The sequence below is a fragment of the Mytilus californianus genome, unplaced genomic scaffold (genome assembly GCF_021869535.1).
Source record: "Mytilus californianus isolate M0D057914Y unplaced genomic scaffold, xbMytCali1.0.p SCAF_8, whole genome shotgun sequence".
NCBI lineage: Eukaryota > Metazoa > Mollusca > Bivalvia > Mytilida > Mytilidae > Mytilus > Mytilus californianus.
In genome coordinates, this window is record NW_026262734.1 from 76,202,993 (window position 1) to 76,347,171 (window position 144,179).

General features: G+C 32.8%; 3 protein-coding genes and 2 long non-coding RNA genes across 9 annotated transcripts; 2 read left to right on the plus strand and 3 right to left on the minus strand.

The window, feature by feature from the left end:
* Window positions 1–42,294: 42,294 nt before the first annotated feature.
* Window positions 42,295–51,153, minus strand: LOC127712631 (transmembrane emp24 domain-containing protein 2-like). The gene is made up of 4 exons (XM_052219192.1): window positions 50,888–51,153; window positions 48,575–48,770; window positions 48,101–48,208; window positions 42,295–46,047 (listed from the first exon to the last, which is right to left on the minus strand). The coding sequence occupies exons 1-4, from the start codon at window positions 51,074–51,076 to the stop codon at window positions 45,923–45,925; spliced, it is 618 nt and encodes a 205-aa protein (XP_052075152.1). The 5' UTR covers window positions 51,077–51,153; the 3' UTR covers window positions 42,295–45,922.
* A 4,114-nt stretch (window positions 51,154–55,267) lies between these two features.
* On the plus strand, window positions 55,268–78,472 carry LOC127712621 (RILP-like protein 1). 5 transcript variants are annotated; one of them, XR_007987212.1, is made up of 9 exons: window positions 55,268–55,668; window positions 58,111–58,261; window positions 59,615–59,733; window positions 60,461–60,697; window positions 62,594–62,865; window positions 63,895–63,918; window positions 67,718–67,822; window positions 70,980–74,076; window positions 75,108–78,472. XR_007987212.1 is itself a non-coding variant. In XM_052219179.1 (9 exons), exons 1-8 carry the CDS (start codon window positions 55,366–55,368, stop codon window positions 68,945–68,947), a joined length of 1,302 nt encoding a protein of 433 aa, XP_052075139.1. In that variant the 5' UTR covers window positions 55,268–55,365; the 3' UTR covers window positions 70,980–71,065. The 5 variants fall into 5 exon arrangements, 2 of the variants coding, with proteins under 2 accessions (XP_052075139.1, XP_052075140.1); XR_007987211.1 differs by lacking the exon at window positions 63,895–63,918 and adding an exon at window positions 64,153–64,218; XM_052219179.1 differs by lacking the exons at window positions 63,895–63,918; window positions 75,108–78,472 and adding exons at window positions 64,153–64,218; window positions 68,899–68,947 and having other exon boundaries at window positions 70,980–71,065.
* A 9,647-nt stretch (window positions 78,473–88,119) lies between these two features.
* On the plus strand, window positions 88,120–102,156 carry LOC127712641 (uncharacterized). The gene is made up of 3 exons (XR_007987221.1): window positions 88,120–88,151; window positions 89,964–90,213; window positions 102,008–102,156. It is a non-coding gene; the product is annotated as an uncharacterized LOC127712641 (long non-coding RNA).
* Window positions 90,586–92,320, minus strand: LOC127712642 (uncharacterized). Its single transcript, XR_007987222.1, has 2 exons — window positions 91,869–92,320; window positions 90,586–91,501 (listed from the first exon to the last, which is right to left on the minus strand). It is a non-coding gene; the product is annotated as an uncharacterized LOC127712642 (long non-coding RNA).
* Window positions 102,157–137,693: 35,537 nt separating the features above from the next.
* Window positions 137,694–139,229, minus strand: LOC127712855 (uncharacterized). Its single transcript, XM_052219461.1, has 2 exons — window positions 138,682–139,229; window positions 137,694–138,627 (listed from the first exon to the last, which is right to left on the minus strand). Exons 1-2 carry the CDS (start codon window positions 139,227–139,229, stop codon window positions 137,694–137,696), a joined length of 1,482 nt encoding a protein of 493 aa, XP_052075421.1.
* Window positions 139,230–144,179: the final 4,950 nt, after the last annotated feature.

Consider the following 144,179-nt stretch of genomic DNA (forward strand, 5'->3'; position numbering starts at 1 on the left):
GCGTAATACTAAAATATATGATAAAAGAGATGATTTTTCATTTCCTATCGTTAATTATCCATTTTTAGATGGTGACGTTCCCTTGTCACCATCTTACGGTGTTTATATATCTCAACTTGTACGATTCGCTCGTGTATGTAACAATGTTTTAGATTTTAACGAGAGAAATTTATGTATTACTGAAAAATTATTACACCAGGGTTTTCGATATCACAAACTAGTCAAAACATTTACTTAATTTTATCATCGGTATAAGGACATCATTCGTAAATATAGCTCAACATGCAGACTTCTTATACGTTCAGGTATTTCACATCCAATTTTTTATGGAAATGTTCTTTATAAAGCACAAAAATGTCAGTATTCATCTCTGAAGCTAACAAAACCTTTAAATAGACTTATAAAGAAGGGATATAGTTACGATACTGTTGTCAGGTCATTAAAGATTGCATATTTTGGCGTTAATATTGATTCACTTATAGGGTCTTTGCATCGGCACTAAACACATTTATTTAAAACCAGTTGTTGGCATGACACGGGTTATGTTCTTCTCATATATGTTATGATGGTATGATACTAAACCCCTAACGGGAAGGATTGTGCCTGATATTCATATGATGAAGACATAATCTTTCAATCAGTTTAATTGAAGTCTGGAGCTGGCATGTCAGTTTACTGCTAGTAGTCTGTTGTTATTTATGTATTATTGTCATTTTGTTTATTTTCTTTGGTTACATCTTCTGACATCAGACTCGGACTTCTCTTGGACTGAATTTTAATGTGCGTATTGTTATGCGTTTACTTTTCTACATTGGCTAGAAGTATAGGGGGAGGGTTGAGATCTCATAAACATGTTTAACCCCGCCGCAATTTTGCGCCTGTCCCAAGTCAGGAGCCTCTAGCCTTTGTTAGTCTTGTATTATTTTTAATTTTAGTTTCTTGTGTACAATTTGGAGTTTAGTATGGCGTTCATTATCACTGAACTAGTATATATATTTGTTTAGGGGCCAGCTGAAGGACGCCTCCGGGTGCGGGAATTTCTCGCTGCATTGAAGACCTGTTGGTGACCTTCTGCTGTTGTCTGTTCTATGGTCGGGTCTCTTTGACACATTCCCCGTTTCCATTCTCATTTTTATCAGTCAGGTCAAGACACATAATACGTTTTCAAGAAAGTCTTACTGTAACCTAAGAAAAAATACCTTTAAAATATTTGTCGCATGGCAGACTATTAAAAACATTACAGCTTTTCGCGGTCATGTCAGGTCTAGGCGTAATTACGTTAAATAATTTAGAATATATTATCACGGGTAGTAACCTCGTCATATCGAGAAGCGTTTAGTACAGTGATTTTGTCACAGTTTGGTAAAGATGAACATGGTTGTGTTAAGTTACTTCCCCTAACGATTGCCTCAGTTCTATTCAAACGAGCAAAAAAAGCAAATAAGATGTTTTTATTTGCATTGTTAGTCAAACGATCTACATTGGAATTATTGTTTTCAAGAAACTAACACAGAATAAGCAAACTATCGAAATTGCTATGGTTTGGTTAAGTTATGACATGGTTCGGTTAAGTGTCTAGAAATTCGTCATGGTTTTGATCAAGTTTGTCATGGTTTAGATCCAAATTAATATATATGTGTTTCAGCTCAATATTGATAGTTTGTTTAAAAACGCTTGTAATTAAACGAAGTTACACAATTTACCAACTGACTAAGAAGAAAAAAAGACTTTTAAACCAAAATAAGATGCTGTAATTGGCAAAGCGTACATTAAACAATTTACTTGCTCGTGACTTGTCTTTGTATGCAAATCGTACTATTACGAGTGTCTTATAAAAGAATTAGGAATAAATGAGCACTCATGTAATCCAACATACAAAAAACATCACTTGACAAGGATGAGATTTTGGTGATTTATAAGTCCTTAATAGCTTCAATGAACATTACTTTGAGCAGCAAATCGGAGGACTTACCTTGTTTGTATTGGATACCTAAGCTTCACAAAATTCCATACAAACAGCCGTACATTGCCAGCTCATCTGCATGTTCGACGAAAGAATTGTCCATTAGATTGACAAAGATTCTTTCCGCAATTAAAGAGGGTTTTCAGAAATACCGTGAAACTGTTTACTTGCGTAGTGGTATTAACCATATATGGATTTAAAAAAAAACTCTTAAAGAACTTCTGAATAAATGTAAATCTCGATCTTTCTCTGAAATTAGTTCTATCAAAGCGTTTAATTTTTCAACCCTGTGTACCACCATTCCCTATGTGTAATTGAAAAATCGTCTAAAAGAAATAATTTAAATCTACAATGCTTTTCAACATAAAAATGGTAGCGCACGCTATACATTTATTACTTTTGGATACCATATGGCATATTTTGTTAATAGTGAACAAAAATAAAACATGCTACACAGAGGAACAAGTGACTATTATGCTGGAGTTTCTTATTGACAAAATATTTGTTGAATTTGGAGGTAGACTTTGTCACCAAATTGTCGGTATTTCCATGGGAGCGAACTGTGCGGCAGCGACCTCTTCTTATCTTCATATTAGTCGGAGTTCCTTCAGACATTTGTCAAAAACAAGAAGATCAAAGAAGCCAGATCATTTAATTTCACATTCATATATATTGTTCTTTCCATTAACAATCCAGACTTTTCTGATTGAATTCCATTAATATATCCCCCATAACTGGAAATTAAAGGAACAACAGATACGGCTTCCTCTGCCTCATTTTTAGACTTACACCTCGAATTTGACATGAGAGGTCATCTTAGTACCAGAATCTATAACAAACGAGACGATTTTAATTTTAAAATTATCAATCTCTCCAACCTTAGTAGCAATATACCAACTTCTCCTGCATATGCGGGATATATATTTCCCAACTCATTCGATATTCAGGAGCTTGCAGATGCTACTCAGACTTTGTAAACTGTCACCAGTGTCTGAGCAGAAAGTTGATGAACCAGTGGTATGTCAAAGAACGTCTCGTCCTTTTTCCAAAAAAGTTCATCGGAAGACCTTGTGGGTAAATATTCCTTTTCAACTTCACAAACGATAAACGATGGTCTTTAAGTATAGATTCTAAGTACTGACGTTGTTTGTCACCTTAATGACGTGTTATGGTACTCTTTTATTTGTCTTTGTAAATTATTACTTTAACTGTTTAGTCTATTTTTGGCCCAATCCATTTGACGTGGCTCGGTACTTATACATCCCGTCATTGTGTTATTGTGCTATGGTAAATTTTTGTATTCTTGTCTTTCGTTTTTTTTTTTTTGCTTATGTGCTTTGTCTATATGCCTTTTTGTTTTTCTTTGTTGAAATATTTGTTTTGTTTTTATAGTGACTAAGATTTAAACACAATGTTACGGAAGCGTATTAGCGCCACACAACTTTTTTTTTAATATTTCTTCCTATGTTTGCGTTATAACGCAAACCTTTGCGTTATAACGCAAACATTTGCGAAATAACGCAAACCTAAATGCGTTATAACGCAAACATTTGCGATATAACGCAAACCTTTGCGTTAAAACGCAAACATCTTGATTTCAATTATTCATTAAGTTTTGTATATATGTCCGTCTGTCATTAATTTCGGTTGTGATTTACTAGTAGATAGGAAAAGAACCATAAATACAAAGCCAACTCATTATAAGAAATTTGCATAGGAATGATAGAATACTTGAAGTGCAATTATTTAGAAATTTTTAATTGATGTTTATATTAGTGTTTCATGTTCTGTCCGACTCGGCTTCTGTCAAAATCCATTATTTATTTAGGTAGACGATACACATTTTATTACTAGATTTATGATGTCTGTGGTCGAGACGACTATGTTTTCTTAACCGTCTCATGAACTTGGTGCACGTGTTAATTTTCAATCTTTGTCAGGCTTATTCAGTCAGTTGCATTAATTAGTTAGTAGCAGTAGCAGTGCAAAAAATTCCAATCATTCACATTTACAATTTTACAAATGTATGTTCGTACATGTATATATACACTTTACCAAATTTATATGAGGCGCCGTTTTACTATTTATTACCTATTTTCTGATATCAAAAAATGATTTTCTGATATCAAAAATTCTATTTTTTGATATCAGAAAATCGATTTCTTGATATCAAGAAATAAAGAATATTTTCTGATATCAAAAATTCGAATTCCTGATATCAAAAATTCATTTTTTGATATCAGGAAATAGATTTTTTGATATCATAAATTCGAATTTTTGATATCAGAAAATATTTTTGATTTTTTGATATCAAGAAATAGATTTTTTGATATCAAAAAATGATTTTTTGATATCAGAAAATAAGAAATAAATGAATGATGGCTCCCTGTGTGTCATTTAAAACATTCAGGCTCACCAATGAGGCCAAACATCAGGAAATATCTGAAATAATGTTCCCGGTAGACCAATTGTTTTATAGTGTGGAGTACCACTATACACGGTATTGGTTGTTACAAATACAAAATGCTTATACACTTCAAGTTTTATAAACATGAATAAGACTTCAAAGTCTCCGGAAAACTGCTATTTAATAACAATATTTTAAGCAAAAAAAATATTTACACTAATCTTCAGTTTGATCAAACTTATTACGAAATTCAAGACCCATGCACTAAAAGACAATATATGGAAGATTTTTTTAAATTATTCCTAAATAAAACATATTTACTCTTGTGTCGTACAATCCGAATTGGTGGGATATGTAGACCTAAGAATTTACTACATACTGGAAAATGTTTTCAAGATTTAGATACGATGGCTTGATAATATATTCAGGTTCAACTGGCGATATACACGATCTTTTCGCCTTATATATCTAATACAATGCATAAACAAGTCTAAATTGAAAACAACGTTTAAAGCTATGATTGCGTTGGATAAAAACCGCAACTTTTATACGTGTGCATGCAAAACAAATTTCTTGGTAGAGGGGTCTAAATACAGCACAAACAACATTTTCGAAAAGATAAAAAAAGTGAAAAAGTATATTTTAACAATACGCATTTGACTAACAGGTCGAACAACGGATGTTCTTAAACCCTGCTGACTGCCATTGGCGATTGCCAAATAAACGGATCACAAGATGTAACAAAATTGATCTTAATTATTAATTTAATACCAAACAGAAAACAATAAACTTGCGGAAAAGATGGTATACCGCAAACATGAGGTGCAAAAATTTGTACACCATATCCGGATTTCGACAATTAATATCTCTTCAGTGATGTTAGGAATCGAAACGGTATTTGGAAGACCATATAATTTACCTCAATTTAGGATAGACTCTTGAATTTTGAAGAGTCGAAATGTATACCCTACTATATTGTACTTACCACTTTTCTCAAAATGAAGTGAAAATTTCTTGACAATCCTTTCAATATAAAGACAAATTTTTCCAAAATGAAGGTATTTTAGAGATGAAAACGTACATCCAACCTACTGAAACGTTTCATTACTTCACAGAAAAAGCTCATATGTATTTAAAAGGTTTATGGAAGACGCGGTTCATCAGAAATACTAGCAGTCTCGTAAAAAGACGAAATAGACAAATCTTTTGAAAATACAAGACATGCATTTTTTTTATGTTGTTGTTGGCTTTGAACTAGTTGTCACTATCACATCTGTAATTTGTGTCTTTTTGTTGTTGTTACCCTGCCACGTTTGTTCTTACACTATGTTGTAATGTAACACCAGTGTCCCAGGTTAGGGGGAGAGTTGAGCGCTCAAACATGTTTAATCCCGCCACATTCTTTATGTGTCTGTTGTAAGTCCGGAGCCTGCAGTTTAGTGCATTGTCTTGGTTCATAGAATTGAGAATGGAAATGGGGGGAATATGTCAAAGAGAAAACAACCCGATCAAAGAGCAGACAACAGCCGAAGGCCACCAATGGGTCTTCAACGCAGCGAGAAAATCCCGCACCCGGAGGTGGTCATCAGCTGGACCCTAAACAAAATTGTGTACTAGTTCAGTGAAAATGGACGTCACACTAAACTCCAAAACATATCAATGAACTAAAATTAAAAAACATACAAGACTAACAAAGGCCAGAGGCTCCTGACTTGGGACAGGCGAAAAAATGCGGCGGGGTTAGACATGTTTTGTGAGATCTCAACCCTCCCCCTATACCTCTAGCCAATGTAGAATAAAGAAAAACATAGCAATACGCACAGTAAAACTCATTTTAAAAGAAGTCCGAGTCCGATGTCAGAATAGGTAACAAAATAAACTAAGCAAAATGATAATGATACATAAATGAACAAAGGACTACTAGCAGTTACTGACATGCCAGCTCCAGACCTCAATTAAACTGATTGAAAGATTATGTCTTCATCATAAGAAAATCAAGTACAATCCCTCCCGTTAGGAGTTTAGTATCATACCATCATAGAATATATAAGAAGAACATAAACCGTATCATGCCCACAACTGGTTTTAGAATAAATGTGTTTATTTCCGATGCAAAGACCCTATGAGTGAATCAATATTAATACCAAAATATGCAATCATTAATGACTAATTGACAACAGTATCGTAACTACCGGTATATCCTTTCCGAATAAGTCTGTTTAAAGGTTTGGTTAGATTTTGAGGTGAATGCCGACATTTTTGTGCTTTGTAAAGAATATTTCAATAAATTTTTGGATGTGAAATACCCAATATGGGGTTTTCTCATTGTTGAAGGCCGTACGGTTGCTTATAATTGCTTACATCAACTTCATTTGAACTTTGGTGGCTAGTTGTCTCATGGGCTATCATACCACATCTCCTTATTTTAAAACTTAACAAAACTAACTTACTTACTAAATCCTCAACATAAACAACCGGAAAAAAATATAAAAACAAGATGAACAAAACACTGGTGCTTGATATTTGCAAAAACCTGACTGCACAAATCTGTTTCAGAGGAAACCAATAATTGCTTATAAAAGAAGCGAGAACTTACAATTGTTGACTATAAACCTTAAAATAATAAATATGTGAAACACAAAACTTCTTATATTAAGACTGATGAAGCCGAACTCTGATATATGCTTTCGTATATATTACACGACCGAAACACCAGACTTAATGTAAGGGCTCATTGGTGAACGTTGATGCTTTTATTGACACACAGGGAGCAATCGTTGATATTTTTCTTATTTTCTAATATCAAAAAATCATTTTTTGATATCAGGAATTCGAGTTTTTGATATCAAAAAATCATTTTTTGATATCAGAAAATGTATTTCTTGATATCAAAATATCGTCAGTAATATTTGATATCAGAAAATCTATTTTTTGATATCAGAAAATGGATTTCTTGATATCAAAAAATGATTTTTTGATATCAAAAAATCTAATTTCTGATATCAAGAAATAAAGATTATTTTCTGATATCAAGAAATCGAATTCTTGATATCAAAAAAGGCAATTTTTGATATCAAAAAATTGAATTCCTGATATCAAGAAATATTTTTTGATATCAAGAAATATTTCCTGATATCAAAAAATCATTTTTTGATATCAGGAATTCAATTTTTTGATATCAAGAAATATTTTTTGATATCAGAAAATAAGGAATAAATAGTAAAACGGCGCCTCATAAATTTACATGGTTAAGCAGATACATGTCCATTCGCTGTAACTATTCATACTCGACTCTCCCGCATGTCATATATTTATATTCACTTCATGAAAGTTTTCGACACTTTCTAACACCCATCAAATATCATTTACCTCTTGTCCACAAAACTGCTTGTACATTAAAATAACAGTCATTCAGACTGTCTGTTATAGTTCATCAAACAATTAACCTTCAAGTATTCAACAACGACGACCTTATCAATTTACCTACGTAAATCTGATTACAGATTAGGAAAATTAACGAAATTAAGGTTCCATGACACAATGAATGATAGACAAGTCATGCAACTTAACGTTTTATCCTAATATATATACATTTGTCCCCGACATCGATTACATACTATGAGCAAGTAGAAAGGATATGGTATATATCAATTCATGACACAATATCACAATATGCTTTTATTGCCGTCCTTTATCTCAAAGTCACACTGACACTTCAAACATCTAACTCATCACAAGTTCAGATGTAACGATACATGTGTATGTAATAGTTGGATTGATTGAAACTATTATTTTACTACTTACTAGTAGCTGTTTTTTTTTTGTAATTTGGTTGATTATTACATAGTAAGGTCTAGTATGTTAAATGATACCAGATATTGTGCACACAGTTACATTCGTTTTTTCTTTTTTTCATATTTGGAATATGGAGGAGAAGCTCTGTGTCTGTTGTTCATTCAACCAATTGGATAAGTGATACTTATAGATACTGAGTGTGTATATTTTGCTGGTTGCGGGTTGCGGGCTGCGGGCTGCGGGTTGCGATCTAATAAGTCAGTTGAACAATAAATAGGGAAGAAAAAAAAAAATCACCAAAACACTGTATATACTTGTAAAAGGTTATATTTGTGAAATTTCAAAAAATTGTGTAAGAATGTGTATAATTATTAAACTTTTAATGATTTATTGCTGGTCATTTATTATACCAATATATCAGAAAATAAATAGAAAATATCAAAACCAAAAATATCACTTATTATAGAATTGATAAAAAGTAAAAATTGTTAACCAGCTAGGCCAGTGCTTTTATCACACAAAGCAATGACACTATTTAAAGTGTACGAAAAGTAACTTTTCAGGAAGAAATTACATAATTTTCTTAAAATTTCCCTGAATTAAGTGTGATAATGAAAATAATGATCATACTTGAACAGATTTTTTTTAATAATTCAAGTAATTTAAAAGTGTCCAAAGATTGCTAAGATTTTATCTTACTATGATTCTAGATCATCTCATATTTGGCATACAGACCTTAAACTATTTATGTGCAATAACACATTGCTTTGTGTTGTTATAGATTGTTATATTAAGGATATATTATCACTTTTCTTCCTATTTGTTTGTGTTTCTTCTTTTTCTCCTTTTCTTTAGATAAAACATGATTTTAATTGAAACCTATAGATAATTAGCCAGATTTACCAAATTTTTAAGGTCAGAAATTTATTGTGTGAATCGAACCATCTAATTTTAGGATGGATTTATTGGTTTTAGTGACAGATTCTTCAGACAAAATTTTATATAACTTGTTTGATATTGTTTCAATTGAGGGATTTATGTTCTTCTGTCCAAACTCATTAAATAAAAGTAAAGGAGATGTAATAGTTATGTGCAATTCAGCATCCCTTTGCATATATATAAAAAAAGACCTTTCATCCTTAAAATAAAAATGAAATAATTTTATAAAGTACCAAAACTTAATGAAAGAGAAGCCATAGAACATACAGCAAGTGAATACAAAGTGTCTTTACAAGAAAGAAAAGAAAAGTTATCGCATAAGTCAATAGTTATATGTTTACAATTATATATAAAAAAGTCTAAATTGAAAACTAAAGGGAGGTTATTTCAATAGATATAAACCAGTCACCAAAGTTTCATGAAAACTGCTCAAAACATTCTTGAGTTTTTGTCCAAAAACTGGTTTATATATATAATTATTATAATTTAATACCAAACAGAAAACAATAAACTTGCGGAAAAGATGGTATACCGCAAACATGAGGTGCAAAAATTTGTACACCATATCCGGATTTCGGCAATTAATGTCTCTTCAGTGATGTTAGGAATCGAAACGGTATTTGGAATATATATATAATAAGTACGTCTGAAGCAGTGACGTGTTGTTTAGACGAATAATATATATATATTGTCAGATACAATTTGTTTAAGTTCAAAATTTACTATTTTAATGTTTCATTTCTATGGTCAGTCAATATGTCTTAATAAACTGGAGAAACAAATAAAGGTTTAAATCAAAATAAAATAATGTATATTTTTTTTCAAATTTGCGATACAGAAATACTTTATTTTTTTTTATTTTCATCATCTGGACTAAAGTCATCTTCTTTCAATATTCTTTCAATTATTTTTAACAAAATTTGATAGTTTTTTATTTCTTTCCCTTTTTCTTTTGCATGAAAGTTTGGCGAATTGTTTATATCTATAAGTTCCCTTACGATTTATATAAATTTTACATTTTACATTTCCGAGTGATGTGGTTTTATTCATTAAAAAAAGGGGGGTTCCAGTTTTCGGACAATAACTCAAGAATGTTTTGAGCAGTTTTCATGAAACTTTGGTGACTGGTTTATATCTATTGAAATAACCTCCCTTTAGTTTTTATAAATTTCTGATATGACATTGAGAAGTTATGGAACTTTATTCATCGAAAAAGTGACAGGCGTATCATGCGCTCATGCCACAGCTCTTCATTAACGTTAAACCTGTAAAGGAAAATAAGTATTTAGATTTTTATGTAACTTTGTAATTTAATGAAATAGAGCAGCCCGCAACCCACAACCCGCAGAGATTTACTTTTAGTAGAGTAGCAAGTATCGAGTTGTAAAAAGTGAGTATCGAGTTGTCAAAAGTGAGTATCGAGTAACAAAAAGTGAGTATCGAGTTGTCAAAAGTGAGTATCGAGTAACAAAAAGTGAGTATCGATTAGCAAAAAGTGAGTATCGAGTAACAAAAAGTGAGTATCAAGTAGCAAAACGTAAGTATCGAGTTATAAAAAGCGAGTATCGAGTAGCAAAAAGTGAGTATCGAGTTGTCAAAAGTGAGAATCGAGTAACAAAAAGTGAGTATCGAGTAGCTAAAAGTGAGTATCGAGTAACAAAAAATGAGTATCAAGTTAAAAAACGTGAGTATCGAGTTATAAAAAGTTAGTATCGAGTAGCAAAAATTGAGTATCGAGTAACAAAAAGTGAGTATCGAGTAGTAAAAAGTGAGTATCGAGTATTAATTAATAACCAACAAAAACATTATTTGTAAATAGAATTGTTTTAACAAATTATATCCAATTTATTAATCGAATCATACTGTACAATTTACAACATAGAGAGGGGTGCAGATTTGATACTGTCGCATTGCGTGCTTCACGCCTACTGGTCAACTGTAATTTTCTCGTCCTCTGAATGAATACGAAGTAAGACCTTTGGTTCCATTGCATTTCTGTGATGTAGTTGATTTAAACAAGACTTTGAAGTATGTAGATAAGGAATTAAACTGAGTTGATATATTACACATTTAATTTAATATGGTCAGGAGCCTCTGGCCTTTGTTATTATTGTATGTTTTTTTTAATTTTAGTTCATTTATATGTTTTGGAGTTTAGTGTGACGTCCATTTTCACTGAACTAGTACACATTTTGTTTAGGGGCCAGCTGAAGCCCGCCTCCGGGTGCAGGATTTTCTCGTTATGTTGAAGACCCATTGGTGGCCTTCGGCTGTTTTCTGTCCTCTGGGCGGGTTGTTGTCTCATTGGCACATTCCCTATTTCCATTCTCAATTTTATGTAATGTTGCATTGACTTTAGCAGCGAAAAACTCTTAAAACCTTGATAGTTTTGCAAATATCCAAAACAGCATACTTCTAAGTGAACAACAATTAAAAAAAAGTGAAAAGCAGAATAACAAAATAACCTTATTCCAAAGAAAATTCAAAACAGAAAATATATTCTTAAATGTATAGACTACACGTAATAAGTGTCCCTTAACTGTAAGAGGAAATATTTTCACTGTTTAGCTCACCCTAGCCAAAGGCTGCTGTGAGCTATTGCCAACACTTGGCTTCTGTTGTCCTCATTTGTAGTCCGTTGTTTGTTAATTTTTCATATTTTGATCTTTTTCTAGAGAACCACTAAACAGAATTTTACCAAATTTTTCGAATATGTTTCTCTAATTGTCCTTTCTAAGTGTTGATACTTTGTTGTTGATTGGTCAACAAACCGTGGCATGGGTTGATTGTTAAGTACCAGGCTTTGTAAGAACAAGGCAATTTCACAACATGGCTGAAAAAAAACCGCCAACCTAACCATCCTATTTTGAAGTTACTCTCATCCTGAGTTAGACATGGTTGGTCTTTCTGCGTGTCTATTAATAACTTTTGGTTAGAATGGTAGCAAATTTCGGAGTTAGTTCCCCTTAATTATTAATTTCCAGTGCATTTTAACTTGATTATATCTATTTATACTAGAACAGGAGAAGGAACTGAATGATATATTTGTGCACCATTATACATTCTAAATTTAAATTAAGTAAAGTTGAGAGGGATTCTCTTTGTTGTGTCTTTTCACCACTGCCTGATTCTTAGGTGAACTGGCACTTAATGGTGATTGCATGGCATGATGCTACCTTTTAAAAACTTTTTCTGAAGAAAAGGAATGTTCCTATTAAAGTCTTGAACAAGTATAGTTTCTTTGGTTCTGATGGAAAATCGAAAATTGAGTTGGCCTCCACGGAAAGTCAAAGTTTACAAAGAAACACTATGGAAAATCATATTTTGCTTTATTTTTTTATTTCTAATGATGTAAGGTGCAAACAAATAAAGAAGAAATGACCATAAGAAGGTGCCCATGAAGTATCAGTGTTTCAGTCTTGTTAGCGGATCCTACATATAAGACCTCAAAGGGCAACATGGGTCAATTTAGCATTAGTATAGATGTAACCCAAACATACCATTTATGTTCCTATCAAGTTTTAAATAAGATATTTAACTTTGATGTCAATTGGAAATTCAAATGGCCACCGACGAGGTAAAAGTTTACATATAGAAACCCTATGAAATATGAAATTGTGTGTAATTTGCTCTTCTTGTTTTTGATAAATTAGCAATAAAACCAGGAAGGCCGATTTCAGATTCCTATGAGCCTCTTGTTTCACTTTGAAATGGTATGTTTTTTCCAGTTAACAATTCCCTTTTAAATTTTTGATTTTTGAAAATAATAAGTTTAAGTGGAGGACCATTTTATTTTCAATGGGGAGGAGGTAGGAGGATTTTTTTTGGACGTATAGTTTATTTTCACTTCAAGTTTAGTATTTTTAGGCTACAGAACTGAGGACAAGATTCTCTTGAAATATTCGCTTATAATTCTTATATAATTTTCATATTAACAAATACTAAAAAGTGATTTAAATTTGTCCGTTAGTTTTTTTTCTTGGTTTTACTTCGATACACCATATTGCCAAAAACTAGTTACCTTAACGATGGTTAATATTATTTTGCTACTCGATACTCACTTTTTGTAACTCGATACTCACTTTTTATAACTCGATACTCACTTTTTATAGCTCAATACTCACTTTTTATAACTCGATACTCACTTTTTGCTACTCGATACTCGCTTTTTATAACTCGATACTCACATTTTATTACTCGATACTCGCTTTTTGCAACTCGATACTCGCTTTTTGCAACTCGATACTCACTTTTTATAACTACTACTAATTTAGTAGTAAACAACAGATGTTGATTTTAGTAGCAGTAGTTCAGAAAAGTAATTAATTATAATTAATTGTTTATTTCACATGTTATTGACCACTACTCAAGACATTAAGAATTCTTATATAAATACGTTTTGTCAAATTCAGCATTTCCATTTGGTAATTATAAGGTCAAAGGTTTGATACTAAAGATAAATTTAGAATAATAAGTAATAGGCTAAAGGGTCAGTGCAATTAATATAAAGCTAGGTCTTATAGTTTTAAGTCAGTTTTAGAATGACATTTGCCATATGAACATCTTATAATATGTAATTATGTATTATTTTTAATCTGTATCATATGAACTATATTATATTGAATTATGGATGCCTGTTTAATAAACAATTATTGTTATATTTTGGAGGAACTTTTATTCTTGTGAGCTAGTGGACCATAAGACATTTCCCCTGTATTTGATTTTCTTATAGGAGTAACACCACAATATGAAAATATGGGTAACCCCGCTCCTACAGTTACAAGAAACAAGCGATCAAATTATATCTTTTAATTTAATAAAAAGTATTTGAAGGTCTTAAATCTGTAATGGAGTACTTTCTTAAGCTGGTAAACATTACTGCTGCCTGATTTACATAGTGAGGAAATTTATACAAAATCTTGAAGAACATGTGAAGGCTTTGCACCCTGGGGTATTTTTACAGGAATTAGATTGGACATTATCATGATAATATAACAAACACCTTGTCTTGTTATTTATGTAAAAAATTTAAAGAAAATACAAAAGGAAAGGATTAAATTTAATATCATATTTAATGAACAGTTCCCATAATTAGTCATAGCAAATATACATGTATATGAGACCAAAACAGTATTGTTTACTTACACTTGTACGATCACAAGTTATAATGGATATACATGATTCCTTCTATTCAAATTGGTGAACCTGTATTCAAAGACCACTTGTATTAAGAGACCACTTTTGCCTCCTTTTAGTGGTCCCCTTAATACAGGTTTGACTGTATATGGGATTCAGAATAATGGGACAGTTGCTATTTCAAGAAAGATGCCGAAAAAGTCATATCACAGACATTTGTCTATACCCATATTAATTAATTATCAAATATATATCAACTCAGTTTAATTCCTTATCTACATACTTCTAAGTCTTGTTTAAATCAACTACATCACAGAAATGCAATGGAACCAAAGGTCTTACTTCGTATTCATTCAGAGGACGAGAAAATTACAGTTGACCAATAGGCGTGAAGCATGCAATGCGACAGTATCAAACCTGCACCCTTCTCTATGTTGTAAATTGTACAGTATGATTCGATTAATAAATTGGATATTTTTTTGTTAAAACAATTCTATTTACAAATAATGTTTTTGTTGGTTATTAATTTTGCTACTCGGTACTCACTTTTTACTACTCGATACTCATTTTTTGTAACTCGATACTCATTATTTGCTACTCGATACTCACTTTTTGTAACTCGATACTCACTTTTTATAACTCGATACTCACTTTTATAACTCGATACTCACTTTTTATAACACGATACTGACTTTTTGTAACTCGATACTCACTTTTTATAACTCGATACTGACTTTTTATAACTCGATACTCACTTTTTATAACTCGATACTCACTTTTTGCTACTCGATACTCACTTTTTGTAACTCGATACTCACTTTTTATAACTGGATACTCACTTTTATAACTCGATACTCACTTTTTATAACTCGATACTCACTTTTTGTAACTCGATACTCACTTTTTATAACTCGATACTTGCTACTCGACAAAAAGAAATCCTCCAACCCGCAGCCTGCAGCCCGCAACCCGCAGCCCGCAAAATAGTGATACTGATACTTATAGCGTATTTATGTGAAGAACTGACATCATGATCAACTGAAGTTATTGAAGAGGCCTAAATACATACGATCGCGTGAAAAACTGCAATTTAGAACTTTTGCTGACAATTATCTTCATCACTGTTTATATTTACATTTGACATATTGTTAGCTTACTATTTCACCGACGTAATTTTTTCAAATACATTGTATCAACTACAAGAATAGTATTTATTGTCCGACCGAAGTCCATTTAGACTGCATAGAGATATTTTGTCCAGTCACACAATTAGACAAACGATTTTAGCGGACATTCCTTTCAATCAGGCGCGGCTAGCAGCATTTTAATTTCATTGTTCAAGATTGATGGCATCGCTTGTCCGTATTAATTGCTATTTCAGATGTTTTGTTTCAGAAAGCGAAGTAACTATAAATTTAAAAGCTACAAAGACAGATATTTTCCGACAAGGTATTATAATTTCATTGTTCAGGATTGATGACATCGCTTTTTCGTATAAATTGCTATTCCAGCTGCTGAATGTAAGACGAAACCTATAAACGCAAAGCACAATGATTCGTTTTTCGTTGAAGAAATCGGAAACCCAGTTTCCCGGAACTATGTTATAAGCAAGCTTAAAACAATACTCATGGCATTAGGATATTGTGAAAAGGATTATAGCGGATATTCCATCGATCAGGTGCGGCTTCTAGCGCTAGTTCTAAAGGTATTGAGGACAGCATGATACAATCACTGGGACTTTGGAAATCAGATTGTTTTAAACGCTACAGTAGAACATTTAAATCGGATATTAAATCCGCGATCGGTTATAACTTTGTAACATGTCCTACATCCTATCCTTGTGTCTTTTCTTTTCACGTTGATCTCAATATTGTGGTTAAGGATTTTTATATTGACATTAATTTTCTCTAGATCAACTTTAATTTTAACAAGACACAAGGCTTCATCAGGCACAACATCTTCAAATTTTGGGGTTACTCAATATGCAACTTGGGCAGGCAACATAACGTTACATATTTCGTTTTGGGCTATGATATTTTATTTTGGCCAAATATAATATCGTTCCCCAAATTTTTCTGAGTAGTTAGGGTGCCTACGTACCTTAACGAGGAATAGTCTCATCTTGATTGCTCAACAGCTCTATTTCACGTCGGTCTATGCCCACAAAGATTTACTCTTATGCGGTACCACGTGGAAAATCAAGTAAGGCTATACCGCTCGGGAACGGCTTGCTAAAGTACTCTGAGACAAGTAGACTGGTAGACGTACACACACGTGTATGCAAATACCCCTATGGTGACGCATTTCTGTCAAAGATATGTGGCTAGCTCAGGCACAGTATTTTAGCGGCACATTATCCTTAATTATCTGAGAACACACTATCATTTTATGTACATACTGTGTGCTTTGTGTCAACTGTAGGTAGCATGTAATTTGTTTTGTTCTTGATTTACAATATGACAGAACTGAGTGAATTACATGATACTAGAGAAAAAATATCCTCAAGCATTCACACAGTGTGCCGCGCACACTGCTCGGATAGTTAAGTATAATGTTGGCGTCAGTTAGTTTACATTCATCGCTTTTTATTCAATGACGCCAAGGAAGTTTTCTGTAACATAACGTGTTGCCCTTAAGCCCAAATATTTGCATAATAAAAATAATTATTTTATCATGTTTTATATTTTTTGAGTACTTCAACAATATCAGACTGGGTATCTGAAATACTTCCTGCTGGACGTTTACAGGCTTTATATCAACAATAACTACTTTTGTAATTATGGTATAGTGTCTGTGATCGTTCTTATAAGAGTGGTCGTTAATAGCTATCAATTATCTGCGGTCAAGGTTTATTTATATTTAGTTGTATATCTCTAATCATTGTTCACGCCAGTAATTCTCTTATCAATTGGTCTATTAAGGTCAACGCATTGAGGTTTTATTAGTTAATTGGCTTTGGTCTGCTGTGTCGGTATTTACTTAGATCATACGCTTGATGTGTATTTTATTATGTTTGAAACATGTTATATAAAACATAAATTAAGAATGATTTGTGCATCAGAAAAGTATATAATTTAACAAGAAAATAGATATGGTATATGCATATTTTAATTGAAAGAGCAAAACTAATGTCATACATTTGTGAAACTTTCAAGTCAAATAGACAAAATGACCTTTCTGCTTTAAAATGAATTGTTAATAAAGAAACTTTTTTTTTTTAAATTTTGATGCAAGATTTTTTTTAAATCTCAGAACATGATCAAGATTCTTTGATAGGATGGAATTTTTATTTCAATCTAGTGAAGTAACTTTAAGATACTTAGGTAGCAATTTAAATGTAGAGAACATAATTTTAATAATAAAACATCTTCATTTTATTGCAAAAAGGTAGCTTGTTTGGATCTAACCAACCTTACACAATCCTCAAACAAGAGCTTTCTTTGGAAGAATATTTATATTTGGCCATAGTTATATTAGCAGGGTTGATTTTTTATATTCTTCGATACAACTTCAATTTACTCAATTTTCTTTGTAATATATATACATGTATTATCATGTATATAATTTTTGGGACCCTGTATAGCTTGCTGTTCGGTGTAAACCAAGGCTCCGTGTTGAAGACCGTACTTTGACCTATATTAAATGGTTTGATTGTAGAAATTGTGACTTGGATGGAGAGTTGTCTCATTGCCATTCATACCACATCTACTTATATCTATTATCCTACTCATTATTAGTCAATGATATGTTCTAAATATTCAAGCATTTTTCTTTGTTGAGTACAAAGGAGGATACATTTTAATGTATGCAGCCTCCTCCATTTATAACTGCTGCTTCCTTTGAATCTTAAATAAGAAATAAGATTAAAAAAATGTTTGCGTTATTTCGCAAAGGTTTGCGTTATTTCGCAAATGTTTGCGTTATTACGCAAACAAAGGAAAAAATATTGAAAAAAAAGTTGTGTGGCGCTAATACGCTTCCGTACAATGTTTCCTGCTGTACCCTTATTTTTTGACATTTTTACCTATTATGTCTGTTTGATTTGTTCACACATCGTCGTCAATATAATGGAATTTTAGACTGTCATACATGTGAGAGGTTAAACTGGCTATTAAAACCAGGTTTAATCCACCATTTTCTACAGAAAAAATGTCTGTACCAAGTCAGGAATATGACAGTTGTTATCCATTCGTTTGAAGTGGCCGAGAAGTATTTTTCACGAACAACTTTTGGCTATATATTACATTTTTTAAATATAAATTTTATAAAGTCATTTCTAATTGGATTTCAATCAACTAATAGAAAAAAATTATCACAAATCTAATATGTTTATAAGTAATATTTGTCCTTGGACAATTATCTTTTACTGGTGATATAAACAATAATTTTTCATCCCGAAGTTTGTCATATATTTTACCCAAATTAGTTTGCAAAATATTAATATCAATGTTCACATCAGTAGAAAACAAAAACAATCGAAGATAAAACCCTAAAATATCTTTTTAAAAAATGTTATGATATGAAAATATATAGCCAAAATTGTAGGTGGCAAATACGTATTGCATAATACTTTACAATATTCCCTTGCAATTAAAAAAAGAACTTTTAATAATTGGTCTTGCGTTTTGGAGAATTATATCAGTCGAAAATTTAAATGGGTAAAGTAATTAACACGTAAATTGCACAAATTCAACAGTATTTTCAAAAATTTATCAGTTAACTTTACATTCATGAGTCTCCTTGGTCCATCAAGAAGCAAATTTGTATGGAAAGATTTTAATCGGTCAATTTAGCATTATCAAAATGATCTCCTGGTCATCGCTATTGTGAATGCCGGTCGCGTAGAAAAACAACTTTATAAATCAATATGAGAAAAAAAAAAACGCCAAAAAGACGACGTCAAAAGAATTTGGTACTGGCGACGTCAAATTGTCATTGCCAATTGGCAACGTCGAAACGTTGATTTTTTTAATGTGGCATCAAGAGGGTTAACCTGATTTTTGGGTTTCTATGAATGTAAAAAAAATCATATTGTGGTGCACTTCTTTTTTTGCTACGGCTCTTTGAAAGTACCCAATTTTGATGATTTTCCCATTTTCATCAATTTTTACATATTTTTGGGCTATTTTCGTGAAAAAAATCAGTTTCACATTTAAACTTTTTTTCATACTTTCAAAAATGATGAAGTGGATCAATCTGATTAAATTTAACTTAAAAAAACTATAGGTAGATGTTGATATAAGAAAGTTTTATCATATTTTGATGCTTTTTTGTGCATGATGTCAATTTTGTAAATTTGTGATTTTTCTCTGTTTAAAGAACAAAATGCATACTATTTCAACTTCTTTGTTTTAAATGATTGAAAAAATACATATCTAAGAAATTTGAAAAGAAATAAAGTGATATGGGATGTACATGTTTTAGGTAAAATCATTTCTTGTACCCCTCACCCATTTTCTCAAAATTTTGGCCAAAAAGACTGATTTGATTGGTAATAAAATTTGAAAATTTGATTTCTCAAAAACTATTCATTGTAAATTCACAATTTTTTCACAGAGTTAAGTTTGATTATAACATTTTTTAAATTCATTGATATTTTCCACTTGTATCACATGTTTTGGAAATAATTCCAGAACGAGATTTCAACGAGACTGAAACGTCAGAAGAATACATCCTTAACTGTTTGGATATTTCAAAGAACCATGCCCTACAAATTGACTTTTTTTCCGGCTTTCAATTTAACTTTTCGGCAATTTTTTTGGGTTGAAAACTGTTAGCAAAAAGAAAGAATATAGCCAAATATCAGATGCATGGGGATAAGAATCTAGGTTTTTTTTTGTTATAGCCTCAACATGGAATTACATGATTTTGCCAACTTAATACAAGTTCTTTCGGTTATTATGAAATAGATATATAATTTCAATTTAGATCGACAAAGTTGGGATGTAAGAATGGAATTTATAAAATAATTATGATCATTGAATAACAAAGAAGAAAATTTGATAGCAAATAAAAGAACTATTGGCATAAAGATCTCCATGTTTCAAATTTTGTAAGGTCTTCCCATAATTTGAACGAAAGAGATAAAATATAAGTCATCTAATTAAACCATTGAAACACTGATGCGTTAGTTTTATTTTACGTGTTTGTTAAAAGTTACTTAATCATAAACTCACTTTACTATGTTACGTTTAGGGGTGTGTCTTGTATTGAACAGGCCTATCTTAATACGGGACAGTTATGAATAAACGACAAAAATTCAATGTCATGACATTTTTAGAACTTCTAAAAAAATGTACGTATATGTTTGTATAAAAGTCTAAATTGAAAACAACGTTCAAACCTATGATTGCGTTGGATAAAAACCGCAATTTTTATACGTGTGCATGTAAAACAAATTTCTTGGTAGAGGGGTCTAAATACAGCACAAACAACAATTTCCAAAAGACCAAAAAAAGTGAAAAAGTCTATTTTAACAAAACGCATTTGACTAACAGGTCGAACAACTGATGTTCTTAAACCCTGCTGACTGCCATTGGCGATTGCCAAATAAATTGATCACCAGATCTAACGAAGTGGATCTTTAATATTAATTTAATACCAAACAGAAAACAATAAACTTGTGGAAAAGATGGTATACCACAAACATGAGGTGCAAAAATTTGTACACCATATCCGGATTTCGACAATTAATGTCTCTTCAGTGATGTTAGGATCGAAACGATATTTAGAAGGCCATATAATTTACCTCAATTAAGGATAGACTCTTGAATTTTAAAGAGTCGAAATAGGATGAACGGATCATATAAACCCGAAGGAAAATATAATACAAGCCCAAACGAAAAAATATATAAAAGTCTAAATTGAAAACAACGTTCAAACCTATGATTGCGTTGGATAAAAACCGCAATTTTTATACGTGTGCATGTAAAACAAATTTCTTGGTAGAGGGGTCTAAATACAGCACAAACAACAATTTCCAAAAGACCAAAAAAAGTGAAAAAGTCTATTTTAACAAAACGCATTTGACTAACAGGTCGAACAACTGATGTTCTTAAACCCTGCTGACTGCCATTGGCGATTGCCAAATAAATTGATCACCAGATCTAACGAAGTGAATCTTTAATATTAATTTTATACCAAACAGAAAACAATAAACTTGTGGAAAAGATGGTATACCACAAACATGAGGTGCAAAAATTTGTACACCATATCCGGATTTCGACAATTAATGTCTCTTCAGTGATGTTAGGGATCGAAACGGTTTTTGGAAGGCCATATAATTTACCTCAATTAAGGATAGACTCTTGAATTTTAAAGAGTCGAAATAGGATGAACGGATCATATAAACCCGAAGGAAAATATAATACAAGCCCAAACGAAAAAATATATAAAAGTCTAAATTGAAAACAACGTTCAAACCTATGATTGCGTTGGATAAAAACCGCAATTTTTATACGTGTGCATGTAAAACAAATTTCTTGGTAGAGGGGTCTAAATACAGCACAAACAACAATTTCCAAAAGACCAAAACAAGTGAAAAAGTCTATTTTAACAAAACGCATTTGACTAACAGGTCGAACAACTGATGTTCTTAAACCCTGCTGACTGCCATTGGCGATTGCCAAATAAATTGATCACCAGATCAAACGAAGTGGATCTTTAATATTAATTTAATACCAAACAGAAAACAATAAACTTGTGGAAAAGATGGTATACCACAAAAATGAGGTGCAAAAATTTGTACACCATATCCGGATTTCGACAATTAATGTCTCTTCAGTGATATATATATATGTTAAGTCACAGTCTCTGTGGTGTTTAAGATTCTGAATTTAAGATTATTCAATAACATAGAAACATAACATAAGAAGACTGACATGAAAAAAGGTAAGGAGATGACAACTAGAGAACCACTTGCACATTTATATGAGACGTTAAGAGACTAATACATACGTAGCAAGTCCAGTTGACGGGGTCAGAAAGGTTTTTTTACACCTGGATATGATTTGGAATATCTTATTCTACCTGTACGTCAATTTTTGTTAAAAGCATAAAATTTGTGATTTTAAAAAAAAAACTGAGACGGAAAATTTACAAGATCAAATTATTTTTTGCTGTGGAAAATCAAATTTTGATAACATTTTGTAACTTGTATATCAATTCGGTTGAAATTCAAGCACAAAAAAATGTTTCTCAAAATTTGTAATTTTGTATTAAAAAAAATGTTTTTTACACAAATTTTGGTCCAGATATCTCAAAATAACTCATGGAGCCTTTCTTCAATAGAATTTTGCACTGTGCATAAAGATTGTGAAATCATTTATTGCAATACTGACTTATCGGACTACATAAACGTGCTCAAATTTACATGTTTCTCTTCAGTTTTATAATTTCCAAGGGCATGTATTGATTGATTGATTTGGTTGCTATGGAGATATCCTTGGTTACTATGGCCATGATTTTTGTAACAGAAATATGTTACACAAAAGTGTTTCAAATAATAATAAGGACTGAGAGTTGACCTATTCTATTTCTATTTATCATGAGTATTTCTAACTATCTTTTTCAATGTGGATCTGGGGAGAGTTATCTCCCCTTCGTGAAAATTCGAAAAAATCAAGCAGAAGATGAAATATTTCTTTAAAATGCACGGTGACCCTGTGTTTTTTTATTATTTTCTTTTAGATCTATATCTTGGCTACAATTTTAAAGAAAATAAGAAAAATCTATCTCATGGATTTTTTTTCTCAACTAGCAAAAGGTTACAAATGCCCATTTCCCTGTAATATCTATGTAAAAACCTCGAAAATACACAATACTTTGGATCAAGATATTGTCCAAACGAGGACGGTGACCCCAACTTTTTATTGTTTTTTTCACAAGAGCATTTTATCAACTGCATTTACACAAAATATAAAAAAAATCTATCTCAAGAAATATTTAGTGTTGATCCACCTTAAATTAATTGAAAACCGTATTTTGAACGTCACATCGGGACACTTTACATGGATTCAAAATAAATCTATCAAATTAGAAATAATTTTCAGTAGAAAATCCAAATAAGCTACTTTTTTCATTCCATTTCAAAACAAGCAATGCATTTTTCAAGACATTTAGTCAAAAATTTTCTTTTTTTTTAAATGCATCCTCTTCCAAAAAAGGGGAAAAAATCGTTGCATAAGAAAGAAAATTACAGTATCCAACTGTGAAAGATATTCTGGACTTTTAAATTTTACGGGATTCATTGATTTCATTTAAATATGAAAATAGAGGAGTGATCAGGAGTTGTATAAATATAAGATTACATTGTACTTGCTTGAAAATAGTGCGTATAAAGGGAAAGTTCTCTTTTGCAATAAAAGTCAGGAAAAACGTGCCTCTCTTTTTCAATTGAAATTTATACATTTTCGTTACATGTGTGAATATACTTTTGTAAATGAGGCAATGCATTTCACACACTAGTCTTAAATGTTAATTTTTACTAAAAACTCACGATGTCTTATATGAACAAATGTGATAGATACCGTTTTCGTCGGATATTCTTCGGTGCAAAAAGATGCGGACAATTTCCCCTGTATTTTGATTTAACTTGCAAGCTAAATATCTAAAATTTTGCATCGCTTACCAAATTTAGTTAGTTTGAATCCAAAAGACATTACATTATAAACCTTCTTTATCATGGTGAATTGGTAATAATTATGTACTTTCGAACTTATTCTTTGGATAAAGAAAGTCTTTGGTGTAATTTACAACGCACAAAAATATATTTGACTCGCATTATTTATGTGCCTGTCCCAAATCAGGAGATTGTAATTTAGTGGTTGTCGTTCGTTGCTGTGTATCATATACTGACGGACTTTAGAAACGCAACACACATTTTTGTGTTTTTTTTTAACAAAATCATGATTGATCATCATAGAACTACTATTCATGCTTACCATACTGCTTTATGTTTAGAAAAATTCAACACCTGACTTACCTGAGATTATTGAAAATACCGGATTATTGAAGTCGCACGAATTTCTTTGAGCGAAATTTGAAACCCATAATTGATTGTCACAAACAAGAATATGTCACATTTCCAAGCGAGATAACCAAAGTTTAAGGTTTTTTTTCGTGAAACAATTCTTTTGATACATTCCCACACTAGAATCATTAAAAAAATGTTGCATCTCTATATTGCCGAAACTGAGCAATGAAAATCTTAATCAAACCATAACAATATTGCAGGCTGCAATACGTGAACGTGCTGTTTCCAAACAAATTCACAAAAAAAAAAAGTCTTACTGTCCTTACAACAATGGTACAAGCAGACAAGATTTTTTGATTACCGTCCATGACCAGATCAACATGTAGTGGCAACGCCACGCCAATAAAATTAAATTATGCAACGTCATTTGCGACACATGTTTACGGCCACAACGGCAACTTCTAATCTTGTCGCCGAATGCCATGGCAGACAGATTCATGCCAAAAAAGTTTCCCATATACTGAAATTCCAAAGAATTGTCTGCTTAAAAACATTTAAAGCCCAAAAGTTTAATCTTGGTTGACCTTTCTGACAATCATTTTGTCGTTGGTTACAGACAGTCATTGCCTTCGACGGTGACACACCTATTGACAAGGAGAAAACCAGGGTTTCAGTGCATACCACATGATTTGAACATTAAAAATGACGTCATCGGTTCAACCTTCGAAATGCAAACACTTTTTAGACAATGAAGAGATGAATGAAATGCATGTTTATATCTTTTTTTTTACAAAAATTGCATATTTGAAAATGATATTAAAAAAAGAATAATCTAGTGTTGCGTTGTTAAAGTTCGTCAGTATATTTGTTACTCGTTTGTTGTTTTGTGCATAAATCAGGCTTTTGTTTTCTCGTTTGGAATGCTTTACATTTTTTTTATGTCTGGGCCTTATATGACTTGCTTATTGCGGTATGGGTTTTGCTTATTGATGACCTATAGTTGCTATAACATCTACGTTTTATCGGATAGTTGTACGTTGAATGCAAACGATATGAACCTACGAAGTTTTATATTATAGGACTAGGGGTGGAGTGATTTTTTTTTATAAAACAATAAAATATACATAATTGAGTTTGAATCAAGTTGAAATGACAGTAAATTACTACATAGATAATATTTTTATTCAAATGATATATACATTGTACCTCGAACCCTTGAATCGTCATTTCTCAATTGAGAATGAATTTGTTAAGTATTTGCAATTCTTATAAAATCACAAAACCTGCAGATTTTTTGTATTTCTTTATGTGGAATGACTACAAAAAATGGGGTGTATACGACTGCCCAAACTTAATCTACAATTCATGTTCGTTACACTTTCAATACTGAAACAATCAGAGATATCAATATATTTTTTTTTTCAAATATCCTTCATACTTTAAACTTACGAGTGTTAACAGGCAGTCGTAAGTCAAATCGTAGTGATTCAACCTGTTGGCATTTTGATAAAATCAACAACATCAAATTTTCTTACAGAAAATTAAGTTCCATTAGTTAATCAGAATACATGTATTCATATTATTTTGTCCCAATCATAAGTAACTTCATTTGTTTAATTCCTGAAATAATCGTAAAACCATTTCTAAATTTGAGTTTATTTTCATTTAAATTAAACGATCGAGCACCTTGTCCTTGCTTCCAAAAGTCCAAATAATTGACCATAAAACTTATAAGTGATTGAGCTAGCACAGCACTATACAGCCAGGGATACATGTATGTGCTTTCAGTTTTGATAACTCATGAAGGGATACGTCGTGCATGTACATAACTCTGTACTACAATTTGTACAAAATATTCTCACACAAGAAAATTAGAAACGCTTATTTACTAGTTCTCAAATCTATGTCATACTATCACTCACGTTTTACACGGAGGTTTATGAAGTTAACAATAAATATTTATGCTAAGCTAAAATTGCAATCATTTCCTATCTATTGTAGTCCTGTGGTTATACTCTATTTCCGCGGTTGACGGTGCCCTTTATTGAAAAGAATTTTTTGTAAATACATTACGATTATTTAAACAAATAACAGTTTAGAAATTGAGAAAACAATAATTGAAAACATGAATGTAATGGTATGAATCCATAGTTTCAATGTAAATACACCAGTTGCCATGCGCTCTATCAGGTTCGCGTTTTTTAAAAGGTATAAAATGTATGCTGCAACCCCGTACTCAATACCTGTTAGGTTCTTTCTGATTTAACACATTTCTATAATTCTAGTTTTAATTGAAAAGTATGATCATTCACTTTGCCATAATGTGATTGTTTTTGTTTATACCTATAAAATTTAATTTTCAAATTAAGAATGTTGTAGGCATGAAAATCCTATTTTTTTTAAATCCTAACTCTGTTTTTTTTTTTTGTTAAGGTGACAAGATTTTTATTTTCAAGCATTCAAGTGGATGGAAGGAAACATTGGAATTTCTCTATTTTTTCAAGTTCCCACCTTGATGAAAGACAGGGGCGTAGCTACCCGGAGGCACGGCAACACGTGCATCCACGTCGTTTTCACAAAAAAAAAATAAAAAAAAGAGAGAGTGAGGAACAAAGTTAACATATAGGAATTGGTCTTTCTATGTATGCATTTTAAAAAACTACACAAAGAATAAAAGCAAGAGGAATACACATGCAGCGGAATTTTTAATCCTGTAAAACATGTATGTGTACGATAAATACATACAACTAGTGTAAACTTAGAGGAACTGTTTATATTACGGGCATTGTTTAGAAAATACCAGCTACATAGTTGTTGGTACCACAACCATACCGTATACTTGCTTTGAGTGAAAAAAAAACATAATCCCTTTAGGGTTAACAAAAAAAAAACTTGAAATTATTATTTTCCGCTTCGCCCCAAAGCACTCATCTTACTAGAATGAAGACTCTTCAACTCGTATCGATCCGGGAATAATGACTGTTACCTTGTGAACTAGTTCAATATTGACTAAGTATGTAGGTCTTGACAACACGAATAGTTCATTTTCACATCACGTCAACGTATCTCGTCCTGTGTGCCATGATGTAATATTTGCTACCGGACATTAATAACCATTCAATCAATCAATAGTTTCCGTATACTAGTAGATGAGAAGTTGGAACTGCTGTTATTATAAAAAAAAAGTACACATTTTCCAGTACATGTTTTACGTTTTTATTTATTTTACAAAAAAAATCTTTTATATAGATTCGATAATTCGAATTCGTTTCTATATGGACCGGCTATACGAATGGTTGATTGTAAAACCATTTAAATAAATTGGTAATTCCAACTCGTTTTACTGGACTATTTGGTCATTCAATTTAAAAAAGAACTGTCTGTCCGAGTAGGACACTAAACTGCTGATTCTTGTTCGAAAGATACACCAAACTTTTATTACACGTATCTTCACTGTTATCATCTAGATATTGCCATACAACTGGTCGAATGCATATGCATTTGTTAATTAGCTGGCTAATTAAAAACGCAGATCATGAAAAAGATCGTGATCAAAGTACCATTTACTCTGAAAAAGTTCATCAATTTCAACTTCGAATATTCCCAACTACGTAAAATTCGAAATTCCCATCTCTCTCTTGTAGAGTTTACCCACAAAATTTTTAAACATCTAAATACATATGTTAAGCAAAATATATGAGAATGTGTCCACCAAGTATTTGGTATCCATGATGTTTTGCTAACAGAAACTCCACATATAGTATTGTGTTTATGTTTATTGTTTGTTTTTTTTAAATCTACTTTGCTCAATACAAATACTAGCATACTAACAAATCTCCGTGATTTTAAAAGCTTTCACGTACAAAAAACGCAAGCGGCAATGTTAAGTCTTCATTCGACTCGAAGTTTAACAAATAGTTGACCAAAAAACCATAACAAAAATGTCCAAGTTTTATTTCGGTTCTGATTGTTTTGAAACGCTATATATGCGGAGGTTGCGGGGGCTCCGCCCCCTGCCCCCCCCCCCCCTACCAGGGCTTTGTCTCGCCCTACATTTCGTGATTCCACTTCATTTAAAAAGGTAGCTACGCCCCTGAAAGAAAATAAATTCAAGTCCCCACTTTTAAAGACATAAAAATTCACCCCTCCTCATCAAGTTCTCAATACTGATTATTATTATTATTATTATAGCTCTCTTCAGTCACAAATGACCAGCCCCCAATCAAAATGAAGCAACTTGATAATTTTCCAAGGCAGCCCCTAATTTTCCTCTCTTTGTAATTATATAGTAGTTATATAACAGCTCGAACTAATATTCATTTCGCTATTGCTGTATGTTTTCCGATATTCAACATGATGTTCCTCTCGATTTATCCTTTTCACTATTCCTATACATAAAAATATGGTTGTCTTTGTCAAAAATATTTTCGACAATTTCATTACAATTTTAAGACAGTCCCTAACATCGTCGATCATTGTACTTCTATGTATAAAAAAACATATTGATGGGAACGTCAACAAATTACAAACAAAGATATTAACTACGGAAGCCTTTTAGGGCCTTGCTAATTTACTTTTTCTAATTTGATATAACAAATTAATAATTTGATATAACAAAGTATTGATTTGATATAACAGATAATCAATTTGATATAACAAAGTATTGATTTGATATAACAGATAATCAATTTGATATAACAGAGGATCAATTTGATATAACAGAGGATCAATTTGATATAACAAATTATTAATTTGATATAACAAATTATTAATATGATTGAACAGATTAAATGAAATATCAATTTATTAATTTGATATAACGAAATGTTTTGATATATCAAATTACTTATGTATGGATTTTGGTTATCCCCCTTCTCTATTTGACATAAAGGATATATAAGTGAAACGCTAAAGCTGTTAAGAGATAGAGACCTACATGTAAATGTTTTTTGCATTGCTCATGATCCGCGATCCTTAACCTATAAATACACAGTTATTAAGCTGCTCAGATTATACACGTGTGATCTGTTTAACAGAAATTAAAACTCCAGACGTATATATCCGAGCATCACGCGACGACACAATCCTTCTAGATCTCGCGCGTGGGTCTTTATTTTGAATAAAATGTTTCCAAATCAAAAATAGATATTGAAACAAATTTATAAAGAAAAATGCAAGGATGAATTTAAGGATGTTTGATTAATTCTTGCATGGTCCTATTGAAATTGATAAAGGAACATGGCAGGCTATTTTAAGAAGGGAAGAATTTTTTATCCTTGCATGTTCCTATGTTCCAAGAAACACCAATATCTCAATAGAACTATTCAATTCGTTCTGACTTGAAAATATGCAATATAAATTTATCAAAGATGACCCCTTTTTTTCTCTCTTATATTCGTTTGTTATCAAAGATGCCCCATTTTTTTCTCTCTTATATTCGTTTTTTTCTAAGACACCAGGTCCCATGTACTAAATAGAGAAACCAGTCCCCAAAACTGCCCCAAATTTTTTGAGTTTTGAATATGAATTAGATATTTGTCACAGGACGTCAGATAAACTGTCAATCAATACAAAAAATATATCAAATTGATACATTGTAATCTGTTAAATCAAAATAATAATTTGTTATATCAAATTGATAATCTGTTATATCAAATTAATAATTTGTTATATCAAATTAATAATTTGCTATATCAAATTAATAATTTGTTATATCAAATTAATAATTTGTTATATCAAATTATTAATTTGTTATATCAAATTGGAAAAAGTAAATTAGCATGGTCCTAAAAGGCTTCCGTAATTAACAAATAATACCGTTAATTGCATCAACATATTTTGTTACATAACTTGGCAGGAAATTGTACAATGGCAAAATTTCATGCATACAGGAAAATGTCAATTTTGCAAGGTATGTTGGCAAGTATAAATGAATTTCTTTAAAAGATGACATATTGGATAAGGCAAAAAATTTGCCTTGCATTCTGCCACCGACAGACCCATAATTATGTAATAACAGAGAATCTTAACTGTTTAGAGAGTGTGAAATTCGTATGCACTGTGTGACGGGGCATCGTTTTCCATATTAAGCGGACATGACTGCGTATGTATACATCAAGCACATCCGAACTTACGACCACTTCAGCGAGGGATTTACTTCCTGACGAGAGAGAATCAGGCAGTACAATCTTTATCTACACCGGCAGTCGATTCATTGGGGGTTGAAAGACAAAACGTATATTAGTTCATATACGACAATTGTTACGACAGAAATGTTAAAGTATACTCCTCATGCAGGAAAAAATCATTTTATGGACTCCACCTATAGCTCGAGACAAAATGTGTAAATATCATTTAAAGAATTTAGATATGGCGTAGATGTATGAGATTATGAAACAAATATAATGATGAACTATTTCTCCATAAACCAAAGGATATATATATCGTATTCCATAAGAGATTCTTGATGTTCGTTACGTTATATTGAGATTGATTTATTTGATGTTTAACGCAACTTTTATTGCTCTGTGCGAATCCAGATCAATTGAGGTCAAAATACAGCCACGAGCAGTCTTGAAAGGCTCAGAGTGAACATTGTAGTTGAACAACTTAAACAACTCGTCCATCAAGACCCCTATTACGTTACAAAATTCACTTAAATACTACAAGATTTTGTGTATCTTTGACATTTTCCTTCGAGTTTGATTCGAAAAAATAATTAGAATATAAAAACAATTTCCAAAAAGTATGCACTTAAGTTTGTGTAATACTTAAAAAGTACATGTCCTATTCGTCTTTATCACCCCACCCCTATAATACATCTTGCTACAAACAGAATACCGTTTCCATTCTCAATTTTATATAAAATAAATACAAGAGTGTCACGATTTCCCGACGGTTATAAAATGAAAAATTAAATGAAAATTGCGACGGGTCTAAAAAAGACCCTTATCGCCACTTGTCCTTATGGATTAACCAAGATTTCAATTGACAGTAGTTTTTTACAATAAAATATCAGTTAAAGCGTGTGTGAGTTTAAATTTTGAGTTTAAGTTACTTTGAGATCACATCAAAATGAAACTCATGATGCAGAGAACTGTTTAACAAAATATGCAAATTTAACATGGATATGTATAGTGCGAATGGGGGGATTGGTGTTCTATGGACATATATTCATGCACCATTTCTTGTTAATGCATCGATTTATTTATTTCACATTAATAATTAGCAACAAACTGCTGACTGGTTCTGTAATTAAAAAAAAAAGTTATAGAATGGAGTTTATAGAATAGAGAATATAAGGGGCTAACATTACAGAAAATGGATTAAGAAAATAAAGAATCGAGAAAAATAGGCCAAAATAATAAGAACAGAGAATTAATGTACAGAATTAAGAATAATGTGCAAAATTTAAAAAGAATATAGAAAAAATAAAAAAAATAAAACAGATGAGAAGGAAACCCCGCGACGACCCTTTTATATTCTTGATATCTCTTTTTATAGTTACATTGAATTACGGCCATAGCACAATCGTAAAGTAATTAAGGCAAACGGCCGTGTGCATAAGCGGGAGTTAAGATTCGCCCTTTATAGATACACAAATTAAAAATATCAATTAACATAACTCGAATGAATAAAAATTCTTGGAAAACTACAATCCCCAGATACAAAAAAAAATTAATAAAAAATACGTAGACATTTAGGGACTTATCATTTTTTACCTGGGAGGGGGGCTGGTCAAAATGTAAGGGGGGGGGGGGGGGGGGGGGGTCAAGTTTTTTCTGTAAGTGGAAAGAGGGGGTTCAATTTTTTTTTTATAAATTTAAAGTGGGTGGATCATTTTTTTTGGCACATAAATAAGTAGTTTACATATTTCAAGGGGGTTCAAAATATATTTTAAGTAAAGAAGGGCATTACAAATGAAAATATGGTTTTACCACTATTTAACAAATTTATATTCTGTATATGTAACTCAAAAAATCGAGTTCACTGACAGTGCTGGATCCAGGAGAGGGTTCTGGGGTTGGAACCCCCCTTTTTCTGACGATCAATGCATTTGAATGAGGACATATAGTTGGAACCCCCTTTAGCCTGGGTTAGGACCCCACACACTTTTTATAAACGGCTGGATCCGCCCCTGACTGATCACAGTTTTTATTGGTGGAGGACGCAAGAGTGCCAGGAGAGAACCACCGACCTTCGGTAGGAAAACTGACAATCCTAGTCATTTAAGATTAGAGTCGAGTGCACCTGCCTCGTGCGGGGTTCGAACTCACATTAACATAACCCTCAGGACCTAGAAGCTTAACAGTTATTTAGTTTAAACAGTATTTTATTCAAATACATTGAATTGGATTGGGCAACAGGCATAGCCTATGTAAGCCCTCTCTTAACAGTTATAGAGTCAAACAAATCAGACTCATCTGAAGATTTAATTTCCTCATCTCCTATACCTTGCATTTCAAGAGCTTCATAAGTGTCTAATTCTGCTTGATTTTGATTTTCATCTGATTTTTCAAGCGCATTAAATTTTTGCATGGAAGATTGAATTGTTTATTGTAAAACTTTTTCACCATCTCAAATGCTTCCGTTTTGAAATAATCCAAAGCAGAGAGGTTTCTAAGATGATAAAAACCACTAATGTTCCTCTTTGTTTTCATATAAGATACCTTTTGGTCCATTTATACCTCTAATGTCCTCCAAATTTTTAACTTTTTAGGTTAATATATCAAAATTTTGGGGTTACTATCACACATTATGTATATGTAAAATATGTGACAATAAATGAGTAATTGAAATGTTCAAGCTGAATTAACTATCCGTTATAAAAGTTTATCGACTCCATCATGTCATTGGAGGTTTCAATAAGGCCTAACCTATATCTTGTGTTTACTCAGAGTTCAAGAGAGGAACATATAATAGATCCTTTTAGTAAATAATGTGTTGTTACTGTTTCAAAAAACGTTTACTTTTCAATGTATATTTTTTTACAGAATTACTTAGAAACAATGTTTCTTTTATAGAACAATATAGGAAATAATGAAAATAAATAAAAAATGCTTTACCAAACGCTTTAATTTTTATACGACCGCAAAAAATTTTTGTGGTCGTATATTGGTATGACGTTGGCGTCGTCGTCGTCGTCGTCGTCGTCGTCGTCGTCCGGCGTCGTCGTCCGAAGACACATTGGTTTTCGCACTCTTACTTTAGTTTAAGTGAATGGATCTCTTTGAAATTTTACCATAAGGTTCAATACCACAAAAGGAAGGTGGGGATTGATTTTAGGGGTTATGGTACCAACAGTTAATGAATTAGGGGCCAAAAATAAGCATTTTCTAGTTTCCAGACAATAACTGTGGAACGGTGTATGGATCTCTCTGAAATTATACTACAAGTTTCCATACCACAAAGGGATGGTTAGGATTTGCTTTGGGGGTTATGGCTCAAACCGTTTAGGAATTAGAGGCAAAAAAGGGGGAAAAACAAGGTTGTCCTGGTTAATGGACAAATACTTTAGTACAAAACATAATTTAAAGCAGTGTAAGGGAGATAAATCAAATACATCATTGAAATTATCTCCCTTACACTGCTTTTAAATTATGTATAAAGTAATGGTTAATGAACAATTAAGATAATTTAAAACAGTGTAAGGGAGGTAATCCAAATACAACGTTTTGGTTACTTCCCTTACACTGCTTTTAAATTATGTTTAAAGAAATGCATATTTATAAAAGGAAGACCAGTAAAAATATCTGCAAATGTTGCATCTTTTTTTTTTACAAAAATATCCATATGAAAGATTTGACACTATATTTTAAATTCTATTATAAAATAGATTAAGTTAGCACTATGGTAAATTTAAATGGGTAATTATGGTTGCAAACTCCATTGGAAATTTGAATTGAGATTATGACCATATCTTGAGGGAAAGAATTTTTTGGGGGAAAAAAGGGGGGGGGGGGTAAAAAGAAATTGTGGGGGGTCAATTTTTTCTCATTTCAGATTTCAGAAATTAAAAAGAATTATTCTTCAAATATTATTTTTTTTTCAAATTTCAAATATTGAAAAATTTTCAAGAAGTAATCTTTAATTGCACAGTATGGCGCATTAGATTTGTTAAATCTTTGACCACATTTATTTATTTGTTATGCCGAATCTAACCGTGTATTTAGATTTTTTAATTTTGGGTCCAGTTTTCAAATTGGTCTACATTAAGGTCCAAAGGGTCCAAAATTAAACTTTGTTTGATTTTAACAAAAATTAAAATATGGGGTTCTTTGATATGCTGAATCTAAACATGTATTTAGATTTTTGATTTTTGGCCCAGTTTTCAAGTTGGCCCAAATTGGGGTCCAAAATTAAACTTTGTTTGATTTCAACAAAAATTGAATATATGGGGTTCTTTGATATGCTGAATCTAACCATGTTTTTAGATTTTTTATTTGTGGACCCCGCTATCAAATTGGTTCATATTGAGGTCAAAAGGGTCCAAAATTAAACTTTGTTTGATTTCATCAAAAATTGAATTATTAGGGTTCTTTGATATGCCAAATCTAACCGTGTTTTTAGATTTTTAATTTTGGGTCCCATTTTTTAAATTGGTCTACATTAAGGTCCAAATTAAGGGTCCAAAATTAAACTTAGTTTGATTTTAACAAAAATTGGATTCTTGGGGTTCTTTGATATGCTGAATCTAAACATGTTTTTAGATTTTTTATTATGGGCCGAGTTTTCAAGTTGGTCCAAATTGGGGTCCAAATTAAACTTTTTTTTATTTCAACACAAATTGAATATATGGGGTTCTTTGATATGCTGAATCTAACCATGTATTTAGATTTTTTATTTGTGGGCCCCGCTATCAAATTGGTTCATATTGAGGTCAAAAGGGTCCAAAATTAAACTTTGTTTGATTTCATCAAAAATTGAATTATTGGGGTTCTTTGATATTCCAAATCTAACCGTGTATTTAGATTTTTAATTTTGGGTCCCGTTTTTTAAATTGGTCTACATTAAGGTCCAAAGGGTCCAAAATTAAACTTAGTTTGATTTTAAAAAAAATTGAATTCTTGGGGTTCTTTGATAAGCTGAATCTAAACATGTGTTTAGATTTTTTATTATGGGCCCAGTTTTCAAGTTTGTCCAAGTTGGGGTCCAAAATTAAACTTTGTTTGATTTCAACAAAAATTGAATATATGGGGTTCTTTGATATGCTGAATCTAACCATTTATTTTGATTTTGGACATTGGACCATAATAGGTAAATTAAAAAAATTCAAGTTCTTAGACCACATTCTTTCTGTGTCAGAAACCTATGCTGTGTCAAATATTTAATCACAATCCAAATTCAGAGCTGTATCAAGCTTGAATGTTGTTTCCATACTTGCCCCAACTGTTCAGGGTTCGACCTCTGCGGTCGTATCAAGCTGTGCCCAGCGAAGCATTTTATTTTTTTCTGATGACCATATTTTTGGATGACACAGTAGCAAATGCATAGCATTATAATAGATGAAATGAAAATATGCAGATACTTTCTACAAGTCTTAATGTTGTCTTGTCAGTAGGTTCCTCTTTGAAAAAAGCCTAGACATGCATCAGAATCACAATGCTTAACGAATTTTTTACGAAGATACGTATAATTTCGTGTTAACCATTTAGAAATTCATATTGATTTGGATTCAAGAAATGTCGAAGTCCTAATGAATTTGTCTGGGTTTTTTTTTATGACTTCATCATTCTTCAACAACAGCAAAAACAGACGCTCGGCTTGAAAAAAAACACCACCAGTCATTTTTTTCTAATAAAACCAAAGCAAAAAAACATCTTTAAACTAGACGGGATACTTACCATGTTTACCTCACAAAACCTATTTACCATACAAATAAACCATTTCAAACTACAATGATATGAATTTTCTTCCTGATTTTGAAAGAACGATTCTTTTTTTAGACATGAACGCGGCTGTCAAAGAAAGCACCCATTTTTCATTGTAATCGTAAGTTTACGTTACGTTTACAATCACCTTTGTGAAACACTCGTAGGTAAAATCTTACGCTTAACGTAAGTTTAATCGTAAACGTAAATCGTACGATTCTTTGTGAAACGCTGGCCTGGATCCTTCATACTTTGTATATATAGATGCCTTATGTTATGAAGTTTCCGTCTGTCATATGTCCATTGTCCTTGACCTCATTTTCATGGTTCAGTGACTACATGAAAAAAAGGTTAAGATTTTTAGTATTCTTAATATCTCTCTTATTATGAGTAGTAGGATAACTATATTTGGTATGTACGAACCTTGCAAGGTCCTCATGCCTGTCGGACAGTTTTCACTTGACCTCAACCTCATTTCATGGATCAGTGATCAAGGTTAAGTTTTTGTGGTCAAGTCCATATCTCTGATACTATAAGCTATAGGTCTAATATATTTGGTGTATGGAATGATTGTACGGTGTACATGTCCAACTGGCAGGTGTCATCTGACCTTTACCTCATTTTCATGGTTCAGTGGTTAAAGTTAAGTTTTTGTGTTTTGATCTGTTTTTCTAATACTGTATGCAATAGGTCAACTTTATTTGTTTATGAAAATAGTTTACGATGTACATGTCAGTCTGGCATGTTTTATTTGACCTTGACCTCATTTTTAAAGTTCATTGCTCAATGTTATATATGTTTTTTGGTCTGTTTTTCTAATACTATATGCAATAGGTCAACTATATTTGGTGTATGGGATGATTGTAAGGTGTATATGTCTGTCTGGCAATTATCATCTGACATTGACCTCATTTTCATGGTTCATTGAACTTTGTTAAGTTTTCCTGGTTAAGTTTGTTTCTTAGATACTATATGCAATAGGTCAACTATATTTAAAGCATGTAATGATTGTAAGGTGTACATTTCTGTCTGGCAGGGTTCATCTGACCTTGACCTTATTTTCATGGTTCATTGATCAATGTTAAGTTTTCCTGGTTATATATGTTTCTTAGATACTATGTGCAATAGGTCAACTATATTTAAAGCATATTTGGTGTATGGAATGATTGTAAGGTGTACATGTATTTCCAGTTTGGTTTATCAGACCTTGACCTCATTGTTTAGGATCATGTTAGGATAATGTGATAGTTGTAGTAAAGCTTTATATTTAGGATTATCAACATAAAATCAATGGTCAGTAAAGAAGGCGAGTCATTTCAGCGTGTGCACTCGTGTTTAGTATTGTTACTACATGTATTTTCAAATTTTAACAAGTACATGTACTTTTGAACAGAATGTCTTTATATTTGGTCTCCTACTTGACAGTGCCAAGTTGTAAAGTATGAAACTTTTTTCAGATCTTTCACACACCTACTTTCTGTTTTCCCAAAGGCCATACTTTAAATGTATTTAAATACTACTGAACAGAATTACTTCATATTTAATCTGACTGCAGCTAGATCGTGATGAGTTTTAATGCGATAGCACTTTTCAGTTCTGCCAAACACCTTCCTCTTTTATGTTACTTTAAATTTCCAGCTAGGGTATACGAACACAAAAACACATAATTCTTGTTTTGATACCAAATTTCGTAATCTTGTGTAATTGGTTATGTTATGGACTAACAGCTCATTTACTTTATTAATCTGCTGTCATTTTGTGATAGCTTCGACTTGTAACTTTTAAAATTTATAGGAATTAAGACTGCCCTTTGCAAAGAATTGTTTGATGAAGATACATATCAAGAGCTTTTTGGTGAATACAAGTTTTAATTGGAGTATATGACATTGACAATTAAACTTTTTATCAAACCTGAAAACTTATAAAGAATTCAAAACACTTACCATGGCATATATTCATTGCAGACATCATACAACTATCATTCCACCAATGAAAAAATTTGCCTACTCCCCCTTTTGAAATTGAAGTCCAACAACTTCCAAATAAAAATAAACACAAAACTAGACAAAGTGATGCCCCCGCACTCCACTCTGAAGTAACTGTATTATAACAAAGTCAATGTAGGACTTTCTTTGAGATATTATTGTGTCTGGGAGACACAAATGATGCCCCCGCAGATGCAAAGTGTTATTTTAAAATACACAAAGTTGAGCATGGGAGCACATAGGTCTATGGTTCACTGTAGGAGGGGTTATGCACCTCTTATGCAAGTATATACTCCAAAAATGACAAAGTTCAGCTATCTCTCAAAAGAGCAAATATTAATAAAAATCAAACCCTGACCACATGCACACCTTCAATATATGAACAAACAGCCAGCAAAGTGAAAACTTCCTAGCATTCAAACTGTAGGAGGAGTTATCCGTAAATGATATGCACCTCTTATGCAAGCATATACTCCAAAAATGACAAAGTTCAACTATCTCCCAAAAGAGCAAATATCAATAAAAATCAAAACCCTGACCACATGCACAAACCTTCAATATATGTACAAACAGCCAGCAAAGTGAAAACTTCCTAGCATTCAACTGTAGGAGGAGTTATTTCGAATAACTATATACCCATAATGGGACGGACGGACGGACAGGGGGAAAAACAAAAATGAAAAGGAAGCTTTCTTTATAGCAATTTTAACATTGTATTAATTTCATGAAAATCAGTCAAGCAAATTTCAGTTTTATTATATAAGGAGTATATGGACTTTTACGTCAGAAGTCCCACATCTGTCTTGAATATGCATAAAATTATTTTCCACTGGACATTCAGCAAATCAGAAACCCACCAAATCATGGTTGACATATCTCTGAAAAAAATTCATGCTATAACCAGTTGGTGATTTTCTTGTAAAATAATACAAAATATGAAAATTGCCACCCCTTTTGATAATAAAAGTCCAATTACTCCAAAACCACAATTTACAGTTTTCAAACGTGAAAATCAAAATCTTTTTCATTAATCGTCACATTGTGTTGAAAGGAGTTGGCCCAGTAAGACCCCTTTTTGGCCCCAAAATATAGCAGTTTTACAAAATTGTTAAAATGTAAATTTTAAGCTATTTATTGGAAAGAAGAATAATTCTGTTACATAAATATGGGCTGTTTTTGACAATACAATGCACAAGTATCGGGTACTAGCATCATTAAGTCATGCTAAATTACTGAAATCTTCAAAATTTTAGCATTTTGGTTAATTTTTAGACGGTTTCCGTCTGAAATGGAAGTGGCCGCATTTGTGTTCATTCTTAATATTTAAATGTAAGTTGTATTTGATGATAATACATAACATATATAAAGGTTGAGAATGAACACGGATGCGGCCACTTTCATTTTTGACAAAAACCATCTGAAAAGTGACATATTATGGCATATTTGATAGATTTTTCAAATTTAAGCTTGAATTTGAGCGTCTTTTATGACTAAATCAGTTCAAATCTTTCACATAAACTGATTGAATCGACTGAAGTAGACACTTAAGTGTTTAAAAAGTGTCCAAAATCTTTCATCAGATGAACTTGAATTTTGAGGCCAAAATCGGCCCTTACCGGACCTACTCCTTTATGAAAATCGCTCAAATGGAGTCAAAGAGTGAACAGTAAAAAGGATGAATGTATGGATAAACAGTTAAATCTATCTATGTAGTGTCCAACTATGGATGTCAACTGGTTGAAGGACTGTTTGTAGCATAAATATTGGAATAGAGGGAAGCACAGATGGGAAATGGCAGTACAAATCTCTTCTGTATCTTCATAGTAAGAGAAGATGAGGAAGTTATACAGAATGTATTACTGGAGATCAAATATCATCAAAGAATAAAATGCTCCGCTGCGCACAGCTTGATACGACCGCATAGGTCGAACCCTGAACAGTTGGGGCAAGTATGGACACAACATTCAAGCTTGATACAGCACTGGATTTGGATTGTGATTAAATATTTGACACAGCATAGGTTTCTGACACAGAATGAATGTGGTCTAAGAACTTAAAATTTTTTAATTTACCATTTACCTATTCAAACCATATCATTATTACATGTATTTGCTTTTATATATAAATCAGAAATATCCAATTTAAAATTCGTAAGGGTTCCGCGGAACCCAGTGTCTCGCCTACTTTTGCTGTTAATCGCAGGCTCAACAAAAATGAGGAAAAATATTAATAAAAATATTCCTCTCTATACTATCTTTTGATTGTAAGTAGCTTCTGTCCAAGTTTGGTAAAAATCCAGGACAGTTTATGAATCTAATAAATGTTTTAAAAACTTAAACTGCAGACTGTATGTAATGTTAACTGGAAGAAAAACTAAGTCCATTTATAAGTAAAATACGGAAAAAATGGAACAAAATTTGAACAAAATTTCCTTCTAGATACTAGCTTTTAATCATAAACAAGCTTCTCTCCAAGTTTGGTACAAATCCAAGATAGTTTAAGAAAGTTGTTAAAATTTTAAAAACTTTAACCATAGAGTGAATGTAATGTTAACTGGCAGAAAAACTAAGTCCATTTATAAGTAAAATACTGAAAAAAAATTTTTTTTTTTTTACAAAATTTACTTCTGGATACTATCTTATGATCATAAACAAGCTTCTTTCCAAGTTTGGTAGAAATCCAGGATAGTTTAAGAAAGTTATTAAAATTTCAAAAACTTTAACCACAGAGTGAATGTAATGTTTCCTGGCAGAAAAACTAAGTCCATTTATAAGTAAAATACGGAAAAAATGGAATTTTTTTTTTTACAAAATTTACTTTTGGATATTATCTTATGATCATAAACAAGCTTCTGTCCAAGTTTGGTAGAAATCCAGGATAGTTTAAGAAAGTTATTAAAATTTCAAAAACTTTAACCACAGAGTGAATGTAATGTTAACTGGCAGAAAAACTAAGTCCATTTATAAGTAAAATACGGAAAAAATGGAATTTTTTTTTTACAAAATTTACTTTTGGATATTATCTTATGATCATAAACAAGCTTCTGTCCAAGTTTGGTAGAAATCCAGGATAGTTTAAGAAAGTTATTAAAATTTCAAAAACTTTAACCACAGAGTGAATATTTGTGGACGCCGCCGACGGAATGTAGGATCGCTATGTCTCGCTTTTTTGACAAAAGTCGAAGGCTCGACAAAAATGGAAAATTTTAAAGAAAAAAAAGGGGAAAACCCCCCCCCCACCCCAAATTTTTCGAACCCCCTTATGATTCATCACCCCCAAACTCAATCCCAGCCTTCCCTTTGTGGTATGGTACCTTGCAGTACAATTTCAGAGAGATCCATACACTTGACCACAAGTTATTGTCTGGAAACTAGAAAAATGCTTGTTTTTTGGCCCCTTTTTGGCCTCAAATTCCTAAACGTTTAGGGCAATTACCCCCAAACTCAAACCCAGCTTTCCCTTTGTGATATGGAACCTTGTAGTACAATTTCATAAAGATTCATACATTTACACACAAGTTATTGTCCGGAAACTAGAAAAATGCTTGTTTTTTGCCCCTTTTTTGGCCCCTAATTCCTAAAATTTTGAGGCAATTACCCCCCAAATCAATCCCAGCCTTCCCTTTGAGGTATGGTACCTTGCAGTAAAATTTCAGAGAGATCCATACACTTGAACACAATTTATTCTCTGGAAACTAGAAAAAAGCTTATTTTTGGCCCTTTATTCCTAAACGTTTTGGGCAATTACCCCCAAACTAAATTCCATATTTCCCTTTGTGATATGGAACCTTGTAGTACAATTTCAGAAAGATCCATACACTTACACACAAGTTATTGTCATGAAACTGGAAAAATGCTTGTTTTTTGCCCCTTTCTTGGCCCCTAATTCCTAAATATTTGAGGCAATTACCCCCAAAATCAATCCCAGCATTCCCTTTGTTATATGGAACCTTGTGGTACAATGTCAGAGAGATCCATACACTAACACACAAGTTATGTCTGGAAGTTACAAAAATGCTTATTTTTGGCCCCTAATTCATTAACTGTTGGTACCATAACCCCCAAAATCAATCCCAACCTTCCTTTTGTGGTATTGAACCTTATGGCAAAATTTCATAGAGATCCATTCACTTAAACTAAAGTTAGAGTGCGAAAACCAATTGTCTTTGGACGACTACGCCAACGTCATACCAATATACGACCGGTCGTATAAAAACAAGAAAAACATTCTTTTTTAAGGTCTTTTATTCTTTTCTTTCATTTCAAAGACAAACACCAACCATTCTTTCATCAGTGTCACATTCAAACTTAGGTCACATATTTAGCAATCACACATGAAAAAAAAAGTGAAAATAAAATAACTTTCCATAATATGAAAATTCTCAACAAAACATGTGAATTAAATAGATAACAAAAATACGAAAAAGACTTAGTTTGAAATATATATTCTTTAAAAAGTATTCATATGTAATTATTTGAGAGAAAAAAATCTATCAAGCTCAATTTAAGTTTACAGGTTGCAAACATGCTGTCATAGTGTGAGGTGATGTTATGTTATTCTTCAAAACATTTATTATAATGAAAATACATGTAGAACTTAGGTTTGATGTTCCAAGTTTGTTTGTTATTCTTATGTTAACTGTAAAAGTACCACATACATATTTCAAGTATAATTTCGTAAAAATAGAAAATGACATTTTTAATATTTATAACAAATTAACAGAAATACAATGTATTCCACTCTTTTTACAATAATCAAGTAAACATTTAGTTCATAATATGTATTCCATTAGCAGACAAATTACCATATGAAATATATTGCTTTATTATTACTGTAAATTTAGAAATTATTGCAACGTTTTAATTATTGCAAACAATGCAACTGCGTGAGTATTGCAATAATTGGAACTCGCATTCTGAAATCTGACATATATTTGTATGCAGCTTTTCCTGTAATCGCAATAATTATTCTTACATTTTATTCTGTCACGGCAACATAGCAATAATAAATGCATGCAATAATTTCTGAATTTACAGTATTGTAATTATTATTTGTGATCTTTGGCTTAATTTTAAAACATAAATATTGTTGTGTGTTCTCTGGTAAAATAAATTTTCCACATGCATAATACAGTAAATCGCTGACATTCATTCAGATGCACTACCCATTCAGCAATTATTAAAATATACAATTGGTTTATTTTACATAACAGCCATTTGATGAGCAATGATCTATTTCTAAAATCTTCTATTGTACATATACTTTACTTTATAATACATTTGTTATTTGTACACCATGTCTCAGTTCAATATTATTTTATACATAAAAAAACAACATTAAGGCATTACTGACAAAGTGATAGTCTTCATTAGATAAATGCAATCTTAATACACTATTTGGAATTTCAAATTATTATTGGTTGATTATTTGTCTAGGAAAAAGTGAAATAACAGGAATAACCCCACACTGTTCAATTTTATTATTTTTGAACAATTCAAAATTCTATTGTAAACTTGATAGTCCCTTGTACGAGATCCAAAGCTGAAGTGTACATCAGAAAACAGTCTCATGAAATACTAAGAAATAACTATCAAAGTACCAGCTCTATTCTCTTTCCTTTTGTAATTATGATAAAATTCCCAGATTTGTTGAATTAGATTATCTCCCTTCTTTCTAACCAATGAATTTTAAGATTTTCATAACAGGCTAATTTTTTTTATAAAAACTTATATTAAAACTTGTTTTCCACCTTTGATATATAAGTTTTCTCTGATCTTTATCAATGCTCACATAAATTATAAACTCAAATTTCTGCAAAGTTTTATTTACTGAAAGGTGTATGAGAGGTATCACAAGGCACTTTTTATTTTACCACTTAGTTCAGAGATTTTAACTGTCCCATATATCTTTAACTGGCAGTTTTTCATTAAAACATCAAAACATGCAAAAATATTAACATTTTACATGTAAACTTGTAATAATGTCCCTCTAACAAGCAAGTAAGTAAAGTGAGCACACAGAGAGAAAATTTATCTTATTATTCCAGTTTCATTTCAAGATAATAAAGAAGCCTCTATTAAATTTTGCCTTTGCTTTCAACTTTCTCCCAAATATTCCAGATTAATGAGAGCACATTTCATCTTTGATTTTTTTGTTAACAAGCTGGATCAACACTGTGTATCCATTAAGTGTTCATGGTAAATTTACTACAGTCAAATTTAATCCTAACAACACCTATTACACATTAATACTTATTACATAATAAAAGAACGAACACAATAAACTTAGCATGAAGAAAATTATTAAAGTAAATACATATATATATGTCTTAGGTAAAAAATGTCAGTAGGAATAAGCTTTTGCAGAACAATAATGTAGCTTGAATAGCTTTTTTATAAATGACTTGGTTTCAACTTGTTAACACATAGTGACGGTTGCATTGTAGAGAAAAGTATTTAAAAATCTGGTTGCATAATCTATGGTTAGATAAAAAAACTATCTTGTGTTTCTCAACTTAACCTTTTTCTCCCATATTTATGAATTTATTAAGTCCCTACATTTAGTAATACACAAACATTTTGAAATATATTTAAACTCAAACAAAAATAAAATTAAAAAAATGTACCATGTACCATATCTTAATATAAACTATTGAACTTCTGTTTCTAGAAATTATGAATGAACATGAACAATTTCAATTACTTCAAGTGATTCTGTATTAAAAGTTTCAAGTTTGATGTTTATACAAACACAATTTTTTTAATTCTTTAACTGTAAAATAAAAATTTAGGTTTTCAAATGGTATTAAGCTTTTTAATACTTGAAACAACACTCAGAAGCAGTGAGATCTCTCTCTGCCCTTATAAATCCTTTTATCATGTTTATGTAGGAATTCATACTGATTTTTTTTGTCTAAATTTTATACAATGCTATAAAAATACATTGCAGATTTTTTTTCCTCCTTCATTATTTTGAACAATTCAAAATTCTATTGTAAATATCAAATATTGAATCTTTTATAGAACTCGAGGCAAGCCTTGATTTAAAATCTGCTTTATCAGAATAAATATCAATAATTTTAATTATCTTTAATAACTACCTTTAGATGATGAAACATATTGTAACGTAAGTACAATGTACTATCAATATGGAATGATGGATGAACTGATATCAAGCTAAAACATCTAACCTAATCATTTTCATGTAGAAATCAAAATTATAATGATGGTGTTAATATACTGTTCCACTGAAAATAACATTCTGGCAAATACAGACTTGTGTTTCTGTTCCTATCAAAACTCAAATATTGCATGGCCATCTATTTAATTATCAGCAAAGTAAAATTAACATCTGGTTTATCCTCAATATTCATAGACACTAAACAGTATTCTGTACTATAATTTTACATATCAGGCCTTGAGGTTATAAAAGTTTCGAGCACGATTATCGTACTCTGACTCAGAAATCAACCAATCAAAATACTGGATTTGGTGTTTCGAGCACAAATTTTGTACTCCGAGTACTGAGTACAGTTTTATGACAGAGGACCCAGAACTTATCTTATTACCATCATAATTTGTTGATCAAATTCTGATTAATTTTTCTAAGCAACAAAATTTTTCCAATGCATTAATCTGATACTTGTTGGTAAAATATTAACATTATCCCTACAAACCTTAGTACAAATAAATATATACACTGTGACAATTAATCTAAGCATAGTACAATACATTTGTATGTCTTTTTAAAAATGCAATTATGTTAGCACTATAACCACTGAAAATGATTGGGTGTTATATTTTAGCTGCACAGTGTGAGAATTTGTAAAGTGTATCTCCTAAATTTATTATCAGCCTACACCACCCGTCGTACTTCAAAGAATCTTTTCAGGTAATATACTTGTCCTAATGTCATTGCTACCAGTACTAAAGCTTCGAAGAATGACCATAGTACTACTCTTGAATTGGTGTTGTCATTTACTGAAAAAGTAAAAAAGCATTTGTTAAAACATCTGTAGCTTTAAATTTTCTATGAAGAAAAGAAACAACAAACAAAAAATTCTCAACCATTAAAAAAGTCAGTTTTCTCATTTGAATTGTTTTACATTTTTTTTATTGAGGCCTATTATGGCTTGCTTTGCTGTATGAGTTTTTCTCATTGTTGAATGCCTTACAGCAACCTCTAGCTACTAACATCGACATCATTTGGTCTCTGGTGGATAGTTGTCTCAATTGCAATCATACCACATCATGATCTCATTTCATATGAATATAGGCCTATGCAAAATGAACCCAACACCACCATACAACAGATCAATATACTTCTTCTGTGATAGACTGTAATCTATACAAGAGTCAAGATCGAAATTGTCATGAGCAGTCATTTGTATGGCCTGTTATCCATGCTTTATTGGTTCAAAGAAATTCCAGGTTTTTGCCTGTTTGAAGATGGCAAACAATGTGTTGGTTTTAAACTTCAATATTTCAAGGTTTGCAAGAATTCAGTTCTCTGCTGACTGTGATATATATATATCATTGTGCAAAAGATCAAAAATTCTGTTGAAATACATGTAATGACAGAAAGTGTACATTATCATTGAGACTCTCTCATCAATGGTTGGTTCTAGGTTCAATAACCATGTATTTAGATCAGTTGAATATAGATCTATATTGAACATACTCTGTCTGCATAGTGTCGATCACTACGATATGTTTTTTATTCTAAAAACTTCTTTTTTAAACAAAGGCATGTATTTGTGCTAATATGAAAGAATAAAATGCTCCGCTGGGCGCAGCTTGATACGACCGCAGAGGTCGAACCCTGAACAGTTGGGGCAAGTATGGACACAACATTCAAGCTTGATACAGCTCTGAATTTGGATTGTGATTAAATATTTGACACAGCATAGGTTTCTGACACAGAATGAATGTGGTCTAAGAACTTAAAAAAATTTAATTTACCTATTCAAACCATATCATTATTATTTGCTTTTATATATAAATCAGAAATAACCAATTTAAAATGGAAAATTTTAAACAAAAAAAAAGGAAAAAAAATCCCCCCCCCCAATTTTTTGAACCCCCTTATGATTCATCACCCCCAAACTCAATCTCAGTCTTCCCTTTGTGGTATGGTACCTTGCAGTGCAATTTCAGAGAGATCCATACACTTGAACACAAGTTATTGTCTGGAAACTAGAAAAATGCTTGTTTTTTGGCCCCTTTTTGGTCCCAAATTCCTAACATTTGCGGCAATTACCCTCAAACTCAAACCCAGCTTTCCCTTTGTGATATGGAACCTTGTAGTACAATTTCATAAAGATCCATACACTTAAACACAAGTTATTGTCATGAAACTAGAAAAATGCTTGTTTTTTTGCCCCTTTTTGGCCCTTAATTCCTAAAATTTTGAGGCAATTACCCCCAAAATCAATCCCAGTCTTCCATTTGTGGTATGGTACCTTGCAGTACAATTTCAGAGAGATCCATACACTTGAACACAAGTTAGAGTGTGAAAACCAATGTGTCTTCGGACGACGACGTCCTACCAATATACGACTGCAAAATTTTTTTGCGGTCGTATAAAAAAACAGTTCAATCTCCTTCTTCTGAATTTATTTTTGTTAAACATGTTGATGATGAATATTTTGGCAACATTTTATATTCTGTATACTGGTTTATATCAAGTAAATTTCATGGAAGAAGAACTGAAATGTCTTGTCATCAAACTCTTACAGGCATTACCATCAGCGTGGCGGACACCAAATTAAGCGTGGTGCATGAAAATCAAAAGTGGCAGAGATAAATCCAAGCGTGGCGCACCTCCACGCTAAAACAGCTCATGGTGATCCCTGCCATGATTACAGATACATAATTTTTACACTGGAAATTCAAACACAAAATACTAGAACCAGTTGTGATGGAAAGTGAGGAGAAAATTTTACTAAGTCGTCATGAGAGAGTCCAGTGGCAGGCTGTGGATAACAAAAGATAGCATATATTATACTGAAATTTACATTATATAATAACTTACTTGATCTATGAATTCTTTCTCTAACTTCCATATATTCTTGTTCATGTTTAACTCCTGTCAGAGCTGTTGATAATTCATTGATCATTTCTGCTAATTTATTCTGATGAGCTAAAAATCATATGGTAAAAAGATAAGTTTATATGAGGTTAAAAGCAGTTTTTGGCTTATTCCAATTAATCCAAATTCTAGTGCAATTTGTTTTAATTAGCCTTTACTCTGCAAAAAAAAAATCTACATTTACAGCTCATAACAAATAATCTCCATGGAAAAAGTCGCTATATTGAATTCTTGATATCTAGTTTATCATAATAATAATAATTTATATTTTTTTAAAACTGAAAATAGTATGATGATCTTTTATAAGACATTTAAAATCAAATATACACATACAACATATGAAAAGTTCTTATTCACTCAAAGCCTAAAAAACTGTGAATTAGTTAAACAGAGATGACCATTTGAATGAGCACTTACCATCTGATTCCATATTTTCTCCTCCTTTAGGTTTATCTCCTAAATCCATTGAGAACATGACAGTTTTAGGTGTCATAGTGGACATCTTGTTACTAAAACAATATTTGTACATTCCATCCATATGGGCTGCAAAGGTGTATTTGCCATTAGATTCTCGTTCTCCTTGATGAAGGACTTTGCCATCTGGACCATAAATCTGCAAAAATAAATGATTCATTTAATATAATCACCTGAAATCTGGCAAATTTTTTTATTACTTACTTGTCGTAGGCCTAGGGTCACTAAATATTGACCTTCGGCACCTTAGATACATGTAGGCCAATTGTCATGCATCTGTAATTGCTTGAAAAAGTCAAAGAAAAGAACTTCACTTATGAAGATGCAAGACAATCATTTCATTTAGGTTGTGATAGAAGTATGTTATTTTCAGTTTTTTAATGGTGGAAGAAAATTCAAGATTCTAAATCATAGTTGAATAACAATGTGCCTGTCCCAAGTCAGGAGCCTGTAATTCAGTGGCTGTCGTTTCTTGCTGTAAATATCATATTTGTTTTTTGTTTCTTGTTTTCTGCACAAATCAGGCCTTTAATTTTCTTGTATGAATTGTTTTACATTTGTCATTTCAGGGCCTTTTATAGCTTGCTTAACTAAGCAGTATGGGTTTTTCTCATTGTTGAAGGCCATACAGTGACCTACAAATGTATATATATAGTTACTTACTTCTACATTATTTGGTCAAATTTTGTATTTCTATTGCACATGGGTGTCAGTGTGCAAATATTCATATAAATGGCATCACTTTTCCCTGTTCAAATGAGAGCCAAGTACAAAGATGATGGTATTGGGTCTGTTCGCTCCCATAACACTTTCGTACCCCATACGTTCGCCCCTGGGTTCGTTAGCACCCAATTTTCATTCAAATACAGGTTAAATTACTAGATGTTTTATTTAGATGTATATATATCACAATATTTATATTTCCATGAATAAAAATTTGTGAATTTTTTAAATGAAATATTGTTTTGTGATTAGTTGAATAAATATTAAATGTTAATAAGGTATTTACAAAGCTATTTTGGTATTATTTTTAAATGTTTGAAAATCATGATTGTTGCAGCCTGCACCGTTAACCACTACTAGTCAAATGCCCCAGACTAGTAAAATTTTATTCGGACTAGTAAATTTTTGCAAAACTTTGTTTAGACACATAAGGAAAATGTCTGAATATTTGTCTTCTAACTAGTAGTTGGAAAATTTTTTGGTGCAGACTGTGTTGTTATTGGTTTGACCTAATAAACATGTGCTTTGTGGCCAGGTTTTCATGTTATTCGTGGCATTGTCATTGTGAAGAGTTTGATAGTCATTTGGAATCTTTTCTCTTTCTTTTACAAGTCTCAGATAAATGAAATTGGCCTTTGATCATCATGACAAAATTCTTATTCATTTCGTTAAATAATTCACAAAACACTACAGGAAACCTGTTTATGTTTTTGTAATGCCACTTTATTTTAAAACAAAAAAAAAGCTTCTTATCTTTATTTCATAGCAATACATTAACTCAAACACCATTAAAAATTGTTCAAAACAAAACCTTTAAATGGGTGCAAACTTGAATGGGAGTGAATGGACCCAGATTCAAAGACAATGACCTCCAAACTTCCTATTTTTCAAGACTATTAACTTTTATCCATATGATTTTTAAGTCATGGTATCTGAGAAAAAAAAAAAAAAAAAAATATACTAATGAACTCTAAATGGTTGCCTTTTTTTTTTTCTAACTTTTTTAATTTCCCATATTTGCACAGAAATCTCTTTCTTTCTTCCAGTCTTGTTTGTCACAAGACTTGTAAAATTGGAAGGAGCATCATATTGTTTCCCGTAAACATGTTGTTTTTGATAATTCTTTGATATGAAAAAAAAAAACGTTACCTGATGATAGCGGTTTTTTGTATACATTGAAAATGACGTCACAACTTAAATCCCTAACAACAGGAGCAACGTTGGAAAACGTTTCCGTATTTCCATTTCTTTTTTTTCAGATTCTCATGAAGTTCAAATATGCATCAATTAAAAAAATAATGTATCCAGACTTCGTCCCCTTTCACAGGTAATGCCTGCCTCATTTTATTTTTATTACTAAACATTGATACCTGTTTAAGGGTACATACATGTAAATTATAGTTAATACCCATAAATGGAGATATTACGTATACCCAACCTGTCACAGGTAACACATGCCTTATATCAAAATCACTGACATGTGGGGTGTTTGGGGGGAGCAGATCCCTTATTTAATTGATAAGACTCTGATACCTTTATGTCAATATCAAGAAAGCCACCTTCTGCAACCTCAAACATCAGGCTCATTTTCGTTCCCGATGTCACTTTGTCGAAGAAACATTCCTCAGCATTTGCATCTATGTTAACAAATAAACAATGAGCTGATTCGAAGAATATCGTTGCAACTACAAATATCAAAACTGTCTTTAAAATTTCAATCATTATGGATAAATCTGTTTTTGCCGGTAACAACACGTAGCTAAATATGCAACGACACTCTTTCCGGATGCCACGTTAAATTTTGTATTGCGCATGACTAAATTTCTTCAAATGCTTTATCTGAACACCAGCGAATTATTTTGTTCAATAATATACAATAACTTTTTTAAAGATGAAAAAAATAAATTGTAAATACCAGTCTCTATGTCTTTCATTGAGGAGATTCCGAGACAAACAAACAAATAAAACAGGATACAAGAATTAAAGCTTGCTTGTAAGTAAGTAAGTAAGTAACTAAGTAAGTAAGTAAGTAGCATATAATGCTAAATTTCGACTAAATCAATAAATCAACGACTTAAGTGATCATATGGCAGAAGTAATTCAATAGGGAAAACTAACGGCCAAATTTATAACAAAACAATTTACAAAAAAACAAATATGACAGACATAAACCAACGACAACCATGCACTGAACCATAGACTCCTGACTTAAAAATAGTTATAGTTGTGGTACATGTATAGGGTCAGTGGTGGATCCAGAAATTTTTATAAGGGGGCCCACTGACTGCCATAAGAGGGGGCCCGCTACAGTCATGCTTCAGTGATTCTCTATATAGTTACTTATAGTTGATCATATTCTTTTTTGAAGGTATTAAACATTTTGCATAGAAATCACCAAGGATTTTGATAGTAAGACTATTATACAAATCACAGTAGTCCGACGGGCTAGTCAAAATTTTGTTTAAAACTAGGAATTTCACAAAATTTTAATTGTCAACAAATCCCAGATTTTTTGCTGACCTTTGCTGTCTTTATTGTACAGTTTATTCACGTATATTTTGATTGTCAGACATTTTTTAACATGAAAGGTACTTTTTGGGGAGGGGAAAGAAACGGAAACAATGATGGTACTTAATACATTGAAAACCACGTGCGTTACAAACGCCGTGATGATTCTAATCAGAAACCTGGACCTCAAAAGTGCTTTCATAATAACAAAATAATAACATGAATACGAAATTTACATACATTACTACCGATACAATCACTGTTCGGGGAAAATGTACAACTAATTGGGAGGAATATTAAGCCATTTTTTTTAGTAATTGGGAATTTTCTCTAGGGGAAAAAGTTGTATTTCGAATGTAATTTGAGGCAAACACTATCATTGAATTATTGTCATAAAAACAAAATTATAGGTCTCTGCAAGGATTTGTATACTATACAATTCCTTGGTCTCTGGTAAAACTATACAGATTTTTAGGAATAAAATCTTTTCCTTCAAAAAATAAATAAACTGAAACAACAAGGGAAAAGAAGGAGTCCATGAAGAATTATGACAAAAAACAGCAAGGGCAAACCTTTCCTCTTTTGTGGGTGTATTTTTAAATCCCTAACTTATCCATCTTCATTAAAGACACTAGTAATAATGATAAGTAAAATGAGGATGATGATGAGGTAATGATCGAAAGGGGTCTTCAAAATAATTCGAACACATTCTTAATATAGATGATTAAAATATTTTTTTTTTTTTTTTGTTATTTTTTATTAGCAAACCAGTGAAATTTCATGTAACAAAACGTGTTCAAAACCCTCTGGAAATGCTCCAGAACACAGGATTTAGCTTCATTTGTATCAAAATTTTCTGGGGGGGGGGGGCATGCCCCCAGACCCTCCTAGATAGGGTCGTGCCGGTGGCACGACCGTCCAAGTGCCTTCGGCACTTGGAGGACTAGTGAATTGACAAGAGGACTAGTAGAATAATAATTTCACTAGCCCTGCAGGCTAGTACATACATTTAGTTAGTGTCAAACCCTGATAACAAAGTAATAACTATTTCTGAAATGTTATACAAAGTCATTGGAAGGCATCTTATTCTAGCTGCGTTCATTTGATGGCCAGATGGTCAGAGCTGTATACTGTATATGTTACAAAACAGTTTTATTCGTTATGTTTGCGGTATGTCTTGTATTAAGTCTTTCCAGTTTTATGTGAGTTGTTTGCTTATCATAAAAATAAGAAGGATGGTATGATTTCCTATGAGACATCTCTCCACCAGAGACCAAATGACGTAAAGTTAACAGATATAGGTCAACGTCATGGCATATACATCACATTAGATTTACTTTTGTATTTGTAACTGTTATTCGTGTATTTATTACTATTGGGTACAAGTTTCACAGTTTTCTTTTTGGCTAAGGGAACCCGTAAGTCTGTGAACATAAAATTGAGAATGGAAATGGGGAATGTGTCAAAGAGACAACAACCCGACCATAGAACAGACAACAGCAGAAGGTCACCAACAGGTCTTCAATGCAGCGAGAAATTCCCGCACCCGGAGGCGTCCTTCAGCTGGCCCCTAAACAAATATATATACTAGTTCAGTGATAATGAACGTCATACTAAACTCCAAATTGTACACAAGAAACTAAAATTAAAAATAATACAAGACTGACAAAGGCTAGAGGCTCCTGACTTGGGACAGGCGCAAAAATGCGGCGGGGTTAAACATGTTTATGATATCTCAACCCTCCCCCTATACCTCTAGCCAATGTATAAAAGTAAACGCACAACAATACGCACATTAAAATTCAGTTCAAGAGAAGTCCGAGTCTGATGTCAGAAGATGTCTGCATGATCTCGTATTCATTCTGACAGAGGACATTTGGTTGAATATCTATAAGTTCATGAACCCTCACAGCAACTCTTCGTGATGGCTTCCTTTTTTGCTCTTAAATGGATATAGATAATCTCCCACGTCTGAATTAATCTCCAGGATGCATAGTAGATTGTCATACAAGTGGGAGATTTCTAAGTTTGGCACTGTAAAACCAAGTTCACCAAACCAGTTTCAATGAAAAGTGACTGTATCAAGTGAGGCGATTTGGACAATAATTCGCCTCTTCCCACGTAAATCGCTTGAAGAGTTTTTTTTATTAAACAAACAAACAAAAAGTAGCTAGTTGAAAAGTCCCGGAACAATGTAGCAAACGGAATAAGTTGCATTATCATGCAAATTTAGTATTCATAGTACCCTCAAGAGAGGGAAGAATACCCCCTCCTCATGTGGGTACTTTTAAAAATATCAATTTCAGATTAATGTATAACAATAAATTATAGAACTTATTCCGTTATGAAGGAAACATTCTGACCGAATTAAGTACCATAATAATGAAGAGGGGGAAGAATGAGGATCAGTATATAAGACACTTTTGTTCCCCTTTGAAAAGGTTCAAAGATAATATGTTGCGCTTTTACTTTGCATCAATTCTCCAAATGGAACTTTGTGTGACTGGTTGATAAGTTCCGTTGGAACTTTTGGGCTAGTTTGTTAGTTCCGGTTTTGACATATTTGCCAAAGAGGAACTTTGTGGCTAGTTGATAAGTTCCTTTTGACTTTTGTAATCAGTATCTTGGTTTCCCTTTGAAATGTTCAAATATAATATGTTGCGCTTTTACTTTGCATCACTTCTCCAAATGGAACTTTGTGACTGGTTGATAAGTTCCGTTGGAACTTTTGGGCTAGTTTGTTAGTTCAGGTTTTGGACCAGTTTGGCAAAAAGGAACTTTCTAACTGGTTGATTTGGAACTTTTCCACTAGTCACTTTGTTCCGGTGGAACTTTTAAACCAGAGGAAGAACAAAGTAACTAGTTAATAAGTTCCTCCGGAACTTTTCGGCTAGTTAGTTCTTTCCGCCCGGAACTTTACAACGTCGGAACAAAAGAGCATTTACATGTGCCGTTATATCTGCAGTCATAAAATTAAAAAAAATTAAAAAATATTTCTTATTTCCAGTATATTTTTATCAAGTTATTATCAAAAACATTAAGATTTCAACTTTTATTATCAATGTAAAATTATGTTCTGAGTCTTGGTTGCTTGTGATGTATAAGTGTACTAATTCTCCGTTTCAAGTTATTCGGTATATAAGGGAGTTGTGATCCGTCACTATTAAGTAGATTTTTGGTTTTAAGTTTTATTTTTCTGGGCAGTAAATGAACAATTAAAAATATTATAAAACGTTGTTTCATGGAAAAATTTACAAGCATACCGATTAAAACTACAATAGACGACCAAGCGATTCATAAATGAAAATCTAAGGAATAATTTTATTTATTTTTCTATCCCGCATCAATGTTTATTTATCAATATGTAGGGTCACGAAGGCGTTTTAATAAACGAATTAATCAACCACGTCACAAAACACTCGTTAATGGGATGGGTCAGGTGCTCGATAAGGAAGATGGTCAAAGTATATTTTGGAAAACATGACTAAAATCAAATATCTACCATGGATACATTCATATCTGACAGAGAAGTAATGGCAGAAGAACCTGATGATGCCATCTCAGTCGTTGACGTATACGACCAAGCCGCGTCAATTGGCAAAGAATTCGAAAGAATGATAGAAACATTCGGCGTCGAAGCAGTCACTGATTTGATGCCAAAAGTGATCAAAGCATTAGAAAATTTAGAATCATTGGCAGCTAGATATGAACGTGAGAATACAGAAATAACGGAACTAAGGACGACAATTCAAAAATTGGAATCTGAGAAAAACGAAAAGGCACAAGAAAGAATGAAATATGAAGAGGTTAATGTTTGTTCTTGGAGTTTTTACAATGTTTTATGTCATTTTATAATTTACATGTTTCTTTTTTTATCATATGATCTATTAATCGCAATATCAGGACAATAAGATAAACGTGTGTTCTATGTTACACTTATTATACGTCCGTTTAATGGGACGTATTATGGTATACTGTTGTCTGTCTGTCCGTCTGTCACTCGTCAACATGTCGGACATTTATTCAAAAACGCTTTAACCAATATGCATGAAACTTTAGTAAATTGTTTATATCTATTGATGTGAGCTCCCTTTCGTTTTTTATAAATTTCGGATCTATCGTTTGAGTTTTGGGGTTTTATTCATTAAAAAAGGGGGGATTTTCCAGTTTTCAGACAATAACTCGAAAACAATTTCACCAATTTGCATGAAACTTTTGTGAATTGTTTATATCTTCTATTGACATGAGCTCCCTTTTGTTTTTTATAAATTTCATATGTACCGTTTCCGAGTTTTGGGGTTTTATTCATTAAAAAGGGGGGATTTTCCAGTTTTCGGACAATAACTCAAAAACAATGAAACTTTGGTGAATTGTTTATTTCTATCGACATGAGCTCCCTTTTGATTTTTATAAATTTTAAACTATACGTTTCCGATTTATCGGTTTTTTTTTCATTACAAAAAGGGGGATTTTCCAGTTTTCAGACAATAACTCAAAAATGCTGAAAGCTTTTTTTTATGAAATTTTGGTAAATTGTTTATATCTATTGATGTAAGCTCCCTTTTGATTTTTATAAATTTTTCATTTTACGTTTTCGTGTTATAAGATTTTATTTGTTTATAGTCTGACAACAGATTTACTAAGTATTGCGCAACAGCACAGTGTATTGCACAACAACACAGTGTATTGTACAACAGCAAGAAATCTTTAATTGAATATAAATTCAATTCATATAACCAATTTCAAGTTCTTTGACTACATTTATTCAGAAACCTATAATATGTCAAATATTTAATTACAATCCAAATTCAGACCTGTATCAAGCTTGAATATTGTGTCCATTTTTGCCCCAACTGTTCAGGGTTGGACCTCTGCGGGCGTATCCAGCTGCGCTCAGCGAAGCAGTTTTTTTTTAAGAATGTTAAGTAAAAAAAAATCCAATGCGAGTAATCAATAATTACATGTGTATTATTACATACACTGATACAGTGTATTGATCAGTGTCTTCACTGTGATTAATTCAATTCTATAGAGCAAACACAGCTATTCTATATATAGATCAATTTAATTAATTTTGTGTAAATAACAGTATAAACAGAAAAAAACCTCATCAGTTAATAACAAGTTTCTGGTTCAATTCAGCAATTCAAATGCAAATATGCATATGATCAATTTCACGAACTTGTTTAAATTTGTAAATAATTCTTATTAAGAGTCAGCATATGATAAATAAAGTTACCAAAATGTAACAATAAAACATGAGCTGTAAGAAGTCTAGTTTTTCAATAGAATACAACATATGTATTCGAAAAATCACAATAAACATGTTAGGTAAAAATGAGTTCACATACATGACATAAGCATCAAATAAAACAGCACACTAAAATGTCACATAAGCACAGAGCATCAAATAAAACAGCACACTAAAATGTCACATAAGCACAGAGCATCAAATAAAAATGCACACTAAAATGTCATATAAGCACAGCGCGTCATATAAAACTGCACACTAAAATGTCACATAAGCACAGTAGTTATGATCAGAATAAAGCATTGAGGTAAATGCAAATTAAAATTCTCAGCATAAGCATGAAAGCTCTAGTAAAAACATATAGCAAACCATTAGATTGATGTAGCCTATAAGCAGATAGAAAAAAAGTACCGCTAAAACAGATAGAGTAAAAGGCAGGATTAATATTAAATTGAGGAGGGTCTTCAGAAAAGAGAATAATGGGTTAAAAGTATAGAATTGAGATTAATGGCTGCTAAAATATAAAGAATTGAGAATAATGATAGAGAAAAATGACCTAAAATGATAGAAAACAGAAATATACAGAAATGAAGACCCCCTAAATATTTGGTTTTCTCATTGATGTTTAATTATTATGTATGCAAGTTTCGTTTCATGAATACATTGTATTTAATTTCAGATTCTAATCTGAGTTTAACTAAAAGTTGTACATACAGTCATGACAGTGCATAAACGTATAAAAATATTAAAAATAATAGCACTTTTGGTTGAAAATTATTGAAATGTGAAAAAGTAAAGCACTTTTTGTACCACAGCGCTAACATGCCTTACATGTACTTTGAAAAAACTTGTATATTATGATTATTGAGTGATTATCTTAACTGAAAATTTAAAGCATAATGTGTCGTGACCTAAAATGGTACCATGTTATAGATGTTTAGCTGTGTGTTGTTATAGCTCTGTTTCTGACTTTTATAATTGATATTGCTTTTATTAGGAGCTTGAACAGATAGAAGAAAACTGGCACAGAGAGACAAAAGACCTATATAATTCTATTAATAGATTAGAAATTGACAACAGAAGGTTAAAGGAACATCTACAAAACCAGACTGTAGCAGTAAAAGAGGAAGTAGCTGCTGTAACTAAACGTTAGTAAATGTTTAATGTGTAACCATGGTAACCAGGGATAGAATTTATAGGAAGAAAAGGCATTGACAAAATTTATTCCCTTTATTTTCCTTTAGAAATGACCAAACCTACATGAAAAATATCAAATCATGTCTAGCATGTCTAGTTCCAGTGTTCTCCCCAGGATTTTTGGATAGCACCAGGGTAATGCGTGTGGACTTCTTATTGAAATATTTCATGCAATCAGTTATGTCGCGTCGCGTCGCTTAGCTCTAGTTACTGTAGTTTTTATGTCTCTTGTTTTGTTTTAATACTGTGGTACACATTGATTCAGAAAATTATTGGTAAAAAAGAAGTAAATCAAAAAACAGTTTGTATACTTTAATATTTTATTTAAATAAATAAATTATGATTCATAATAAAATATTCATCTGAATTTAAAGTAATTAAATCTTTTATAAAATCCAAAATCAATAAAAATAAAATATCAATAAAAGTGAACAAAAATGTTCTATTTAAAAAACTTTCTAGTTTCTAGAAAAAAGTTGTTGTGTGTGAAAGGATTCTTGTCATAAGAAGATATAAAATTAACAAGAACAATTGCAAATATTGTTTTATTATTTGAACCAGTTTCTATCTTAGATTTTAATAAAAAGAAATTTTTCATAAATTTTAGAACATTTTGCCATAGATTTCATGTAAATATTAACCTTTCTTGTCTTTGGTGATAATCAAACATAGATACAGACTTAATACTGCCCTGAAATCTAAATCTTTATTTGTCATGAACCATTTAAAAGGAATTCCTAAATCTATAAATTTATCTTTGGTCTATAGATCTATAAGTAACCATATTCAATGTCAACAACTAAGTCTCTCTATTTTCCCGCCTAAAGGACAGGAAGAAGATATAAATAGATTTATAAATAGAACTGTTCTCATAACGGAAAATTAAATAGTTTATATATTCCAATAGAATATTGAATAAACATTAAATTTGCAATTCTTGGAAGCATCTATGTCTGTCATGTCTTTATGCATGTTGGAAAAAATCATCAGTTTTTTGGAAATTGACAACAGGTACAATGTCGACATAAAAATCCCACAGGTTTTTAGAAAAAATATTTTATTAAATTAAAAACACAAAAAGTGTCAATAAATGACAATTATTCTGCAAAATGTAATTGTCCTTCAACAAGGAAAAGAGAGAAAGTCAAGAAGAAGTTCGACATATTGTTGAAGTATTTATTGGCTATTTGCAGATAGAAAAATAAGATAAAATCATTAAGAATGAAATGAAATTTAATTTGATATCATGAAAATGTTGCCTGAATATGATGAGAAAAAATAACAAATGCTGGCTGTACTTTCAGAAACTGAGGAAAAAGAAATTGAAGTTCTGATGAAGTTAAAAGATACTGTTGACAAGCAGAGAGATGATCTAAGGAAACAAAAAAGAGACCTGAGTCAAAAAAATATAGATTGTGAAGCAGTAAGAATATCTCACAATAATTTGAAATTGCATTCCCTTGGCAAATGCTTGTCAATAGCTAGAGATAGTGGTCAATAAAAGTAACAATTTATCTTGATGTTTTAATACGATAGATTATATGATATAATAAAATCTCTTTGATAAAATCTCATTCTTTAAACAAGGGGTAAAAGTATGCTTTAAAGAATGAATTGTGCATTTAAATTATAAAGTGAATGGTTCTCATTAAGAAAATCATAGGACTTATATATATAAAGCATAAATGTAAAGGATGGTAGGTCTTGGATTTTCGTAATTCAAAAAATTAAAGGGTTCACTTACAAATGTAAAGAAAAAAAGGTCCATGACATCTTACTCACACTTATTTTAATCCTGGCTGTAAACACTGATTGAAAATAAACTACAAGTTGTTTCTTCATAATCATGATAATAAGATATAGTTATTAAAAATTTGAAATTCACTGCTTCAAGTTCTGACATTTAGGAGATAACAGTTTTGAAATTGAAGATTTGCAGACATAAATTGGCAATTTGAAAGTTGCAAATTGAGTACTGGCATTCAATAGTTGAGCTAGTAAAGGGATTTTTTTTTACCATCCAATCAAAAACTGATAACTTTTATGACTGTAAATCTCAAAAAATACAATATTGTATTTATTTGATGAGTGAAATAATGAGGCAAGTCACCTGCTGGTTTAATTTACCAAAATATTATTTTACATTTTAGCTACAGACACAATTAGAACAAGTTGTGAAAGTAAATACAGAACTTCGTAAGAAAAACACAACACATAAAAAACAATCTAGAACTTTGTTGGAAGAAAAGAGTGAGTTAGAGGCTCAGCTTGTAGATAAAGAACAACAGATTCATCAAATACAGGAAATAATGAGGGATCAAGAGTCTCAGGAAGATGATAGAGTAGACACACCCACTCAGGAAAAGTCCAACCCACTGAGAGAAGTCGTGAGTATAAACATGTATAGTGTCACAGGGAGATAAAGAACAGGCCCAATAAAGCATGGAATTAAATCCTTCTACTGACTATTGTTCAGCTGCAAAAAAAATCATATGATTAAAATTGATTTAATGTTATACTGAAATGCAGTGCTGTGGTCAAAATTTTGAGTACGATTATCAAATCAAATTCTAGATTTGGATTTCATGTTTAGAGCACAAATTCTGTGCTTTGAGAACTGATTGATTGTTTGGTGTTTAACGCCACTTTTAGCACTATTGTGCTATTTCGTGGCGGTCAGTTTTTATTGGTGGAGGAAGCCTGAGTGCCTGGAGAGAACCGTTGACCTTCGTTAGGAAAACTGACAATCCTAGTCAATTAAGATTGGTGGTGAGGACACCTGCCCTGTCCGGGATTTGAACTCACAACCTCAGTGTTGACTGGCTAGTGATACAGTAGTTGGACTGCTTAGATCACTCGGCAACCGAGTACTGAGTTCCGAGTAAAATTTTATGACCAAGAGCTCCTGACTAAAAAGATTGGTTTTTTTTAAAAAAAAAAAAACATTGTGACAATAATCCCTAGTTTAATGTTTGATTGTGGCAGGAAATATATTTAAAAACTTTCCAGAGGAAAAATTGCATATACATGTCAAAAAACATTTATGTATTTTGTACTTGCTTGCTGCTCTTTAGGACAATTTATTATTCATAGCCACCATATGTATAGTGGAAAATGTAGTTCTATTAGTCCTATTAATGATAAATAGAGGACAAAATACACAGGAAATAGCAGAAAAAGCATACATATACTATGTAGTAATGTATTGACTTAAAAAAATATTAAAATGTGTATGATTGCCAAAGAGACAACTCTTTGCCTAACTTTCATTGAAGGAAATGCATACAAAGAAGCATTATACAAATAGAGTAATATATAATAGTCTTGTAGTCAATTTACCACTGAACATTAAGTATATAAACTCATCATATATAGATACCAGAATTAAAATTGTGTACGCCAGATGCTCATTTCGTCTACAAAAGACTCATCAGTGACGCTTGAATAAAAAGATTTGGAAGACCAAATAAAGTACGAAGTTGAAGAGCATTTAGGACCCAAAATCCCAAAAAGGTTTTGCCGAATACAGTTAAGGTTATTATATTTTCCTGAAAATTGTTAGGATTTCAAAAAATTCAAAGTTGAAGCAAACAACAGATAATCAATCTATCAAATCTCAGAGTACAAAGTATTTGATAGTTTAAAGTAAATAAAACATGACTTGTGAAACCTGTCTTTCTTTTTTCCTTTGAGTAAATCGGAAACTTACAATTTGTTAACGTACATTCTTAATTAATGATGTTTGCTACTCTGTTTCAAAATAACAAGCTTTTTAAAAGACTGTTCTATAAGGATAGTATATAAATAAAGAAACTAAAAAATGAAAAAAATGAAGGGTCCGTGTGCTTGTTTTCGAGATATAAGCCATTGAAAATTTGGCGGGAAATGATTCTCTCTATATTTTTCATACACTTTACATTGGCACCAGTTTTCTTTCAAAAACTATGAAAAAAGAACAAGGATTTTATAAGATTTTCAAAGATGACAATTTTAACTATATGTTATCAAATTATGGAAAGAAAAGTAGGGGTTTGCGGGCAAAATTTTTACAGTCACCACATGGATAAAACCAGAGGATTTCGAGTATCTGGCAAAAATTCAGAAACAAGAGGAGCAAACATCCTTAATTCTAAAACACAAAATTCTCTAAGATTGAACTTGTCTAAACCAAATACTTGAACATGAACTATATGAGAACAGTATTGTGTCTTAAAGGAACTTATTTAGGCAGAATTTACTGCATATTTCAAAAGATGTTTTTTTTTTTTGTACCATTTCTGTAGGAAGTAGATGAAGAGCCACATCAAAAGAACTTACATGAAGATATTATTGAACATTCCGTTGACAATTTCATTCCAAATGATGAACCTACCGACGAAAGTTTAGAAAAATTACAACAAAAACTTAGTATGGTTGGCAAAATGGTGATTGACTTAAAAGATCCTAACCGTCCGCGATTTACATTAAATGAATTACGAACTGTTTTATTGGAGAGAAATGAACTTAAAACAAAACTTATAGCCGTAGAGGAGGAATTAGCTGACTATAAACCAAAGTAAGTGATTAGCATTTAGTTGTTGATAGCTTCGAGGTGTAAAGTATCTAGATTCAGATATGCCAAAATTTAAGATGTCCATGTATGTTGGTTGATGACTGGGGAATAGTAATCAGGTAATGTCAGCTGCATAGAAATAGATCCTATTCAACAGGGTTCTCACTTAGGAATTTTGAAGGTGAGTCCAAGGACTCATCATTTTTGGCCATGGTGAGTCAAACAGTTAGAAGATAAAATTTTATTGCTTTATCATTTATTTTATCCGTCCCCATGACAAAATAGAGCAAGAAAATATCATAAAGTTTTGGTTGTTTTTAAACTTTTGTCATAAATTGATGATATTTGTGCTCAGTTGGTACAACATTTTACAATGTTGATGCATCTTTGGACTCACCAGTTTTGAAAATGAAGAGTCCAAACAGATTTTCATGAGTCCGGGACTTGTGGTCTCGCCTTAGTGAGAACCCTGAATTCAAATTTATGCATAAAGATATTTTTATGTTGTGTTTACTTAGCTTGACCATGCTTGATATTATTGTTTTGCTAGAAATTACTAAATATTATCCAATTCTGGAATCACATGATCAATATTGTTTTATGATAAATTATAAAGTATATGAATATTGTACCATAATAATTAACTTAAAATCATTGAAAAAATAAGAACTACACATTAAAAAATATGGAAAATTGGTTAAATTCTACAATATCTATTGCTATATTTCTTACATGTATAACCATTATAAGTTTATGATTTGCAAAATAATTATTTTTATATAGGAGTAATTAAAACTTTTTAGTAAAATGAATTACAGAAAATCCAATAATACGAGTTGAATATCTTAGGGGGAAATGAATATTTATTTAACATTGTGAACACTATGTGATTTTCAGTATTAATATGAAGGCAAAGATAAGGATGAATTTTAACATTCTGGATACATTAATTATTTAATGCCTTATAAGATTAAGTATAGATTTTTATGAAACATTTAAAAAAAAAAGCCATTGTTACAATTGAACATCCAGGAGCCAAAGGACAAAGAAAAAAGGGTATGTCAAGTGGAAGAACTGACAATTATATGAATGTTAATCTTAGAGATTAAGCATGACACTTTTACCCAGAATGCCTTTCTGCTTTTAAAATCAAGCATGCTACTTTTACATGAATGATGAGTATTGTAGGTGTTCTTATACTTGCATTAGCTTTCTCTACAAAGTTGTGCTTGTATTTTCTATCTATTAGATTTTGCTAACCAGTCTTTGCTTGTATTTTCTCTCTATTAGACCTGCTAACCAGTTAATGACCAGTTTTGCATCAGATGGGGATAGTGCTGATGACACAAAGTCAAAGTAAGTTTAAAAAAATATTCAGCCATCAGAAGTGTAAAAAATGGGGCAAATAATTTCAGTTGAAAGCTGATAGGTAAATATATGGACAACATTTAAATTATGTTCAATTAGGATTGAACTAAAATCTAAAATAAGTTATTATGTACATGAGGTATCTAAACATATATGTAAAATATACTTTCCAAAGAATTTCTAATTAAAAAGAAATTGTAAGAATCTAAAATTAGGTATACAGGTTGGATAGACAGGTAATATCACATGCTTACCTGTTTTGACAATTGACACTGTTTTAGTCCATAAATTGTGGCATTAATAAATTTTCATGAATTCATTTATAGGAGAAACCTCAAATGTAAATACTCTACAATAAACAAATTTTCAGTTCTATATAATTTGACTTTACATGATGAAACTTCTATTATAATTAGGTACCCTTGAAATAGCAAATTTTCTTACAACAAAAATAAATACCAATGAAAATTAAAGTATCCACACTAATCACTTAGCTGCAAGATGTATATATTAAAGAAACAATTCTTTCATTTCATGCTCTATGTTCATTTTAACATGGGTAGGTATCATATTTGTAGATCTTTACACAGAACATTAAAGTGGTGTACAATATGGACAAATAAACTGCTTACCGTGTTAAAATGAGCATAGAGCATGACATGAAAGAATTATTTCGATTCCTATAGGAATATCCCAACTTTTTTGTTTGAATCAGATTTAGAAGACACTTTTAAAGCCATTCATTTAAATTTGATGATAGAAAGTTCTTAAATAACCAAGGGTTTTAAGATTTAAAATGTACAAATACAAATAGACTTACTTTTTAAAGGATTTTATTTAACTTCATAGCAAGCAACTCCCACAGAAATGTCCACTTTAGATCTCTTAGTGTTGTTCAAATTACAAGTCTACAACTTTAATATGTTGCAAATACAATTGTGACATCAAGCAAAGGTACCCCTTGTTTTATAAGAATTAGAAAGTGGCTTTCTTTACAAATGAGTGAACATTTTCAAACTCTAAATTAAAAAAATCAACTACGATAATAAGGATAAAGGAGTAAATTTATCAAAATAATTGGTGATAAAAAAAATCAAAAATTTATACAACTAGTCAGAACAAGTGTACTTGCATGAAAAATTAAAGAAACTCTTTCCTTTACATACCTTTTGATATCTTATGATGATAGTTGAGTATATTGTCGACATGCATTGTGTAATCTTGCAGAGAACATCTCTATGTTATATGAAAGTAAATTTTGCTTTTTGTCTCACCTGCGACGAAAGTCGTGGAAGGCGAGACATAGGTATTGGTTTTCTGGTGACGGCGTTGTCAACAATTGTTAAGATTTTTACTTAATATAAAAATAAGGAGATGTGGTATGATTGCCAATGAGACAACTATCCAGCAAAGTTCAAATGAAGTGGATGTAAGCAATTATAGGCAACCCTTGCAGCCTTCAACAATGAGAAAAACCTATACTGTATAGTCGGCTATGAAAGGCTGATAAGAACTACTTGTGATAGATCAATGATATTTTGTATATGAAGTTGCATTACTATCAGTACGTATCAGTTTGTCGACTATTTTGAGGCCCTGCCTCCTAGGTCATGGTCCTGTGACTTTGAATTAATTAGCAATTTTCAACTTCTTACTATAGACAACTGTATTTTTGTCCCGCCTTGACAGAGTCAAAAAGCGAGACATAGGTATGCTGTTTCAGGCGTCGGCGGCATCAACAATGTATTAGTTTGTGATTAGGTCTAGTTCATGGTGAACCAATAGTGGTAGGTCAATGATATTTGGTATGCAGTTGTATTAGCATTGGCACATCTCATTACCATGGAGATTGTTTGGCCCCACCCCCTCAGTCAAGGTCTATTGACTTTGAAACTTTTCATAGTTAACATGTATTAGTTTGTGATTAGGTCAATTTATGGGGAACCACTAGTGGTAGGTCAATGATATTTGGTATGCAGTTGTATAAGCTTGGGCATATCTCATTTCCATGGAGATTATTTGGCTCCGCCCCCTTAGTCATGGTCTATAGACTTTGAAAATTATGCTAAGTTTACATGTATTAGTTTGTGATTAGGTTAGTTCAAGGGGAACCATTAGTGGTAGGCCAATGTTAATTGGTGTTCAGTTGTATAAGCATTAGCACATCTCATTTCTATGGAGAATATTTGGCCCGCCCCCTCAGTCATGGTCTATTGACTTTGAAACTTTTGCTTAGTTTACATGTATTAGTTTGTGATTAGATCAGTTTAAGATGAACTGCTAATGTTAAGTCATTGATATTTGGTATGCAAATTTATTGGCATTTGCAAGTATCCTTTCCATGGAGATTATATAGCCCCATCCCTGATCATGGTTCATTGACTTTGAAACTTTTACATAGTTTACAAATTAGTGTTTGTGTTTAGGTTTGTTTAAAGGGAACGACTTATAATACGTCAATGGTATTTGGTATACAGTTATATTAGCATTGGCACATCTCATTCCGTGGAGATTGTTTAGCCATGTACCATCAGTCATGGTTCATCGACTTTGAATATTTGCATAACTTACATGTTAAAGTATTACAATTTTAATTTCAACATTTGCATTATCAAAATTACAAAAAGGCGAGACTTATCTCTGTGATAACAGTTTATCTATAAAGTTACTTTACTGTCTGTTCATCTCAGTTTGTTGACCATTTCGAGGCCTTTTCCACTAGTTCATGGTCCAGCAACTTTGAATTAATTAGCAATGTTGCTGTCCATCAGATGGTCTTTTTCAGAATTTTATGCCCAATTGTGAGACATCAGTTTATTATGAGACACACATGTTGAGATGAATTTATGGTTCTAGTTTAAAAGGTTCCTTAATAGTCTGCATGAAGACCTGTCACTGGAAGACTTTACTCAGGTTTTTCCTATCTTTAATCTTCCCTTCAATGCTTTGTGCAAAAGCTGCAAATACTAATTTAAGACTTTGCATGACTTATGCTTGTATTTTGACTGTGGTGAATTTGTCTCATTATTAAGCAAAACATGGCTTTCCTGACACCTTAAAAGCAATGCAAAGTAGCCATAAAGATCTTTTTATGAAAATGTATTGTATGCTAAAAAGTCAATCTGTTGAGTCTTTTAATTCAAAAGTGTCAAGTTTTGGGCTCGTACTTATTCAAGAAATGTGCCCATTTGTGATTCCAGATGAACTGGAAACAACTCTTCAAACTTTCTGAGATTTAAATTTTTAATCCCAAGTTTGCATCAAAGAAACATATTCTGATACGGACAAAGATAAGAATATATGATGATTCAAGGAAAATGGTATGACCAATGAAATATCAAATTTAGAACATCAACAACAAACTTATTTGCTGTTATCTGTGACCACCATTTGACCACAGGTCTTATACATTGTAGATAGTCTCAAAAATTGTTTTAAAGGAATTTGAAGTCACTTCATGTTTTACAATGTTTTGTTCATTTTTTAGTGATTCATACACTGGTGAGGAACTTCCTGTGTATGGACCAATTAATAAAGAACCTTACGAGAAGCTTTATCCTGGAAGACGAAGAGAATCAGGCATTAGAAAATTGTAAGTAGTCCAATAGAAAAACATTAACAGATATTTATTATCTTTACGTTTGCCACAACAGCTAAGAAAAGAACGATAGAATGAATGTAACATGAACTAGCTCCAGGGTCAATTAAATGAGTCTTTGGATTTAAATTTCATTGGAAAAAACTGGAAAACATGATAGATATATCAAAGGAACAGCAAATGGATAAAACAAAACAGTTGCTTTCCTGACTTTGTACAAATCCTTTCATCAATGGAAAATAAATGGATTAAACATGGTCTATGGTGTTAAACTCTATAAAGCTAAGTCTCATCAGAAATAGGAACTCATACAAATAAATGTTTGGAAATTTGAGAAATGAAGACAAAACGATTTCTGTCAATTTCTATATATCTATCTTCTAAAGGTGATTATGTGACTTATTTTGTTTGTTAAATCTTTGAACTTTAAAGGTCATATCTATTACTTTAGTTCTCTCCCTTTGTATTTTATTCTTATAACCCTTTTACAAGAACCACTTTGTTACTATGTCATTTGAGTATAGGTTTTCTGGCATCATAATTCAAAATTTGCTGTTATTAAAAAATGAAATAAAAAATCATGATTAAGATACCCAGGGGTGTTATAAAAATAACTAAGTATACATTGAATAGTGCTATTTGTTTAGAAATAAGTGATAAGAGCATTTAATGTTTCAAAGATTTATAAAACTTTTTTTATAAAGTTTATATTTAAACTCAAAATCAAAAACTATCCAAGACACACAAGCTTTGAAAAAAATACATCTTTCAGGCTGCTTTTTAGCAAGCACATTGTTAGTTAACATGTTGACAAGTAAATCCATTTATCTTATGTTAATACATTCTTTATAAGGCTTTTTCATAAAAAAAAGTGATGGTGTGAAGCATTTAGGGAAAGAAGCAACATTTTCAAACTTAAGCATGTGCAGTAATGTATTAAATTCAAAATGAAGTTAAAAAATTTATAGAGCTGCCCATGAAAATTACTCTATGTATATAGAATAGGTTGTCAGGAAGGCTTACTATTTTGAATGATAGTTGCAAATAGTAATCATGTATGTTGCTTGTAGCTTCACTGGACTGGTGGAAAAATTAAATCTCCCTGACTTGGAATTCTAGGTAGAACAATTAGTGTTGTTTCTTGTCATATGTGTAGAAAATTCTCCCACTTTTTGAATTATGATCTCTATTTATTTTTGCATATACATGTATTATGTAATTTATTTGCTTATTATCTCTATATTTATGTAAATTCACTAAAACTTTTTCATTGAATGGTTGCTTAATTTTGAGTTGTAGACTACTCACAGCAGGATGTTAATAATAGATAATAGAATATTTAATATAACCTTCATGCACCTTCATTAAAGTCTTTAATCATATGTAAAATAAAGATTTTGGCCTCTGTTTCACAAAAAATCTTAAGACTAAAATTGATTGTAAGTCATGAACAATTAGCATCCTTACGATCAATTTCTGTTGTAAGATTTTTATGTCCCCGCTGCTAGGCGAAGGGGACATTAAGTGTTACCCCTTGACTGTCACTCCTTCCATCTTTCTGTCCTTTCCAAAAGTATTTTCACATATTATAAGCAAGCTTGAGCGGGGGCATTCGTGTCCTCAGACACATTCTTCTTTTATTTGTGAAACACAGGCCTGGTTCTTAAACAGTCATGCATTTGAAATAAAAGACAATGCCAGATATAGCATGTAAAAACGTTAGTACTTGTGTATATATAGAAAAAGTAGACACAGTATCAAGTTTTTTCTCAGATGCAGCTAGATCTTCAGCTACTACGTGTATGTTGAATTGTTCAGGGCATTGGTCACCTTAAAAACAGTTAAAAGACATTCAAATGTGTCAGATACATGTATAATTTAACAATGCAATCAGAAAATTTTCATCAGTTATATGGTAAGGGAAGATTGAAATTGAAACTAAAATAATAATTCATATTTTGGTGTTTTAGCATCTTTTGAATCCTTTAGCAATAAGAAATATCTCAAACATATTGCAACATGATTACATTCATTAGGAAATTTGATAAGAAATATAAGGAAAAAAAAACAATCAAAATTAATAAACAGTTATATTTTTTTCAAAAACATATGTATTATTTACTTACATGTACATCCTTAGCTGTATTTTTTAATTCATTAAACAGTGAGAATTTATGCAATAAGCATACATCTGTGAAAAATTTATATCTTGACAATATGCATGGACACTTTATTATTAAAGATTAAATCATACACTGACATACTTCCCATATACCCTTTCATTCATATCTACTGTTTTGTGGAATGAAGTGTCCTTCTTGAATTTTTAACAAAAAATAATATGGGAACTTAATCATTTGCACTATGATATTTTGGTATTCATAATTCATAATTCATAATTCATTAAAATACAATTTGCTGTTGTGAGGCAAGTATACATGTAAATGTATGAATAGATTTTCCACCAGTTCCATTTGTAAGTTGCATGTGCATTGTCAGGAATAAAAATGTTGGTAATTTTAAATGTTAGCTTATATGTTGTTAATTTCAATCAAATGATTATATAATTTGTATTCCCTAATATCTGATGTATAACTGTGTTTGAACATTGCTAAGAAAAATAAGAATTAACGCTAAGGCAACATATATATGAATCAATAACCAACCAAAATATTTTTAAGTGATTTAGTTATTTTTCACAATGTCATAGATTGATCAAAAAGATTATTAGATATTTAGTTTGCATGAGACAAATTTGCACAAAATCCATGGAAGTAATGCTGTTTATCCATCACATGATCATAAATAAGATAAGGGTTGGAGTATATATTATTTAGACTGAAACTCATTAACCTAATATAAAAGCCATTTCTAAAAAATATGAAATATAAATATGATAATATTTTACAATAGAGGAATGTCCTACCTAGCTGTGAAAATTCAAAGAAACCACATAAGAAATGAGGCATTTTAACAGTTGATATATATGTAGTTAATTTTCTTAAAATAAGAATGTTTTAAATGTAGTTTGTGAAATAGTGATGTAGAAAATTAACTCAAAATCTATCTCATTTGTTTTAAGAGCAGAAAACAAAAACTATTTTCCTTGATAACTGAAAACATATTTTACCACACCATTGATCTTTTATAGTTTCAGATCGTTGTTTGGAACATCACCATCAACCTCTCCTGTTCAAGAAAGAAGACGAAGCCATCAACACTGACGGGAATATGCAAATGATGAATGCTTTTATGACTTTGAAGTCAATGTTGCCCTTGATTGGGCACATTTTGAAGATGGTATCTCGTTGTCATGGGACATATAGTCTCTTAACTGTGATATTGCTGCAGAAATTGCTCTCCATATCACAAGAAAATATTTTGTATGATCTTTAATTTTGAGATGATTATTTTCAAAATTTCAAATATACCATAGGTATCATATTATAAGCTCTAGGGAACTGAATATTTCTTAAAGGGGATGTGCAATAGAGTCTTTGAAACCATGCTTGTGAATTATTAAATTATCTCTAATTAAAAGTTAAATGTATTTTTACTATTCCACCTTAACAATTGGTTGTGTCTAAAATCAATAAAAGGAAAATATGCAGCTTCATTTATATATTGGTAAGTATAATCCTAGTTTGGCCCAAAGCAAGAATAGTGAAGAAAACTATCAGTAACCAACTGAATACAGATTTCTTCACCTTTGTTTGGTATAATTAAAAGTTACTGTTCACATTTTTTTAATTTGCCAACAAATTACAGTAAATTATTCAATTTATTTATTTGCTAACTGATTGAAGGTTGTTTTGTCAAAATTTGCAAGGTGGTGTGTTAGAGCAAGAGCTTGTTTTATGATAAATATGGTACATACATGTACTTCTTGCAAAAATATGTATTCTTTAGGCAATTTTTGAACAAAGAGTCAACAGGTTCAAATTTTTTTATGGATGTTTGACCTTAATGTCAATCACAATATAAAGGAAATCGTATGTACTCATTCTTTCTATGGTATAATTATTTATGGTATGGGCAGTATGATACTGTCCATGCATATTTTATTTAACTTTGTTTTTAATTTTTTTAACAAATGTTGACATACAATAATAAGTTGGCTGGTTCCAACTGTTTGACATAGAAAGTGAACCAAAAACTGGTGGAATTTTTTTCAATATTTATTTTTAATCTGAAATTGTTTCCTATTCTGAAATTATATTGTTAGATTTAAAAAAAAATTATTAGAGTGGATAATATCGGGAATGTCATGTTGAAATATTAAAATTTCGATATTTCATGAAGGTATTATTTCCAATATGATCTAATAGATATGGGTATTTAAGTCAAGACTCTTATGATTTCCTAAACATATTTAAAAACAATGTGCTCTAGTAATCACAAATAATTTCAAATATGGAGCTTTATAATGATGGTAAAATAATTATTCTAATGAACACTTGTTTTGGTGGCGCCCTCTTATTTAATATGTTGGTTTAACAGATATACAACATTATTGTTGTGAAAAGTTAACAGTCTGAATTAAAAAGGGAAAGTATAGTATGAGAAAACACTTTCAGCATTGTGAGTTTGTCATCCACTATGAGTTTGAATATCCCTTTGGTAACTTCCACATCTTTTTTACACTAGAAACAAAGTTTACTTCTATTAAATGCTGTATATTTTTATATTATTTTATTTTTGTGTTAACTGCAAAAGAATATTTATAAAACACATCTGTAGCATTTTTACTTACTATTATAAGTAAATTAGTATATGCATATAAAATGCTCAAGCATACGCAACTAATAAATAGTCAATAGAATAGAATGCGCTTATAGATAAAATATAAATATATTCGAAAGTATTCTTTATTTTCTGATTTTTTTGTCAAAAAGGTTGATTCAGGGTTGAAATAGGGAGAATGAAGCTAATATACTTCCCCTATAAAGAAAAAGCAATATCTAATTTTGATAGGTGTCACTTCATTTAAAGCCATGAATCTGTATATGGCATTATTAATTCAGTGTAAATATCTTAGTTTCTTTAGAAAAATAAGGTTGTGCGTATTAGTATTAGTTTTCTAATTTAGAATGCATATTAAATGCTGCATGGAATGTTTTAACCAATGACAATGACTAAGGTACATGTATGTTTATATGTCCCATGACAACCATTGTCATAGAAACATTCTGATGCATTGTGGGACCAGATTTGCAAATAGCATATCAAAATACTCATAAAACAGTTTGCATGAATGGTATGGATAAAAGGGTTTGTACATTTTGCTTGTGTTTTGTATGGAAAAGTAAGGAGTTCATTTTTGTTCATTTAAGCAAAGCGGCTTTAGTTTACTTCATTTTGACAGGGTCTGTTACTTTTAATGGCACTAAATCATGATTTAGTAATTTGATAATGGAAAGAAATTTTCAATTTGATTATCGATATGGAATAACAACCAAATTGTAACTTGTTTAAATTTCTCAAGTCTAATTAATAAATAATATGCATAACATAAAGTTACTTAAAGTGCTGTGAATTTTGCTTGCAGTTATTTATTAATATTAAGCTAAACTGTGCCAATATACCTCTATGTTTTAACACATTTTTGTTTATTTTGTTGATGTTATGATGGACATGTAATAGTTGCAAAGTTTTATTTAAAAGAATTGTAAAATACTTTCTATTTTAATATACAGCTGGCATGACCTCTTGGTCTGTATTGAAAATACTAAATATACTAAACTTAGTCATTTAAAACACTATAGAAGATTTTTTCAATTTTTGATACGGTTTAAGAAAAGTTCTGAAATTAACATTAATTTCTGTCTTAAATACAACATGTTAAGCTTTAGAATGCCCTGAATCTGGAAGAATTTTTAAGAATTTTAACAGAGATCATAAAAAATGTTGTCATTCAAATTATAAAAAATAAATCGGACAAAAGAAATCTGACTGAAACTGATTACCCTCAACAAGTAGAAAATATGGCCCCTCTAATATAATAAACTTTTCGCGCTCAAAAAGAACAGTATAGACTATAAATAAAAGCAAGACTTTAACTTGTATCCTGTTAGCAATAAGTCACAGTTATTGTCATTTATAGATGTGTTCCATAAATTTTATTTTTGCTCTTTAACATTTTTGATATGAGCGTCACTGATGAGTCTTTTGTAGACAAATCATCTAAATGTGTAAACAAACTACATGTATAATGTGTAGGCTTTGTGATTTGTGATTCGTATCTTTAGGTCAAGGATCTGGAAATTTTTCCAGACAATTTCGGTCATTTTGAGATGTTTGAAAAGTTGGTGCCCCTTTTCAAATTGTCGATATCAACTTGACTATATTCATAGCATCAACGAACATGACGAACTTGTATTGTTGTTTCATCGCATTTACTAAGTAAATGTCTTACCATTACCATGAAGGACAGTTTAGGGAAGGCAACAGTCTAAAATTGAAATGATTTTAATGACTCAAAATGGTTAATTTCTCAGACATTGCTTACGTTTCTTTCGATTTGACAAAAGTTAAAACCGGAAGTTTGCGATATTTTAAAGTACGAATAATTCCGGATTCATTTCCAGGATTTGTTTTGTTTATCAATTGACAGGAAATCACCGGCTTTTTATGGCTTTTTTATTTTATTAAAAGTGTTTGAATATAACAGATAATAGTTGCACTCGTTTAATTTAGCATGAAATCAATTTGCATTTTACGATTTAAATATTAAATTTGCTGAAGACAATTTCACGCATGCGTATTACATAGTAAATAAAGCACATGTGTTACTAAGGAAAAAATACTTTTTTCTACGTAAATTTAGATTTAATTTTTAAATCAGAATTGATGACTGTCTTTGATGAAAAGTAAATAAATAATGATTACACTTGTCAGGGAACTAATGTTTTAAAGATATTATTCTGAGCTTGTGATCACTGTCAGGTGTGAATTAAAACCACAGGTAAAAAGTGATTAGTGATCATTAGCCAATGTTTCCCGGAGGCATTGAGATAGATATTAGGAGGGCCCTCAGGATTATCAAACTACTGTAGTGGCAGTTTTATTACAGGAAAGGGATTATAAACAAAAACAAGTGATCACAAGTGCAAAATGGCGATTAAGAAATCCGATTTCAAACATTGAGTCAATGAAATGACCGAAATTACTTCTGTAAAAAAATAAAATTTGTCCTAAATCCCAATTACTCGTTTAGGACAAATAGTTTCATCTTAGGACATGACTGGCAAATATGACCGTTTCCGGACCCTTGCTTTAGGTGTAATACCACTAAATCATAGAACGTCACATCCGGTTGCATATGAAAAAGGGTAGAAAAAAAATATTCCCTTGAATTTGACAGTTGTAGGAAATTAATCCTACATTTCATTGCAGTAAAAAATTTCTGAGTCATAAACATATGTCTTGGGTGTTTCAAAGCACCATTCTATTTTTATTTGGTGTTTCTATAAAATAAATTTGAATCTTGAGGTTACATGGTTACTAAAGCTTGTAAACAGGGCAAAAGGGGGTGAAAATTTGATTAGTTAACTTCCAGTGATGGTTATTATCTTATATGCAATGAAATGTTATGTGAACTTTTTTCTGTAGTACTGGACAGGATAAAACTTTACTCATGCCAAGTATTTCTTTATTTGAAACAAAGATAAATTCTGCACAATTTTTTGAAAAGTGCAAATTTAACAAAGACTTATAGGGGAAAAACAATGGTGGTATTACTCCAGAACAACAACTTTGCAGCTATTATGTTAATTGTTTGTTATATATTTTGTTAAGTTTTCGTATTAAGTTGTGATATTTGTACATATGTTTTTATGTTTGTATCAATATAATAAAATTATGTAATAAAATTATAAGTTCAATGTATAGTAGAAGAAAAAAAATATTACAAATCTTGAACGGAAATCTGCGAAGCCTTGATTTTAATTTTTCTAACAATAATTTATATTGATTTTTTAAACTTAGATAAATAGTCAATTATATGACTCAAATATGTATTAAACCAATATTGATTTGCTTTATTTTATTTTAACTATCTGGTTCTAACAAAAAAAAAACACACCTCGGAAATATCAACAGCTTCACATTTGTTGTTGATAAAATAATCCATGTAACACAATATTTGAATATACTACAAGATTTAGAATGGTGAAGAGAGCTGGAATCTCTGTTTTATCAAAATACACTGATTTTAACCATAAAATTCTATGGGTCATTTCAGCAGGACTAGAGAAATCTTTTTAGTGAAAAGAGTCACAAATTATTCCCGAAAGGCTACACTATTTGAGATCGTGGTAGGATTTTACTATCCACTACTTGATTTATTATGAATTAATGATTGATGAAATAACTGACAATTTCAATATAAGAATCCTGCCCGATCTTATCACATGTTTGTTTTGAATAGAAAACATTTGTTCACGAAAACACATGCAATAAACACCAGTTCTCACATTTCTGAATTTAACAAAAGGAACTATTATCTGATAACCAGATGATTAACTGTGTATGACCTAAATCATGGCTGTTTTATAAATGGTATTATTACTATACAACCCTTAATTAATAGATTTTAATGATTTTTAACTAAACAATGCTCTTTTAGTGTATTATAAATAAAAAAACTTGAAATTTATGATTTATATAAAATAAATGGTGCATTTTTATCTTTTGAACAAGTATGGCATTATAAAGAGGACCATCTTTTTTTATATAAAATGTGTGTTGTTTTATTAGATGATGTTTGGTGCTGCTTTCATTATGATTAAAATATGGTTTTACATTTAAATGTTTGGAGCTTATTTATAAAGAAAATACTATTTAAATTTTGTCAAAAAGTTCTGGAAATAATATATGCATTTTGTTTTTTCACATTGGCATTTTATGTTTACAAGCCAGAACTACTGGATGAAGAGCCATTTATTTAGCTTTGTAGTGGAAGGCTGATTTTTGCTGGTTCTTGGCTCCCGTTTTTTATTTTTGGTGCTTTTTGTTCAGTTTACCTTGGGAAGAACTTTGCTAGTAGTCTCTTGTTAGAATTCAATTGAATAACAACTAACAGTTAGTTTTGATTATATCATTATTAAAGTGAGTTTTGATTATACTATATCATTATTAAAAAATCATAGATAATCAAGGTACAATATGCCATTTTTTGGACCATATCAAATTCTTAGATATAATAAGTGCATGGTTACTATTATTAGTTACTGTAAATTCAGAAATTAATGCTTTGTGAATCCTTGTCCTCTGTCAAAAATGCCAAATCTAATTAATACGATTGCAAAAAAAATAACAAAGGAAAATCACTACTGAAATTATGAATGTGAGTTTTTACTATTGTGAACCTGATATCGTTGCATTTTTAGCATTAATAAAATCATCGCAATAATTTCTTTAATTTACAGTATAATTCGTAATACAGTAAGTAACTTAGCCTTGACAATTTCCTTCCTTGTTAGAAGAACTAATTTGATTATTTTGCTTAGATAAGGTAAAATGTTGAAGATTTGACTGTAAACTATTTCACATTATTGAAAAATAATATATTTTCATAACTGGAAAGTTAGAAATAACTTTATATTGTCTGAGTAATAGTGCTTAATCTCTTATTTGAGAAAATTACTGAGTGTCTTTATTTTTTGAAACTGCACTATTATATATGTATTAAGTCTAAATTTTTATTTCAATAATCAGTAAGATATTGTTTAGTGTTATTGTAGTGATGAAATTATTGAAAAACAAGATAGACCTAGGTTAAAGGACTTTTAATCAGTACTGGCTGGTTTGTGTCAACCATTTTATAATATATTCCAAGCTTCTAAGTTACAGAGATTATTTTATTTCTTTTTTTTGCACACGAACGTTTTAACATCATTGATGAGACTATTAGAAACATACATAGACATAGAAAACTTTATTTGAATTCAGAATAAAACAAACTGATTAGCTTTTTACAGAATACATTTCTGATACATGTATATGGAGTTATCTCCCATAACCTAGGTCTTCTCTGTTGAAGCCAGTGAAAGGATTTGTTAGGAACTGAATACAATGTGTATACTTGTATTGTGTAGCATCTCTGTTCAGTAGACATGATAATGTTTTGAAATAAGTGGTTGAAATAGTGTTTACTGGTAGGCCTTTTGTGTTCTAAAATTCTATTTTGTGAAATCATTCTAAGAATATTGCTCACTTGATACATCTGAAGCTATGTTGCCTGAAAGGAAAAATAAAGATAGTAATGAAATGATTATAAGGAATAAGTTTTAATGGAAATTAAAATCCTCTAGTATTTCTTAATTGTAGGAAATCAGACAAAATTAAAAAAAAAGGACTTCTAGCCATGAAACATTTCCATTTTGGTTGTTGAAATACAGTGAAACATATCAAACCGAACCCTGCATAACCAAAAATCTTTACAAAGTGAAGTTATGTATCTGAGCATTCAATGAATAATCTTAGTGATTTAGATCAGGTAAGCTTTACACCTGCATGCTTGGAACAAAATGATTACTATAGAAGGGAGCATGTTTTAGTCCATTAGACCAGAAAGTAATGTTCAGACAAAACAATAAGGCAAAGCAGTATTTAAATTTTAATAATAAAATGAAGTTCAAAGTTTTTGTTTTGTTATTTTTCATTATGCATGAATATCTTATATGTGGATTGGTATAAAGTGGCTATAAAGTCATCATAAAATTCTGTTAAAGAATTTTTGTCTTGCTGGAGTCGGTGTTGAGACTTGGCATTATGTTTTTGGAGGCGGTGTCAACAACTTGTTAATAATATGTGTTCAGGTCAGTTTAAGGGAAACCACTAATCGAAAGCCAATGATGTCTTGTATGCAGTTGTATTAATATTGGCACATATCATTTCCTTGGAGAATATTAACCACTGTTTGTCTCCTGGTGGCGTGCTTCAGTGCACGGGGTCGAGGGTTGGATCCCAGGCCAGGTCAAATCAAAGAAAAAAAATTGGTATTTTCTGCTTTTCTCCAAATGATATAGTACAAGCACGCAGCACAAGGAGTAAGAGCAAAAACTGGTTCTAGATCAAAATTATGTAGGATGACATATATTCCTTAGGACTTGTGAACTCGTACATTAAAAAATCCGGCTCAGTCATTGATATTACGTATGCAGTTGTAGTAGCTACCATTGTCATATCATATTTCCACAGAGATTATTTGATCTGCACCTCCCTTCATGATTCATTGAATTTGAAAGTTATCATGTTGTGTCAACAGTTTATTATACCCCCGCTTTCAGGGGCGTAGCTACCTTCTTAATGAAGTGGAATCACAAACTATAGGGCGAGGGGTCTGGGGGCTGCCTAAAGCCCCCAGTAGGTCCAGGGCAAAGCCCTAGTTGGAGGCCAGGGGGGCGAAGCCCCCCGGAAGCTCCGCATATATAGCGTTTCAAAACAATCACAAACGAAATAAAACTTGGACATTTTTGTTGTGGTTTTTTGGTCAACTATTTGTTTAACTTCGAGTCGAATGAAGACTTACATAACATTGTCGCTTGCGTATTTTGTACGTGAAAGCTTTTAAAATCACGGAGATTTGTTCCATATGCTAGTATTTGTATTGAGCAAAGTAGATTTAAAACAAACAATAAACATAAACACAATACTATATGTGGAGTTTCTGTTAGCAAAACATCATGAATACTAAATACTTGGTGGACACATTCTCATATATTTTGCTTAACATATGTATTTAGATGTTTAAAAATTTTGTGGGTAAACTCTACAAGAGAGAGATGGGAATTTCGAATTTTATGTAGTTAGGAATATTCGAAGTTGAAATTAATGGATTTTTTCAGAGTAAATGGTACTTTGATCACAATCTTTTTCATGATCTGCGTTTTTAATTAGCCAGCTAATTAACAAATGCATATGCATTCGACCAGTTGTATGGCAATAACTATATGATAACAGTGAAGATACGTGTAATAAAAGTTTGGTGTATCTTTCGAACAAGAATCAGCAGTTAAGTGTCCTACTCGGACAGACAGTTCTTTTTAAAATTGAATGACCTAATAGTCCAGTAAAACGAGTTAGAATTAACAGTTTACTTAAATGGTTTTACAATCAACCATCCGTATAGCCGGCCCATATAGAAACGACTTCGAATTATCGAATCTATATAAAAGATTTTTTTTGTAAAATAAATAAAAACGTAAAACATGTACTGGAAAATGTGTACTTTTTTTTATAATAACGACAGTTCCAACTTCTCATCTACTAGTATACGGAAACTATTGATTGATTGAATGGTTATTAATGTCCGGTAGCAAATATTACATGCACACAGGACGAGATACGTTGACGTGATGTGAAAATGAACTATTCGTGTTGTCAAGACCTACATACTTAGTTAATATTGAACTAGTTCACAAGGTTACAGTCATTATTCCCGGATCGATACGAGTTGAAAAGTCTTCATTCTAGTAAGATGTGTGCTTTGGGGCGAATCGGAAAATAATAATTTTCAAGTTTTTTTGTTAACCCTAGAGGGATTATGTTTTTTTTACACTCAAAGCGAGTATACGGTATGGTTGTGGTACCAACAACTATGTAGCTGGTATTTTCTAAACAATGCCCGTAATATAAAAAGTTCCTCTAAGTTTACACCAGTTGTATGTATTTATCGTACATATACATGTCTTACAGGATTAAAAATTCCTCTGCATGTGTATTCCTCTTGCTTTTATTCTTTGTGTAGTTTTTAAAATGCATACATAGAAAGACCAATTCCTATATGTTAATTTTGTCCCTCACTCTCTCTCTCCCTCTCTCTCTCATTTTTTTTTTTATTGTGAAAACGTGGATGCACGTGCTGCCGTGCCTCCGGGTAGCTACGCCCCTGGCTTTATAAAGGTAGGGGTATACTGTTTTACTTCTGTCTGTCTGTCCATCTATTTCTCCGGCCGTCTGTCCATCCATTCGTCCATCTGTCCATCCGTCCCATGAATATTTTTCCTCGCAGCTTTCTCAGGAACTACATCATTAGGATTTCTGAAATTTGGTTTCAGGGTTTATATAAGTCAGCTATATCGTGTGATGCGTTTTCAGATTCATCACTCAACAACTTCCTGTTTACCGAAATATTTGGGCCTTTATTTTAAATTATTAACTATCAGATTATATGGTAAGTATATTTCAATATCCAAACCTTTTGAAACTAAAATTTCAATTACTAACACATTCTGCAGGGTCTTCAAATCTATACCTGTAAAAATTCCTCATTTATATATAAATCTGAGTAACTTGAGAGGAGACAGCTCCTTCTAATATTACGCTTTGCATTCTGTTTTCAAGGCATGATTGAATCCATTTTGTAGCTTTAGGGTTTACTCCATAAAATTCTAGTTTGTGTAAAAGGCGGTGGTGCGGTACTTTGTCGAATGCCTTTGCAAAGTCAAGAAGGATGATGTCAACTTGGGATCCTTTTTCCAGTTTCTTTGCAATGTCGTTGATTGTTATTATAAGTTGTGATTAGCATGATCGTTTTTTGCGGAATTCATGCTATGCGTTGGTAATTATGTTGTGTTTGTCAAAATGGTCCATAATACTGCTGTGGACTATGTGTTCCAAGACCTTACATGTGATGGAAGTTAATGATGCAGGTCTATAGTTGGAAGCTAAATGTCTTTCATCTTTCTTGAATAGGGGTACCACGTTAGCATCTCTCCAATCTTGTGGGACTTCTCCGGTGTTCAGGGATGTTTGGTACAGATCTGTTAGAAAAGGAGCGAGTTGGTCTGCCGCTGTTTTCAGGATGAAGGATGGAATTGAGTCTGGACCAGTAGCTTTGTGTGGTTTAAGGTTTTTGAGTAGTTTGTGTACTCCCTTAGTGCTGATTTTGATATCATCCATGGTGGAATATGGGCTCTTTCCTTTGTTAGGAAAGTTATTTAGGTTTTCCTTTGTGAATACTGACTGGAATTGATCATTGAGTATCTCAGCTTTGCTTTTATTGTCGCTTTGAAGAAATCCCAATTTGTTCTTTAATGGTGCTACACCTGTCCATTCTTGACCTTTGCTCTTTATATATGACCAGAATTTCTTCGAGTTGTCTTTATAATTGGTGCTTACTTCTTCCATATATTTTTTGTTGGCTTGCCTGACTTCCCATTGTGTTTCCTGTTTGAGTCTCTTATATCTATCCATGTCTCTTTTCTAATTCGTTTTCCTGGCCTTCTTGTGGGCTTTATTTTTTTAATTTATCTTCCTTCTAATGGTGGTGTTTATCCATGGATGTGTGTGTTTTCCTTGGCTCATTTTTGTTGGTACTCTCTTATCTATGTTATTTTGGATTGCTTTTTTGAATGCTTGCCACATGGTTTCAACATTTCTGTCTACAGTGTTAATGAAAGATGAGTTAAAATTGGCCAAGTCTTCTTTTATTTTGTGTATTTCTGCTTTCTTCCATAAGTAAATTTTTCTTCTCACTGGCTTTGGTTTAAATGGTTTGCATGCCAAATCTAGTAGGACGATATCATGGTCACTGTTTCCTATTGATGGTAATGGTTTGCAACGTAGTTTAAAAGCTGGATGAGAGGTGAGTATAAGGTCCAAGGTGTTGTCTTTACGTGTGGTGAAGTCTACAATTTGCTCCAATCCGTTATCAGCTACAATCTCCAAGAAAGTTTGGTTGGTCCTGATTGGATATTGTCTGTTTAGTATAGATTGTTCTGACCAATTAATGTCTGGTAAGTTGAAGTCGCCTCCAATTAAGAATATGTCTTTCTGGTGTTTCGTTCTGATGGTATTTATTTCATTCTTTGTTTGGTTCAGATATGTGTCGTCAGTTTTATCCGGTGGTCGGTAGAAAGCACCTACAAGCATTTTCTTTTTCCCTTCTAGATTTATTGTACCAGTAATTAATTCTATGTCTTTGCTTTTTGTGATGTTCCCTAGCTGTAATGTTTTTTTAGCAGCTATCATTACTCCCCCATGGGGGTCTTTTGGGCGATCTCTGCGTTCCATATCATAGTTAAGATAATCAGGGATTATCTCGCTTGACTTGATGTTTGAGTCTAACCATGTTTCTGTGCCTATGATTATATCTGGTTCAGTTGATTCAAGTAATGTTTCAAGGAGTTTACCTTTTTTCCTTACGCTTTGGAAATTGATGTTTAGGATTCTTAACTGTTTCTTTGGTACTGTCTTGGTTTTTATTGGTTTAGGTGATGATGTCATGATCGGTATATCTGTACTGAAAGTTGAGCAGTTAATTGATGGGGAATTTATGCTGGATCTTGATGTTGATGGGATGGATGCTTCGGATATACTGTCTGCCATTAATGGATTGGTTGTATTTGTATTTGTGTATTTCACATGATAGAAACAAATGTTTTTCTTTGTTTCACCAGAAAACTGGAAGAAGACTTGGTAAGTTCGGGTCAAACCTATCAACATGTGTTTATTCATTCTGGCGTTGTTGGTTTGTCCGGGTCAAAATTATTTAGGACGAGTTAACGTAGTTGACGTCACAAAGTCGTAATATGCAATTTTAAGAAGAGCTGAGCAGAGTGATACAGATAGTGGAACACCGATAACAACACATATTGTAGCATATCATAGCAAGTACATGGCAATTTCAAGGTCTGATACGTCCTGCTTTCAAATCCTGAAAATAAAAAAGTTTCTAGAAGTAGCATAAGAAGTAACTATGATAAACAGATTACCAAATCATAGAAAGGCAAACAAGCACCTAGCTATAAGTCTTGTCAAGATTATCAAAGGATCAGATCAGCACTACAAAGAAGATGATGTCAATTTTGAAAACATGATTTTTTCATATTAATCTAGCAAAATTACAGAAGCTCTGCATGTAGAGTATTTATTCCAGATGATAGAGGGGCCTGATGGGTTATTTTCGTTCTTCGTGATCGGCGCATTTTCGCTATCGTGATCCGTTTTTCTACAGATTTTTTTTTTTTTATATTTTCGTGATCCGTGATCATGGAAATTTATTTTCTGTGAATCGTGATTGACAAAAAAATCAACTCGTGAATCGTGATGAGACCCCCCCCCCCCCCCCCCCCCCCAATCAGGCCCCTCATGATAGCAACACAGATCTGAGGTTTCGTATCATGATTTCCTTAATAAAATGTAGCTGCGTACACGCAAGTCACTGAACAAAGTATTCTTAAATTTCTGTACTCTTTAATTTTCTATGCCATTTTTCTCTACTCTTTATACTTTTTGTCCATTATTCTCTATTCTATATATTTTAGTACCTCATTATTCTCTATTCTTTATATTTTGCTCCATTTTTCTCTATTATTTATATTTTTTGCCCTTTATTCTCTATTCTGTAAACCGCCATCCAAACCCTAATTCACAACGGGTTAAGATCTGCGGCACAGATGACCACACCAGATATGCTAAATTTAATTTGTTGTCCCAATCCTATATTCCTTTCATCGATATGGCTAATGCGAATTATCATCAGAAATTGCTTGTCAGGAGAAAAAAGATGTCTGCCTTCAATTGAAACTGCTTACAACCATTCAAGAGAACAGGGGCGGATTCAGGTGGGGGTGTGGCGTTCGTGCGCCACCCTAAAATTCGCAAAGCATGGGTTGTCCTCAGCTTAATAGAAGAATATTTCGATAATTTTACCTCAAAAATTTTTTCGCGTCGCTCCGATGGGCAAAACTTTAAGTTTGCGCCCCCACCTAACCTAAAATCCTGGATCCGCCCCTGGAGAACCTGTTTACTCTCAAGTTTTAGTGGGGTTCATGTTGTTCAATCTTTAATTTTCTGTGTAGTGTTTTGTGGACTTGTTTGTTTTTGTCAGACTTGTTCTTTAATGTTTTCAGAGACATATATACACATGTGTATTTCTTTAATGTTTTCAGAGACATATATACACATGTGTATTTCTTTAATGTTTTCAGAGACATATATACACATGTGTATTTCTTTAATGTTTTCAGAGACATATACACGTGTATTTCTTTAATGTTTTTAGAGACATATATACCCATGTGTATTTCTTTAATATTTTCAGAGACGTATATACACATGTGTATTTCTTTAATATTTTCAGAGACGTATATACACATGTGTATTTCTTGAATGTTTTCAGAGACATATATACACATATGTATATATGTCTCTGATGCTTCGGATCAGTTTATATGAGAAATCTACAGCCTTTTCATCTTTAGACTAGGTGTTGTTGGCCTTTAGACTAATTAACACTGGTTTCACACCGTTTCACTATTTACCAGCTTTGATATCATACACATTTTCAACTTCGTACTGCTATGAAGTTGAAAATGATTTTCTCGCTGTGTTGTAGACCCATTGGTGGCCTTCGGCTGTTTTCTGCTCTTTGGTCGGGTTGTTGTCTCTTTGACACATTCCCCATTTCCATTCTCAATTTTACTAGTATTAAAAAGGAGAAGTTCCCAAAGGCAAATTGCAGTGGTAAAATTTCGACTGACTAAAACAGATATAAATATCCTTACATGACAATCTATACATATGGCAAAATTTGGGGTAATTTGCTAATTTGCATAGCGGCCATTTTGCCTTATCATGACGGCAGCCATTACAATAGGATTATATAAGCCCTTTTAATAAAAATGCCAATATGCAAATACCTATGTCGAATGAACAATTTGTTCGCATATAGGTGAATTGTACATGTTTTTAGGCTTCTGTTCGTGTACAAATGGACATTGTCTACTCTGAAATCTTTCGGCCTTTTTAGTTTAAAAAATCGGAAGCGTAACCATTGTGTAATTGCTATATAAGATCAAATAAAATGACGTAAAATCGTAAAATAGCAAGATTCAAAACAGAAATACACATGCAAGAAGATATTGTTCTTGATTTGTTCGCTTATAGGGAAACACCTTGTAGGTTGAATTTTAAAGTTAAATAACTTTTAACTTACCTGCTTTCTTAAGTTTTCGGCCAAATTCTTTTAAAAACATGATGATTTCAACCTTCCCATTTCGTAAAAAGTCAAATTTTAAGCATTTTCCCTTAGAATTACACAGCATTTTTGTAAATATCCGCCAAAGGAAGTTTTTAAAGATACACTAGTTTTAGATATATGACGGAAAAGGACTAGATTATCCGCAAATCTATAATAAATTATATTTTCAATCTTAAGCTAAGGGAAGTAATTTGATCAAAAGGGACAAAGTCACGTGGTGCAAATGATTTAAATAAAGTACCCTTGATTTTGCCATATGATCATTCGTTCTCTCAAACAACTGTGAAAACTCGTCAAAGATACCAGACATTATAAATTGGTACGCATCTCGTTTCGTCTACATTAATTGCACTAAAATCACAACATTTGAAAGCCAAATCAAACACGAAAGTGACAAATAAAACCCCAAATTCCGAAAACTTGTGCAAACTAGACACCCTTATCATTAGATGTATAAACATCACATTGACAGGAAGGAAATCTACAGTTTTAGAACTTTGATTTCTTCCTTTAATTTCATTGGACTCAGAACTTCTTTCATGACTTAAAACAAGATAAAACATAAAATAATCGTGGGAAAAAATTGGTTGATTATATAGGGAATCACTGAAGCGTGACTGGAGCCCCCCCCCCCCCCCCCCCCTTACTAAAAGTTCTGGATCCGCCACTGCAGTACCTTACCTATTGAAGACCTCTGATGACAAAAAAATCCAAAGGGGAATAAACACAGAATTAAAAAAACAAAATAAACACTAAAAAGTGCAGGATCAACTTATCTAAGTGAGTAAGTGAGTGAAGGAATAGGAATATAACCAATATCCTTAGGGTGCATTCACTTTGTTCAAACATTTAAAAAAATGGGAATTATTAAAAGGTTCAGAGATTAAACATTTTTTGAATGTTCCTTAGAGTAAATTACATTAGCTTTTTGTTTTGTTCCACATTAAAAAAAAAAAAAGAATTGCCGTCATGGCTTAAAATGGAAATAAGAGTAAATTGCAGGTTCTTGTCTTATTTTTTAAAAACTATAACGGAAAGAAAAATCTGACTGGCACATATGTGCATCGCATAAAGATCTACCTACCTTTTAATTTCCCCAAAAATTATTTTTTTCTGTTGCTTTTCTAAAACTTCCTATTCGTGACATCTGATGAACAAAGAAAGCCAAAACGGAATTTTGAGGGTATCATTTTTACAATGATCTTATATTTATAGATTGAGAAAATCTTTCAACAAATCAAATATACAGCTAGATATGATCAGCAAATAAGTGAAAGTAACAGAAATTGTCAATCGACTCTTATAGGAGATATTGCCGACTGATAATGGCGATTTTTTTTGGGGGGGGAGGGGGGGGGAGGGGGGTCCCGGACTTTTTCATGGAAACTTTTAAAAAGACAGAACTATGAACAGCAAACATAATCGCCTAAATAAGATCTACGAAAAATTGAACGTGGCCCCTTTTAGCGTTTTCGCACTTGCATTGTATACTATACTAGATAGAGAGAAACTGGAAACGATCAAAATGATTAGCATATCGAGATCTACAAATGAGTCAAACATAACTAAAATTGTAAACTGATACCTTAATTGATTTATTGCCCTTGAATTACAAGTGTTGTAATTTTTTGTGTTTTTTGGCAATTGTTCTGAAAACTATAATATATATAGAGAGAATATGTAATCATCAAAAATGAGCATCAAGCTACGATCTACAGATAAGTCAACATCACCAAAATTGAAAATCAAGTCATTTAAGGAGTTATTGGTATCAAATTATTAAACTGAATGCGCCATTGCTTTTGCAAAGAAATAAACTAAATGTGTGTACATTCGGTTCACATACATGTTGACATCGATGTGTAAGACTGTAAAAAACCTACAATGTCAAAAAATGTCTTTCCTTCGGAATTTAGTTCAAATGGACTTGAAATTGTTTTTAAAGTTTAAGATACGCATTAATTTGTTTGTTCTTCTATAGATATAAATAATCTTAGTTTATCTGTGAAAACATAAGAACAAAAATAGCAGACAATTTCGCATAATCGTCAACATATTTGTTTATATAGGACGTTTAATTTGAGTTATATTTTCTGTTTTAATAAGACACATGGTTAAGATATATAAAAAGACACCAATTTCTAACTCCAACGGCAAGTAAGAAACAGAAAAAGTGAATATTTTCCAAATTGCCGCCAATTTCATTTTTTTCCGCGAAATTAACGCAACTTCAGAATGGCGGGCTTTAGTATCAGTCCCATTGTTGTCTTTAGAAAGTAGCAACAACGGTCGTTTCTAGGGGCTTGTTTTCTGACTGTCTAGGCGAACGACAAGGTAAGAAGGCAGACTTGTATGCTCTGTGCTATTTTATTTTCTAGATAAATGGAATGGAATTATGATTATAGATTACGGCGATGGTTTTTCAAACGAGAGGGTATTTCTCAGCAACACTCTCATCGAAGGGCGACCTTAGTTTCTGTCGATAACTTTCTTTCTCTTATGGTTGTGTACATGTTATCTATTTCTTGCATGAAGAGATATTTTTCGAACCACACTGCACGGAGTATGATACGAAAAAGTGATACGAAAACTGAGTTAATTTGATTGGCTTATCTAGTATCATCTGACAATATTACGACCTTTCCATTGGCTTTTCTTTAGGTCATTGATAACTTTCAAAGGTTAAGACGATCTACATTTCGTCCATGGCAACAGACATATGTGATTTCTTCTAGAATATACAAAACACTCACACTTTTCACCTTAAAATTTTATTTTTATCAAAAGTTATTACTTTCTGAAGCGTACAAAAAGTTTTAAAATGGCTGATGTCAAAGTTTGTCGCTGGAATAGGACATATGACGTCATATTTGTATGTTCAAAAGACCATATCATCTATTCGCGGATTTTTTATATTTTACACAATGGGAATGTTGACCATAAGAGAAATAGCTTTAACAATTCGTGAGAATTGGATATCGCTTGATATCAACTATTGTTATTTTATTTAAATAGTAATATATTGAAATTAAAAAACTCGAGTTGATATCAAGCGGTATCCAATTTTCTCTCGTTATGAAACCTATAATCAACAACTCGTGAGAATTGGATATCGCTTCAGTGATATCAACTCTTGTTATTTAATTTAAATAGTAACAATTATATATTGAAATTTAACAACTCGAGTTGATATCAAGCGATATCCAATTCTCACTCGTTATGAAACCTATGAATCTCAAGCGAGTAGCGTGATATGAAAAATTATCACAAAAAAGAAAAACTTATATAGGTGTGCGCAGCTTATAAATTAACACGAACTTATAAATTTATACGGGTTCCAGTTTTCGCCATCGAACGCAGACTTAAAATTATTCAAAGTCTTTGCCGTCACTGTTAAATCTGACAGGTTATTCAACTGATCCACTATTCTATAGCTAGTTGAAAAAGTATTTAGTCTATGTGTCGTCTTACACTGTTTCTTAAATAGTTTTCAAGAGTGACCTCTAATTGTATTAGATGGTGCTAAAGTAAATAGATTCATCCAGGAGGGGTGGACAGTTTTTGAGGGAGGTGGGAGGTTGGGGGCGAGGGCGGGAGGTGGGAGACAAAAAATAGGTGGGAGAGAAAAAAAGATTATAAAAGTGGGAGGTGGGAGATAAGGGGGCGGGATGTGGGATGGGGGGGGGGGGGGGGAGAAGGGTACCCCCTGTCCACCCCCTCATCCAGTTGATATCATCTAAACCATGTAACGCTTTGTAGACTAAGCCTGAATCATGTCTGGCATATTTGTTTTTCGTAAATTGTTTTGTTATGAATGAGGCCGTTAGTTTTCTCGATTGAATTGTTTCATATTTGTCATGTCGGGGCCTTTTATAGTCGACTATACGGTATGGGCCGTACGGTTGCCTATAATTGCTTACATCCACTTCATTTGAACTTTGGTGGATATGTGTCTCATTGGCAATCATACCACATCTCCTTGTTTTTATATGGTAGTCTCCTTGCTTTGAATTATCAATAACAGAAATTGAAGTAAAGTTTTTTTTTATATACTTAGGATCGTTCGAATCAGTTCCGTAATACACAAACACTTGTTAATTGATATTTTGCGTGATATTATCTTATCCAGTGTTTCTTTTTTTACAGCTCAAATGATTACTGTTGGCTGTTTACAACAGTATGAAATTTGCTAAAATGCTATACTGGGCTACTGTTTTGATATTCGGATGTATTATGTTGTCGTCTGCTTGCAAACTTTCCATTTCCCATTATAAAGGAGATCTGGTCAGTAACCAAAAACTATTAAAGAGAATCTTCGAAGCCGAGAACAGGCTGAAAACAACACTTGAAAGTCGTGAAAAGATGATCAAACAAATTCTGGAAAACCGGTGTGAAGGTATGGTATACGAAATGGAATATGAATCGCATGCCATTTTTATTTACTTTCAGAAATTGACTGGGAATTTACATCTGTGAGACTTTTGTACCTGGTCTTTGTCGAGAGCATCGTTCGTGTACTCAATAACTTTTTTTATTGGGAGAATGCTTTATTGACTCCAAATTTCATATTTTTATTGCAGATGGGAAACTGGTTTAAGAAATTAACCAAAGTCTAAAAATATCATTTCGCCATACCAAGAAAAAAAGTTGTTGTGGGTGGTTATATCGATTCACAATCTTTTTATACTGTTGTAGAGACACCGGTCTATTTTTTGTATTTTATAGACACCTGTGTAGTGGCGATAGGAGATATATAGAAATACAGCCGTTCAAGTCTACCATTTAATAACATATAGAATAACTTCCGCCCACGCCGACGTCATTGACGTTCCGACGTAGACAAACAAAAGTACATTAACATAGGAACGTAGTTCGCGCTATATTCACGACATTCTCCGGGCGCGCAAAAGAAAATAAAAACAATTATATAAAAAATCAATTTTCTAGTTACCAATTAATTATTTTAAATGAAATAATTCTCAAAATTGTCTATGGTAACTTACGGTAGAAAGTGAAATTAACTTTTAACTGTCAATATTAGATTTCACTGAATTTAACTTTAACTTTGACAAATTATTGTCCATGTATCCACTTGTGAATTCTTTCATTCGCTCGGACTGATGCTTCTCTTTTTGATAAAGTACGACCTGTATTTTCGTCAGATTTAACGTGATCGATAGGATCGTTAGTTCGTACACGGTCAGTTTTTCCATTCACTTCAATTGGATAGAGTTTAACAATGGGTCGCGTTGTATGTCCTTTGCTAGTTCTCACTACGGCAGATCTGACGTGTCCATCGTTTCCCGTCACCAGTTCCTCGACGATTGCTAGTTTTCATTTGCTTCTTGGTAACATGTCTTCATGAATATGCACGACATCACCAGTGTTGACTGCTCTGTCGTTGTTTCCTGTAGTCCGATGGAATTCTCGTAATGACGTGAGATATTCCTTTTTCCAACGGTTCCAAAAATTGTCCAGTATGTTTCTCTGTAGTTGAGCACGTTTCAAGATCTCCGATTTTCCACTGCAAATATTAGCTGTATCTTGAACGTCTGTTTGCGGATACGGAGTTGTGGTTATTTTCCTTCCGTATAGCAGGTGTAACAGGGGTGGCCACTGGCTAATCACAAAAACTAGACACCCTTGTGTACAGGAAATATTTAATAGATGGTAAGAATATAACCCTGCAATTGACAATATAATATGCATAAACAGATGTATTAAACAATAATATCACATTATGCATTAAAAGACAATTGTACATCTAGTCCCTGATAATTAACAGTAAATAAATAAAAGTGCTATTGCAAAGTATCACAAATACATAAGTATGAAAAGAAGGTTATTCTTTATAGTAATTAAATTGCTATAATATTCAATATACAATATTCAAATAATTATTAAATAGTATTTCTTTATTTATACGTTAATCAAACTGTGAAAGTTTCAAAAATGTAAACATTATACAAACACTGATCAAATACCACAATCAAGATCAATCAATTCATTATTTAATCATTGTTTACATTATAACATAAAACATTTAATTACCTGTCTATCATGGGACTTAGGTTATAATACCACACGTACTGGTAACAATAATTCAACTGTCAACATTTAAATCTTTATTCTTAGAGACAACAGGAACATTTCCTAATAAATAATCACAGAAATATAATAAATTTCCGAAAGTTACACAAGACAAAATGATCCAGTGCTTTCTCTCAAACAATATCAAAATTTTGTAATTTCCCTCGGTCAAATCTAACCAATCAGAAAATAGAATTAATCCCTTGTGACATAATCGTCCAATGAAACTCCTGTACCAAATCTACATCACACAGATATACGAAATGACATCACAAGACTTACATCACAACTAAACAGTCGATATGACATCACAATAGTAAAAACATGTATATAAAGTATTGATCACCTGTATTAATCTACTGTTTATGTCCATACTTTCGTAATAAATCAATACTACATATATTTTAAACTACAATTATAAGGACATGGAAAATAATAAATAATAAAATATATGTACATTGCAAATAAATAATTTCAATATATAAATGACCCTATCACAATGGTGTCAAAGGCTCTTCGTCTGTGATATTGGAAGAAACGTATGTCAGGGGTTGGTCATTGATAATCGCTTCAATTTCTGTGAGGATAGTTTGAAGTGTCTCCATAGTGACGTATGACCTACAAAGTGTCCTTCTCAAACAAGTTTTTGTCAAACCAATAAGACCTCCCAAAAACCTCCATACCAAGGTGCGCGTCGTGGTATGAACGTCCATGTAGTCCCATGTTTTGCAAGTCTGTCTTTCAAAGTTGATGAACTTGTGAGTTTCTGTATTGTGTCGGCTGCTGCTAAGCATGTAGACGCATTATCCGAAATCATTGTGCGAGGGAGAGATTTACGGCTAGTAATCTTCTAAATGACTGTATAAATGATTCTTCTGTAAGGTCAGGTACTACTTCAAGATGAACGGCACGTGTTGAAGCACACGTAAACAGGCAGATAAATACCTTTCTCTCATTTCCATTTCTGTCCTTAACGTACAGGGGTCCCGCAAAGTCTACTCCAGTGACTGTAAAAGGCGGAGCTTCTGTCAATCTGATTTTCGGCAACGGCGGCGGATCAGGTGCTATGTATGGTTTACCACTGACTTTACGGCAAGTTATACATTTGTGTAAAACTTTCTTCACATACTGGTGAATGGACGGAATCCAATATGTTTGTCGTATTTGTGTTACGGTAGCTAGTACTCCAGAATGTTTTAATGTTTCGTGTACATCTAGTACAACCAATCGAGTAAGTAGATGGTCTTTAGGTAATAAATAAGGGAATCTAGCAGTCTCTGTCAATGGTGCGACGAATAGTTCCAGTTTTATCTAGAAATAGTCTTAACTGTTTCACGAGCGACAATCTTTTGCTGGTCTGTGACTTCAAGTTTGCAATTTCCTCCGAGTATTGTCTCTGCTGACAGTTCATTATCCATAATTTCATGGCATGTTGTAATTCACTAGCTGGTCGGGTTTTGTCTGTGAGTTTGGAATTTTACAGTTGGCTAAAAATCTTAGAATAAAAGCGGTCACTCGGATAGTTTTGAATAAACTGCTGTACCGAGTAATGTCCATAATAATGTCAATTCCTGCTTCATTTTGACTGTTACTTTCTTCTTTTGTTGTTGGGTCGTCGTTGTTTTCGTGTTCTACGAAGGATGATAATACGGTACTATCTGTGAGCGTTGACTTCCATGTCGGCCATTTTTCCTCATCGGTTAGCCATTCGGGTCCGTTAAACCAAAGTGCGTTCTGTAAAAATTGTTCCGCAGTCTTCGAGTCAGTAAATCTGCTGGATTCTCTTTAGTTGGACAATATCTCCATTTATCCTGTGCAGTCAAATTTCTGATCTCATTAATTCTGTTTTGTACAAATCGTTTTAACTGTCTTGACGTATTCAACCAGTGTAGAACAATTTGACTGTCTGACCAAAATACGACTTTGTTGCTAGGTAGGGTAGTCCTGATGTGACTAGCAAGGCGAGCGCCGATAAGTGCGGCCATTAGTTCTAGTTGTGGAAGAGTCAACTTCTTTAGTGGTGCTACACGACTCTTCGCCATTACTACTGCTGAATGACTTCCATTGCAAATATATGCTATAGCTCCATATGCGTCCATACTTGCATCGACAAAAACATGTAATTTATTGTGGTTCATGTTAACTGACGAGCTTGTGAAATAGTGCCTTTTCATTTCTACAGTTGCATCTTTAAATCTTTAGCAAGTTTTATCCATAGATGTTGTAGTTCCGATGACGGTATAGGTTTGTCCCAGTCTATTTTCTGTCTCCATAAATCTTGCATTAGTATTTTGGCTCTCACAGTAATAGGGCTTAAAAGTCCTAACGGAACGTAAATCCTTGATGACTGGCTTAAAATCTCCCGCTTTGTGATATTTCCGATTTCCTGCATGGATAAATTTTACTTCCGGAAAGGAAAGTTTGTCTGTAATTGTATCCCAACGTAGTCCAAGTATTTTCGTTTTGGTGGATTTGTCAAGTACATTTTCAGCTTCTGCAAGTTCTCGTAGATGGCTACTATTAGATGTCCAAGAGCGTAGATTAAACCCAGCTTCTGACATTAACGATCTTGCTTTACAGAAATATATAAGAGCTTTCTTCTCATTTTCAAGGCTTGACAAAACATTATCAACATACAAATCCTTCTTTATGGTGGATGCAGTTTCCGTTTTGTATTTATCTAAGTGTTTCAGTAATGCTGCATTTAAGATACTGAATGGAGAACATGTGGCGCCAAATAATACAGATTTGAACCTGTAAGTAATCAGCTGGCTAGTTTGGTCATTCGGATCGCTCAACCATAGGAAGCGTGTTACATCTCTGTCACTGTTGTCTAGGCCAACATATAGAAAGGCTTTCTCAATATCTGTGCTCACTCCAATTTTGTTCAGTCGAAATCCCATCAGAATTTTTGTAAGATCATTAAGTACTGGCGGTATAGGCATTAAACAGTCATTTAAGCTGGCATGGTGTGGCGATTGTCTGCAGCTGCAATCGTATACAATTCTAATGGGTGTGGTAGCTGAGTCCTTTTTTACAGCATGGTGAGGAATATAATGAGTTTTTACCGGAAATGTATCTTCATTTACCTTTTCTATAAATCCTCTTTTCTCTTGGTCTTTAATTATATCCCCATATCTATGAAGTAGCTCTGGTTCCCGACAAAGTCTTCTGATTGTGCTCTCTGTTCTCGATTTCGCGATATAGAAGTTTGATGGCAAGTAAGGGTGGTCCTGTTTCCATAGCAACTTGGCGTGGTACTGTCCATTTTCAAATCTCAGTGAAGTCTGTTGATATGTCTGTAGGTACTTTAAATCTTCATCTGTTTCAGCTGGATTTATCCCGAGTGATTCTAACTTCCAGAAGTTTTCAATACTTTTCTCCTCCATATGATGACTTGAAATGATATTCAAAAGGACGGGAGAAATTAACGAAGTCCTGTTATCGATAACTGGTCCGGACAATAAATAGCCAATTTTGGAACTAACTGCTGTGGGTCCATCACCTCTTATCACCTTATCCTCCACTATCTTCCAGTAAAAGTCTGCTCCTATCAGCAACGAAATTTCAAACTGTTCATGTGAACTTAGTGGATGCGCTAGTTTAAGACTTTTCAAATACGGCAAATTTCTTACGTAACGAGTCATGTTGGTCTGCATATGAACGGATATGGTTAGCACAATCAGTGCGTGAATTGGTATCTTCTCTTCAGAATCGGTCTGTATATCAATAGTTGTAGATTCAAGTTGGCGTACATTGTTACTTACGTCTCCAAATGCAGCAAGTTGAACTGTCTCTTTTTCTATGGCTTTAACATTTAGCTTCCTGGCTAAACTCTCAGTTATGAAGGAACGTTGAGCACCCTCGTCAAATAAAATACTTGCTTCTGCGTAATTGTGTTCAAAATAAACTGGTGCTATTGCGGTTTTCAACAAAACACTTGCGTGTTGTTTAACTGTAGATGACGTGTGCATTACAACTGGTACAGCTTTATCTCTATTTTGACCCCCCGACGTTACTGACTGTGACTTCTGTTCAGCTACAAATCGACCTCCACACAGGCTTGTATGGTGCTTTTTGTTGCATTTTCGGCATTTATTGTGTGATTTACATTCTTTGGCGAGATGAGATCCAAGGCAATTAAAACATAATTTCTTACGTTTTACTACGGCAATTCTGTCTGTGGGGTCCTTTACCTTTATACATTCATTAGAATGATGTGTTCCGTCACAAAAAACACAAGCGTGTGTCCCTTTTGGCATTTTAGTATGTTTATGGTCATAATGAGGTTGTTGTCTCGACTTCGCTCCGGTGAAAAATGTAGCGGTCATGTGATTATCTCCGTAAACTGTAGTCTGGCCTTCTTCTAGAATTTTGATTTCTTTTACAATCGATTTGCGTAATTCAATCAAAGAAATATTGTCGCTGTCATGTTCTCGTGCGATAATTTTGAGAATTTCAGGTGGAAGTTTTCCAAGTACTTCCGGAACTAACAGGGCTCCGTACATCTCTTGCGTCTGACCTAATGACTGTAGTCCCGGACATATGCTTCAAGTTTGTCCCCATAACTTCTCAGGCTTTGTAAACTGTTGCTAGGAGTCGGCATTTCCATTAACGCTTTCATGTAGGCATGAATTATCTTGTGAGGCGATCCAAAACGCTCTTTGAGTAAATTAACGGCAGTGGTGTAATTGGCATTTGTCAGTGCGAAACCTTCAATAGTTTGGGCGGCATGACCATGGAGTTGGGCCTTCAAGTAACTAAATTTCTGTATCTCGGTCAAATTACTGTTGAAATGGATAGTTGATTCATAGGAATCCCAAAAGGTTTGCCATTGTAAAATGTCCCCATCAACGTGCGGTAAATCTAGTTTAGGTAATCTGTGGTTTTGACTGCTATTTGATACCGAAGAAAAGCGTTGGTTGTACAAATTATTTGTAGACTGCAAGTCACGATGGGTATTTTGCATGGAGCGGAAATTATCAAAATGGGTTGGCTGTACATTAATTTCAGTTTCATTGCTGCGTATAACATTGGCATTGGTAAGCGATGAATTTGTGGGGTAAGATGGCGTAAAACTGTGTGCATTTGGATCTAGAGACGTTGATGCGACATTTTGAGAAAGTGAATCAGAATGTGATATTTTTCTAATTTTCCGAAGTTTGGACTCTAAATTAACATATACTCATCAGACTCTTGAATTACCTCCGCTACATCCTCCTCCGACGTCAAATCCAGTATCTTTTCATTCAAATCCACTATAGTCCTTTGTTTCTGTTCAATTGCATCCGATATTAGTTTCACATCTTCTTTGTCTAAGTCCGAGTTCTTTTCAATCTCATCAAATTTCTTTAATAACTTTGTAACTTGCCCTCTGTGTCCTCTTCGTACTGCTTTTAATTTTGATTCCATTGTTTCCGACAGTCACGGCACCATGATGTAGTGGCGATAGGAGATATTATAGGATTAAATGCCTTTTTAAAGGAATTTATTGGTGTATAAACTCGACCAATTCACTCACAAACAAATAAAAGTCTGAAGGACTTTTATGATATGTTTGTGAGTGACTTGGTACAGTTTATACACCAATAAATTCCTTTAAAAAGGCGTTTAATCCTTATAATTCTTTAAAATTGGAGATAAGGAATTTATTTTGTCACACTCGTAACCTCTATCACACGTTAATTGTATATTTGTGTCATTGAATAGGCCTGGCGCATCATGGAATATATTTGTTGGTTAAATCAAAAATATGTACTGCATGAAATTTGCAATCTGATAAAAAAATAAACTACAAAAACTCTTATCATCATTCAAACGAATGTTTTGTGTTTATTATTTAATTTAACTATTAAGACCTATTAACGCGAATTGAAAATAAATTTTGTTAACGTCGATCCGGATTGTGTCATTAGGGAGCTACCATTTGATTTTTATGGGGGGCTAGGATGAAAAATTTTCTTCCTGCATTTTTTTTCGCTGTAATCTCTGTCCTGCCTTTTTATTTTTCACTCTATTCGGTCCTGCCTTTTTTTTTGAAGTTTATCCTGACTTTTTTTTACCTAAATTGTCGTCCTGACTTTTTTTTTGCAAATGACTCATCCTGCCTTTTTTTTTACTCAAAACTCCTGTCCTGCCTATTTTTTTCAAATTTCATCCTAGCTCCCCCCCATAAAAATCAAATGGTAGCTCCCTTATCGCCGCCATCTTGTTTACATTGGTTACGAAAAGAAGTTCGGTCAACGTCGTCTATCGAAAAATAAACAACGTCAAGAACAACTACTGGAAGTCCTCTCAACCAATCATATCAACGTATTCTCTAATATGTGAATCATATAAGAATTATATAGAAATACAGCCGTTCAAGTCTACCATTTAATAATTTAATTTTGGATGTAACGCGTCTTCTGATTGGCTGACGTTGTTTTGTTTATCAGCTCATAGACATAATTTTGTCATGTGACCGTGACGTCATCAACGTTGTTTCATGGTTTACTACGGTTTAAAATGGAATTTAGAATTAGATTATAAGAAATGACTGTAATATTTTTTCTGTCTAGTAATAGAATAAAACACAAAATAAAACATAGGTCACCGTGCTTGATTTCGAGAGAATTGAGGCTGAAAATTGGGGATTTGTGCAATTTTGTAAAAAAGTTAGGCAATGTTATAAAATTTTTGAGTAGATATTCTTGGTCGTAAATTAATAAGACTGGTTCAATCTGAAGCTGTGATAAGTGACAATAAGGAAAAAAATAAATCCCTACAAGAATGACTATATAATTATTTAAGCCTTGCTTGACATTGCGGACAAGATGCTCAAAGGGGCATATTTTTTACCCTAAAAATAAGGAAATAGGGTGTTTCTGAAAATGTCATTTTTCTCATTTTTCTACATTAACTGCATTTTGTCATGCTTTCTCCAAGTCTCGAATAAAAAATATATGTAACCGTGATGGATTCGAAGATAAAAGCGATTTATCCTAAAAACTTCGCCCCCCTTGTTAAACTCAACGTTAGCGCGAAATTGCACGACGTCGCTGGCAGACAATTTTGACGTCTCCCGCCAATTATCTCTGCAAGTTATTGTCGACATTTTTCAGATGTATAAATGTTGCTTATAAAGAGCTACCTATAAATTGGAAATATTGTTTTTGGAAATAAAATCATGTGAATCATAAATACCTCTCTTTGTTTGTGGTCCAAGTGAGAAACATCTCAAGAAAAGTTATTACGGACTGTTGATGTTTTTTACGGCTTTTTAAACTTAAAAAGACTCGCGGCAATTCAGAACTTGACATGCAGGTACATGTACTGTACACACTTGTGTATTGTTTTTTACCATATGTTGACCTCTAGATGTTTTTGTTTTGTTTTGTTCGGTGGGCTGCTGTTTCATTAACATACCCCTTAAAATCCTTTTATTCACGTTTTGATTTCTTGTAAGAATATCACATTTATTCATAAAATCAAACTTTTATTCGGGTAAATGATTACAGTTGAATAAAATTCGGAGGCTCCTACTGTTTTTAACCTGTTTTAAAGTTCACTTGTATATACTTATTTCCACTGGATCACAGCACAAAGGTTACTTACATGAGGTCTTTTCCTGCAAACGGAATTGTCAGAAAACAAAAACAAATCTTATAAAGCAGAATCTTCAATTTGCTAAAGACGGCTTTTATCAGACAGAGAAACTATACCATAATTTTAAAATTTTTCATAATTTTTCATAATTTTTGATTTGTCAAAAACGATTGAATTAATAGCTAGAAGACTGAACATGTTACCTATACATCCCCCATAACTTTGGGTTTGTTTTTGTTCCTATTTATTCTTCTCCCAAATTTCAACACTATACCCTCCCAAATTACGATTTTAAAGCAAGTCACTTCTTAAAGCATTTATAATCTTGTACTAGTATATACTTTCTCCTCAGTATTTAATGCTTTTGAGGGGGGAGGGGGGGGCGAATTTGTGATTAAAATCCAAATACTTCTCTTATAGCGCAATGTTATTGGTAAATAACTATATGTATTTTTGTCCATCGTGCGGCACATTGCGGGGTACATAAAATATCGCACGTCCGTTCCTCTGTCTGTCCTTCCGGTCCTTCCGGTTTATTAGATTTTTCAAATGTACAATTCTTGCCAGATTTTTATAAAACTTATATTGTATGGACACGTTCGAAAATCAGTGCCTATCAACTACTTTTTAAAAGAGTTATGCCATTTTGGAAATATTAATTATATTAGAAATTGCATTGTATTTGCTGTCAATCCGTCATTTCTCTTACATATTTGTAAACAGTTTTAAAGGAAAAAAAATGTTGGTTATTGCCCTTTGTTGGATAAAATACGTGCAACGCGGAGTAAAATTGGAACTTTGTTCTTTCATTAAAGTTGTATCATTGTTAATATTAGCGGCATACCATTTTTTATTTAACATAAATAAATGGAATAAATTGTTCCGTTAGCATACCTGTCAACCTATGACAATGAAAATGCAGGTCATGACCTGCATTGAAGAATGAAATCTCAGGTCATAACGCGTACGAACTTTTTCGAGCTGAATTTCAGTATTTAGGGGACATTTTTTTTATAATTTAAATCAGTTTCCAAAACATATTCACATGATTAAGTAATTTAAAACTGTACATATTATTATTTCATTGCACTTAAAGGCCATTGATAGATTTGTGTTACACTGCCTTAATTCCTTTTCATATTCTTTCCATGACATACAATGTGCCAATTTGTTTTTTCTTTATATACATTTGTGCAGCTTTTAAACATAAAACCATATTGATTTAGGAAATTTACTTCTTCATGTACCGAAACTTTCGGTATTAGTTTTTAAAAATCATTGGTTTTCTGCGCTGTAATAAAATGTCAGAATATCGGATCCAAATCAAATTTGATCATGGATGATGAATGATAATAAAAATGATGATTGACATGCATTATATTATTAACACCAAAAGGATCAGTCGTCTTGAAATTGCTCACTATATGATATTTTGTTGAAGATCTCACAGAAACGTCAAAATGAGGAACATCATAAACAGTAAGGTGTTTAATTTCTTATAATTTTTTTTAGACTTTTATCCTGTGAGAATCAAATGCATTATTACATTGGTAGCATTGAATTACATTGATTTCCCCGTCAAATAAAAACCGATAATTTCACATGTGAAATAAACGTGGTTATTTCACTCTCTGACGTCATACAACAATAGGCGTTGTCAAGACGTCGATAACGTCGGATCAAAACAAATTGTGAATGCGTAGAAAAAAGATATAGTTCCTAACATTTTCTACATTAATTTCATTAAAAAAAGCCATTTGCCAATGTAATAAAAAGAATAACTAATCAAAGAATTCAAATATCGAAAAATATTCAACTCGTGACCGAACAACACTGATAATTAACTCATGCGCTACGCGCATTCGTGAATTAATGTGTTGTTCGGTCACTCGTTGAATATTTTTCTCTATTTGAATTCTTCGATTAGTTATTCTATAATTAATCTTAATGGTGTAGAAGTTGGAGCATCGATTATACAAAATATCGTTCTTATTACGGAAAATTACACGCATAACGTCCCGCAGAAAGTGACGTTTTTGCGGGAATTCGAACGCTTAACGTCGCGCCAAGAGTTAACTCCCTTGAAACTGTATTGGATGCCCTTTAAAAATAACATATAGAATGACTTCCGCCCACGCCGACGTCATTGACGTTCCGACGTAGACAAAAAAAAATACATTAACATAGGAACGTAGTTCGCGCTATATTCACGACAACCTGTCTACTTTTGAAGATTGTACGTTGTCGTCTACTATATGTTTTTTTTTCTTTTGCTTATTTGTATTATCGGGTTGTTTCCTTATTGACGTATATCCTGGTTCTCCAAATAGAAATACATTTTGATTTTGATTATGCATTACAATATTCGCTTATAGATTGCTTTTCAAAACGTACAACTTTGCACACCAACTTTTCATTTCTGAACAATTGAGTCACGACGAATTGTATATTTATAAATATAGCGGGGCAGTTCAACGACTTTTTATTCTTTTTTCTTTAAAATCCACTTACAGGTAATAATCGTTTGGAAGATGTGTCTTACAATAAAATGACAGGTCAAAGTTCAGTGGTTGGTCGATTCTCTTCAAGAAATGGCGTTGACGGCGATCTATCTACAATGTTTCATACGAAATTAGACAAGAAGCCATATTGGTGGGTAGACCTCGGATCTTCCTTCTCAGTTCAGCAAGTTGAAATTTGGAACAGAGCAAATGGCGTCGGTAAGTAAATGAATCCCTGATGTTTACAAAAATGTACAAAATCGGGAATAAAAATACTGGAAATCAAGGTACCGGTATCTATTAGAATAATATTCAATGGTCATGTTATCTGAATATCAATCTGATTAAAATTTAGATCTATCGAATTAGCTTACGAGCATAACGAAATCAGAGATATTTTAATTAGATTGTCTGGATATCGAATTCGGATGATGACTGGCTTATTTGTTACATGCACTTTGCAAATGATAGCGGATTGTTGAACAGGGGCCAGTATCGATTCATGAAAACCTATCTTAAGTTTCATTTAAGAGAAGACTTACGAACGTTTTACGAGAACATTACCATGTTGCTAAGAGCGTATCTCCAATCCCCTCGTGGGTTACTCTTAACAATTTTACGCCTATCTTAGTATACACTTACGACTGTGAGTTAAGATAACACTCTTCGAATTTTCCGAAGTGACCGTCTTTGATTTTTGAAGAGAACATTAGAAATCGCAGTAAAATCGGTAGTAAAATGCATGTGTGCGTTTAATAGAACGCTCGAAAAACATACTTAAACTAAATACTTGAATTTTATAGATTATTCTATGTTGTACTGTTGCACCACTGTCCAGGGTGAGGGGAGGGTTGGCGCCTTCAAACATGTTTAACCCCGCCACATTCTATATGTGCCTGTCCCAAGCCTGTAATTGAGGGCATGGGTTGTCGTTTTTTTATCTTATGGTTGTCGTTGGTTCATGTCTGTCATATGTGTTTTTCATAAAATGTTTTGTTATAAGTTTACTCAATTGAATTGTTTTATATTTTTCATGTCAGGGCCTTTTATAGTCGACGATACGGTATGGGGTTTTTTCATTGTTAAAGGCCGTACGATTGCCTATAATTACTTGTATCCACTTCATTTGAACTTTGGCAGATATTTGTTTCATTTGCAATCATACCATGTCTCCTTATTTTTATATTAACGAAATACTTTTAAACATTGAATAATTTAATTTTGGATGTAACGCGTCTTCTGATTGGCTGACGGTGTTTTGTTTATCAGCTCATAGACATAATTTAGTCATGTGACCGTGACGTCGTCAACGTTTTTTCATGATTTACTCCGGTTTAAAATGGAATTTAGAATTAAATTATAAGGAATGACTGTAATATTTTTTCTGTCTATTCTAAATAACATAAAAAATGTGGTGCACACTTTAAAATTTGAATAAAAACAAAAATGACAGGAGGAGGTGCTCCAAACGATCCGAAGAAAACAAGTGACAATATGTCTTTCCCTATTGTTAATTTTTCTTTTTTGAACGGTGATGTTCCTTTGCCACCGTCTTGTGATGTTTATATATCCCAACTAGTTCGGTATGCCCGTGTCTGTAGTAACGTTTTGAATTTTAATGAACGTAATCTATGTATTACTGGTAAATTATTAAGTCATGAATTTCGTTACCACAAATTATTTAAAACCTTTACTAAATTCTTCTATAGATACAAAGTTTTGATTTAAAAAGGTTTGGCTGTCCCTGTAGAAAGATTTCAAACGGAATAACACAGCAAAACTTTTACGGTGATGTTGTTTACCGAGCCCGAAAATTTAGATACGATCTGGGTAAACTTACTAATCCTTTAAATAAACTTATTCTTAAAGGTTACCAATTCAACACTGAGTGTAATTAGATCTTTGAATATTGGTTTATTTTTGTATTGGTATAAATATTGATTTTGTAATCAGTAAATTAAAACCATATTAAATGTTATTGTTTTACACATATGCACGTTCACGATACTTCAATCTGTCCATACCTATATTTTGGCATTGCACAAGGTCATGTTTTCTCTGACTGTTAATGACGTCTTTACATTTAACCCATTGGATGTTGTGTGTGTAGTGATTGACATTTTAGTCTTAGATACATGATTTTTTTATTAGTTGTTATTGGCTTTGGACTAGCTGTCAGTAACTACGAGTACTCTCAGACCTGTACTTTGTGTCATTTTTGTTATTATGGATGTATAACTACCTTGCCACGTTCGGTTTGTGTTTTTGTTTGAAGTTTTTCTGTTTTGTATCGATCTGATGAGCTAAGCCTTTTTCAACTATTTTTTATAGTTTGTTCTTATATTGTGCTGTAACTCCGCTGTCAACTAGGGAGGACTGGGCGCTCACAAACTTTGCATGTTTAACCCCGCCACAATCGTTATCTGCATGTCCCAAGTCAAGAGCCTGTAGTTTAGTGGACTGGTTGTCGTTGGTTCATGTCTGTCATATTTGTTTTTTCGTAATTGTTAAAAATGTTATAGATTAGGCCATTGGTTTTCTCAATTGAATTGTTTGAAATTTTTCTTGTCTCATTGTTGAAAGTTGTCTATAATTGCTTACATCCACTTCATTTGAACTTTGGAAGATAGTTGTCTAATTGTCAATCATACCACATCTCTTTATTTTTTATGAGAAAGGCCAACTTTAACAAAGATGATTTGGAAACAATGCTAACAGCTATTCAGCAGAACAAAATGCTGTTACTAGGGACATTTGCCGATACTGTAATCACGGACAATCTTACGGTAGTCTAGGAAAACCAATGGATTTGTTCGATCTCTGGAGACCCTTTGGATATCCTATTTTATTCTCTTGAACGCACATGCAAGAACATTGCAAGCGCTAGTTTATCAACTAAGAGAGAGATAGGGGTGCCCCTGACCACTCTTCGAATTTTCTGTTAAGTTTTCAGTAAAAAAAGAATGCTGATACACTTAAAATTTGCTAAGAGTAACCAAAGACGATCTTATGTTGATTATCGACGTTCAAGATACCCAGTCGATAAGATTAAAACTAAGAGAGCGTTCCGAGAAGGATAAAGAGTACTCTTAGGGTTGCGAGCGGGACAAGCATTTTAACTTAAGGGCTGTCAATCATTCTAAGATTACTTCAAGATACACTCTTAGCAGATAAGATGATCTTAAGATGATCTTAAGCACTAAGATTGCTTCATGATACCGGCCCCAGGGTTAAACATGTTATGTGGAGCCCCAAACTTTCTTTTATGAAGAAAAAACTTTTCGGAATTTTGTACAGAAGGTTTTTTGGACAAGGGGTTAGATGAACTATTAAAACAAACAAGGATGGCAAAAAAAATCGCTGTTTGGAACAAACGAATTTTTGGTGGGCAGCATAGCTTGAGCCAGACTATAAACGTATACATGATAAAAAAGGGTATTTTTACTAAAATGAGAAACGAAATCGAAATGAAACAAACGAAAAAAAAAAAACGAAACCAAATATATGACGTTTGATAAATTTATTTAAAAAAAAACACTAAAACGAAAATGGAAGGGTAACCGACATTCTCAAAGAAGGTAATGACTCGTAGACAAAATGTATACGACATTCTCTAAGACGGTTATGACTCGTGGACAAACTGTATACGACATTCTCCAAGAAGGTTATGACTCGCGGACAAACGATATACGACATTCTTCAAGATTGTAATGACTCACGGACAAACTGTGTACGACATTCTCCAAGAAGGTTATGAATCGCGGACAAACTGTATACGACATCCTCCAAGAAGGTTATGACTCTCGGACAAACTGTATACGACATTCTCCAAGAAGGTTATGACTCACGGACAAACTGCATACGACATTCTCCAAGAAGGCAATGACTCGCGGACAAACTGTATACGACATTCTCCAAGAAGGTTATGACTCGCGGACAAACTGTATAAGATATTATCCAAGAAGGCAATGACTCGCGGACAAACTGTATACGACATTCTCCACGAAGGTTATGACTCGCGGACAAATTCTCCAAGAAGGTTATGACTCGCGGACAAACTGTATACGGCATTCTCCAAGAAGGTAATGACTCGCGGACAAACTGTATACGACATTCTCCAAGAAGGTTAAGACTCGCGAACAAACTGTATACGACATTCTCCAAGAAGGTTATGACTCGCGGACACACTGTATACGACTTTCTCCAAGAAGGTTATGACTCACGGACAAACTGTATAGGTCACATGTGCACTTATCAATTCATTTTGAGCTTAAAAACAAACTAAGATTACAAACAAGTTTGAGCTTTCTAAACAGCTGTTGACTGCTTCGCTCTCTCCTAATTTAAGGTAATATGTGTGTATGTGGTTATTGATTTAGTATTGGTTGTTTTTAGATATTGATCGATATAAAATGGATGTCTTAGACTTGGAAGAATAATATTGGTATATATATTAAGATGAACTTTTCTGAAATTTTAAATTGACTGTTCCTGAGGACTGTTCAGTATTTAGTTGTCAATGTGTTTTTGTGGAGTGTGGTTTTCTATAGTTCTTTCAGCTGGTCATTGACTTGCGATTTTGATTACTTGTTCTGTATATAATTTATTTAGATATATACAAGTGTGGACACAGATCAGTGTGGACAGTATGATTGGATGTTTGACAGTGTTTTATATGACAAAAGGAGTTCTATGTTTTATGTTTTCTATGTATTAACTGTGTTGCACAATTACAACCAACATGAGCATTAGGGGTGTTGTTTATGTAATATTTAGTTTTTTATGTTCAACAGATACTAATTGCATTAATTACCAAATGATTATGATAGAATATATATGTTCCACATCTTTGATTTTGGATACATTTTGTAGCTAGGAGAGGAACACATAATAGGTTCATTTTTTTCTTAATGTGATTTTTTTTTATATGGGAGATGGTATCTGAGAACTCGTAGACAAAATGTATACGACATTCTCCAAGAAGGTTATGACTCGCGGACAAACTGTATAAGATATTATCCAAGAAGGCAATGACTCGCGGACAAACTGTATACGACATTCTCCACGAAGGTTATGACTCGCGGACAAATTCTCCAAGAAGGTTATGACTCGCGGACAAACTGTATACGGCATTCTCCAAGAAGGTAATATTTGTATGGTTCTATTTATATTACTTTGTGAGGTTGTCAGTATCATAAGTAAAAGATTTCAGTTAAATGTGGAAATTGTTTCTCTGTTTAGAAGACATTTAATGTTTTTTAGTATTGACAATGCCTGACATGATGATTGGGGCTAGATGAGCTAGAAAGTGAATTTCTGTGTTATTTTTTATTAATTCTTTGAAAATATCTCCTCCAAAGCTGGTCAAAGCAAAAAAAAAGTTTTGACCAGTATGAAAATGATATCAACAAAAGAACCTTTGTGAGCATGCTTCAAAGACTCATAACTAACTACAGAAGTCATATGATAAAATGTCAAGTGGATATTATGAACATCTACTTAATATGTCTAAATATCTAAAAAGTTTTAGTATTCAATATGAAAAAGCTATTGCAAAAGTATTCTCTTTTTAGTTTTTTTGTTATATGGCTACAAATATAAGTGATACCAATACAGTAAGGCAGTTTTGTTATGGTATGAAAGTGTAGTAAATAACATTTACTGTTAATTCACACAAATTAAGAAATAAACAAATGAATGATAAATGTTGAACATGTACAATGAAATATATTTTAGAAATCAATTAGGCCAGATAGGCCTTATAAATTCTGATCTTTTTCTCAACATACTGAATGACCATTTACACTCAGAACTGAGTCACCAGTAGGCAGTACAGATGTAAAAAAAAAAAAAAATGTGGATAGTGTCCACATGTGGACACAGATGATGCCCCCACTTGCATATCATATAGTTATAAAGGGACATAACTGAAGTGGTAAAAGTGACGCTATCCAAATTTGAACTTGATCCTAGTTTTGTGGTAATAAGCATTGTGTGCAAGTCTCATAACATTTGGTTGAGGCTAACTTAAGTAGAGAACAGAAACTAAAAATTCAGCAATTTCTATTTGTAAACATGCAATAAATAATTATAACTCTAGAATGGTTGTGTATAAGTTTTATAACATTTGGAAGTTGAGAACGGAAACGAAAAATTCAGCAATTTTTATGTTTATAAAGGGACATAACTCAAGAATGGTAAAAGTGTTGCCACCAATTAATCTGTATTATGTAGTAATAAGCATTGTGTATAAGTTTCATAACATTTGGTTGAGGCAAACGAAAGTTAGAAAACGGAAACAAAAAATTTGTACTTGATCTTAGTTTTGTGGTAATGAATATTGTGTATAGGTTTCATAATGTTTGGTTGGGGCAAACTTAAGTTACAGAATGGAAACTAAAAATTTTGCAATCTTTCAATTTATAAAGGGGCATAACTCAATAATGATTAAAGTGACACTACCCAAATTCAACTTGATTTGTGTTTTATCAGTGGAAGTCAAAATTAAACATTGCATTGTATAAAGCATTGATTGTAGCTGATTCAACTATAATCATGGACAAAAGAAGATAACTCCAATTAAAAAATTACTTGATATTTCGAAGAAAATAAAAATTTTGAAATTTTTCCATTTCTTAAGGGGCATAACTCTAGAATGGTTAAAGTGACACCACCAAAATTCAAACGTGATCTGTGTTTTGTGGTAATAAGCATTGTGTATAAGTTTCATAACATTTAGTTGAGGCAAACTAAAATTAGAGAACGGAAATGAAAAATTCAGCAATTTTTCCATTTGTAAAGGGGCATAACTCTAGACTGGTAAAAGTGACGCCACCAAAATTCATACTTGATCTGTGTTTTGTGGTAATAAGCATTGTGTATAAGTTTCATAACAGTTGGTTGAGGCAAACTAAAGTTAGAGAACGGAAATGATAAATTCAGCAATTTTCCATTTGTAAAGGGGCATAACTCTAGAACGGTAAAAGTGACGCCACCAAAATTCAAACTTGATCTGTGTTTTGCGGTAATAAGCATTATGTATAAGTTTCATAACATTTGGTTGAGGCAAACTAAAGTTAGAGAACGGAAACCAATTTTGGGACGTACGTACGTCCAGACGGACAAGGGTAAAACTTAATGCCCCCTCCAATACGACTGGGGCATAATAAAGTGTAACAAAAGAACCTAGCATAATATTGCTAGTAGCGCCAGTAGCATTGTTTGGTGAATTTGTGCTTCTTTTTTTAGTTTGGCTAATGGACAAAAAATGTTTGGTTCAAATCTAAATAAAATGCTTTTATCTCCCTATTACTTACATTGTTCATAGAATGGATACTACTTTGACAATTCCTTGTACATGAGAGTTGTCTGTCAAATCTTTATTTCACAAAGAATGAATTGCATAACAATGAACTGAGCTCAAAGCAAAGCACTTTAATAATACACTTAGACAATGAGCTCAATCCAGTGATATACTTTGTACTACAGGTCCTTCATGAACATCCTACTGGCCAAAACCATATCTCACAAACATGCCATACTACATGGTTGGATCAGAAGTCCTGAAAAAGACATGAACTTTATTAACATATTTTAAGTATATACACCGGTTAAAACTTTCACAAATTTGTGGTAAAATTATTCAGTATCTAGCAACTATCAATCACTTCATGCACAAATTGATATAGGTTGAGTACCCCTCTGTCAGAAATAAGAACATACCTCCACCTAATTTTAGTTAACTGATGAAGAAACATTCAAAACTATAAAATGTTATCTAATAGACTAGCTGCAATGAAATCCCAGTTTTCTAAAATGGTAGGTGGAACCTAAAACTCAAAAGATTTTAAAATATGCATTTTAAATATTGCAAATATACATGCAATAATAATTCTCAAAAATTTGCTATATTTTTCCTCATTTTGTCTTTTGTTCGAGACTGTATATTGACCTCTAGATGTCTTTCAATTACATCCAGTTTGGCGTGGGTTGATGTTTGATTGTTGTACATGTTACATATCGACGTGGGATTTGTTTATATAAATTAGGCGTGAAATAATTTTGGTTAACTGAAATCCTTTAACTTACTTCCAAATTATTTGGTTAACTGAAATCCTTTAACTTACTTCCAAATTAATGTTAATACTGAGGGAAAAAATTACATTGCTAAATAACCACTTTAAAACACATGCAAACTTTTTGAGAGGAAGGCATAATGCATGTAACATCTATTAGATCTTTTTTTAAACCATTCTAAACTACTGATAAGTGATAAAGTTTGTTAACTGTTACTTACCTTCAAAAAGGGGGTTGCATTCACTTTACTACATATACATGTAAATATAATCAACAATACTGAGTGCAACACCTAAGATAAATAGAGGATTGTTTTGTAAGAATAGTTGCTGAAATAAGCAAGCAATATTCAGAGTAGAATAAAAAGTATTACAGGACTGTGTTTTAAAGTAATAAGCATTGTGCAGGGCTCACGTTACCATGCTACTGGGGCGACAAAGTCGCTTTCCACGTCGCCACGACCAACCTTCAAAAGCGAAATCTAGTCGCCCTGTTGTTTACGATACTCGCTTTCAGTCGCTTTCGTCATCGGCAATATTCAACATTTACCAAGTCGATGAAACAGCAATTTTTCATTTGAAAGTAAAGAAATTCAAAGACGTAAACAATTTATTTTCTTTAGGAGGTTAAAGCATTGATTTTAAAGTTGGTTGCATGTTATTTTCATAAAGACAATTTTTTTATCACTTCTGGTACTTGTTACTCAATTGTAGATCAAATCATTCTAACTTTCGGCAAAATAAGCTTGTTACTTCATTAGAACGTGATGAAATTAAAGATTTCTTGCTGTTGTGCAATACACTGTGCTGTTGCGCAATACTTAGTAAATCTGTCGTCAGACTATAAACAAATAAAGTTCAATTAATTCCCAGTCATATTAGAAATTTATGAAACTGTAAAGGAAGCTTGCATCAATTCAATAGATATAAACAATTCACTTAAGTTTCACGAGAATTGCTGACAGCATTTTTGAGCTATTGTCCGAAAACTGGAAAATCACCCCTTTTTTAATGAATAAAACCCCATAACTCAGAAATGTAAAATGTAAAATTTATAAAATTTTAAACTGAGCTTACATCAATATAGATATAAACAATTCACCAAAGTTTCATACGAACTGCTGAAAGCATTTTTGATTTTTGTCCGAAACTGGAAAATCCCCCCTTTTTTCATGAATAAAACCCTGCAACTCAGAAATGTAAAATCTAAAATATATAAAAATCGAAATGGAACTCGTGTCAATAGATATAAACAATTCACCACAGTTTCTTGCAAGTTGGTGAAAGGTTTTATTGTCTGAAAACTGGAAAATCCCCCTTTTTTAAATGAATAAAACCCCATAACTCAGAAACTTAAAATCTAAAATTTATAAAAAAACGAAAGGGAGCTCATGTCAATAGGTATAAACAATTCACCAAAGTTTTATGCAAATTGGTTAAAGCGGTTTTGAGTTAATGTCCGACATGTTGACGACAGACAGACAGACGGACAACGGTATACCATAGTACGTCCAATAAACGGGCGTATAAAAATGACAGGGTGTCATACCACACCAAAACCTTCTGAAAGAAACACTAAAGTTGGCAAACAAATTTTTTTTTTTTTCATTGACAACCCTGTATAAACTGCAGCAGTATCGAGTCTACATGCATTACCTTGTATATTATACTGCAATCAGCTATTTTACTATACAGATAAAGCTATACGTATAAACGTTAGCTTTATACGTCAATGACCTCAACTAACCTATTAGCCACGCCTACTTACCGGAACTACTGTATTTCATCAACAACGTCACGTCACAACCATGACAACGTGTAGTAACAATTGTCAAACTTTTGTAAATTTAAACTTGTTATGTCTTGAAATTCGTAATTTACATACCATATTTATTAAATATTATTAAATTAGTTTATTTTCTCTTTCTAATTCCTAAAAATGTCAATGTCTTATCGCCAGGACTTTATGAGTTACTACGCTTATAGGGAAATACCCAACAATGGTACCCCAAGAGGGAAATTCCAAACACTTTTTTCAACAATAAATTTGTTACGTATTTTATTTTATTTTTTATATTTTTTATCGATTGCAGTATAAAGACAATATACGTATAGTGTCTTGAAATATGAAATTTATTTGTATTCGGCACGAAACAGGGGGAAATGCTCGGTAAACCTCGCATTTCCCCCCGTTTCTTAGCCTCATACAAATAAATTTCATATTTCAAGACACTATACGTATATTGTCTAATTTCATGTACATTGAACTTAAAAATATGTGGTCATTGTCAAAGTTAGTTATGTCAGTTATAATTTACACATTTACTGAAACATGCCAGAGAAGTGCATGTACAAACTTTTGAATTTAATCTGCAAACTGGGAAAGCCATCCTTTTTTACGAATAAAATCCCACAATTTATTAAATTGAAAGGGAGCTTGCATCAATAGATATATATAAACAATTAACCAAAGTTTCATGACAAATAACAACTGTTAAAAGCATTTTCGAGTTAATGTCCGAAAACATGGAAATCCCCCTTTTTGAATGAATAAAACCCCTTACATTGTAACTGGATAATGTACATTCTAAAATTCCAAAACAATCTAAAGGGAGCTCACATCAATATATAAATACAATCCCATATAACTCTGAAACGGGAAACCTAAAATTTATAAAATAATCAATTGACAACAGTTTCATGCAAATTGGTGAAAGCGTTGAAGAGTTGGTGAACAAAGCATTTTTAGAGTTAATGGGCGTTAACATGAAAATCCCCCTTTTTTAATGAATAAAACCTCACATTTTGAAAATGTATATTATAAAATTCCTAAAAATCTAAAAGGGAGCTCACGTCAGTAGATATAATCAATTCACCAGAGTTGCATGCAAATTGGTGAAAATATTACCGAGTTAGTGAACAACATGCTAGAAACAGACAGATCAGGGCAGACAGACGGACAAAGGCATACCATATTTCTCATGAACAGGCGTATGAAAACTGCAGGGTACCATTCCAGGCCAACACCCTCTGAAGGAAACACTATAAGGGAGCTTCCTTTCCATTTTTATGGGGGGAAAAGGGGGGGGGGGGGGGGCTAGGATGAAAATTTTTTTTTCCTGCATTTTTTTTTAGTTCGAGATGTAATCTGTCCCTGTCCTGCCTTTTTATTTTTCACTCTTTTTTGTCCTGCCTTTTTTTCTATTAGTTTATCCCGACTTGTTTACATAAATTTTCATCCTGCCTTTTTTTTCATATCGTCTCATCCTGCCTTTTCAAATTTCATCCTAGACACCCCCCCCTAAAAATCAAGTGGTAGCTCCCTAATTTAGCAAACAAATTATTTTATTTTTACATTGACAAACCTGTATAACCTTGAAGCAGTATTAAGTTCATGTATTATCCCGCATATTATTGCATGTACATTGAACTAAAACAAATTGTGGTCATTGTCAAAATTATAGTTTACAGTTTACTTTTCCAATGCTTTCAATTTAAGATTAGGGCATTTTTGTCATTGGAATTGAGTTTTGTAGTCGGAGATTACTCTAACCTCCAACGACTGTTTTGCGACACCAGCTAGGGCAGTGGGACTTCAGCTGGTCCCATATCAGATAGATGATATTTGCCTGTCCGAAGTGGAGGCGACTGGATTCATATAAATCAAGCCTCAATTTATTCATTTTTCTCTTCTTTTAAGTAAGTTCGATCAACCTGCCACCCATTATCTTCTCATATTTGGACAGTTTTCACATTGACCCATCAAAACTGGCATTATAGAGGGTATGAATGCCCTTTACTGTCAGGCGTCAAACAGTCATTTTTGGTTACTGTTAGCATCAAATTGGTTAACATTTTACCGTGATTCGTCAACATATCCTTATCGTGATTCGTCAGAGGTCTCAAATAATTATCGTTACCGGTTATTTTTGGGGAAAAATTAACGTGATTCGTCAAAATCTGTCTATTTTTTTATCGTCTTGAAGAAAGTATTTTATCGTCATACACCAATAATTACCGTTGTCATTTGGCAGGATTTTTTACCGTTATTCGTCATGAAGGTACCCCCATTACCACCCTCATTTTAACTTTCACTTTATAAGAATGTCACATGACCAACATTATGGGAACTGATTTATGCAAATGACCCATATTCCATAGGAAAACATAATCTATATAAATCGAGCCTCAATTAGTTCATTTTTCTCTTCATTAAAGCAAGTTTAATCAACCTGCCACCCGCTATTTTCTCATATTTGGACAGTTTTCACATCGACACGTCAATACTGGCATTTTTACTTTAACTTTAAAAGATTGTGACATGACCAACAGAAAAAGTAATTTACAATGCATTACATGTATGAGAGCTGATTTATGAAAATGACCCTTATTCAATAGGAAAACATAATCTAACACCTCGTTCATTTATGATGCAAATAAGCTGAAAGGCGAGTGTGTTCAATTTGAAAATAAAGAGTTAAAATGCCGGAATCGCAAAAACAGATGATGGACACCAGAGTAATCTCGGACTATTGAGTATGAGTTTTGGGCAATTTGTAAGGGGGGAGGGTTCAAGGGAAGCAAATGCTCTTTAAATTATGCATGTTTCAAAAATTGGGGAAAAATTACACAGAGAGTTGAGTCATTTTTTTTCAGACTTAATTCAAATAATGACTAATGTAGAATTACCTTCTAATTCTATAAAAAAAAATTCACAACTACTGAACAGGAACAATCATGGTACTTTTTTACCTATGAAACTACACTATGACATCTGTCGATGATCTGATCTGCAAAACCTACAAACAGACACAGAAATATCATCAAATAGTGAAATAAAAGATTGATTGCACCTTGTATGGATAGTTCCGACACGTGTTACATGGGGAGCCCGTTTGTTTACAAATAATAATGTCACGTGATCACGCACTGACCGTCACAAATTTTTATCACACAATATTTCTGTATACACAATTCACAAATGCATAACCCATTTATCTTGCGGACATGCAATGGGAATGTGCACGGTTATCAAAAACTACAAAAATATTGCATGTACAGTTAATGAAGAAGTTATGTCATCAAATAGATAAGATTTTCACTCACGACACAAATCGACTGGGTGTCATCGCCATCGGGGATAATTGATAAATGGGATTAAATTGACCGCCAAGAAGGCGTAGAGAACCACCTCTGAAGAACCTTAACATTAATAAGTAATACTCACCAAAATTTCTCTATAATTAACGCTATTTTCTGTTGGAAAATTTCAGGAAGATGCTGATAGCCTAGTCAATTTAGCTCTAAAATCGCTCAACCTGCAACTAATTGCAACACAAGGTTTTTTAAGTGCAAATTATAATATAGACTTGTACTAACAACATACTAAAACTATACATTGATTTAAATTGCGGAAATGGTTATTTTGGGTGAAATATGTGGTTTTTAGAGAAAAAATGCTGAAAACTGGAAAAGAAGAAAAATTGTTATTTATGGTTACATTTTTAGACCTAAAACTTGTTGAAGACAGGAAACCTTATCTTAATAGAGTATTATGTAGTCCTCTAGTTATTATTATTCATATTGAAGTAATTTTGAGGTGAAATGAGTGATTTTTAGTGAAAAAACGCTGAAAACTGGAAACGTAGAAAATCTCCGTTGTTAATGGTTAATATTTTTTTAAATTTGATCTATATAGAAAAAAGAACACACTATTTTATGTTTTATTTGTGAAGTCCTTTAGTTATCAATATTAACATTAGGGTAATTTTGGTTGAATATATGTTTTAAGACCGAAATCCCGGAAAACTGGAAATGAAAATATCACGGTTATTGATGGTTAAAACTTTCAAATTGGGATCTTAACAGAAAATAGAGAATACTATCTGATGTTTATCTTAAGAAGAAATATAGTTATTAGTATTTAAAAAATTGTAATTCTTGTGTAAAATGTGATTTGTAGAGAAAAAATGTGAAAAATGGAAATAAAAAACTCGACTATTCATGGTTAAAACTTTTAACATAGGATCTTTATAGACAGACTATATTATCTTATGTTTATCGCATATGTATTCCTCTTGTTATCGATATCAATAATAATCAATTTGTTGTGTGAAATATTTTGTTTAACACACTAATACATAATCCATAGTACACGGATACCCCACCCGCACTATCATTTTCTATGTACAGTGGACCGTGAAATTGGGTCAAAACTCTAATTTGGCATTAAAATTAGAAAGATCTTATCATAGGGAACATTTGTACTAAGTTTCAATATGATTGAACTTCGACTTCATCAAAAAATACCTTGACCAAAAGCTTTAACAAAAAACTTTAATCTGAAGCAGGACAGACGGACGAACGAACAGACGCACAGACAAAAAAAACATAATGCCCCTAAGTGAGGGGAATATAAAATGAAAATGTGAAAATCTTGGCTATTTCTAGTTTGATTTTTAAAAACGAAAAAATGGAGAATGGAAACAGGGAATGTGTCAAAGAGAAAACAAGGCCACTAATGGGTCTTTAATATAGCAAGTAAATCCGGCACACGGAGGTGGGCTTCAGCTGACCCCTTAATTATTTTGTACACTAGTTCAGCAAAATGGACACCACCCTTAACTTCAGTACATACAAATGAACCAAATGTATCAACAACAAAAAACACACACAAGACAAACAAAGGCTAGAGGTTCCTGACTTGGGATAGGAGCAATAATGTGGCAGGGGTAAAACATGTTGTGTGAGAACTCAACCCTCCCCTAGTTTCTCTAGACAATATAGAATAAATAAACACACAGTAAAACTCAGATTTAAATATGTGCATTTTGTGGAAGTTTAAAATTTTATCTTATGTTTCGGTTATGTATTTATAGTAATTATACGTGTAGATATGATAAACAAAAAATGATTGTGTTCAAAAATAACTGTTTGGTTACTGACTTTGATTTTGTCAAGTCGATTGCTCAGATAAGTCATTTTTCTAATGTCCTTGCATCGTCATTGACTGTAGTCCTTTTTGTGTATTTTTTCATTAGCTACTTTTACAATATTTGAATTGCATAAAGTCTCAGTTAAACACAGACGATGTGATTGAAGATTTCTCTTAATGTGTTGCTAATTTTATTTAGCAAGCTCTATCAATATCCACGTTTAATTTCAGATATATAAGCTTTTTAAATTTAGGAACATATACTAGTTCACTGAATTATCATTAAAAGAGAAGCAAAAAATACCATAGGGACAGTCAAACTCATAGATCGAAAATTAAATGTAGATCTGATATTGTTTAAGGCAATTTCAAGAGCAGCTTTGTCAATACGATTATAAGTTTACCTCAAGAGCTTGAATTTAAATAGTAATTGTACTTAAGTGGTCCAATTTTGGATGTTGAAAATGAGATAAGCACTGTTGAATGAATTAATGAGATCACTTCCTGGAGAAAGTGTTAATAGCAACAGCGCCTTATGTGTGTACCCTATAAACCTGCATGTATGTGGTGGTCTGAAACACCAACCAAATGGTAATGACAAAGAACTAACATGGGTTGTCTACTATATGAAAATATTATGGTCAAAGATATATATATACTTACTAGTATATAAAGAAAAGCATTACCAAGTTCTTTATTTAATATATCTCATTGAATTAATTTAATAAAAGGAAATCAGCTTTAGCCTAAGAAGTGTAAAAAAAAATAATCATGCATCATCTGTGTATGAATTAAAATTTGTAATGTCTGTGGGCGACTTTGATGGCCAGAGATAGCGTTTAGATAGTCATGTCTAATCTGAAAGTATGTCTGTTGGGTTTTGTTAGTCGTTTGGGTTGCTTTCTCGTTGACTTTAAAAACCTCAAATCTCTCTTTATTCATAAATATACTCTATTACAGATATATCAATGTTAAAGACGCTGTTTTCTGCTTCCGGAATGCTGACCTGTATTCATCTCATTTGAACGAAACTATAAAAATATTTTTAAAAAATACACGTTAACCCTTTTTGCGAGCACTCAACCCTCCAATAATCAGGAACAGTTTTTATGTTAATAGGGGCCGGCTAAGGACCACCTCCTGGTGCGGGATTTTATCGTTGCGTTGAAGACCCATTGGTGGCCTTCGGCTGTTATCTGCTCTTGATCTGGTCGGGTTGTTGTCTCTTTGACATACAGTATTCCCCATTCCCATTCTCAATTTTATTTAAATAGCAAACAACGTAAGAAAAAATTGTAAAACCCAGTTGGAAAGGGCTCAACTCAAAAAGATCAGCACAGAGTATATAACCAATTAACAAAAAGACACTGAGTTCTCATAGCTAGTTCAAAGCTTAGTAATTACAGTTGAATAAATACTGTTGGCACCGACTAAAATATAAATAAGTACACAGTCATCCGATTAGTAACCAAAGTGAAAAGTGGATTCAGTGTTACAGTCAAAGCTTTTTTATATGGTGTGTGAGTACTGAGATCGTCGCAAATTACATGAGTAGCTATTTGCTTCGAGGTGCCTGAAATTTAACACTCATCATTCTTATTTTTTTATGAATCATTGTTGGATTCTAAATCTTAACATGTTTGTTCCAGAAGGTAAATGAAAAAAAATATATTGTTTTCTTTCTAAAGTTGTGGAGAAAAAATATATTAAAGACTTTGAATCTTGCAATAACATTTTTTTTATAAAGAACAAAACATGTGTTTCTGGAACCCCTTCCTAACAAAAAATAAAGTGTGTGTGCCTTTAACACAGGGGCAGAATTATTTCATATACCAAGTAAGAATGTGACTAAGTTGGTTACTCTAATTCAGTACAGTTTTCCATTTATAGGTTACTTACCTACACTATTTTGGAGAATTAGATTCTTGGATTGTAAAATAGCAGAACACAATCTCGGTCTATATCTTTATTCAAACATACAAATTTTGAGACAGGAAAGTGATTCATTTGTAAAATTATTCTTTTAAATTGAAATAATTATGTATTGTATTGTATTATTTCAACTGTTTTAAAAAATACAGAACATTTTTTGTATAATTTTATTTTTTTCAACTTTGGCAAATAAGGGGAAGCAACTCATATAACCTTACTTTTACTACAAAACATTTTTATAAATTACACCACTTTCCGCAAAATATATTTTTGTATAATTTTAGTATGTTGTTCATAGATAGTAACAGACTTGTTTTTCAGAGAAAAACTTTGTGTTGCAATTCGCCGTTTCAGAATCTAATGCATCATGGGTAATATTCTTTGGTGTACGCTGCGACGCCATTTTGTTTTTAAGGACGCCCTAACGTTTACCGTAACTGGTACAAGAAAACGTCAATGATAATGGGTTGGACATGTGCTGTTTGCCCAAATACATTCCAGAAATTCTTTTTCAGAATTCCAAAAAACAAATTACGAAAAAGTGGTTAAGTGCCTTAAACTTAGAGGAAGAAAACGTAAATACGGCAACAAGAATTTGTTCTTAACATTTTTTCGCTGGTGAAAAAGTTCTGTGAAATGGTATCCCCGACCTGTCAGTTGGCAAACAAATTGGAAAAAAATGTGAACGCAAAACTCAAAAGATAGAAAAAAAATCCAAAGTAAAGCTAGATAAACCAGAAGCAGATGATAATTCAACTTTCTTTCACAATGAATCTCGGTCTCAATTACCTTTACTGCCTTCTGGTGACGCTTGTCAACCAAACCCCACGGCCACGGAAAATGAAATAGAACAGAACAAACTGAAAGAGAAAATACGAGATCTAGAAAAAGCGCTAGAACAAGAAAAAAACATGACTATCTTATCAAATGAAAAACATATGCTCAGTAATAAACTATTCAGATATAACAATTTCAAGAACAGTGATACAAAGATAAAAGAATTAACTGGCTTACCTGATAACCACACATTTGAGATACTATTTACACTATTTGACAAACCTAAACAGTATTGGTCTTATGATAAGAAGAATTTGGATGGAAATTTAGGTAGACAGAGAGCTTTATCAGCACAAGACGAGTTTTTTTATGTATTTACTGAGACTACGACAAGACATAAGTGAAACCGTTCTTTCTTCTATGTTCAATATTTCAATATCTTCTGTTGCATGTGTTTTGTCAACATGGGCCTGTCACATCAAATCAATATTTTCAAAAATTAATATGAACCCTACAATGGACGAATAACAGACATTATGTCCCCCTGATATACTTTAAAAATTTCCAAACTGCGTTATGATTTTGGACTGTACAGAATTTGAGGTTGATGAGCCTAGTGAACTTGATAAACTGTCGGTATTTTGGTCCAAATATTGGAGTCGTCATACGGCGAAGGTATTAGTTGGTTGCACTTTTTGGGGGTCTTTATCTTTCATCTCCGACCTGTTCCCTGGGAGCCGAGGTCATACATCAAAGCAACATGGAAGACACTATTTAAAAAGTATTTTATAACCTTGTTTCCACGAGACAATCATTTGTAGTGGTTTTTGTCTTTTAATCATTTGTAGCGTTTTTTGTCTTTTTATTCTGGGGTAAAGAGATGGCAATTTAAAAGTACAGAATTTGACTCTGAGGTAGATGAGCCTAGTGAACTTGATAAACAGTCGGTATTTTGGTCCAAATATTGGAGTCGTCATACGGCGAAGGTATTAGTTGGTTGCACTTTTTGGGGGTCTTTATCTTTCATTTCCGACCTGTTCCCTGGCAGGACAACAGATGTTGAAATGTGCCAAAACTGGCAAAAGTCAGGCTTGTTAGATAATATTAAATCTGGCGAGGTATACATGGCCGACAAAGGTTTCACCCTTCAGAGACAGTTTCAGGAAAAGGGTGCGCAACTTCTGGTTCCTCCGTTTGCCAATAAAAATAAGAAACAATTCAACCCACAGCAGGTCGAAAAAACAAAGCACATAGCATCTACCCGCATTTTTGTAGAACAGGCGATAGGTAGAATTAAATCGTACAGATTCTTAACCAGGAGAATTCTGATATCTTCGTGATTCACTGATTGGCTTCAATACATATACAAAACATCGCTTACCTTACAAATTTCCAACGTGCATTTGTCACCGCTGCAGATCCAATACTTGTCGCTCACCGTAAAGTGCTCATTGAAAAGTTTTGCAAACAGCTTTTAAATGAAAGCGAAGAAAACACAGAGGAAAACATAGAAGCATTTTATATTACAGAGCCCATTGTAAATTTAGAAAACGTCTGTGACGGTGACCCTGACATTCCTGAGATTGACGTCAGAGTGTATGACGACGAGCTAGTGCTTGGGTTATTCGACTTGTTAATTGAAGGGGAGATTGAAGCCGAGGAAGTGTACAGCATATGTTAATCTGCAGATCTCCAATCCGAAAACATTAAAGAGATAAATAATACCTCTAAACTTCACTCTTTGTCTATCATTAGCTAATATTAAGAATGCAATATTCAAACGTTGGTCATAAGAAATAATTACTTGCAAAACAGAGTTAAACTGAAATCTGAATAGCAAACATATCATGCTGAAATAGACAACAGCAAACAAACAAACAATCAAACATACAAACAATAGCGAAAATTGAAAAAAAAACAATTCATACATAGCAATCAGCAACAGAAAAAGAAAAGATTGGAACAGATAATTATACATTTGATTAAATAATATCTCCATCTATTTTCCCGATGATTTAATTTAGAACTGGACTGAAATTTAGTTATAAATTGTACTGTGATAACGGGGTAACGGCCCGCATTATAGCATCATTTGAAATGCACATTTTTCTCTTAAAAAAAGTTTATGAATATTTGATATATAAAATCAGTCTCATGTGTAGTCATTAAAATTGTTAGAAATGAATAGAGATATTTCAATAATAAAAAAAGATCAGCACCCTCCCTACATTATATACATGCATTGGTTGGTCAGAATGAATATTTGTTTCTTGGTTGGCACGAGAATATATTCAGTTTTACATATAGTTACCTGCAGCGTCATACATGTCACAGTAATTTATTTTTATCCAATTTTGCAATACTGTTTACCTATAATTATGAACCAGCACGTAACCAGTTTGGTGAAAAGTAACAGATGAAACCGCCAGTCGAGTATATGAATAATAGAAATTGATAAAGAATATTTCAATGCAATTAAAATACACAAAATTACAATTTGAAAGAGAATCGTGTTGTTGAAAAAATATTTTTTCATTCTTGACATATTTTAGTTGCAATATTGTTTGTACACGGCAAATTCTGTCTGACAATTGTAACTTATCAATTGCATCCTGAACACGACTTGTTATTTTGTCTTCAGTTAATGAGGGGTCTGAATTGTATGTTTTGTAATCCCGTTTCTGCTTGCGTTTTGTTGGCTGGTTTTCCCATACAGATAAGTTTTTATGAAATGTGTAGTCAGCTATACATGTTTTAGGCAACACCGATTTCTTTTTTGGTGGTTTCCATGTGTTTTGTTTTGAAGTGCAAGGGGTATTGTCATTGATATCAATCTTCTTTTCACAACGTAATGATGAGTCCATATGTTTATTCCTTTGAGACCATTCGATAAGCTGATGCAGGACAGCGGATACATGACCGCATGTACCAGATAATCTGAAAACAAACCAAAACATCATCAGGGACTCTGAGCGAATCTTTCTGAAACATGAGGCAGATTTCGGGATGAGGATGGGGCGTCCCCCATATGGAGCTTTATGGAGTTTTAATTATATGTATGATAAATGCATTGACATTTTACAAGTTTAAATTCAACAAACGTTGGTTTGCTAAGGACCCCCCCCCCCTCCCCCCCTTCAAAATCCGGGGTGTTATCAATATTCAGTAATGCATCAGAGAACAGTTTACAGGGCGTATTAATTTAGTTTTACGGAAGTTGAACTGGGTGCAGGGGAGGATCAAGCCATTTTAAAGGGGGTTCCCAAACCAGGATAAAAAGGGGGGGGGGGGGGAGTTCCAACTATGTGTCCCCATTCAAATGTATTAATCGTCCAAAAACTTGAAAAGGGGGGTTCCAACCCCTCCCCCCTCCCTCCCTCTGGATCCGCCACTGGGGTGGGGTATAGTTATATTCCCCTATATCTGACTCATAGAATGTGTCTGCATGTCTTATATATATATATAAAGCAGTTGTTGTGCATTTCTAGAAAAAAAAAGTGTACGTGTCCCTGCGATCAGTATTTTGAAAAAGAGGACCCCAAACTAACAAACCTCAGAAGTTTGTCCCCTCCTTAAATCTGACTCCGGTATAATTATGTTGAACTGCGCCGTCGAGGAACAGTTTCTTTTACCACGAGTGAAAATATTTTGATAGAAGTTTTCTTCATAAAATTCAGTGACAAGTGAAATAAAAAAAAACTTTTATAATTTTGCCACTTTGTGAGTGATACAAGTTGTCTTTCTTCAAGAATTTAGATTTGTGGTCATCTTTTTAACCACTTTAACGACTTTGGTGTTTTTGTTAGTTATTTATTCTACAATTCTGCGTGGCATAATTTTTATTAACCTTAATTTACACCTTCTAATATGTAGACTCATCCACATAGATTGGCTGACCCACTTATTTGGAAGTTGATTGGGCGGTAAATTCTAAATGTGTTTGTGTATTCTTTGTGTATAGATGTACAATACAGTACACATGTGACAGTGGAATGTGTTGTTTTATTACATTTGTGTGTTTTCTTTCAAATTTAATCAGACAAATAGTGCCTTAAATGCAACTATAAAAAGTGTTTCGCATACGCATTGACTTCGCAAAAAATTAACATATCTGAGTGACATCACAGCCGGAGTAAAATATAATAAAGTGACACAGGACAAAATAGGAATTTCATTATGACAAAAGTCAAAACATGTATGAATCTAGAGTGAAGCAGAAAAGGAAGTCAAGGTAGGATATATAGGCACATATATTTCATTTATAATCTTTGATTTTTGTATTCATAGATTTAGTATTACACTTACCCGGCTTTGCACAAGCAAACAGCAAATGTAATCTTGACTTTGTTTTGATTTTGCGGGTCATATTTTTTTTATCTGAATGCGGACCTCATGTGTTCCTTTTCTCATGGAAGTATATACATAAGCTTTAATGTAAAGTCCGTGGCTGACTAAGCTTGTTGTAGGTGCAACATTTTGAAGAGAAATTACAGTGTCTTTAACAAATCCTGCATAAAATATTTTGGCACCACGACTTAAAGTTCTGAAACTCAGGTCTGTTCCTCTATTTTTTGCCATTATTTCAAAATATTTATAAAGTTCAGAGGATGTAAAAAGACTGAGAAATATATTCATTTCGTCCGTTACATTTTCTAATTGAGTCCAGTTGTAAACAGGAAAGAGAGGAGGTTTTAAAGTTGGAAATTTCTCTAATATTTCGTCTGTTAGTTTAGATGTTGTCGACAACTGCTGAATTTTTTTGTCAGTGTAGTACGGGTAGTCTGGGTCATACAAGGGGGTTGACTTCGTTTGGACTGGCAGTATATTTTGCACTGTTGAAACCAGTTGTGACTTATTGAGTCCCGCAACTGATATACCGCGACAGCGTAACCAAAACTGCAACTCTGGAACCTTCAACAAATGTGGCAATTTTCCTTGCAGTGATGCCCCCGGTATATCATATTCCGTGAGCACCCATGGGAAATGATCTGGGTTATCTAGTGCCGGCTGTGGCGCATCAAATTTTAGTTCTTGCTCAGCATCTACAACTATTTCATTATCATCCATAATGCTTAAAACTAACGCGATCAACTTTACAACTTTGTGGCGTTAAATTCAAAATGGCGTCGCAGCGTACACCAAAGAATATTACCCATGATGCATTAGATTCTGAAACGGCGAATTAGTTGCAGGTTGTTCACTAAATTGACTAGTCTATGATAAACTTATTTGGTGACACAGATTAATTTCTTCTTTAAGCGCGAAATATATTCTTACTCTTAATGCTTGACGTAACAAAATTTGTATAGAATTATATTTAACTAAAGCTCAGCGTAAATATGCAGAAGCATGACAATACATTAATAATAAAATGTGTAAATATTTCTGTAAAAGAACATAATTTTACTTTACCAGTATACTTCACTTAGAATTACATTTGAGTGCAAGAAAATCTCTATGTGAATCGGCTCGGGGTCGAAGTTCAACATTTCAACGGAAATTTTTGCGTGTGCTTGCGTTTAGATCGAGGCCACAGCTTTTCAACCAATCGGGGAATGTTTACTTGGGGCATACATCTATTTTTACTGCAGGTTTCGACATGTTTAAATCGGGATTATAGAAAAATAGAATGTTGTTGGTAGATACAGAACAGAAAATGATGAACACTTTTAGCAAAAGATAAATTGGATCGGGGGTCTGTGAATTCACATTATTTGTACAACTCTCCTTACTCTTGGTAAGCGTGTGCTTTACATCGAGGCTTGCGTTGCTTTACATCGAGGCTTTCGTTGCTTTACATCGACGCCATAGTAGTTCAACCAATCGGGGAATGTTTATTTGGGGCATACATCTATTTTTACTGCAGGTTTTGGCATATTTTAATCGAAATTAGAGAAAAATGGAATGATGTTAGGAGATATAAAACAGAAAATGATGAATATTTTTAGCAAAAGATGAATTGGATCGGGGTTCTGTGTATTCACATTATTTGTACAACTCTCCTTACTGATGGCAAAAAATGGAATTTCCGTGACCTAAATGGTTCGCGAAAATTAATATTTTTATATATATATATAGTAATGAATGTTTAGGTATGTTGATTAAGAGTTACATGTACATGAAAGCTTGCAATGCGAAGCAATAACATATGATTGTAAACAGCAATAAATGTTTAGTTTCAGTGAAAATGATGTTGTTCTACTTTAAGAGTGTGCGTTATACACCCATGCTTTTAAAATTTTGTTCACTTTACTTGTTGAAAATTAAAACATTTACAAATAGACACGACTCTGGAGGTGTGCCTAGATTGGCAGAAGTTATAAAATACAGATAATGCATTTTCGTAAACATTGTATAGGAACATTGTTTAGCAAAACAAATCGTGCATACATATGTATTGCAGATTAACAAAGCAAATAAACACGTATTAACAATTGATATTTCAATATTGAATTTCAGTGTGCAATATATGCGTAATAAAACGAACTTGAATTAATGACAGTTGATCGGAACTGAAATACACATAGTTAATTTTCCGGCATTTGATGTCTTATCCTGAGACGAGAAAAGTCACTAATTCTTTATCTCATTTAAGCCAATAGCTGTTGCTGTATCATAGCCGCATCATAAAGCAACCAATCAGAATCTATATTTGATAAGTAATTATTTCAAGATGGCGTGTATACCGACTGAAACTAATAGCTCCGCATCGTGATGCGAAGCAATAATTCCAGGACATATACACTAAAGAACAAAACTCTTTATCGAAATATTCTTCATAACTACACCTTTTCTTTCTCTTGCATAAAAACGCACAATTGTAAGAATAAATCGCAGATATTTTATGAAGTTATATAATTTCTGGAATGAAAGAACAATATTATTGTTTGTAATACGGTATTCAGCAGGAACTTCTTACTCTTCCGTAGGCACAGGAGTTCATCCCTTTTTTAAGGGGTTCATGAGTGCTATTGTTTTCCTCTATTTTTTGTATGCCATATTTTATTTGTTCCATATCCATGTAGTTTTGCTGCATTGTCTAGAATGTACTTGTACTAAACAATATCGATAATTTCGAGCTCGGTCAGGTATCAGAGATACTTTAAGTTTATTTGTACCGACGGTTAATGCATTTGGTTGTGTCTTAGCTAGGACTAGACAAGAAAAATTACCCTATCATCTGTTTCATGACGCCTTATCACACAGGATTTTGACTCATCAAATGGCTAGTTTACGACAAGAGTAACACGATGAGTGTCACTAGTGGATTAGGAACTGCTGATCCCTAAGGAACATATATTCCGTCTCTGATTTTTGTGGGGTTCAGGTTGCTTAATCCTTATTTTTCTAGCTGTTGTATATTTATGTTTTCATTTCTCCAGCTTTTAGCTAAAGGTTATAGTTTTCATTTTCAAACTTTTTTGTAACTTTCAGTTATTTTAACAAAAAAATGCCTGTCCTTACCAACCAACCCGCCTTTTCCATGTCAATTGAAAGGATCATCCCTTTCTTTCTTCATTTGTCGGACCATTGGGGTGTCGGACTATATTTTCGTTTAATAAGTTTTTTTGGCCCCAGCTTGTCTGGCAAAACAGCCGTTGGACGTCAGAGTAATCTCGGACTACGCTCATTTTACATTACACAAGCAAAGTAGCCATATTTAACAAACGTAGATGAATTTTGGGTCTTTGACTCTTTCGTCTAAGTTTCTGACAAGAACAAACTGCTACCTTATTCCACATGAAATTGAAAGATAGTGATACATGTCAAACATGTTGTATTGAAAAATCTGTTTTGCATGTATTGTTGGAATGCCAAGCATATAGTGATATTCTGAACGTTTCTTTTCTGATTTTCACGAATTCCTTCCCAATGCAGGAACTGGTATATTTGATCAGAGTTACCTCATGATTACGTATTAATACTGCCTGCACAGTGCTAAACATTTTCATTTTCATTTTAGGTAGTAGACTCCGTGAATTGGATATTATGGTTGGTACAACTGAAAGTAAAATGAAGCTATGCACTCATTACAAAGGCCCGGCTAGTGACGGGGAACACCTTATTTTGAAGTGCAGTAAAACTACAAAAGGACGGTTTGTCAAGCTTGCCTTAGGAGTCAAGGAATATTTCCACCTAATGGAAGTTAAAGTGTTTGCGTATGCCAAGACTTGTTGAATTAACTTATTAAAGATGAAATAATCTCTTTTTTATTTTTGGTTTTATAAGAGAATGCGTACATCATTAGACAATATGCTTTTTTAATGCTTTGTATACTCTTTCATGCATAAAATATGGAGTGATGTATGAATGCATTATTTTAATATGTTTCCAGGCTCTCATGGCTCAAAGTATGCACTCCTTCTTGGGTGTTCCCATTTGGCTTCTCTATATGTCTATATTTAATACAGTCATAAAATTGAGAAAAGAAATGGGGAATGTGTCAAAGAGACAACAAGCCGACCAAAGAGCAGAAAACAGCCCAAGGCCACCAATGGGTCTTCAAAACAGCGAGAAAATCCCGCACCCGGAGGCGGGCTTAAGCTGGCCCCTAAACAAAAATTTGTACAAGTTCAGAGAAAATGAACGTCACACTAAACTCCGAAACATAAATGAACCAAAATTTAAAAAAAAACATACAAGACTAACAAAGGCCAGAGGTTCCTGACTTGGGACAGGCGCAAAAATGCGGCGTGGTTAAACGTGTTTTGTGAAATCTCAACCATCCCCTATAACTCTTGCCAATGTATAATAAACAAACACACAGCAATACGCAGAGAAAAACTCAGTTTAAAAGAATCCGATTCCGATGTTAGAATAGGTAACAGAAGAAACTAAGCAAATTGAGAATGATCAACTTATATTAACAAAGAATTACTAGCAGTTACTATAACATGCCAGCTCTAGACCTCATTTCCGGTTGCGGCTTTTACACCTATTGACTGTCGATTTGCATTACCTGGTCCAACCTACCACTCTCAAGCAATAGTGCCAGTATAGTTCATAACTCCCAATGGTAGTAAATCGAAAATGTTCCAACGATGATCGATTTAAGAGATTTCACTTAAACTAGCCAGTATATATATGCATGGACATATCTTGAAGTCTTGTGCATTTGTTATACACGGTTCTTTTGAGTTTCCAAAATTTTGGTTTAAGCATCACTGCCGATATGGTCAGTGTAAGCTTTTAGAAAAAAATTTCTCTGAACTCACTGGGACCAGAACTTGACCTGCATCAGAGACTTGATTACAAGTTTCAGACTTGATTACATGTTTCAGACTTAATTACATGCAAGTATCATCTTTGGGGTATTTTTTTCTAATTACTGCCCTTGCTATATATTTAACAGTGTTAAAATTTGAAAATTATGAATTAAAATGTTTGTAAAGTTTGGTAAGAGACTAATAGCAATAGCACACTTTGTGGAATTGATCTGAAATATTGGAACCATACTGGGCCTACATTTATATTAGGATATCTCACATGAACCCGATCATAAAAGTAATATGATCGTAATTGCTAAAGGTAGAACAACGAGAATAAATCACACAAAACAAAAACAGATGGAAACATAAAAAAATTATGAGGGTGTGGGTGGGGGTTTACAGAATAGAGAATAATAAGGTGCTAAAATATGGAGAATAGAGAATAATGGGCAAAATGTATAAAGAATGGTAAAAAAAATCATCCAGAAACAACACTTTTGCCAAAATTTCAATTAATGATTAGCTGGTTAGACCTTGACATTTGAATTGTTAACCTCAAAGTCAACATAAGTCTTCCAAACCCATGGGAAATTATTGAACAAAACAAGGTAAAAGTTTGGACATTTGGTTCAAACGATAATATCCAGATATAAAACAACTACAGACTATAAATAGCTGCTGTGACCTTGAGTACTTTAGTTCACCGATACCCTTTACTTATAAGTTTTTTTTATTCTGGATTTAAATTTTTGTCCGATCTAAAAAACAAAGGTGGGGGGTCTCAGATTCAGCCCCAAAAAGTGAATATGATGGGACTAGTATTTGAAGAAGAAAATTTAAAAAACAAAAAAACGTGTCGTTTAATTTAAAAAAAAAAAAATTAACAATTTGTAGCGCTATATCAGTCTGTTTTTCTTGCAAAAATTTATAAAAATTTAACCAACATTTTTCTATTAAAGTTTAAAATATGCCCTTACCCTCAAATTGGCTCAATAAATAAGAGCAAAATCCATTCTGATAGTACATAATGGCCATTACTTTTTTGTCTTTTGATTTAGGCCTTAGATATTTGGCATGGGGATGTGTCATCATGAGATTAAGTGTCTTGTATCATGATGACCTTCATATGACCTTCAAATTTGAGCCCAAGGTCAACTTAATATAGTTTTTCGCAAGAAACACGACCATGCCATAACTTCTTCGTCTTTAGACCTAGACCGTACATCTTTGGCATGTGGATGTATCATCATGAGGTGGTGTGGTGCCCCCTTACAATTGCGACCTTTATGTGACCTTGAACCTTGACCTCTAGGACGATAACTGTATTTTTTACAAGAAACACGTGAGCAAGCAATGACTTGTCTTTTGACCTAGGCCTGAGATATTTGGCTTGTTAATTCAATTCAATTGAATTCAAAGTTTTATTTGTTGATTAAGAGTTACATGTACATGAAAGCTTGCAATGCGAAGCAATAACATATAATTGTAAACAGCAATAGTTATCAAGACAAAAAAAACATGTAGTTACATAAAAAATTCAAAAAAGGCCTAGTTTCTATTGAGGCGAAGTGTATGTACTTCACAGATTTTTTTTAATTTTAGATACGGATTCTGCTTGTAAAAGTACACAAGATAATAAAATAACAAAAGGGAGTAACCGGTTTTGTTTTTGATATACGAGCTGTTGAAATGAGACGTCAAAAAAAAACAAAACAGGATACATCAGGAAAATCTTAAAAATCGGCAGATATTTTTACATTACCAAGATTTTCTATTTTGTTGTTCCACAGATTTAAAAAAAAAAGATATACGATTCAAAAATGAACGACGAATCTGTTGGTGCAAAGAACCAAAGCTCCTGAAAATTTGAACTAGGTGATAGAATAGAGCTGACTGTGCAAGGTCCTTATGTTATATTATAATCAACTTGAAGTTCGTTAAACATAGAATCAAATCAAATCAAACTTTTATTGCCATATAAACCAGCTTATACGATTTGTGACAAAAACAACATTAACATAATGACAAGAAAAAAGCATGTATAATCGTATTAAACAAACTAATGAAAATAGTTAAAAATTCAATTATGAGTCCCCTGCCCTTAGTGCCAATGACTTTTTTTTATAAAGGAACCTATATGGGCAAAGAATATTTATCATTTTTTTCATTTTCATTGAGGCTATTAAAATTTTCTATACTTTTAGCCTTTGTTAATTTTTCAATAAAAACTGGTCTAATGGAAGCGTTTTTCCTGCAATACAAAATAAAACGTTTTTCATCCTCAATTGTATTGCAGGACTGACACAACCGGTTTTCCCTAGGGATTTTTAGGTGTCTCCCTTTTTCTATTAACAAATTATGATCACTTAATCTTAATTAAGTGATATTACGTCTATTTTCAAATATATTAGAATTCAGATATGTTTCTATTTTATTACTTTCAAATTGTTTTAATGTTTCAATAATAGAAATTTTTGCTATTATCCATTTTCTCAAATTTATGTTTATATAAGTTAAACATAGAATACGATAGTATTACTGCAGAGGTTATGAAAATTGGATACAACTGGTTTTTAGTTTAAAACAAATCAGTCTTTAAAATGCTATCAACTGAATGTAAGAGTCTTATCTAAATTCACCTCTCATTCCACCAAATATCAAATTGCAGTTAAAAGTGTCACATTATTTTTGGCCCCCTTATACTATTTTCAGTCATAATCTTGAATTGAGACTTGAGAATAAAAACTTGACTTCAAAATGCGTTCACTACTTCGGAAAGATACACAAAAGCACATTAAAAGAAAACAAATTTCGCCATCCCTTCGAAATTAGAATTTGATAAAGCAAAAATAACATGTTCTATTTTTATCATTCATGTATAGTCTCAGTTTCAACCATGGTTCTAAATTTAGATTTTACTTTCCCCAAAAATTGCGGACGGTATAGAAGATACCTGTTTATTTTATACCATCTGTCAGGATAAAAGTTGAAAAATGAGAGTTGAATGACATAGTTTTTTCTTATTGAGATAAATGTTAGAGTGCTAAATTCTTAGTTTCTGTGGACTGAATCTGATGTTTTTTTGTTGTTGTTGTTGTCTTTGTTCCTCGACTTGTAAACAATGTACTACTCCCACTAGTGGTTGATTTTCCCCTTAATTGGTATCTTCTTACTTTTTATATGAATATAAATCATGTCCTAAAATTTTCAATTACATAAAAAAAAAACATGCCAGCGTTTTTCAACACACAAATACACATGTCATAATTATACATGTTATATGAATTATTCGTAACCTACAATTTTACACCACTAAGCGTATTTCATTCAAAACTACTGTTTTAAAAAAAAAGTATCGTGGAGTCAATTCTGGTTTGATTTTAATCAATTTGGTACGAATAGAAGCAGAATTGTCCTTTGTTTATTCTTTTATTTGGGTATAATTTTATTGTTAGGCGTTTTTACTTTCTGCTGATATGCACACGAGTCGTATTGTCTATTGAACAAAAACGTAATAGAGTCAGACTAACTATAACAATAAGATACTCAGATTTCTGATTGGAGACATTGTGATATATTCATAGAAGTTTTAAGACAGCATAGGCATACTTTTTGGATTCGTTACAGACCACACGAAGTCATTTGTCCTTTCTAGGAGTAAGGTAATGGTCATTAAAGTCAATAAAGATGCCAAAATACGTCTGGGTCCTTCTGTTTCACTTCATTTGTCCATTTGAAAAAAATCTGAACTCCTGCCTTTCTTTTTTAAAGGAGTAGGGCCACGAAGGGCTAAAAACGGCCCTATATCAGAAATTGACGAAATTACTGCAGAAGGATCACACCAGTGTAGTTCATAAAACGATAACCATTAGACTTGTAACTGTGTTTGTATAATTTTCCAGGGCGTCAGAAAAGACAAATTAAGGTATACAATGGTATTTTAGCCATTTGCGCGTAACGTTAAAATTGTTTTCATTAACGTTCTAGTAACTTTAAAATCATTTTACCACAAGATTTTTTTTACAAAATATTTCTTGAATCTCGTCCATATATCTTGTTTTGTTAAGTTTATTAACAGAAACTTACTAATATTAAGGTTCAAGCTGCACATAAGCGCTTCAATTAAATTTTGTATAAGTGGCACGAATACTCATTTTCTGTATTGATAGTTCTATCGCATAGATACAATTAAAAGTCGTAAAGGATTTTAAAACATAAGCAATGAATGTCTTCTATTTGGCAGAAGGAATTTAGATTGAAAGCTGTAAAATATATTGGCGAGCGAAGTACAGTCGTAAAAAAGTATGAGGATAGTTGATCACACCACATCATCTTATTTGTATATGGAAAGAAACATGTGATTCACTGAAACATAGAAAATTTTATTTTCTAGTAAAGAAGTAAAAGATGAAAACACAGATAAAGATAAACATTGTGTATAGACAGTACATAGCATTACATGTACATGTACTTCAATAATCATAGAACACATTATAATTGTACAAAAGTCATCAGACACCAGAACCACACGTGCACTCATAAATATCATTCTCATTCCGGAGGATTACATGCTTACTCTCAAAGCAACATTCAGAATTAAACACTTGAATGAACAATAATTTTATATAATACTGCCATTCATACGTCACTGAGCACATTACATAGTACTGCTATCTCTAATTGTACCTAAAGGGCATGAAATATGTAGTCATCTGTAAAAATTGAAATAAAATTCTTTCAAATGGTTCAATGAATCCTTTTTATATTTTCCCAGAACTTTTTTTACTAGACAAAGCAATAGTTTAAAGGTAGTGGCTATTTTGCCGGCGCCGTCAAAACTGAAAATATGCAATTTTGCCAACTCTCGGTAAGCGGAAGCCAACATGTCAGTAAAAAAGATTTTGTTTACAGATATGCAATTCAAAACTGACTATTATTTAAAAACTACATTTAATTTAAACATTTTTGATTTTGAAGCTATGTGATTGATTTTTTTAGATTTTTGTCTTTCATTTTTTTTACAGCATACATGTAGTTTAAAAATCTGAGATTTTATTCTTATGCATATATGTAGCATAAGACTGATTTTAGAAGTAAATTCAACTACATGTTTTGATATGATTTCATTGCTACACATGGATGCTCAATAGTTTTTATTTTTTACAAATTCTTCTTTTCTCTTGGACTCATAAATGTTTTTAAACGATTATATGTATATCAAATATTGTGACATTTATCTTATTCAACTATATGTCGAATAATAATTTAAGATGACCGTCGGCAGTTTTCAGAAGGTCGTCTCGATGGTTAATTAGATGGCGTCCAGACTTAAATACACACGAAATGCTGATACATACTATCGAGTCTATGCATCGTAAATTGTTTATTTTATACTTTTTTTCAATTTGGATATACGTTTTAGTATGTTATAAGTCGAATATGAGAATTTGAGTCAAATCGGTGAACACGAATTTGACAGCTAATACCCTTTAAGTTTTAAAAAAAAAAACTGAAATTCTTTTTTAAGGTTTTCACAATTGTCAATGTATTCTTAATTAGCTTTTATTTTGTAATCTTATCTAGTCTTGCTCGTGGTTAAAGTGTTCCAGTATTCCACATACAACTATCATTCTTATCTCGAAAAAAATTCGAGTGTACTTTGTTATTATTTTTATTATCATTTGGTCAAATTAAACAGATGCATGCCTCAATCCGTATGAAAAAAAGAAGATGTGATATTATTGCAAAGAAGACATTCAACCAGATACTGAATGACGTGCATGGATTCATTTTAAAACTAATATAAATCCATGAATGTAAGTTTTTTATTTGACGTTGATTGTAACGGTAACCATATAAGTGTATGTAAGCTGCGTCAATTCAAGTAATGTATTATCTATAACTATAATACATATACAAGATCAATTATTTTCTTCTATATATAAAAAAGGAGATGTGTTATGATTGCCAATGAGACAACTCTCCACAATGTTTGTTTTCTTTAAAGTGAAATGAAATGTGAACTATTTCTCATGGATATGTTATAGTAAGCTATAAAAATGTTTTAAGAGTTTTCAAAAAGTTTGCTTAGTTGCATAAAGTAAGATATAAACAAATAGGTTTCAAAAAGATGAGCAAGCGGAATACTGAGATAAACGTCACCTACAGCTACCTAACAATGATAAAATTAATATTCTATTCTTCAACTACACTCTGCTCACTGTCATTTTCGTCCATGGCATGTGGGATAAATGCTGCTCCTCAATTCTGGACTCCATGTGTGATGTCCAGATTATGTCTGGTATACCCTAGATACCAGGATATAGAGGTAATGTGCGCAAATTAATATGTTCTCGTTCAGAATATGCATCTAACTTGCCGCTGGACGTTAAACAATCATCAATCATCATGAGACAAACAACTCATGTAGTAAAATGGTGTGTTTCTTTGATATTCAATTTTCTTTTTTTTTTTCCCCCAAAAAGTGAAATTATAGACGCGTAAATATCTTCTCAAAAGATTTTAAAATCTTTAATTATTTATTAATTAATTATGTTTAAAGTCATTATTGTACTGTAAGTTTAGAGGATATATGATTGATAGTTGTTTGACGAACGTCCAGTGGCGAATACATGCATATTTATGACGGAGAGCAATTTAGAGAAATCTATTTCAAACAGGCAACAAGAAATTGCAAGTGTTGTCATTGAACACAAGAGAAAATTCTGACAGTGTATCTAAAAGGAAATTTGTATTAAATTTTTATGTTGACACCCATATCGATCTGCTGGGTGTAGAATTTTACGGAAAAAAACTACGACTCTATAATTTAAAACTGTCATATTTTTGTTTGCATAGCACAGACTGGACTAATTATTACAAAATAACGTGGAACAGAACTTTAAAATAATTTGCAAATTAATAATGTAAGCCACCCGAGAGTATCTTGTCCTATATTGGGCAGTTTACATACGAACACTCATAAAATGCAGTATCTGCTCCCCGGAGCAACTCAGTTTGTATTTGAATATAGTTCCTCTGTTTGGTTAATGTATGTGTATTAAACGGCTTCCTTTGTATTTATTTGTTACTGTGCTATATGTGTTGCTCACGGCTTTCCATAGTTTTTAATTTCGAACGAGCGTCCTCCAGCTCAAGTTGTTTTACCAGTGTAAATGCATATTCCTTTTTATATGTATCCAAGATTGACAAAGATAGAATATCATTTCAATGTTAACAGTTTTATTTGTGGAACTGTTTAGATATATTTAAATAACGATTTATGACAATTCTAATACTTGCATACAGTACAATATATCATAGTGCATAGAAACTAAATTACGATCTAAATTCATATTTGTGGTGTCCGACGTGGTGGGAGATAGCTTACTGTACAAAAAGACGGCTACTAATATTCCATATTTATCCTTATGCTCACCTTAAGCTTATTTTACTGCGTTGTTTACAATTTTAATGATAGTGAACTTTTTGAACTTGCCGCCAGCAGAACTTTGGGCTATCTGCCATTACTGAATGCTCACGCGTTTATATACGAAAGTCATAAGTGTCACGTGCAATACTAATCCAATAGTTACTTGTCCTTTCCGGGAAGCCGGAACTATACAAAATTACGATATTGAAAAACAAAGAATTGAAATCATCTTGAGTTGTCCTAAGATTGTCCTTTAACATAAAACATTAAAACTAAACAATAGAGCTCATAATATCAATAAAATAACTTGAAATATGCAATCGGACACCACTGCGTGCGCATTAATTTAGCAGACGATATTCGCAAGTACATAGAAGTAAATAACATAAAATATAGTTCATCACAACCATCTAAATATTTACAATATATTTGTGTCCGGCAGGGTATAACCATAAGATATTAAATGTGTGGTATTAAAAATACAATATTAGATCAATTGTCAAGGGGACGAATTGGTATTACGAGAGATAAAATCAACGTTTCATTCCCCACAAAATGGCAGACGGCAAAATCGCCGGTCAGTAAACAATTGCAGTTAAAGTATTTCCCTATGTATACCAGGCATATCAGACGTTTAAATATGAATATTTGGATAACAGAAATGATCCTTAATACGGGAATTACATGATATATAGCATGAAGAAGGTAACCCATGAGTAATAACATACATTCCCTGCCGTTACACTTGTACACAAAAAAAAATGTAAACAATGATAAACTCATTTCAAATTCCAGAGCTTTCACATAAAATCAGTTGCTTTACTGGATATATATCACCCTTGTACCAACATATGTACACACCTAACTTGTAAAACTATGTTTTTGGCTAATGAAATGCCTCCCCCTGTAATTTATTGGAAAAAAGTGAAACTTTGGCCTTTGAAATCCATAAAAAATAGTAAATTAATGCCATATCTTTGATTACAAATGTAAAATGTTTCGCTTGCTCGCTGCGAGCCAAGTTACTATGCGTAAGAACACAACCGTTAAGTTTAAAAGATAATATTTGGTAAAAACTTGAATTTTGACTTGTGATCATAGTAATAAGTATAGTGAATTACTGCCACAATTGTAAAAAATCATTATAAAATATTTGTCAATCTTGCCACAAATTAAGTATTTACTTATAAATTACACCGCACAATTTAATACCTATTTGTTTCAATATAAAATTCCCCAGCACCTTACACTTCACCAACATTTAAAGACAATTAATTCTCCTGAATTGAAAATCTTAGCACATAATTATAATGAAGTTTGAGATCTAAAATGTTAGTGTTCAATTGTCTTCTCCTAGTCTCAAGGGAATATCAAGAGCATCTATTCTCTTTATCACATCGTCTGCGGAGTTATCTCTTTCCTTCACTGCAGTTTCTAACATCTTTAATGTTTGTACAGTTGATGCGTCTTCTTTGTCACTCTTTATTATGTAAGCCAAAGCTTGATATAAATAAAACCGAGATTTGGTTGCCATTGTGTTTTCTTCACTTCCTGTCGGTGTTTTGGTGCCTGGTAATGCTAAAAAGTGGTACTTGAGTAGCAACTCTTCCTTTGAGAATTGTAATTGCTTTCCCGAGTTCAACTCCAGAGCAATACTGGCATACTCCCAATTAAAATACTTTTGCTCTGGAGTTATCTTTTTCCAATTTTTATGTGGCCAACTAACAACTGCTGGGATGGTAATCAGTGGGATGACTTCTTCTTGATTCCACTCCCTTCTCCCAGCTGGGAAAAGTGGCATGCCACCTTTCCTAAGAAGTGTCCTTGCCCGTTCACTTGCGGTAATGTTGCCGTTTAGAGTTGTACAATCTGTGCCCCGATCTTCTGATGCTTTCAGTTCCTTTCTTTTACTTTCTTCATTGTGTTTTTCTTCTTGTATCCTCTTTTCCTCCTTCAACCTTTCTTCTTCGTCCTGTTTCTGTTTTTCCTGCTTCCTTTGTTCTTCTTCCTTCCGTCTGATTTCCTCCTCCTGTTTCTGTTTTTCCTTTCTCTTTAGTTCTGCCTCCTTTAGTCTGACTTCCTCGTCCTGTTTTCGTTTTTCCTGCTTCTTTTGTTCTTCCTCCTTCAGTCTAATTTCCTCCTGTTTCTGTTCTTCCCTTCTCCTCTGTTCTTCCTCCTTTAGTCTCATTTCCTCATCCTGTTTTTGTTTTTCCTGCTTCCTTTGTTCTTCCTCTTTCCGTCTGATTTCCTCCTCCTGTTTCTGTTTTTCCTTTCTATTTAGTTCTGCCTCCTTTAGTCTGACTTCCTCGTCCTGTTTTCGTTTTTACTGCTTCTTTTGTTCTTCCTCCTTCAGTCTAATTTCCTCCTGTTTCTGTTCTTCCCTTTTCTTTTGTTCTTCCTCCTTTAGTCTCATTTCCTCATCCTGTTTTTGTTTTTCCTGCTTCCTTTGTTCTTCCTCTTTAAGTCTGATTTCCTCGTCCTGTTCCTTGTCACCCTCTCCTTGCTTTATTTTCTTAGCCTTCTGTTCCTGGTGATTATTCTTTTTCTTTCTTTTCTCTCCTTCATTCTCTGTCTTCTTACTTTTCTTCTGGCTTGTTGCTTTCTCGTTCAGAATCTCTGGTTCTTTATTATCGCTGTCATCTTCCAATATAATATCTGAGGTTGATGGTGTTTTAAGTGGTGATAACGGATTTGTGATGGCTTTTGTCTGTTTCCCTGGGAAGAGTTCATCTGACGTTTTTATGTCTGCTATATATTCCTCTGAGATGGATAGTTTCCTAGCTACTACTGGCGTCCCTATAGACTTTAATTGACCGTCTATCGAGGCAGAGAAGGTATGTGATCCTGCATACTTGGTGTTTACCAGTGCCGTCATCCTCCTTATTAAAGCATCAAGCATTTTGTGATCTCTTAGAACCAAGTCATTCAAACTTATCTGATAGAATCGTATAGACACTCCAAGGTCTAAATTGAAGATGGCTGTGGTGTCCCCATGTCCTAATGTAAGTTGCTGGAGGGTCAGCCCTTCATAGATGGTGGGGCGTGTTGGTGAATATGACCCATTGGTTTTCTCCTGCTCAACCTCCTCCTCCTCCTGCGTACCTCTAACCATTTTCCTAGGACACTCCCACCCTAGAGTCCAATCCTCCTTCTTCCTGTTGGTGTTTCCAACCCTGTTTAGGAATTCTAGGACCTCAATCCTGGCTTTCATGGCCTCTTGAGAGTTTTCATTTGATGGTGAGATTACCTTTGCATATGTCTCTGGGTAATTCGACATCCAAAACCCATTGTTCTCACTCAAAAAACTGTATGGCATGAGCTCTATTTTGCTGCGGTGGTTGGCCATGATGTGCTCCTTCAGGTCAACCATCCTCCTATACGACTTCTCTTCAGGACACCAAACACAAACGACTGAAAGCCGTTTGTGTGGGGCAGCTGCCAGATGGTTCGTTAGTTGTCTCCTTGTCCTAAACGTCATGGGACACAGCCAACACTTCACCTCCACTTGTGATGATGGTCTCATTCTGAAATCGAATCAAATCTTTAAAATCCCTCCACCATTTATATAGCATATACAATAAAAGATATGTATGTAGTGTGCTGTTGTGTGACTATATTTGCTTATGTGTTTAAAATCCCCCACCCCCCACCCCCCACCCCCCACCCCCCCATATGGCATATGCTGGTAGTAAATGGATCAGCCTATATTTCAATAAAAATATGATATCCACCCCCTTGGTCTCCCTATTCAAAAAAAAAAATCTCAAGCCTCCTCAAGACAAAAAGTTGTCGTTAATTGCTTTCCGCCGCGCAGCTTGCGCATACAATAAAACGCTTGGCAGTACAGTTAAATCTACCATTCCCCTGGCAGGAAGGATCATCCTTCCCTTACAGCCAATAATATGTCCTGAGAAACAATGGCCATTTGTCTCCCTTACATATTCTTCCAGAGTGGATCCAACTCTAGGAATTCCAACATGACTTTCTCCAGTCTGAGATAAGTCATACAGTTACTCTTAAACATAGTAACTCATCAAAACAATTAAAAACGTAACAACTTGTACAACTAATTTCGGCTATTCAAACAACAACTATGAAAGGCATCTCAGGCCTTCCTACTGGAGAACCAAGTTGGCGGATTTTGTCCTTGATAGGGCAGTAGTCTATTGATGTGGTAGACCTTCCCTGGCTGTTTCTTTGACCTTTTCACAAGGTAAGTGATGTCATCAATTTTCCTTGTGACAACATATGGTCCAATTGATGTCAACTTATGACAAATTCCTTTTCTCTTTGATGCATCATAAAGCCATACAGCTTGACCTATTTGTAATTTGCGTTTTACTGCTTTCAAGTCATAGTGACGTTTTTGATACTCAGAATTCTGCTTAAGATGTTTCCTAGCCAGTACATGTGACTTTGACATAGCGTCCTGTAATTCATTTATATATTTATCCGTTTCAGGGGTAGTGGATTCATCTGGTCCATCAGGACGTGGAATAACAGCTTCCATAGGAAGATTTATGTTTCTGCCAAACATCATCACGTTAGGGGTCTGTCCTGTGCTGGCGTGGACGGATGATCTGTATGCCATCATAACCTGTGGCAAAATCTTATCCCAGTTTCTCTGATCATTTTGACAATAAAATGTTAGCATGCTTAGCAGTGTTCTGTTAAATCTTTGTACGCTTCCATTAGATTGGGGTGTTGACTTGTACTTCTAGTTTTGTCAATTTTCAAGAGATCACACAGATCTTGGAACAGCTTTGCTTCAAAAGACCTTCCTTGATCAGAGTGGAGCTGTAATGGTGAACCAAACCTACAAATAAATTCATTCACGATGGTACGGGCAATGGTCAGGGATTCCTGGTCTGGGATAGCATATGCTTCAGTCCATTTAGAAAAGCAGTCACAAAGGACAAGAACATAACGGTTTTATCGTTTTGTTAACGGAAGTGGACCAAGAATATCAATCGCAACACGTTCCATAGGCTCGCCAACCAAGTATTGACCTAATGGAGCCTTGTTTCGTTTAAGTGATTTCCTAGCAGCACATTGGTCACATTCTTTGCAGTACCTTGTTATTGAACTTCTCATAGCTGGCCAGTAAAAGAGCTGCTAGATCCTACTTAGCATTTTATCTGGTCCTAAATGACCTGCAGATGGAACGTCATGGAAATACTTAAAGACTGTCTTTTGGTGTGATTTTGGTACCAGGAGCTGCAATTTGAAGTTGTCTACATCGTCTTTATCAGAACAATAAAATTTTCTATAAAGCATGCCATTGTTTATTGTCAGCCTATCCCATTGTCGCCATATTGTTTTCTGGTATGATGTTCCTTTTGATACTTGGTCCCAGTCAGGTTTATTTTTCTTTTCTTGAAGATATGTCACAATGAGTGACTTGTCTGTGTCTTCCATTTGGCATTGTCTAATACTGTCAGGGTCCCATCCTTCTATGCAATAGCCACTTGGTGTAGCAATAGACTGATTTCCTGTCTGACTTCTTGTACATACTCGTACTATTTCTATTCTTGGTGTTGGCTCCTCATTTTCATGTAACTCCTGGTTAACAAAATCAGATTCTTCAAGTTGAATTTCGTCTGTTTCATCGTCACTTGTGTGGTTTCCAGATTCTTGTTTCTCACATGATTTACAAGGTCTTCTGAACAGAGCATTGAGTGTTTCCTTCCAGCCCTGTGTGTCACTGTCAAATTGTACGTTCCCAGTTCTTCGAGCCATCTTGCTGTTTGACCAGTGGGTTTCTTTAGATTTTTCATCTATGATACAGCTGCGTTATCTGTGCGCAGCAAAACTTTCTGGCCATATAAATAATGATGAAATGTCTTTAGTGCTATAATTACAGCAAGTAGCTCTTTTCGAGTTACACAGTATGCCTGCTCATGTATGCTCATAGATTTGCTCATGTATGCTATAACTCGTTCAAGACTATCTTGAATTTGTGACAAAACTGCTCCGACAGTTTTATCACTTGCATCTGTGTCAAGTATGAATGGCAAATTTGGAAGAGGGTAGGCAAGCACAGGTGTACTTGTTAAAGCATTTTTCAACTGTTCAAATGCCTTTTGACACTCGTCATTCCAAGCAAAACGGCTATTCTTTTCGCAAATTTTGTGCATTGGTCTTGCAATTGCTGCAAATCCCTTAACAAATCGCCTATAGTAAGAACAAAGTCCTAAAAAGCTGCGCACCTGTGTTGCAGATTTGGGGATTGGCCAGTCATCTATAGCTTTTGTTTTCTCTAGATCAGTGGAAATTCCCTCCTCAGACACGATATGTCCAAGGAACCTGACTTGTTTTTGAAAGAAAATGCATTTGGCAGGTTTCAGTTTTAGATGTGCATTTTGTAGGCGTATAAAGATTCTTTCTAACCTTCCAAGACCCTCTTCAAATGTTGAACTTACTGATATGATATCGTCCATATAGAGTAATAGTTCTTTCCACTGTAGCCCTCTGAGAACATTTTCCATAAGACGCTAAAAAGTAGATGGTGAATTTGCAAGTCCAAAGGGCATGACAGTGAATTGATATAACCCTAAACTTGTCAGAAATGCGGTCTTTTCCTTGTCGTCGGGAGCCATGCCAATTTGCCAAAATCCTGAATTTAGGTCCATTGACCCGAAGAATTTCCCCCCAGCGAGCGAGTCTAGGCACTCCTCTACCCTCGGAATCGGGTAGGAATCCTTTTTAGTGACGTCATTCATAATTCTGTAATCAACACAGCACCTAGGCCTGCCATTTTTCTTCATTACAAGGACAATATTCGATGCCCAAGGACTAGAAGATGGTTCAATGATTCCTTTGTCCAACATCCGGTTGACTTCTGATTTTTCCATCTCTTGCTTTCCAAGTGGCATACGTCTAGATCTTTGCCTAAAGGGTATTGCATTTCCTGTATTTATTCTATGTGTTACAAGGTCTGTCCTCCCTATGTCATCATCTGTCCTTGAAAAGACATTTTGGTACTGTGAAAGGAGTCTGGAAAGTTGTTGTCTTTGGTCCTCAATTAAATAAGTTGAACTCCTTTGTAATAAGTCAGTAAGATGTTCTGGTATTTCCTCACTAGCAGTAAAGCAATCTTTCTGTAATGTTCTAATCTGCTCTGGTTTCAAATCATGCTCAGTATATGATTCACATGTTCCTATTGTTTCCTTTTTATACAGTTTAACTTCGTCGTCACCATAGTTGACAACATTAACAAAGTGTGCTTGATCTTTTGTATTTATAATCCCAGGTATTGTTAATGTAGACTTTGCTGTTCCTGTCATGCCCTCTATTAATCCGTATTCTGTTAAATGATTGACACCCGGTATTTCTACAGGCATCATAGTACTCGTCATTGGAGGAATTGTCATGTTGTCTTTAATTTCTACTCTGCAAATCATATTTGCCTTCCCTCCAATCCAACATTGTATTTCCTGGTTATGGATCGTGTGTAAGACCATGCGCTGATAGTTAACTTTACTTACTTCCTTAAGTAAGAAATCCTGTCCAAGTATTCCATCCTGATTAATATTACATATCATAAAAGTTTGATTGAAAATTTCTTGACCCAAATTTAGTTCTAATGTGATTGATCCAATGGCAAAAACTTTATTGCCATTAACGTCAAATATTTCGGACTTGTTTGGTACTAAAGAACACCAAATATTTGAAGGTAATTTCTCGTAAACATCAATACATAATATTGACGCTGTTGAGCCACTGTCAATTAATAAGTTGACAGGAAACCCATAAATTAATCCGTTTGTATAAAACCCATTATCCCAATTATCATCTGTTTCCCCTATATGTCCTGTCCGGACAT

Coding starts and splice junctions, on each gene's coding strand:
- LOC127712631 (XM_052219192.1), bottom strand. CDS start 51,076: ATGATTGAAATTTTAAAGACAGTTTTGATATTTGTAGTTGCAACGATA. Junction 48,771..50,887: donor TTCTTGATATTGACATAAAG/GTATCAGAGTCT, acceptor TTATTTTTGCAG/ATTTATGGTCCAGATGGCAA. Junction 46,048..48,100: donor AGAAAGAATTCATAGATCAA/GTAAGTTATTAT, acceptor TTACTTTTTCAG/TAAATGACAACACCAATTCA.
- LOC127712621 (XM_052219179.1), top strand. CDS start 55,366: ATGGATACATTCATATCTGACAGAGAAGTAATGGCAGAAGAACCTGAT. Junction 58,262..59,614: donor AGTAGCTGCTGTAACTAAAC/GTTAGTAAATGT, acceptor CTGTACTTTCAG/AAACTGAGGAAAAAGAAATT. Junction 60,698..62,593: donor CCAACCCACTGAGAGAAGTC/GTGAGTATAAAC, acceptor CCATTTCTGTAG/GAAGTAGATGAAGAGCCACA.
- LOC127712855 (XM_052219461.1), bottom strand. CDS start 139,229: ATGACGGCACTGGTAAACACCAAGTATGCAGGATCACATACCTTCTCT. Junction 138,628..138,681: donor GAGGAAGAACAAAAGAAGCA/GTAAAAACGAAA, acceptor AGAACTAAATAG/AAAGGAAAAACAGAAACAGG.